At 36.8% G+C, this 119,076-nt stretch overlaps 7 protein-coding genes across 11 annotated transcripts; 3 read left to right on the top strand and 4 right to left on the bottom strand.

Moving 5' to 3' along the window:
- Window positions 1-15,772: 15,772 nt before the first annotated feature.
- On the bottom strand, window positions 15,773-38,385 carry LOC137027940 (uncharacterized). The gene is made up of 5 exons (XM_067396575.1): window positions 38,339-38,385; window positions 35,581-35,907; window positions 34,042-34,373; window positions 32,605-32,708; window positions 15,773-18,782 (listed from the first exon to the last, which is right to left on the bottom strand). Exons 2-5 carry the CDS (start codon window positions 35,870-35,872, stop codon window positions 18,779-18,781), a joined length of 732 nt encoding a protein of 243 aa, XP_067252676.1. The 5' UTR covers window positions 35,873-35,907; window positions 38,339-38,385; the 3' UTR covers window positions 15,773-18,778.
- LOC137027939 (putative nuclease HARBI1) lies at window positions 37,797-40,029 on the top strand. 2 transcript variants are annotated; one of them, XM_067396574.1, is made up of 2 exons: window positions 37,797-37,841; window positions 38,964-40,029. In XM_067396574.1, exon 2 carries the CDS (start codon window positions 38,964-38,966, stop codon window positions 39,609-39,611), a length of 648 nt encoding a protein of 215 aa, XP_067252675.1. In that variant the 5' UTR covers window positions 37,797-37,841; the 3' UTR covers window positions 39,612-40,029. The 2 variants fall into 2 exon arrangements, with proteins under 2 accessions (XP_067252675.1, XP_067252674.1); XM_067396573.1 differs by lacking the exon at window positions 37,797-37,841 and adding an exon at window positions 38,481-38,610.
- A 5,312-nt stretch (window positions 40,030-45,341) lies between these two features.
- Window positions 45,342-53,754, bottom strand: LOC137027935 (uncharacterized). Its single transcript, XM_067396568.1, has 5 exons — window positions 53,626-53,754; window positions 52,582-52,911; window positions 48,375-48,752; window positions 47,969-48,096; window positions 45,342-45,987 (listed from the first exon to the last, which is right to left on the bottom strand). Exons 1-5 carry the CDS (start codon window positions 53,669-53,671, stop codon window positions 45,865-45,867), a joined length of 1,005 nt encoding a protein of 334 aa, XP_067252669.1. The 5' UTR covers window positions 53,672-53,754; the 3' UTR covers window positions 45,342-45,864.
- Window positions 53,755-55,293: 1,539 nt separating this feature from the next.
- LOC137027934 (carcinoembryonic antigen-related cell adhesion molecule 1-like) lies at window positions 55,294-87,155 on the bottom strand. Of its 2 annotated transcripts, XM_067396566.1 has the most exons (7): window positions 86,150-87,155; window positions 82,452-82,766; window positions 71,370-71,372; window positions 58,094-58,426; window positions 57,036-57,182; window positions 56,887-56,909; window positions 55,294-55,745 (listed from the first exon to the last, which is right to left on the bottom strand). In XM_067396566.1, exons 1-7 carry the CDS (start codon window positions 86,199-86,201, stop codon window positions 55,542-55,544), a joined length of 1,077 nt encoding a protein of 358 aa, XP_067252667.1. In that variant the 5' UTR covers window positions 86,202-87,155; the 3' UTR covers window positions 55,294-55,541. The 2 variants fall into 2 exon arrangements, with proteins under 2 accessions (XP_067252667.1, XP_067252668.1); XM_067396567.1 differs by lacking the exons at window positions 55,294-55,745; window positions 56,887-56,909; window positions 57,036-57,182; window positions 58,094-58,426; window positions 71,370-71,372 and adding exons at window positions 76,772-80,207; window positions 80,768-80,796; window positions 80,950-81,072.
- On the bottom strand, window positions 66,799-67,812 carry LOC137029525 (uncharacterized). The gene is made up of 2 exons (XM_067399130.1): window positions 67,746-67,812; window positions 66,799-67,641 (listed from the first exon to the last, which is right to left on the bottom strand). The coding sequence occupies exon 2, from the start codon at window positions 67,627-67,629 to the stop codon at window positions 66,973-66,975; it is 657 nt and encodes a 218-aa protein (XP_067255231.1). The 5' UTR covers window positions 67,630-67,641; window positions 67,746-67,812; the 3' UTR covers window positions 66,799-66,972.
- Window positions 69,144-74,927, top strand: LOC137027936 (CD48 antigen-like). The gene is made up of 6 exons (XM_067396569.1): window positions 69,144-69,238; window positions 69,717-70,034; window positions 72,097-72,381; window positions 72,549-72,698; window positions 72,812-72,873; window positions 74,496-74,927. Exons 1-6 carry the CDS (start codon window positions 69,190-69,192, stop codon window positions 74,541-74,543), a joined length of 912 nt encoding a protein of 303 aa, XP_067252670.1. The 5' UTR covers window positions 69,144-69,189; the 3' UTR covers window positions 74,544-74,927.
- On the top strand, window positions 84,898-100,490 carry LOC137027937 (CD48 antigen-like). Of its 3 annotated transcripts, none has more exons than XM_067396572.1 (7): window positions 84,898-85,744; window positions 87,752-87,888; window positions 91,517-91,846; window positions 95,195-95,479; window positions 95,665-95,808; window positions 95,925-95,983; window positions 100,185-100,490. In XM_067396572.1, exons 2-7 carry the CDS (start codon window positions 87,852-87,854, stop codon window positions 100,230-100,232), a joined length of 903 nt encoding a protein of 300 aa, XP_067252673.1. In that variant the 5' UTR covers window positions 84,898-85,744; window positions 87,752-87,851; the 3' UTR covers window positions 100,233-100,490. The 3 variants fall into 3 exon arrangements, with proteins under 3 accessions (XP_067252673.1, XP_067252671.1, XP_067252672.1); XM_067396570.1 differs by having other exon boundaries at window positions 84,899-85,665; XM_067396571.1 differs by lacking the exon at window positions 84,898-85,744 and having other exon boundaries at window positions 87,169-87,888.
- The last annotated feature ends 18,586 nt before the right edge of the window (window positions 100,491-119,076 follow it).

The raw sequence follows: 119,076 nt of genomic DNA, 5'->3' as shown, positions 1-119,076 counted from the left end.
CTACCTGAGCCTCTCCGAACTCTCTCCAGATCAGCTGAACCACCTGGGGGTGGAGTTGCCATTCTCCTGGCAGCGCAGCTCGTGATAGCTCGTCGGCCACACGGTTGAGCACAGGGCTGGACTAGGACAAAAAAATGGCCCTGGCATTTTTGCTCAGACCGGCCCACCACAATCGGTCGGACACCACCCACCAGAGTATTACAATTATTTGGTAGAGTTATTAAAAGTACACTTAGTAAGAGTAGGATTTCTAGATGGACAATGTGCTCCATGATATAGAAGCTAACCCTTAGAACGTCTGATAATTCTATAAAGAATTAAAAAAAAAAAAAAATTCAATGAAACAGACAGCAGAAAAAACTATAATTTACAATTACAAATATACTTTGTTTTAAAGAGCACAAACCCCTGTTTAAGAATCAAACATTTACCTCTCATTGTTTAGATACTCCCCATTAAAAACAATGAAAAAGAAAACTATACTACCAAATTACTCACAAAAAACGTCCTAATAAAATGATAAGAATGCTATTCACTTGCCATAAACAACCAAGTGTTCACACCAGAGTAATAGGGTACAAGAGCTACAAAACATAACTTTTTATAGACGAAACGTGAGATCTAGTAGACCATCATCAATACTAACAGCTATAAATAGACACCTATAGTCTCGTTGTGAAATAAACACATCATCAGTAATATTACATTATAATAATAACCTGATTTTTTTTTTTTTTGAAAAATCAAATTGCATCATTTCAGGTTTTTCTATGAGAAGGGCCGTTACTGCATAAGTGAACTCTGATAGCTACAAGGGCACTGCTACAAAAAACAGTGCAAAACAACTTTTGCTGTGCTATTTGACTTAAGCTGACTGAGTGACCAGTGCAGTATAGGTGACAGTCTGACTTTATAATAACGACGACGATTATGTTGTCTTATAATATTCATTCATTTAAGCATCATCGTCGTCGTCGTCACATCATGAGTCCATCGCTGTTAATCATGTAACTACCCTGCTTACCGCTTCTATTATACTCTCCTGCTTACTCTGTCCCTCATTGGCTTCACTGCTCTTCTGCCATACAGGTCTCCTCCATGTTCTTCTATGTTCACCTGTTTTTGCACGTCAGGTACTGTAAGTTTGGAAACTGAAGCTATAGTAACCGCACTAAACATGCCTGTAATTTTTGCACGTTGAGGCATCAACCTCTACATTTTTTGATTTTTTTTTTTACTTCTCCGCACCCCCCTTGCACTTGCACTTTTGTTTCTCCATCCTCCTAATCCACGGATGTTCTGGCGAAACAGATGGGACGGGGTGGAATCTGTTAAGAGATGTGATTGGGCCAGCCCAGTGTCAGTATGGAAAATGAACCAATGGGCCGCTGTCCCTGCTTTATGGGCCGGTCGTTGGCCAATTTTATGTTTATTAAAAAAAAAATCATATCATATAGCGGCCCCGCCCTCAAGTGCGTCGGCCCACCGGGCATTTGCCCGGTATGCCAGATTACCAGTCCAGGCCTGGTTGAGCACACCAGGGACATGAATGGCGCGAAGCGACCTCAGATGCTTCCGACTCCACAGGAGGAGATGGCGGGCGAGTTGCGACATGCGACGGGAGCGTAGACCACCTTGACGGTTGATGTACGCAACGGTCGCAGTGTTGTCTGTACGGACCAGTACATGCTTGCCCTGAAGCAGGCCTTTGAGGCGGCTCAGAGCAAGGCGTACTGCCAGCAACTCGAGGCAATTGATGTGCCAATGCAGATGGGGTCCCGTCCAAACCCCTGAGACTGCATGCCCGTTGTACGTGGCACCCCAGCCGGTGGCAGTAGCATCTGTGAAAACCACAGCATGCCGGGACACTTGTTCTAGGGGCACTCCTGCCCGAAGAAACAAAGGGTCCGACCACGGACTGAAGGTTCGGCGGCACTCCTGAGTGATTGGCACCCGGAACGTGCCGCGCTGCCACGCCCATCTCGGGACTCGGCCGTGAAGCCAGTGCTGAAGCGGTCTCATATGAAGCAGACCGAGCGGTGTTACAGCCGCTGCAGCCGCCATATGCCCCAGGAGCCTCTGAAAGAACTTCAGTGGGACCGCTGTCCTGCCATTGAACGTATTCAGGCAGTTCAACACCGACCGAGCACGTTCCTCTGTGAGGCGTGCTATCTGTTCGACCGAATCCAACTCCATACCGAGAAAAGAGATCCTCTGCACTGGGGCGAGTTTGCTCTTTTCCCAGTTGACCTGAAGCCCCAACTGGCTGAGGTGACTGAGCACCAAGTCCCTGTGTTCGCACAACTGATCCCGAGACTGTGCTAGAATGAGCCAGTCGTCTAGATAGTTGAGAATGCGAACACCCTGTTCTCTCATGGGAACAAGGGCTCCCTCCACGACTTTCGTGAAGACGCGGGGAGACAGGGCCAGCCCGAAGGGTAGGACTCTGTACTGATATGCTCGACCTTCGAACGCGAATCTCAGGAATGGCCTGTGTCGCGGAAGAATCGAAACATGGAAGTACGCGTCCTTCAGGTCGATCGCTGCAAACCAATCTCGGGGACGGATGCACTCGAAAATACGTTTCTGCGTGAACATTTTGAACGGTAGCTTGTGAAGGCTCTGATTCAAAACTCGCAGGTCCAAGATCGGTCGTAACCCGCCGCTTTTCTTGGGTACAATGAAGTAGGGGCTGTAAAACCCCGACCTCAAATCGGCTGGAGGGACCGGCTCTATCGCGTCCTTCGCCAGTAGGACTACGATCTCCGCACGCAGAACAGGGGCATCGGCATCTTTCACTGTAGTGAAGAGGATGCCCCTGAACTTGGGGGGGCGCCGGGCGAACTGAATCGCATAGCCGAGCCTGATGGTCCGAAGGAGCCAGCGAGACGGACTGGGGAGCGCTAGCCAGGCTCCCAGAGACCGCGCAAGCGGCACCAAGGGGACCACCGGCGTACCCGCCGCGGGGCAGCGAGGTGGAACGCAGGGACGCGGCCCGGGAGGCTCTCTGTGTGAGGCGGCCCGAAGCGGGGTCACAGTGTGCTGTGCAACACTTACCTGCTTCCACGGGTGGACAGAGGGAGCAGTCGAGGTTTTGCCTGCCTGCTGCTCGCTGCTGTCCGCTGACGACAGAAGAGGTGGATGAGAGTGGTGAGGTTCTGGCCCTCCCACTGCTCTCCGAGCCCTCTTCGGACCCGGAGATAGAGGAAACTGCTCTTTTATTGAAAATTTGGGTACCGCTGGCCGTTGAGCCAGCGGCGGAACAAAAAGGGGAAACAAAAGATTCTCCACCCGGCCCTCCTCCGGGGGAAGGAGCGGTGCGGTCACCACCTCCTGAAGAGCAGTCCTGTCCATCTCCGGGTCGCCCGTCCTAGGGGCCGCTTGGACTTGGCCTTGCCACCCTTCTTCTTAGGGGGTGGCTGGATGGGCTGGGCACCCCGCCCGCGACCGGCTCCACGACGCCGCTTGGATGGAGGCTGCTGCTGCTGGGGCGTCGGAGCGGGGGCGGCTGCAGGGGGGCGCCCTCGGTGACGGGCAGTCTGAGGAGCCGCCGGCGGTGGAGGTGCAGCAGCTGACCGCCTCGGCAGGATGTGACTGATGGCCTCTGACTGCTTTTGTACAGCCAAGAACTGTTGGGCAAAGTTCTCGACCGCGTCGCCGAAGAGGCCGGTCTGGGACACGGGGGAATTAAGAAACCTGACTTTGTCGGTATCCCTCATGTCCGCAAGACACAGCCAGAGATGGCGTTCCTGGACCACCATGGTGGACATCGCATGACCCACTGACCGCGCCGTAACCTTCGTCGCTCGAAGCGCGAGGTCCGTCGCGGCACGAAGTTCTTGTAGAACTTGCGGATCGTGACCACCCTCGTGCAGGTCCTTCAGTGCCTTGGCCTGATGGACCTGCAACAACGCCATGGCGTGTAAGGCGGAAGCGGCTTCCCCACAGGCCTGATAAGCCTTGCCGGTAAGATCCGACGAGTACTTACAGGCCCGGGAAGGGAGAGACGGCTCCCCCCGCCAGGTGGAGTTAGGGCACAGTTGCATAGCAACGGCCCGTTCCACAGGGGGTATGCGCGTATAACCCTTAGCCGCTCCACCATCAAGGGTGGTGAGGGAGGAGGACCCACCGACACGGCTTCGGGCAGTAAAAGGTGCCGTCCACATGCCAGTGAGCTCTTCATGCACCTCCGGGAAGAAAGGCACTGGGGTGGGGGGCTGAGAACCAGCCCTTGCCACCCCGAGATACCAATCATCCAGCCTCGAAGGTTTGGGACACAGTGGAGGGTTCCACATGAGCCCAACCCTGTTGGCGGCCCAGGAAAGCATAGCCATCATTTCCGGGTCCAAATCAGGCACAGTTGTCACTCCCGAAGGAGGCAGCTGCGCTGAATCGTCATCCTCGGAAGCGTCAGGCTCACCCTCCGATGCAGCGATCGACATCCGGTCATCTTGGGGAGCTCTGAAGGATACAGATGGTACCTCTGGGGTGGTTCACCGCGTTCCCCCGGCAGCTCTACTGGCAGGAGGAGTGAGGGTTCTTAGGGGGTTGGTTCCCCGAAGGAAGCGCGCTCACTGTGATCCTCAGATCACCAGCGCTGCTGCCAAAAGCTACCCTCTGAGGAGGAATGGACATCTGCTGCCACAAATGCTGCCTCAGCACATGATACAGCGTTGGTGACCACCCCGGGGCGCCAGGTAACGACCGCATCCAGAAACACACAAGTAGAACGATATCTTTAAAAAGACACAAAACTACTCATGCAAGCTCTTTTAGGGACTTTGCTCTTTTAAGTGCTGAAGCACGCAGGGGAATGGCCGCTGCAGCACAGACAGGGAAATGTGCAGCCTTTCGTGTGCACTCTCTTTGAAGACGCTGTTCTTACCAGCTGTCAGAACAGCTTTTAAGCGCTCTTAAGCGCACCGTCACCAGCTGTGAACAGCTTTTCGTGTTGCTCAAATGAAAAGGCAAAAGAAAGAAGAGAAAGAAAAAAAAAGAGAGATCGACCCCGCTGCTACGCTGTCCTCCTGCACCAAACAAAGAGCAGTCAAACCAGAAGAGCTGACTTGTTGTTTTTTTTTCTTTTTAGAAAAACACTCGCTCGTAGACACCACTGTTGATGCATATGATTGCATGCCAATGTGCACTGGCTCGTTTAGTTACACTCGAAGTAGATTGGCTTCTCTGGCGAGATTCCTATTCATCGGTCTGTCCGACGTACGTCAAACGTGACCGACTGAATGGGAACTATTATATAACTATTACATTTGTAAGTTATTTGTAAGTTATATTGGCATCTCACTGGCAGCCTCAGTCTGATTAGAGGATGTCCTATCAGTATGTCATAGAAATGAATCCTCCTGATTCATCTGTAAGAATACAGTATACAGATTCACAGACGGTAAAAGAGAAGACTGATGATTCAGATACACATACAAAACTAGAGACCATGAATTGTATATTTCTTTCAGTGTTTGCAGAATAAATAGTAGTTTTCTTTTCCTAAGTATTAAACACATTGTATTAGCTGTTGAATATATGTTGCAATTCCATTGTTGGACACTGGGTGGAATGTGGGTCAGATTTTCTCAGTCGCTTTGGTACATTTCTCAGATCAGAATTGAAATTCTCAAAACTACCTGTTCAATTCTCACATCATTGTGCACATCAAAAAAGCAGTTTCTCATTTCTTTGAACAAGTTGCAAATGCTTTGGTACATCCATGCAAATGATTATGTACAATTCTCTGTTGTTTCCTACATTATCAGTTGCTTATGTCATGTTGATCAAAATGTATTATATTGGGTCTCTGTTGAATAGTCTCACCCCCCACAACATTTAGGCACAAGCTCATAGCATAAGTCTTTATATGCAAAATGGTTGAACAAGTTATCATAATATGTCAAGCATATTTCTATACTTTCTATATTTCCATTAGACTTTTTTCTAAATCTGTCCTGAATTGGTAAATTGCTCCCAGGTGAATCTTGACGACATGACATGACTCAATAACGACATGACTCAATGACTCAATGACATGTTCTGTCAATAAAATACAGTACAAACAGTAAGAGAGTAAATTTGAATCTTTTCCATTCTCTTGCAATTACACATACACTAAGATGTAACTTATAATTGACAATAATTGTCATCAAAATTTTAGCCATAGTTTCCATCAGAACGTCCCTCCAGAGTAAACGGTTACATTGAGAACATGACTAAACAATTTGACTGTCTTATCCGTACAAAATGACACAAGGACTTGTCATTCTGATGGCACTGACATGTTCATTGACACAGATATTTACTTTTGAGAGATGAACTAAGGATTTTGAGTAAGAGAGTGGCTTTTGCAGGTTATCCATGGTGTTTTGCTATTTGTACAAATTGTTTTGAGAAATGCACTTACTGTTTTGCAAATTGTGAGTTTGATTCGAGAAATGTACCAAAGCGACTGAGAAAAACTGTAAATAGGAAGCCAGAGATTAAGAGAAGTCAGATGTGTAATAGAGGGAAGCACAACATTTTTTTTGACTGTGTAGAAACAAATAAGCTTAAATGAAATAATTAATTTATAGGGAATTATAAAGAGTCATTTAGTTTATGACCGAGCAACTGAATCGTCCAGCGTTCATTCATACACGCTGCAGAAAGAAAGGAAATGAGAGAGAAAGTGTTTTAGGAGCATGATTTCTAGCAAAATATGCACTTCAAAAGACCTGACCTGAACGAACCATGAATCATTAATTTAAATGCACCAGTTCCAGAATCTGGAGGTACTTGCTTGACTCGACTTTAAATGGGAATCTCCTCGTCGGTGTCCTTGGCTTTTTCCAAGTCAATGATTTGTTGCAGGATCTTTCAGGTCAGGATTGTGGTTAGGTAAAAACCAATCATGTTTGAGCATGCTGGCAAATGAAATGAAGTTTCTTGTACTAGCTGGAGTTTGAGGCGGCAAAAGTCGTTAATTGCATTTCAGTGGGGTCCCATGGTAATAATCGCATTCCAGGGACTAAATGTCACATTATTTTGGGTCGATTCAACCAGGGGACATGAAAAAAAACCTGTGGCAACAGTGTAAATGAAGCCCAATTCCACGGGAAAAGTGAGCCGAGTCAAGCGAGCGCTACTCGGCGCTGTTGACGTGAGAGTGCATACTCTCGTGAGAGTAACAATTCTGTGTGCTTGTTCCATTTAAATTATATTAAGCCTTAAAGTTCTGCATAATTAAGGGTGTGGTCACTTGAGTGACAGGTCAATTCATGGATTTAACGCTTTTGTGGACAAAGAGATTTTGTTTTTCAATGGATGCTGATTTTGCGTGTCCCACACAAATTACAATATTATTGCAGCACGGAGCATCTATATCGTAAAAAAGACACCGTAGATTGACAGTAAACATTTAGAACTTTCTAATGATATAACTTGTTGATGTCACGGACACTATGTCCATATTTTTTTTTACAGTCTATGGCATTTAAGCATGCGGTTAAAAATAGCCTAGAGCACCATCTGCTTTAAAACTATAAGCTCTGAATGGATTTGCGATGCATTTGGAAAATATCAGAAACTATCTATGAATTACAATGCAATTATATTTTCCCAGCTGTACTAAATACCCATTCTCTCACAAAACAAGTTTGTCCACCAACAGATCAAATTACCGAAACCAACCGCAGAGGTTTCAGTATGACTCAAAAGCTGAACTTCAGCTGAACTGTTACTGTGATGGCAGAGAGTTTTAACTTTGTACTTTGTTTTATAGCCTACAAACATTTTTAATTCACTGGGGTTAGGCTCAACTTCACACAATACTTATGTATTGAGCATAGGTAGCCTATATCTTTCAAAAATGTATTTAAAGGAACAGTTCACCCAAAAATGAAAAATCTGGAAGTTGTTTCAATCCTGTAAAAATTTCTTTGTTCTGCTGTACACAAAGGAAGATAGTTGGAAGAATGTTTGTACCAAGCAGTTCTCACCCCCAATTGACTGCCATGGTATTTTTTCCTACTATGGTAGTCAAAGGAGGGCGAGATCCACTTGGTTACAAACATTCTTCCAAATATCTTCTTTTGTGTACAGCAGAACAAAGAAATTCACACAAATATAGAACAACTTGAGGGGGAGTAAATGATGACAGAAGTTTCATTTTTCGGTGAACTATCCCTTTAATGGAAAAAAAAGAATATCTTCCGCCATTATGAGTTCATATGGGCATTCAGATAGTTAGTTAGATATGACATATGTTCAGACACATTCAGAACAGGTGTGTGTAAAGCAGGGGGGTCAAAAGATTCCCGCGCCAAAGAAGCAGGTTGAGGGTTTTAGCAAGTCTTATCAATTAAATGTTTCGATGAAGAACTGAACAACATTTTTCAGATGTTTTTTTTATTTTGTTTGTGCTGCTGCAGTCTGATGGGTAAGTAAAAAAACAAAAAAACAATTTCATTTAATTTCCTTGAGTGTCAGGGTAATATAGCAGATACTACAGTTCAACTTACATTATTTCTTACTTTTATATGTACCAGATCATTATCGTGAGATTTACTGTGAATCCAGGTCTCTGTGTTTAACTGGAATTTTAAGTGGAAATTTCCTTGGAAATTTTCTATTGTGAATATAAATTTCTCTCGCTCAGAAATCCAAAACCTCAAATGAACCGTTCAAATATAAGTTTTTAGTTTTTTGTTTTGTTTAGTTTTTTTCAGTATCGTAATTTCAAATTTCAAGTGCTCATTCTTCCCAGCAATTTCTCAAAAAATCTATTGAATATATCTAACAGAATTAAACTTGTTTCTGTCAAACTGTAGTTATCATCATGTAATCATTTGCTTTTGTGTCTCTGGATGTTCTTCAGTTCATATTTAAAATATTTAATCTACACCTGATTTCAAGCTTTGTAAACCAACAAGAGCTTTAATCTGTCTCTCTTCATGTTCTTCAGGTGCGCTTCGAGCCCAAACAAATGAAATACAGTCAGTGTCAGTGATGGAGGGAGATTCTGTCACTCTAAACTCTGATCTTACTGAAATACCCGACGACTCCATGACATGGCAGTTTGGAGCTGAAAACTTTCGGATAGCTAAAATTAAAAGAAAGAATCAAGTCTTCTCCACATATGATGTTCCTGATGGGAGATTCAGAGACAGACTGAAGCTGGACGATCAAACTGGATCTCTGACCATCATGAACATCAGAACTGAACATGCTGGAGTTTATAAAGTACAAATGCTTGGAGCTAAACAGTCATCAAAAACATTCAATGTTTCTGTCTATGGTGAGTAGAGATCCCCAATCCTGTCCTCTACGTTCCCTTTTTTATTAACTCTTTATATTGAAGTGTTTAATCATTTATATTTTGAGATCACAGACACACTCATTAACCGTCGACACACTAAACACTCACTCAACACACTGATCTGAAAATATGATTGTTGATTAATTATTTCTCTCGATTTTCTGATGTTTTTCAGCTCGTCTCCCTGTTCCTGTCATCAGCAGAGACTGTTCATCATCATCATCATCATCATGTTCATTGGTGTGTTCAGCTGTGGATGTGAGTCATGTGACTCTCTCCTGGTACAAAGGAAACAGTTTATTGTCCAGCATCAGTGTGTCTGATCTCAGCATCAGTCTCTCTCTACCTCTGGAGGTGGAATATCAGGATAAAAACACCTACAGCTGTGTGCTGAACAATCCCATCAGCAACCAGACTCAACATCTGGACATCACTCACCTCTGTCACACATGTGCAGGTACCACAGAACTGATATTAGTGTTTATGCACTTATTCATTGACTGTCTCTCTTTATCATCACAACACACTCTCCTTCACTTCATCCAGTCTCTCAGGTAGTGCTGATCTCTGTTGCTGCCACTGGATCTCTGTTGATTGTCGCTGCAGTCGGGATCTTCTTCATCTGCAAAAAAACAAAGAAAAAAAGATCAAGAAGGCAAGTGTTACCTACTGCTTTTAAACAAGTATTACAATAAATATACTCTAAATATTTGAATCAGTTGACAGCCCTAATTATCATTTAATCACATTTAATCTCTTTTAGTAATGAATGCCCTCTAGTTTCTTTTTAATGGAAGAAACCAAAATAATGTGTGCAGTGACTGGGTTTTGGTATGATTATAATGTCAGTGGACCACATTCTTTAGTCGACTCCCCCATGATCTGCATCAAAACACTGTAAATGCAAACACAGAAATGCTTTTCTACATTATTTCAACAATAAAACAACTTTCTCTGGTTTATGAACATAATTATGTGTAAAGATTCAGCTTTCTGCTGGTGAATGTATTCACATGTTTCATTTGAGTTTCATTGAAAATTATGTGTTAATAATATTTTTCCTAATATAATTACTGCATACTCTGCTATAATGTTAAATGCATGCTATTTAATCTATTATTATTATTATTATTATTATTTAAACAGATCAGGCTTGTGATGTAGAAATAACGTTTGCTGACACAATGTTCTGCAAAGGAAATGCACACAAAAGGGTAAGATAGTTTAATCTCTGCTTTTATTCTCTGTATTATTTTATCAGCGAGTGAGATTTTGTGTGTTTTTGTCTGTATATAATCTATCACACATTACATACAACAGTATCATATCAGATATTATAAAAGACATAATATTATCATTCAATGTGAAAACTTCACTATCAACACTTTTAAATAACTGTATAATCTGTGTAGTAAACACGATATACATTCAAAATCTCTCTAAAACATTCTCAAATATCAATCATAACTGAACATGAAACACTAACTCTGTCCCTTTGCTGTAAAAAAAAATAAAAATAAAATAATGCTTACTTTCAACATCATGCTGGAAACTACAGATCCACTGCTCAGATATGTCCCAACACAAAATTATTAAGTTACCTTGCATTTGACTATGTAAGTGAATTTATTTAACATTGTGTCACTCACTAAATGAAACCATCTAACAGGAAAGTTATGCCTTCAGGAAATGAAAGTTCAATGACCATCAAGCCTGCTTTTTAACACCATGGCAGCATTTACTTCCCATCTTTTTACACAAACATCTGGCACAGATTGAATCTTGTTATAGGAAAATCATGCATTGTAAAAAAAAATCCCGTTGTTTCTACGGAAAAATACCGGCAGCTGTGGTTACCAGAACAATACTGTAAAAATGACATCAAACCGTAAACATACTTACGGAGTTACATGTGAATTTTACATTTTAAATCTGTTAAATTTACGGTAAAATAACGTATTTCATTAACTGATATAATGTTAATTTACCAACCTAATGAAGTACTAATATCTGTTTTGTACCTTTATAATACACTGACAGTCACCAAACACAGTGGTGATGAGAGTCACATAATGAATCAAAGTTCATCACGAGCAGCTTTTCCACAAGCTGAGAAGCACAATACTAATATATAGAAGGTGCACACAGTGTCATTCACACACACACTAAACACCATCATGGTAACATGCATGAAATTTTAAAAATGCAATAAACATTAATTTAACAACATTAGATGTAACATAAAACCCTAATGTACATAACTGATTAGAAAAAAATGAGAAAAACTAAGAAGAAACAGATTTATTTCAACGAAAATATATCAAATGTGAAGTATCATGCAGGGAATTGTGGGAATGTCAATTTACGGTTTTTCACTGTAAATTTTACAATGAATTGTTATTTTTCACTTCCAAAAACTGTGAATTTAACGGTATTTTACCGTAAAATTACATTAAATGTACCATTAGATCTATTACAGTTATTCACCGTATATAGTACGGAAACTTTCTGTAAACCAATCAACAGTTTTTCACCGCAGCATTTTTACAGTCTTTTACTGTTAAAATCACGGTCATTTTTTACAGTGTGGGATGGATGGATGTTCAACTCAGTTGAATAGGGAAGACATAAGACTTAGTGTAAGCTAGATATTTTGCTTCACTTCGCAACTTTATTAATCCCCTTGAGCTGTGTGGAGTACACATTTATAATGGATGGATGTGGATGGAGACACTCTCTTCAGCTCATACTTGTTGGTCCCATTCATTGCCATTATAAAGCTAGGAGGCGTCAGGATATTTATTCATATATCTCCATTAGCTCACAGAGTGATCGTTTAGTAGTTTCGAGCAACATGATATTGCCCACAAAATCAAAATCCGCAAGTACTCCATCTTGTCACTGTAGGCAAGGGTATGTCCCATGAAGAAATTCATAACGAGAAGAGGAATGGCGACAGTTCACAGCCCTGCCTTACTCCCATGTCAATGCAGAAGAATTCAGAGAAGTCTTGGTCGGTGCGGATGCAGCAGCTGGATTCATGATAAATGTTGTGGAAGAGGTCAATGAAATTAACCAGGTGTCATATGACCAAACAATTTTCCAAATCTTGCAACGATGTACTAGCCTGGAGCCAGCCGAACTTAGCCCCGCCCACAACATTTTGAGGTCGGGGAGTTCGGTCTGGACTCGATCCGTAGAGGAGTAATTATGCCCGAACAGAAACTGTTCGGACCAATCACATTGTCAGGGCGATGATTGACAGATTATCACCAGAAACGTAATCAGCCACGTCATCAAAGAGCGCTTGGGGAGTTTGATTGACAAGCGATCTAACCAATCAGAACGCCGCATCCGCTATTTTGTCCGACAAAGCAGTCAGGAGTTAGAAGATTAAAATCGGTGGAGTTAAACTTGAAAAATTGTGCATATTGACGTCTTTCCGCGTTTGAAACAACATTCATTCTCATGTTCATTTGATGCTATAAATGGACTAACGTTAGTAGGAAGTGATGATCGGTTCACGAGCCTCTTGAGCTGAGGCGCTACAGCAATCTGTCACGATCATGGTCACGACACATTAAAGAGCCACAAAACGGTTTTTATTGTTTTAAATTTTTTAATAACTACACAGTTTGAAAGCTGGGACTTTATTTAATATCATAAGTAACCTGTTCTGTCTTGTCTGTCGACGTGTTGTCAGTTTCCTCTTTGCTCCGCAATGTATTTTCCACTCTGTGTGGCGTGACAGCGCCACGGCTTGTTGGACAAAGCAACAGTAACTAAGGGGGACGAGTCTTTGCGAAAGGTCAATTAGTTTACAACAATGATGGCTGTTGTTGAAGAACTGAGATGTTTAGATTCCGCCATCGCGTCCGTTATAGAAGATATCGACAGCGCATTAATTTTAAAAGAGGAACAGAGGACCGCGATCAAGGCATTTGTCGATGGGAAAGATGTCTTTGCCGTCCTTCCTACGGGATTCGGCAACAGTTTGATTTATCAGCTGGCCCCGATGGTCGCTAAGAAGAGTTCTGTTGACAACTATGCGTCGCTCAACATACGTCACTTACTCTGTAGCTCTGATTGGTTGTAGGTCTATCCAATTGAGGTCTTTCCTGGATCAGTTGAAATACGCCCCTATAATCAAAGCCAAATGGAGCAATATCAGACTCATATTCGAACTAGAATTGGGTATGACCACGTCAGGCTAACAATGTACACAAAATCGATGAAACTGACCAACAGTCTCTGTTGTAATGCTTTGCTCGATAATTGTTCTTAAGATGAAAATTTGTTCAGAGCAGGATCAACAGTGTAATAATACTTCATTTCAATATTTGATTTTAAAGAAATAATTAACAATTTTGTTATTTTGCTTCACCACTTGATGCCCAATGAAAGATTTGTCCTGAAGCAAAACCACTGAGATCTCAGTCTGCTTCATGTAAACTTAGAATTTTATCATTATATAAATTTGACATTGAATCTCAAACCATTTTTAGAATGCTACATGTTTATGTTATTTATATATTTTTAGAAGTAATATATATTGTGTGTTTTTTTTTTTTTTGTTTTTTTTTTACAGAAAGTTAAAGAGAGGGATCATGTTACATTTGCACCTGTTGCCATGAGAAAATCCCAAATCAGCATTGTTTGACACATTGGAAACATTTTGTTTGACTCTAAAAGAATAGTTCACCATAGTTCCCATAACTTGCTCTCAAGTTATCCTAGGTGTAGATGTCTTTCTTCTTTCAAACATAATCAAGTTTTCACGTACGGCCGTTGCTGGAAGCCAGTGATTATAGTGTATACAGTTTTAAATATGGATATTTTTCTTACAAAATTCCATCACTTCACTTCAGAGGGCATTTAATAACCCACTGGAGCTGTATGAATTACTTTTATGATGGATGGATGTAATATTTAAATGCTCTATTCACTCCCATGGAAGAGCCAGGATATTATTTAATATAAATCTGATTGTGTTCGACTATAAGAAGAAAGTTATATACACCAGGGATGCCTTGAGTGTGAAAAAATTATGGGATAATTTTCATTTTTGGTTGAACTAAAATGAAAATTGTCATCTACTCAACCTCATGTCATTCCAAACCTGTAAGACTTTTCCATCCAGACTTTTCCAGATTTGTCCATCTATTTATAACAGCTATAGAAATTATATTGTTAAATATAAATGTATACATGTATAAAATGTATTGTTTAGTAGAAACACAAACTTGTTTATTTACATATACCTCATGTATCTGCCTGATTGAAACGAGTGCTTTCCCCTTTAATTGCTGTGATGTCATGAGCCAACATAACTCCCTGTTCCGTCCACTCCTCTTCCCTTTTGCATTGTAACTGAATGGGAGAGGTATAGGTTTCTTTTGACTTCTGAAGTTTATTGTAATTATTGCTATTATGTCTATATCACTCCAATTCATGTGCATAATGTTATTTTACATACCTGTGTACATCATGTGCGATTCACTCTTGTTTGTTTGTGCTTGTTTGTGTTTTGTATCAGGTATGCTATTTTCTTGTGTAATGTCATTTTCTTTATGTCTCATCTCCTTCCCCTTTTTGTATTGTAACTAAATGGGAGAAAACAAGGGTGATTCACTCTCAAAGAGGCTGCTTATTTTTTATCTTGTATCAGAGGAATAAAACATAGTTAAAAATGTTTTTTTTTTTTTTCAAGATTAAAAAAAGATCTGACATGCAAGAAGAACAAACCTCATTAGTTCTTGTGCATCAGATCAGATTTGAGCTTCTACTAACTTAACTAATTGAGACCATATCTGTGTATCTGGAAAACATAAATGCAAAATGTTCATCAAAACAAGTCATCCCTGCTTCAGAAATGGTTTGATCTGTTGGGTGGACAGACAGCTTCTGCATAAGCGTGACTGCTGTGAGATGTTTGTGTTTGAGGTGTGAGGTGTGTGCCATGCGGTTGAAGGGTATTTTTTTTCCATTTCTGCTCACATGAAGCTCAACATTTGATATAATCTTTTATCTGTCAGAATCAGTTAAATGTCAAATTAGACAGTGACATTATTTTGTGAACATGAAAGTTGCTCTATATCCATCTCTAGCAAGAGCAACTGAACTTATTTCTAGAAAGCTTCACCTATTCTTGATCTCACACCTAGAGTCCCCACATCCTGTACCTGTTTTCTGAATGAGGTGTTCAATTGTGTGGCTTGTTGGGGAGAGTAGTGCTATGACTTTTATAAGCAATTGGGCGTACAATGTTTAATAGCTCTATAGCATTATAAACAGATCTCACAGTAGAGCCAATAATAAACATTGTACACTGATCAGCCAAAATATTATGACCGGTCACAAGTGAAGTGAATAAAGCATCTCCAAAGCACTCATATGTACAGTTAGGTAAATCATTTTAATCTGTGCATGGGGAGATAATACATGCTTGAAGTACTTTTGCATGTAAATTTCAGTGTGATGTGGTAAAATGAACGGTCCACTCGTTTCTATCCTCCATATTTTTTATAAAAGCCCTGCCAAAGCACCACATACAACATTTCTTCATTACAAATGGTTTATTATTAGCTTTTAAAGCAAAAAACATATTCAGATAACAACTTTCTTAAAACAAGGTAACACAACACATGTCCTCATCTTCCTCAAATGTAGTAAATGAAATAAACTGATCAACACTTAAATATCACAAATGTTTTGTTCACAAACATGTTTGACTAAATGTTATGTTTGACTGTTTCAACAGTTAGTGTGGAAATCGTGCTGTTCTCCTGACAAACACATGAAGTATTTTCATTAGCTTAACACTAGAGTAACAACTTTTTTTTTCCTTTTCTTTTTTTTTTCTTGATGAAGATGGTTGACCAAAGGCACCTTGCTGGTTAAAATCGTTAAAAGGCCTAGGCACATTAGCAATGTAATAATATCAGTATTTTCCAGTAACAGGAACGATACCAGTAACAACATACAGTATCAGCAGTACAGACATAATTCAATTCCTGAACAGTGTTTGACTCACAGCTGCCTTAAAAAAAACATATTTGTGTACATGCTTCACTGAAGAGCAGTGGGGTTTTCCAGAAAGCAGGTTATGCGACATACTCAGATTTAGAACTTTCGGATACAAAAACTGAGATAACTTTCAGTGTATGCAAGTAGCAATAGCAACTTATTCTCTGAAATTACTTTAATATATTTGTTATATTTATTTTCAGCTCACAAGCTGCGGATCAGCATTCCATATAAATCCATATATGTGGAAGCAAAATAGCTAACTAAACTTTTACAGCATCACATTCTGGAAGAATTTGGCGGTTTCTAATAGTGATTGTCATTTTATATTGTGGCTTATTGTGAGTTTTTAACTATTGTATTGGTGAGTTTTAATAAGACCGTATTGGTAACTCTTCCTTTCTCTCTACATAAAGTTGCACATTTTATTTTTTTATTGTTAAAGGTGCCCTAGAACATTTTTTTAAAAGATGTAATATAAGTCTAAGGTGTCCCCTGAATGTGTCTGTGAAGTTTCAGCTCAAAATACCTCATAGATTTTTTTTTTTTAATTAATTTTTTTTAACTACCTAATTTGGGGCATCATTAAATATGCACCGATTCTGGCTGCTTCCCCTTTAAATCGTTGTGCTCCCTGCCCCCGAGCTCTCGACATAAACAGTTCACACAGCTAATATAACCCTCAAAATGGATCTTTACAAAGTGTTTGTCATGCAACATGTTTAATCGCGCAAGTATAGTATTTATTTGGATGTTTACATTTGATTCTGAATGAGTTTGATAGTGCTCCGTGGCTAACGGCTAATGCTACACTGTTGGAGAGATTTATAAAGAATGAAGTTGTGTTTATGAATTATACAGACTGCAAGTGTTTAAAAATAAAAATAGCAACGGCTCTTGTCTCCGTGAATACAGTAAGAAACAATGGTAACTTTAACCACATTTAACAGTACATTAGCAACATGCTAACGAAACATTTAGAAAGACTGTATCGAGCTGCCATGACAATTTAATTTCCCCTTGGGGATTAATAACATTTAAATCAAATCATACAAATCAAATCAATACCTATGTAACTCTCCGTCATTTATTTGTTTGCCAGAAGATGGTAATTTTCTTCACATCTGCCACTTAATGAGCGTTCCGGGTAGTGGTTAAATGGATCATTGTTGATCCGTGATCCGTACGGACAAAGCCCCACGGTTCGGCACACATGAGTGAAAGGTTATCATTTGCATGTGTTTTGTCTTGCTAGTTTACACATTAAATAGATATAAAACCATTCCAGTGCTAGAAGAGGCAAAAGAGGATTAAATTCAGTATCGCACGCCATGCTTTTATTGGTGCTCACACAGACACACATACGTACAATTTTTTTTACATAGGGAATTTTATTTTTTATGAAAAACACATAAACTTGTTAAATACAGACCTGCTGTAACTATGATCAATTTGTATTATTTCAACTTTTTTTTTAAAGAATACTTTTTTTTTTAATAAAATACTTCAATTTATTTTAATTATATTTTACTTATACTTTATTTATAATAGCTTACTAATATTATACTTATTTTTAAATTCTTAATAATTATATTAAAAAAAAACACCTGGCATACATTTAAATTGATACCTGCCATGGTGTTTCTGTCATCTCTGATGTGTGTCCTCAGACGATGCACTTAAATGTTAAGCATGTAGTTTCCACTTAACTGAATTACAAAAATAAAGCATTTTGCAAACTGCCCTTTCTCATGTCATGCCTGACTCAACTGTAGGCTACTTTCCATAAAATGTAGGCTACTATAAAAGTTCAAACATTAGGAAAACTTTAGCTGTGTTGCTATGTGTCATAAGAGTAAAGAACTGAGCAGCTAACACTGTCTAGAGCGAACCTGAACATCTCACTTATTATAAACCCGTCCAACATTTTGACAATATTGAAGTTTCTGTGGCAACTTTTAAAAAAGAAAAGAAAAAAAGTCTCTTTTGTAAATAAAAACGGGCTCCCAACATGTGCTCTGAAAAAGAACTATTGCTTGTAGAGCTTCTTTGTTCCTCATTTTATTACTGATATGCTTTAAGAAATGTTAATATAATTGAAAAATATTTAGGCAACATGATTTATTACGTAAATGAGTAATAATGAATATTAAATTAGTTGTGGTGTTGAAATTAGTATGGAGGTGAAATTTGACTGGTATTGCTACTGAATAGTGAAATCTTGGTATCATAACAATATTTCTCTGTGAGTTTCAGCTGATGCTTGTTTTCTCATTTTCCCCTGCCCTTTCAATGAAAGTGTCAGTGTAATAAATGATGTTGTATTGGCATCTCACTGCAGTTTCGGTCTGATTAGAAGAGGTCCCATCGGTAGTGTTCAAGGTATGTCATAGTGTCATACATCTAATGGGCAGGAGTCTTCACTTGAGCAGAGAAACGAATCCTCCTGATTCACCTGCAAGAATATACAGATTCAACAGGACTGATGATTCAGACACGCATACACATGCACACATACACAAAAACTAGAGACCATGAATTGTGCATTTCTTTCAGTGTTTGCAAAATATATTGTAGTTTTCTTTTTCTAAGTATTTAACACATTGTGTAAGAGCCATTGAATGTCTGTTGTAATTCCGTTGTTGGACACTGGGTGGAGTGTGGGTCTGATGGTGTGTAATGGAGGGAAACACATTTTTTGACATGTCAGGACATGTGCAGGGGGAAGCAAGCTTGTAGGATCAACTAGGTGTGTGAGCTTCAAAACTGTGGAGTTTAAAATGACATCATCGAGCTTTGTGATAAATAAAGATGATAAACGCAGCACTGGACTGGACAAAAGTGTTTCAGATCTCACACATCAGAAACCACTCTATCTTTCATCTTTTGTCTGATAAACTGAATTAGAGTTTCATCTTCTGTACTATAGTAATATAAAATGTTTGCATACCATATTGTCGGAAGCATTAAGATTTAAATACCACATTTTAGTAGCTTTTGTCAGTTTATGTTGTGTCTTATTGTGAGTTTTGAACTATTGTATTGGTGAGTTTTAATAAGACTTTCTCTCTACAAAAAGTTGCACTTCTTATTTTTTTATCATTATTAAGATTATTTGAGAGTTAATTGAATACTTATTGTTCTGACACTGCCTCACATGTGATGATCTGCTTCCATTATAATAAAAAATGATAACTGTTCATACTCACAGCCTATATTTATATTACACCCTGACCATAGACTAGAGTCATAACAGCTATGATAAATGAATATATTATATTAATCCCACTGTTCTTTCTTATAAAATAAAACAGTAAGAGAGCAGCTGTAGCATCTGGACCAATCAGACACACAATTAGTCATTATATTTAATGAATTGCCCATAAACTGTGAACTCATCCCCCTAAAACTGCAACTAGCATCCCAAATGAAGCTAACACACAGGCAGAACTAGGTGTCCTGTTACAGGACACAGGAAAACTGATAAGAACCTTTTTATGACAGTCAGGAATTAGTGTCTCTGACTTCATTCTTTCTGGGAAGGGCAAATAAACCCTCTTAATCCTATATATTTTAAATATAACCGCATGAGAAATGTATAAATGTGTATCCAATTTTCCCCTCTCATGATTTGGTAACACTTTAGATTACAGTCCGGAAAGTACTGCGTAATTACAACAAATTTACAGCGTAACGTTCAATAATTATAGTGTAACTATACAGTAAGTATGTGCAAGTATAGGGGAACAATATGTGAAGTACTGGGAATAAAGGGGTAACAACCAGGAAAAATAACAAATTATTCATACTTTTAATATTTTATAACTAAGGGGTACGTATGACATATAACTAAGGGGTAAATATGACATTACGGGCCGTAAATTAAAGTGGTGCTTGTTACCCTCTTATTTCATATAGTTACAGGGTAAGTATGACATTAAGGGCCGTAAATTAAAGTGGAGCTTGTTACCCTCTTATTTCATATAGTTACAGGGTAAGTATGACATTACGGGCCGTAAATTAAAGTGGAGCTTGTTACCCTCTTATTTCATGTAGTTACAGGGTAAATATGACATTAAGGGCCGTAAATTAAAGTGGTGCTTGTTACCCTCTTATTTCATGTAGTTACAGGGTAAATATGACATTAAGGGCCGTAAATTAAAGTGGAGCTTGTTACCCTCTTATTTCATATAGTTACAGGGTAAGTATGACATTACGGGCCGTAAATTAAAGTGGAGCTTGTTACCCTCTTATTTCATGTAGTTACAGGGTAAATATGACATTAAGGGCCGTAAATTAAAGTGGAGCTTGTTACCCCCTTATTTCATGTAGTTACAGGGTAAATATGACATTACGGGCCGTGAATTAAAGTGGAGCTTGTTACCCTCTTATTTCATGTAGTTACAGGGTAAGTATGACATTACGGGCCGTGAATTAAAGTGGAGCTTGTTACCCTCTTATTTCATGTAGTTACAGGGTAAATATGACATTAAGGGCCGTAAATTAAAGTGGAGCTTGTTACCCTCTCATTTCATGTAGTTACAGGGTAAGTATGACATTACGGGCCGTAAATTAAAGTGGAGCTTGTTACCCTCTTAATTCATGTAGTTACAGGGTAAATATGACATTAAGGGCCGTAAATTAAAGTGGAGCTTGTTACCCTCTTAATTCATGTAGTTACAGGGTAAGTATGACATTAAGGGCCGTAAATTAAAGTGGAGCTTGTTACCCTCTTAATTCATGTAGTTACAGGGTAAATATGACATTAAGGGCCGTAAATTAAAGTGGAGCTTGTTACCCTCTTAATTCATGTAGTTACAGGGTAAATATGACATTAAGGGCCGTAAATTAAAGTGGAGCTTGTTACCCTCTTATTTCATGTAGTTACAGGGTAAGTATGACATTAAGGGCCGTAAATTAAAGTGGAGCTTGTTACCCTCTTAATTCATGTAGTTACAGGGTAAATATGACATTAAGGGCCGTAAATTAAAGTGGAGCTTGTTACCCTCTTATTTCATGTAGTTACAGGGTAAATATGACATTAAGGGCCGTAAATTAAAGTGGAGCTTGTTACCCTCTTAATTCATGTAGTTACAGGGTAAGTATGACATTAAGGGCCGTAAATTAAAGTGGAGCTTGTTACCCTCTTAATTCATGTAGTTACAGGGTAAGTATGACATTAAGGGCCGTAAATTAAAGTGGAGCTTGTTACCCTCTTATTTCATGTAGTTACAGGGTAAGTATGACATTACGGGCCGTAAATTAAAGTGGAGCTTGTTACCCTCTTATTTCATGTAGTTACAGGGTAAGTATGACATTACGGGCCGTAAATTAAAGTGGAGCTTGTTACCCTCTTATTTCATGTAGTTACAGGGTAAATATGACATTACGGGCCGTAAATTAAAGTGGAGCTTGTTACACTCTTATTTCATGTAGTTACAGGGTAAATATGACATTACGGGCCGTGAATTAAAGTGGAGCTTGTTACCCTCTTATTTCATGTAGTTACAGGGTAAATATGACATTAAGGGCCGTAAATTAAAGTGGAGCTTGTTACCCTCTTATTTCATGTAGTTACAGGGTAAATATGACATTACGGGCCGTGAATTAAAGTGGAGCTTGTTACCCTCTTATTTCATGTAGTTACAGGGTAAATATGACATTACGGGCCGTAAATTAAAGTGGAGCTTGTTACCCTCTTATTTCATGTAGTTACAGGGTAAGTAATTAATAAAAATAAATAAATAAATAAATAAAAACACAAACAGTCATATCACTTGGAAAACTTTATTTGAAAAACAACTTATTTCAAAACAGATTTAAAGTTACAAAACTTCTTATTTGTTTCTCTTGCTTGGCTTCCTCCTCCTCTTGTTCCTCTTCGTTCGTTCTTTCCTCTGATGAATCTTAAGAGGGAATCCCATTTGCTATTCTGTATTTAAAAATTACAGAACACCTGGAAATGTGCTCACCGTTTACTCATCTTTTACCCTCATGCCATCTGAGATGTATACGACTTTCCTTCTTAAGATGAACACAAAAAGGATTTTAGGAAAAAAATCAATCTGGAAACGCTTTATAATGCAAGCTCACGTGTTCCTAAAAGTCGAAGCATCAAACAGCACAAACAGCAATAACTACAGTAATCCATACGACCCCAATGGATGAATCGATGTCTTCTGAAGTGAAACGATACGTATTTGTAAGAAAAATACCAAATATTTGAATATTTTTAAAACTTTCAACCAGCTGTCTTGTCTTCTGCGCGTGCATGCGAGGGTTGAGAGTTCATGCTTGACGTAACTTGACGTTTCACATGAATCTCCCGCGAGAACATCATGAAAGCTTCAATGTACTTCATCGAACGCGAAGTCGACTCTCATGCAGGCGCTGGTGACAGTTGGTCAGAAGCGAAAAGATGAATAGCCTAAACCACGAGAAAATTTCAGGGTGTACTGTATTTTCTTATAATACAGAATAGCAATGGGATTCCTTCTTAAGATTCATCAGCTGAGAAACGACAGCAGGTGGAAGCCAAGCGAGAAACAACAACAACCAAAAAACGGACAAAACTTGTTACTTTCTGTCAGGACTAGTTTGAAATGAAAAGTTGATTTAAAAAAATGAATAATAAGTGTTGTAGACCAGTGGCGGCTGGTGCAAAAATATTTTGTTGGGGCGCAATTTTTTTTTTTTTTTAATATATAAATGCAGGAATGAATAGGCTAATTGTTAAATAATCATTTAACAAGTGATATAATCATGTATCATTATTGATTATCTAAAAAGTGGAAAATTCAATATTTAAAGCATGCCATAGGGCTGGGATCTAAAAATATATATCTGTATTTAATATTTTTTTTTTTTTTTTTTTTTTTTTTTTTTTTTAATTCACATTCTGCCCAAGATTGTCCTAGAAACAATGTTCATATTAAATGCTTTAAAAACCAAACATGAATGTAACTGTGTACTATATGATATATTATGTGCAAAAAACCCAGATAGCAACACTGTGTCGGCCCAGATCCGGCCCACATCTGGCACATGCGGAATGATGATCTGGCCCACATGTGGCAGGAATGATGGCACTTGGGCGGACCACTCCTGTTTGCCAGATCAGGACCACAAGCAGGCCATAGAAATGCCAAATGTCAGCCAAGAGCAAAGAACTGGACCTTATCTGATTCACAAAATCTTATATATTATTTATAGAGTAATTTCAACATTAACAATCCTGTTTTCACGCAGAATCACTGAAGGAAAGAAGAAAAAAAGAGATGAGCAGAAACACAAGAACTACAACTGACTTCAGTCACAGCCTTGCGTGACTCGACGCTGATTGGACTATATCCAGAGCATGATCCAGAGGCAGAACAAACAGCCTAGCAGTAACAGCTAGCGTAACTCTGTGGTTGAATGTGATTGAAAAATCTGTCCCTTTCTCACTTTGGTGGTGCGTTGCCCAATTGCCCTAATGAAGAAACCGCCCCTGTTGTAGACGTGTTTTTAATAAAATTGTTTTTCAAATAAAGGTTTCGGAGTCAGTGATATCAGATTGTTTGCATTTTATTAATTACTTACCCTGTAACTACATGAAATAAGAGGGTAAGAAGCTCCACTTTAATTTACGGCCCGTAATGTCATATTTACCCTGTAACTACATGAAATAAGAGGGTAACAAGCTCCACTTTAATTTACGGCTCGTAATGTCATATTTACCCTGTAACTACATGAAATAAGAGGGTAAGAAGCTCCACTTTAATTTACGGCCCGTAATGTCATATTTACCCTGTAACTACATGAAATAAGAGGGTAACAAGCTCCACTTTAATTTACGGCCCTTAATGTCATATTTACCCTGTAACTACATGAAATAAGAGGGTAACAAGCTCCACTTTAATTTACGGCTCGTAATGTCATATTTACCCTGTAACTACATGAAATAAGAGGGTAACAAGCTCCACTTTAATTTACGGCCCTTAATGTCATATTTACCCTGTAACTACATGAAATAAGAGGGTAACAAGCTCCACTTTAATTTACGGCCAGTAATGTCATTTTTACCCTGTAACTACATGAAATAAGAGGGTAACAAGCTCCACTTTAATTCACGGCCCTTAATGTCATATTTACCCTGTAACTACATGAAATAAGAGGGTAACAAGCTCCACTTTAATTTACGGCTCGTAATGTCATATTTACCCTGTAACTACATGAAATAAGAGGGTAAGAAGCTCCACTTTAATTTACGGCCCGTAATGTCATATTTACCCTGTAACTACATGAAATAAGAGGGTAACAAGCTCCACTTTAATTTACGGCCCTTAATGTCATATTTACCCTGTAACTACATGAAATAAGAGGGTAACAAGCTCCACTTTAATTTACGGCTCGTAATGTCATATTTACCCTGTAACTACATGAAATAAGAGGGTAACAAGCTCCACTTTAATTTACGGCCCTTAATGTCATATTTACCCTGTAACTACATGAAATAAGAGGGTAACAAGCTCCACTTTAATTTACGGCCAGTAATGTCATTTTTACCCTGTAACTACATGAAATAAGAGGGTAACAAGCTCCACTTTAATTTACGGCCCGTAATGTCATACTTACCCTGTAACTACATGAAATAAGAGGGTAACAAGCTCCACTTTAATTTACGGCCCTTAATGTCATATTTACCCTGTAACTACATGAAATAAGAGGGTAACAAGCTCCCCTTTAATTTACGGCCCGTAATGTCATATTTACCCTGTAACTACATGAAATAAGAGGGTAACAAGCTCCACTTTAATTTACGGCCCGTAATGTCATATTTACCCTGTAACTACATGAAATAAGAGGGTAACAAGCTCCACTTTAATTTACGGCCCTTAATGTCATACTTACCCTGTAACTACATGAAATAAGAGGGTAACAAGCTCCACTTTAATTTACGGCCCGTAATGTCATATTTACCCTGTAACTACATGAAATAAGAGGGTAACAAGCTCCACTTTAATTTACGGCCCGTAATGTCATATTTACCCTGTAACTACATGAAATAAGAGGGTAACAAGCTCCACTTTAATTTACGGCCCGTAATGTCATACTTACCCTGTAACTACATGAAATGAGAGGGTAACAAGCTCCACTTTAATTTACGGCCCGTAATGTCATATTTACCCTGTAACTACATGAAATAAGAGGGTAACAAGCACCACTTTAATTCACGGCCCTTAATGTCATATTTACCCTGTAACTACATGAAATAAGAGGGTAACAAGCACCACTTTAATTCACGGCCCTTAATGTCATATTTACCCTGTAACTACATGAAATAAGAGGGTAACAAGCTCCACTTTAATTTACGGCCCGTAATGTCATATTTACCCTGTAACTACATGAAATAAGAGGGTAACAAGCTCCACTTTAATTTACGGCCCTTAATGTCATATTTACCCTGTAACTACATGAAATAAGAGGGTAACAAGCTCCACTTTAATTTACGGCCCGTAATGTCATATTTACCCTGTAACTACATGAAATAAGAGTGTAACAAGCTCCACTTTAATTTACGGCCCTTGATGTCATATTTACCCTGTAACTACATGAAATAAGAGGGTAACAAGCTCCACTTTAATTTACGGCCCTTAATGTCATATTTACCCTGTAACTACATGAAATAAGAGGGTAACAAGCTCCACTTTAATTTACGGCCCTTAATGTCATATTTACCCTGTAACTACATGAAATAAGAGGGTAACAAGCTCCACTTTAATTTACGGCTCGTAATGTCATATTTACCCTGTAACTACATGAAATAAGAGGGTAAGAAGCTCCACTTTAATTTACGGCCCGTAATGTCATATTTACCCTGTAACTACATGAAATAAGAGGGTAACAAGCTCCACTTTAATTTACGGCCCTTAATGTCATATTTACCCTGTAACTACATGAAATAAGAGGGTAACAAGCTCCACTTTAATTTACGGCTCGTAATGTCATATTTACCCTGTAACTACATGAAATAAGAGGGTAACAAGCTCCACTTTAATTTACGGCCCTTATTGTCATACTTACCCTGTAACTACATGAAATAAGAGGGTAAGAAGCTCCACTTTAATTTACGGCCCGTAATGTCATATTTACCCTGTAACTACATGAAATAAGAGGGTAACAAGCTCCACTTTAATTTACGGCCCTTAATGTCATATTTACCCTGTAACTACATGAAATAAGAGGGTAACAAGCTCCACTTTAATTTACGGCCCTTAATGTCATATTTACCCTGTAACTACATGAAATAAGAGGGTAACAAGCTCCACTTTAATTTACGGCCCTTAATGTCATACTTACCCTGTAACTACATGAAATAAGAGGGTAACAAGCTCCACTTTAATTTACGGCCCGTAATGTCATATTTACCCTGTAACTACATGAAATAAGAGGGTAACAAGCTCCACTTTAATTTACGGCCCGTAATGTCATATTTACCCTGTAACTACATGAAATAAGAGGGTAACAAGCTCCACTTTAATTTACGGCCCGTAATGTCATATTTACCCTGTAACTATATGAAATAAGAGGGTAACAAGCTCCACTTTAATTTACGGCCCTTAATGTCATACTTACCCTGTAACTACATGAAATAAGAGGTTAACAAGCTCCACTTTAATTTACGGCCCGTAATGTCATATTTACCCTGTAACTACATGAAATAAGAGGGTAACAAGCTCCACTTTAATTTACGGCCCGTAATGTCATATTTACCCTGTAACTATATGAAATAAGAGGGTAACAAGCTCCACTTTAATTTACGGCCCTTAATGTCATACTTACCCTGTAACTACATGAAATAAGAGGTTAACAAGCTCCACTTTAATTTACGGCCCGTAATGTCATATTTACCCTGTAACTACATGAAATAAGAGGGTAACAAGCTCCACTTTAATTTACGGCCCGTAATGTCATATTTACCCTGTAACTACATGAAATAAGAGGTTAACAAGCTCCACTTTAATTTACGGCCCTTAATGTCATATTTACCCTGTAACTACATGAAATAAGAGGTTAACAAGCTCCACTTTAATTTACGGCCCGTAATGTCATATTTACCCTGTAACTACATGAAATAAGAGGGTAACAAGCTCCACTTTAATTTACGGCCCGTAATGTCATATTTACCCTGTAACTATATGAAATAAGAGGTTAACAAGCTCCACTTTAATTTACGGCCCTTAATGTCATACTTACCCTGTAACTACATGAAATAAGAGGGTAACAAGCTCCACTTTAATTTACGGCCCTTAATGTCATATTTACCCTGTAACTACATGAAATAAGAGGGTAACAAGCTCCACTTTAATTTACGGCCCTTAATGTCATATTTACCCTGTAACTACATGAAATAAGAGGGTAACAAGCTCCACTTTAATTTACGGCCCTTAATGTCATATTTACCCTGTAACTACATGAAATAAGGGGGTAACAAGCTCCACTTTAATTTACGGCCCGTAATGTCATATTTACCCTGTAACTACATGAAATAAGAGGGTAACAAGCTCCACTTTAATTTACGGCCCGTAATGTCATATTTACCCTGTAACTACATGAAATAAGAGGGTAACAAGCTCCACTTTAATTTACGGCCCGTAATGTCATATTTACCCTGTAACTACATGAAATAAGAGGGTAACAAGCTCCACTTTAATTTACGGCCCTTAATGTCATACTTACCCTGTAACTACATGAAATAAGAGGGTAACAAGCACCACTTTAATTTACGGCCCGTAATGTCATACTTACCCCTTAGTTATGTCATAAGTACCCCTTAGATATAAAATATTTACAGTATAAATAATTTGTTATTTTCCTGGTTGTTACCCCTTTATTCCCAGTACTTCAAATATTGTTCCCCTATACTTACACATACTTACTGTATAGTTACACTATAATTATTGAAAGTTATGCTGTAAATTTGTTGTAATTACGCAGTACTTTCCGGGCTGTAATCTAAAGCGTTACCCATGATTTTCTTTTTTTCTCTGTTTAAATTGTCTCTTTTGAATTTTTTTGGTATTAATGTTTCAGAGTTGCAAATTTATAGTTAACTGAAATCACATTGGTAGCATGTATGGTATCTACGTACTCCAACTTTCGTTCCCTATTTGGTAATTTATGTTACATGTTACTAACTCTGTGACACGTCAGTATTATAAGAACTCCTCCAACTGAACAGAGAAACGTTTTCCGTGCGAATATTTCAGCAGTTATTATGTGTGTCCCGTATTTCTATTGATGGAACCAGCAATACGTGAATTATTCATTCTTTTGTCTCGATTCTTTTCCGTGAATTGGCCAAACGCACTTGCGTAACAATCTGAAATGATTGGGCCACCCTTACCAACATTTACCATGAATGAACTGTAGTAAATTACCATGGTTTGTGGAGATGTGGAATATTTATATTGAAAACTATGTTATAGCCATTTATATTGCAATATATATTTATTAGGTGGGTAGGGGAATATATAATTTTTTTGTTAAGGTGCATTTTACCTGTGTTTAGGTGTTTTTAATAGGCCTATATAACATATCATGATATAATACCATTTGACAGTGGTAGAGTAGCCATGTATGGTTTTACCTGTGGTTACCAAGTCTCACTGTGATGATATTTTCATTTAAGCCTAATAATTAATAAAATCATTTTTACCAAGAAGACCCACTGAATCAGCTGAATTTCAAACAATGCTGTAACTTCTTGCTTCCTGTACTCTGCTTTAGCTCTCTCTGTCTCTCTCGGTAAACTGTATGCATGTATGTGTTTGTTAATTTAGTTAAGTGTGTAGTCTAGTTAATAAAGTCTCGTTCATGTCACACGTAAAGTTGTCCGTGTTTCATGCTCATAAACTGAAGTCCCTAATTATGCCGATCCTGACTACATGCTCTGAGTAGCACTGTACATAAGATTATTTCCCATAACCTGGAAATGAACATTTCTTAGAATTAATAAACAATTAACACATTGGCCAAAATGCACTGTAATATTAATTTTATTAACTGATCCAAATATTTATAATTAATTAGAACAAGTTTTTCATGTGATGTCGAAATTCTATTGGATAAACTGGCAGCACACGGTTTCACACAGACCAAAACAAAGACAGACATTCTGACACGGAACGCATTTCAAAGTAGAATCTCTGGCTGTAGCATAGTTTTTCTGAGGAACAAGTAGGTGAACTTAGCATGTTTCCTATAAATATTTAATATATTGGGGTATTTTTATGCTTTGTTAAAGTGAAAATCTTACATATAGCCCCTTTAATGTTTCTTTGGCTGCTATAACTGTGTTTCCAAAACATGCTTGTTACAGCAAAAAATTAAAATACAAAAAAATACAAGAGAAATTCTGATCAGATTAATTTGGTTATTTAATGATGATGATTCCATCCTCATGGAGTGTCCTGATTCACTGATTCTCACCAGAGTCTGAACTCTGAGTGTGTGAACTGTTAGTTTTGCATTATTTATGTCTTCTTTATGACAGTCAAATGTTCTCATTTTGAAAATCATTATACAGACAGACTTTTGAGCAGTGTCTTTTAGACTCACACAGACATCATGAATCAGCGTATGAACCTCAACAAAGATTAAAATAAACAAAAATCTTTTTTTTTTGTGATTTAGTAGATTGTCTTGTGATCTGTTTATCTGAAAACGTTGTCACCATTGTTAAGGTTCAGATACTGAATCTTGATGTCTGTGTGAGTCTGGCAGAACCTGATTTTGCTGAGTTCAACATGTTCCTGGGTCAACATTTTTGATGATCCTGGAACAACATTCAAATCAACCAATCAGACTTGAGGGACAAGTTTACAGATTATGTCAAGTTTAAAATCATGAATTGGTGCTTCTGCGTGAGTCTGCATGATCCCCTCAGAATAATTTCTCCATAATGACAGAGATCATTGAACAAGGCCACTGTATGATGATGAAATCATTCTAAAAAAGCAACCAAATTCATCTGATCAGATTTTTTTTCTCACAATTTTTGTTATATCAAATGTACTTTTAGTGTCACGGTCTTGCCGTGTTTTTCTTTTGTTTTTGTTCGTCACCTGTGGATGTACACTTGTAATTAGAAACACCCTGCAGATATTTAAATCTGTCTGTTTGCTAACTGTTCTGTTTTTGTTCTTGTTCTTGCAGGAATGGACACAGGTGGCAGGTGTCCTTGGTTTGGGAACTTCTACACCACCAGATCCTCACTATTTAGTTTTGTGGTCATGGTTGAGCTCGGCGATTGGCCTGTTATGTCTTCCTCTAGAGATTTATGATAGAATATATTTTTACAACATTTTTTTGTGATCGCCTATTTTTGTTGCAGTTATGAGCCGTACTGTAACAAAACTGGGGGCCCGTCCATTCAAAAGTTAGTTACGCGCACTGAACTTGACTCTAATTAGAATCACCAGCGTGTGCTTTGGTTTGTTTGTTAGCACTCTCAGACATGCAAACATTTGATGGTTCACTACCGTGGTTAACAAGTTTGTAGCATTATTTTGTTAAAAGGAGAGCAAGTAACTGCTCTATCAGTTTGAATGCAAATTTATAATGTTTTAATGAGTTAATCTTGTGGATCCATAATGAGAAGTGAGATTGCTTTGTCCAAAAATCATAAATTTGGTCTTGTTAGATTCGGGGCATCATGCTGAGTCGACTGATATCCAATTTTCCCATATCGGCCATTTTGGATTTTGTGCTAAAATGCTGTATTTTAAGAACGCATTAATGTATCGTTACGAAACTCGGTATGGGTCTTTGGCACCATGGCTTGACAATACTCAAAAAGTTTTGGCGCAGCGCCACCTTGTGGTCAAAAGTTATCACAAAATTTACAAAAATGTTAATAACTTTTGACTAGATTAACCAATTGTAATGAAACTGATCTCAGTAGATTCATTGGGTCATGCTGAGAACACAGATATCAAATTTGCCATAGTCGGTTGAATTTCCTGTCCGCCATATTGTTTTTCTTTAAAAACCTACTTTTTTTAACTCCTCCTAGGCTGTTACTCCGATTTTCATGAAAATTGAACCAGATCATCTTCAGACCATGCCAACAAGAAGTTAAGGAAATCAAATCGATTCCTCAAACCGTTTTCGTTAAAACACACAAACGAATTGTACGTGGTGCTTACGAAAATAGACGTAAGGCTGTATCTCCGCAAAACTTTATCGTATTCAGACCAAACTTGGTACATGTCATCACAAGCATGACCTGAGGCATCATGCAGTGTTTCTTCCTTTCCGCCATATTGTTTTTCTTTAAAAACCTACTTTTTCGAACTCCTCCTAGACCGTTGCTCCGATTTTCACCAAAATTGAAACGTATCATCTTCAGACCATGCCGACATAAATTTATGGATTTCAAGTTGATACTTTGAGTACTTTGAATTTGAGGCATGACGCAAAAACAACTCTTGAATCTGTATCTCTGTAATGCTTTGACATATTGACACCAAACTTCACAAATGTCATTGTCACCTCACTCTGACCATACCACAACAATTTGGACACAGTGCCACCTATTGGTCAAAAGTGATGAACCAATAAATCCTTTATTTTGACAGTATATATCATTTTTCAGTTCTTTTGCCTAAAATGATCTTAATAGGTCTTTCATTTCTCACTGTTGCAGTTAGTCTGATGCTTCCAGCCATGTTGGCTGGCTTCTTGTGCCGTTTTTGTGCTTGGCCCCATAACTGCTGCTTGCAGCTATATTTTATAGTTATGTTTGTGCTGATGCTGGGCTGAGGGCGCTGCCATACTAATGTATCTCTGGTTATCTGAGAGATATTAGTGCTGTCGATATATATATGGGCTTAAAGGAGTTGACCACAAACTGAAGAAATAAGGTTTCATAATAATCCAGGAAATAAAAAAAATAAAAAAATGATTTTTACAGTTTTTGTTTGAACAACCACTTTTGTTAGTCAATTTAGCTCTAATTGTCAATTTAATGTTTTGACAGGGGCAGCAGGGATGTTCTGAGAATGTTCTGGGAACATCACATTTCCAAATAAAATATGGTTACCTAAGCATCATGAAAAATGCCCTGAATGTTCGGTGAAGGTCTGCCAAATAACGTCCTCCAACCCTTAAAAGAACTCCACATCATGACCGTCTCAGAACGTCCAGGGAAAGTTACTAGGCAACGTCCTTAACACCAGTGGGGACATTGAGAATGTTCTGGGAATGTAAAATTTCTAGAGGGTAATACTCACCTCATCTTCTTGCTTGAGGATTGCGATAGAAAATCACAACAACAGCAGCAGCAACATGCAACAAGCAACTTTTCCTGGTGCAGCACCTGGAGACAGACCTGAATCTGGAACAGACAGACAGTCATTATTACTAGAGAGCCACTGATAACCAACTTTACCAATATCAATTGACATTGATGACCAATGATATGACATTGATTAATAAATGGCAGAATTTTAAAAAATAATTATAACAGCAGCTAAAACAGCATCACAGCACTGTGAGCTCAAAAGGAAACAATGTTCACAGAAAAACTATTTTTTATGCATTTTTCATGTTAATAACTTTAGACTTGTTAACACCATGTGTTTGTTGTGTCTTGTGAAGATGATGGAGATGTTCTCAATTATAGTTTAAAGGTGCCCTAGAATTAAAAATTGAATTTACCTTGGCATAGTTGAATAACAAGAGTTCAGTACATGGAAATGACATACAGTGAGTCTCAAACACCATTGTTTCCTCCTCCTTATATAAATCTCATTTGTTTAAAACACCTCCGAAGTACAGGCGAATCTCAACATAACACTGACTGTTACTTAACAGTCGGGATCATTAATATATACGCCCCCAATATTGGCATATGCCAGGTCATGATTGAGGCATTCAAGCCAGTATTAACGTCTGGATCTGTGCACAGCTGAATCATCAGACTAGGTAAGCAAGCAAGAACAATAGCGAAAAATGGCAGATGGAGCAATAATAACTGACATGATCCATGATATCATGATATTTTTGGTGATATTTGTGAATTGTCTTTCTAAATGTTTCGTTAGCATGTTGCTAATGTACTGTTAAATGTGGTTAAAGTTACCATTGTTTCTTACTGTATTCACGGAGACAAGAGCTGTCGCTATTTTCATTTTTAAACACTTGCAGTCTGTATAATTCGTAAACACAACCTCATTCTTTATCTCTCCAACAGTGTAGCATTAGCCGTTAGCCACGGAGCACAGCCTCAGACTCATTCAGAATCAAATGTAAACATCCAAATAAACACTGTACTTACGTGATTAGACATGCTGCATGAACTACATGAGCTCACATGAGCTGTGTGAACTTTGTTTATGCTGTTTAAGGCAAGCGCGAGCTCCGGGGGCGGAGAACATGAGAATTTAAAGGGGCCGCAGCCTAAATCGGCTCATATTTAATGATGCCCTAAAATAGGCAGTTAAAAAAAAAAATTAAAAAAAATCTATGGGGTATTTTGAGCTAAAACTTCACAGACACATTCAGGGGACACCTAAGACTTATATTACATCTTTTAAAAATACGTTCTACGGCACCTTTAATGCTGAAAAGTTCATTTTTTAATAGCCCACAGTAAAAACTTTTACATGACAGATAAAAAAGAACTATAATTTAAAATTGCTCAAGGTAACTAAATTATACTCACTAACAGTAACTCCGAAACGCTTCAAAACAACGCCACTGTTGATGCGACGAAGACTGACGCTATTGATCTTTACTTGATAAAGTCCGGAGTCTGTGTTTCTGATGTTGTTGATGGTCAGAGATCCAGTCTCATAATTCGCCTCCAGTCTGTCTCTGAATCTCTTTTTACACCGATCATCTTCACAGACCTTGCTCTGAAATCCACTGATTTCAGCGATGAGAATATCATTAAAATACCACATCATCTCATCATTTGGGTTTCTTATTTCTTCAGGATCTAAAGTGACAGATTTTCCCTCCTTCACTGACGTTTTAACTGGTTCTGCAGCAGGAAAACCTGAAACACAAACCAACAGCTGATTCAAGGATCTTTTTGAAAACAAAACACACACACAAAAAAAGCAACATTTATTTTTTTGCACACATTTTAATTTTGTTTTTACATCAAGTTCTTTAAAAGTAAATGTGTTTCAACGAGATTAAGTATTTACTGCATTAATATAGAATAAGGCCCTGTTTATATCTGGAATTAAGAGGCATTTTGGTAGATGGGATCACAAGTGGGTGACACTAAATACAGGTATAAATGGGGTTGTTACGTCCCTATGTGACATTGAGTTGTGGTTTGGGCATTTTTGTATTTTCTCTTCCATGTCTTTTCTTCTGCCAAGCTCTCTCCCTCTCGCTTTTTTACTTTTGTATGTGACGCGCTGAGTGGCTGCTGCGGCTATCAATCATTCGGGATGAGTGGGTTGACTGTGCTGACGTGAAGGGGTTGTTCGCCAATCGTCTCGCTGTTGGACGCCCGGGGATGTTATATAGCTAAGGAAAACACCAATGCTGTAAAGGCAGCTTGCCTTTGTGTGAACTTGAGCTGTCATTTTGTTTCCTTTTTTTTTGAGTTGCTGAAAGCTTGAAAAGCATTCTCAAAGTTGTGTTGAACTGGACAGAGGAGAAGGGATAGGTAAGCTCTGTCATGTGATATACGTGGTGCACACTTTTTTTTGTTTAAACACACTAGGTTTTGAACACATGTGAATGCAAACGACTTTTCTCCAGTGTTGTGACGTATTACCAAGTGAAACGGAATATTTTTATATATATATACTTTAGCGCTCCTCCTCTCCATCTCTCACTCATGGCAGACTAACGGTTGGAGGGGAGTGGTTTACGCGTTTTCAACCCAAGCTGTCAAACTGATGTCATCTGAGAATGAACGCCATTCCAGACCGGAAGTAACTTTGATTAACGATTTAACATCTTGGATGTTAAAGATTTTCTATATTTTATTTTGCATTAGTTAGGTTTAGTTGTAAATGGGTTAAAGAGACTTTTTCTTAGTTTAGTTTTTTATTTGGCACAGTTCCCTTTGCTCCTAAATACTGTAAATTTGCTGGGTGTTTTTTTTTTTTTTTTTTTGCTTTTTGGAAATTGTTTTCCTTCTGCTTTCTGGCTTGTAAATAAAAATACTTTACGTTTTCCTTGTAAATAGCTTATCACAGTCCGCTTTTAAACCTGCTTTTAAACATTTAATAATGACTCACCACTGACAGTAACATTGAAGGTCTTTTCACTGATGATGCTGCTGATGAGCTTTAGCTCATAGAGTCCACAGTCTGTGGTTCTGGTGTCTTTGATGGTCAGAGATCCAGTCTGTTGATCCAGCTTTAGTCGGTCTCTGAGTCTCTCATTACCTTCATTACACTGAACATCTGTACAGATGTCACTGAGATCTCCACTGATTTCAGCTATGCGAATGTCATTAAAATACCATTTAATCTCTTCTTGTTGGTGTGTGTGAACATAAGTGTGTAGTGTAACTGGATCTCCCTCCATCACTGACACATTGACAATATCATCATCAAAAATACCTGAAAAAGAAATTAATAGTCAATTATGAGCCAAACAAAACTAAACAACAGGAAAGTGCTGAGAAATGTTTTTTTCCTACGGATCATAAAGAATTGAGTTGAAAAATCGGTCTGTATTCATAGTGTAAAATTCAAACAAACAGCAGAAGATCATCACTGATTTACACATTTACTCATCAAATAAACATAGAGGATCCTAGCCTGACGTGGTCATACTCAATTCTAGTCACAATATGAGTCTGATACTGCTCCATTGGGCTTTGATTATGGGGGCGTATTTCAACCGATCCAGGAAAGACATGAATTGGATAGACCTACAACCAATCAGAGCTACAGAGTAAGTGACGTATGTTGAGCGACGTATAGTTGTCAACAGAACTCAACTGCACACATGCTGGAACTAGTAGAAGATGAGCGTAAACAATCTTTGCCGGTGTTGTAAAAAGAATAAGTATACACGGAGTACTTGCCAATTAATGCGCTGTCGATATCTTCTATAACGGACGCGATGGCGGAATCTACACATCTCAGTTCTTCAACAACAGCCATCATTGTTGTGAACTAATCCTGTGTCTCAATCAGCTCCCTAGCTCCCTACGTCGTGAATCAGTATATAATGAAAGTGAATGTGGCTGATACCCTGATCAGTGCCCTGACTACTAAACTAGGGAGCTGATTCAACCCAAGCGCTCTTTGATGACGTGGCTGATTACGTTTCTAGTGATAATCTGTCAATCATCGCCCTGACAAGTTTGACAATTTCTGTTTGGACATAATTACTCCTCTACGGATCGAGTCCAGACCGTCCAGACCGAACTCCCCGACCTCAAAATGTTGTGGACGGGGCTAAGTTCGGCTGGCATCCAGGCTAGGAGGATCCTGAACATCTTAATGAACATCATACAAGACACACACACACCCACTGAGCAAATTACGTCCAGAAGACGTCTTTTTGAGGTCTTGTCTCAGGTTGAAAAGACGTCCACTGAGGGGCCAGAATGAAAGTTTTTATGACGTCTTTTTTTGACGTCTTCTGGACATCCGATATAGACGAACACGCAGAATCACCAAAGGAGAAAAATCACATTTTTTAAGCCACCATCGTGGAGATGAGTGTTTGCTTTAGTTGGGCTCTTGTCCCTTGCCTTATTAATATTAGAGTTTGATTGGACTGTTAACTGAGTCATAACAGCCAGACAAGTAAAGAGAAATGATCAGGTGTTGGTTATGTTTTTACATAATCATTATTTGCCCTGAATCACTGAACTCATTTAGAGTCCAATCTCTGAGTTACATTTACATTATTGGTTACAGCAGCACTGTGATTCTACAGCAGAAGAGCTGCTTTTACAATATGATTCAAATGATTTCAGAAAAGGTATGTTGAACAACAAAAAAAAACTACTTATAGGCACACACAGACATCAAGAATCATCCTGTGAATCTCAACAGTGGTGACCATCATAAAGCATGTTGCAGTGCATTCTGGGAGCCACCAATCAAAATTCATCCATGGCTCCCATCATGCATTGCTGCATGAATAAATTATGAGCTGAATTGTCTTAGTAATTTCCTTTATTCTCATATTTTATTTTGTTCTGTTTAAGCGACTTTTTAGTAGCTTGTTTTCTAATGTTCAGAGTTGATCTGTTGATCAGAATATGTTGCTTGTCACCGTCATTGAGATTCACAGGCTGATTCTTGATGTCTGTGTGTACCTAAGAGAAAAAAAATGTAATCATGTGAAATCCTTTATATTATATTGATAAAGCAGATCTTGTGCTGTAAAATCACAGTAATGCTGTAATCATTAACGTAAAAAAAAGCATAAACAAAAGCGCGCACACACACAGAGAGAGAGAGATGTGCTTTTAATCACAAAGCATTGTTTTATTTTCAGTAGGGGACAACAAGGCTAAAGGCTCCACACTTGGGTAAAGTTGGTTTTATATTCGCACATTCAAACATCCGTATTCAATAGTCTTGTTAATCACACTACATTGGACATTCACAAGTAAATATGCCATTAAAACAATACTTGCCTATTTTGATCGACTGTGAAAAATGTTGTAAGTTGACAATCGTTGGTTGTCAATATCATGTCGCTGCTTAAAATTCGCAAACATTAATTTATTGCACATTTATTGGAAATTCTGAATTTATCAGAAGTCCGAATGTGCGAATATAAAAACAACTTTACCCAAGTTTAACTATTGAGTTTTAATCGTTAGCAGGCAGAAAGATTGTAACATATAAATGTCTTACCTGGGTGGAGTACAAACAATAACACCGGGAACAAAATTAATCGAAACTTCATTTTCACATACACACACACACACAAAAAAAATGCAGATCCTTTTTTTTTACACCATGGCTGCGTCCGAAACCGCATACTCTCTTAAGTAGGTACTTATTTTGAATAAGTACTTACTTTGTAAGGGTAAAAAAAAAGTACGTTCTTTTCCTGAATCCGCCTTGTTAGCTTTGTCACGTGACTTATGACGTCATCACTAGCGCCAAGATTTAAAGAGCCCAAGCAAGATTCGCGCAATTACCTTCATCAATTACATGATTTACGTTGCTGATTTGATCGCCGCGTTTACATTTATTATGCCGCTCCATATAACATCACAAAGGAGGCGTCGGGCTGTTGCTCGAAAAGCACGCCTTTGGAGACGTTTGGTGATTTTATATTCAGAAAATGTAAGTAAAAAGTAGCTATTAGCTATACTGCAAAATAATAACTTATAATTACACAGACAGATATGTCACATCATGGCAATTTATTGAATTCACAATATTCAACCATAATAATGAAATATTTAATATTCAACCATAAGTAAATCATGTGAGTAAATCTTTTTTTTTTTCAAGAAAAGATGAATAAAGATGACTTTTGTTTTACTGACTAAAATAGAATATGAATAAAATGGGAAAAAAAAGTAGAAAAAACATTCAAATTAATAAATATATTTATACAGAAGTATTAAATGAACATAACATTATTTAAACGTACACAAATGTATTGTTCTAACAAACTATGTGAACATCAACAGATGGTGAACCCCACATCATCTTACTGCCACCTCAACAGAGCTGTGCCAATCCTGCAGCTGTATTTTGATGAGGCAGCTGACCTGCGCAATGACCTCCGTCTCTCTCGCCAGTCCATCTTGTCCCTAACTGCTGTAATTAGGCTGGATTCCGATCATGGGTGGGAAAGGGACATTGAGGTGCTGCTGTTCCTCTTCTGGCTGGGTCATGCGGCTTCTTTCAGGGTGGTGTCTCGGACCTTCGATATCCACAAGTCCTCTGTGCATGATATTGTGCACAGAGTGAGCTCTGCAATCATCAGGATCTTGAGGACGGTGATTGCTTTCCCAAGTGGTGATGACCTGGTGGCGGTAGGAGAAGGTTTTGCCCAGCTGGCAGGGTCACCAGCTTTCAGCTCAGCAGTTGGTGCAATTGACGGCTGTCACATCCGTCTTAAACCTCCAGCAGCTACCGCCCAGTGCTATCTGAACAGGAAACTGTTTCACTCCATCCAGCTACAGGCCATCACCGACCACCGTGGGAAATTCATTGACATATTTGTGGAATATCCTGGGTCCGTGCACGATGTCCTTCCCGGTCTTCAATGGAAGCCTTTATCCACCTGCAGGCAAGTGTATCCTTGGGGATGGTGGATATCCTTGCCTGCATGAACCCATCTGCCTCATCACCCCATACAGGGAGCCTGTACAGAATATACTCGCTATAACAGCAAGCACTCCCGTGCCCGGAACATCATGGAGAGAGCTTTCGGGATGATGAAAACACGCTGGCGCTTTTTTTTTTTTTTTTTTTTTTTAAGGCAATGGAAGTGAGCCCTGCCTTCGTGCCTGAGGTCATTGCATGCTGCTCTGTGCTCCACAATATTGCTCTACAAAATGGGGACACCGTTGAGCCAGAGGTTGGGGAGAATAATGATGACGGCCCCCCCTGAAGCCCTGAACCCTGGAACAAGATCAGGAGAACATGTGCGGGACAATCTAGCTGCTGCTGTATCTGCTCCAGACGTCCGTCTTCCTGCTCTCCATGATCATGACCATCTGTGAAACATTTAACAGGTTTATACTTTGGCACAAAGCATTGCATTATTTTATTACAGCTTTGTTGTAGTTTTTTTTCCCCTAACTACGATATATGTTTATCAATTGCAGTGTCAATAAATATTTTTTCCTCTATAAAGGCTTCCATTTTCTTCAATTGTGGGGGAGGGAAGAGGGGGGTTGTATCATTTTTGAGTCATGGATTACATTTATGATGGATGGATGTGCTTTTATGGACTTCAAAATCAAAGGTACCATTCACTCCCACTATAAAGCTTGGGAGAGCCAGGATATTTTTTATTATAACTCTGATTGTGTTGGGCTGAAAAAGAATAGTCATATACACTTAGGATGGCTTGAGATTGAGTTAATGATGGGATAATTTTTTGGGGGGGGGCGATGAACATTTTTGGGTGGACTATCCCTTTAACATTTCAAGGATGAAAGTGGTGTGCAATCCATTGTGAACACATGAAAGCAGGTGTCCATAACTGTTGTTTCTAGGCCATGTATCACAGTGTTAAACCGGTGGCTCTAAAACAGCAGCTGGAAAACATCAGCATTGCCTCTGAGAAAGCTGAAGGACCTAATCCGGGAGATGGAGGAGAGGGAGGCTGAGAGAGAGCAAAAAGCAACAGAGAGGGAGAGATGATGGCCTGCACCTGTCCTAATCAAACACACCTGAAACATTTAATCAAGTTATTTAGGATTACTTACAGTAGGATTACAGACAGGTGTGTTTAATTACAATTGAAACTCAGGACCTGACTTGGGTGTCCTTGAGCTGTTTACGTTCTATATACATTTAGTAGTGAGATAATACAAAAAAATTAAGTTATGTTTGATTGAAGTCTTACAACAATCACTTAAATAAACTTATATTAACCTCTCAAGACAATATAAGGAAATATGTGAAATGTCTATTTACTTTGAATGCCTACAAATAAAATGTTTTGTTCCGAAATATTTGTTTAATTATATTAAAATTATATGTTGACTAAAAAAAAAAAAAAAAGTATAAATACGTTATACAGTAAAAAAAAAAAAAAAGTGTTTTGGAGTATGGATGCTTGTTTACAGAAATGTAAATGTGTGATTAATATGAGGATGCTTTTAAAAAAAATATATAAAGAATTTTAATTTTTTTGCGATCAACTCAAGAAGGGCAATAAATCGTTCATCCCTTTCCCTGGTCTCCCTCTCTCTCCTTTCTTCTCTCTCAACTGCTTCTCGATGCCTTCTTTCTTCAGTTTCTCTGGCTTCTCGATCCCGTCCGTCCTCTCGTCTCTCTCTTTCTCTACGCTCCTCCTTCTCCTCTATTTCCCGCCATCGTCTCTCCTCCCTCTCTGTTGCTTCTCGCTCTCTCGCAGCCTCCCTCTCCTCCATCTCCCGGATTAGGTCCTCTGCATGTTTTCTTTTTCTTCCAGCTGGCTGTGGGCTTGCTGAAGATGAAGAGGCCACAGCAACATCCGGGCCAGATGAGACAATAAGGGCAGGTGGAGTGATTGAGGGTCTGCCTCCAATTGCCTCATCCATGGCAGTATACCACTTCCAGGATGCCGCTGTGGGCTCCCCATCCTCAATGCTCACCCCTGTCTGCAGACATTTCAGATACTACAGAAACATTCAGAATACAATTACACAATTACAGAATTTAAATAGTCATTAAATGTTGCATTAGTAGAAGATTTTCCCTTTTTACAGATGTGGGCACTACTTTGCCCTGCAGGCCCTGCTCCACCACAAAAGCTCTGCAACATTAGAAATCAAAAATCAAATACTGCTGTAATAACTCTGGTTAAAATGACAACATTCAAACAATAAATATTGTGAATAATTATTTTCTATTGTATACTTACTCAAAGCCTTTGATTGCAGCATTCCTCTTTCCAGTGAAGAGGGCTTCATTAGCCACTCTCCACTGGATAAGTCCCTGCAACATCCAAACAATTTATAAATGTTAGATCTGTCATTTATGTGATAAAAAAGCAAAACGTATCAAAATGTTGATGTATATTATTTTGATAGCTGATGTTATCTTGCTTTTCATCAAACACAAATGATCATGAATTTGTCAATGCATGAAATCATAGACAAAAATGCATCTTTAGTTGTGTTAATCCGTTTATTTAAATTAGTAAAATAAACATTTATGTGCGTAATGCAAAGTGCTGACAAAAGCTTAGGCCAAATCGATGAAACTGTAGCACACATACAACACCCATACAGCTATCCGATGTGTTTTCATCTGGAAGATGTTTTTTTTTAAGAGTTTCATCTGCCATACTGTCTGGAAAATGTCCTCTGTCAAATGTTAAACGCACATTTTTTGCCAGGTTGAGGTCACAAATGGGTTCAGAATTGTATGATGTATCTATTGTGTGAGTAGGATGCGTTTCACTGGACAACCTTGGAATAATTGATGTGATTATTCATATAACGAGGTAGGGCCATACAAATTACGGGAGTTTCCCGGGAGAAATAACAAAACGGGAGGGGGGCGGGAGATGGGTGTGAAATACGGGAGACTTCCGGGAAAAACGGGAGTGTTGACAGGTATGGTTTTAACCTTTCTTTTTCCATATTTTTTACATTTTAATAAAACATGTTCTATTGTTTCTGCCTGATTACAATTTTCCTGATTCATGTTTTCCGGTTATAAACAGAGAAATATTTAATCTAGTATGCCCTATTCGGATGCGTCAAATGATTGTATCTTCTTTCCTATTCATAAAAACACTTCTTCCATTTCCTGCTGAATATTATAAATCTGCCCTTGTCACAGTTCCATGATTCTTGCCATTTGTTATTTATAATTTATTTGTTATAACTTTCCCTTTAACTCAATTTTTGCTCAGAGTTAGGCTACTTGAATATCTATTTCTTTATGTTTAAGAGCTTGCTTAGCTTATCAACCACTTCATTAGCCTCCACAGTTCGTCGTCTTTTTCTTCTCGTTTATTAGCGGGTGTCAAACCAGCCTGTGTACAAGAACGTCCTCTAGTGGTCACACAATCACAAATAATTATATACTTCACTGCAGGTGTGAACCGGTGTGAACAGTGTGAAACAGTATTGGGGAAGAGCTGCTCTAATTTACACTTAAATAACAGCCTATATGTTGTTAAGGAATTAAAACATAATGATGTGGTGCCCACAAGTTGAACATATAGAGACATTCACCCAGAGACTGCCCCTTTAAGGGAGCGGGTTGCGGGATATAGGTTTCCGGGTTAACGTTGTGGGATTATTTGTTTACATCTCTCGCTCTACCGCTGTACCGCTGTTGTGTTGTATTAAAGTGGAGAGTAATACTGACTCGACGTACATCTGTCTCCTGTCTCCTCACTTATTACACTCCACATTGACACATTTAATTAATTGCAATTAGCTATTACTTAATGTATTAATCTGATAGACTCTATTAATTGCTGATGCAGTAATGTTTAATGAATGGTTTGTTTCTACAGTAACTCATGATTATCAGTGCATTAGTTAAGCATGAATTAATGCATATATTAGTACACCAGTAGGCCTATTGTAAAGTGTTGCCATTCTTTATAATGCTGTTTGACTCAGAACTTTTTGCACTCTACTGTAGCACAATAAAGCTCATTATTTTACTCTTGCTGTATCAGCTGTAATAGTTACTTTGCTTTTTACATTTACTATGTTTCCTGAGACAGTAAATCATACCAACACAACCAGCCATTGCCAGAGACAACAGGATTGTACAAATACTGCTCACCATGGTCACCATGAAGGATACACTCGTCATTTTATTGTTCACAGCTTCACTATCATTGGTGTGTTTTCTTGATTTTGATTAATTTACACAATTTTAGATCAGGCAAGTTCTGCATCATAACTCCAACCCTAAAAATAAGTATACTTTATATGAATACTTACTACATTTGCTACATTTTCTTACTACATTTTAAGTCAAGTTGAAGTATATATTTTAAGTAGACCTACTTTATAAGTATACTAATATCGATGTACTAGTAAACTTGTAAATGTACTTAAAGTAGGCCTATACTTTAATTGTAACAGTAAAGAACAAGTTTTTTGTTTGCACTGCAATTATTCTACAAATGAACGTATATACTGATAGTTTACTAGTCTTGTAACACATTAATTGAAAGAACACTTTGAGATATACTATCAGTAAACTACTATAGCTTTATACTGCAAGTATACTTTCAGTTCAGTAATGAACTTAACATACTTATATATTTTTTATTATATTTTCTTCAGTTAGATGCTAGTAATGATGATAAAAGTATTTAATAGGCTACTCAATCAACAGAGTGAACACAACTACAAGCCAAGTATACTTAGAATACTTAATTATATTCTGAGAAGTACAAAGAAGGTAGACTGGAAGCATACTTTCTTATTACTAGTTTAAAAGAAGTATGAATAAACGTCTTTTTCCCTAAGGGCTTTTTTTTTGTAACAAATATCTTAATTTCAAGGATTGTTACATAACAGTGGTATTGTTACAGTGGTGGTTGCCAAATTTGACAGTTCTTTGCCATTATCACAGTGCTGGTGTGACTGAATGGTTAAGTTAGGGCGCATGACAGAAGAGAATGAAATGGAGTAATATTTAATAGTAAACTTGGAGAACAACAAAGAATAAAAATCCAAATGCTATATTTCAAACAATGATAAACAGAGAATGGGTGAGGACAGAGGGTATTTATGAACAGACCAAACAAGGTTTCTAATGAACAAGACGGAGACAAATGAACTAATCAAAACACAGGAAAGACCAGACATGTACAGCTGGAGATTTTATGGGAAGGTGGGGGACAATGTGCATATATTCTGGGAATGTCCCAAAATACAAGCTTAAAAAGAGGAATGTCCCAAAATACAAGCTTAAAAAGAGGAATGTCCCAAAATACAAGCTTAAAAGGTGAAAAGAGAACTTAGTAAAGTTTAAGGAAGAGATATACCAATGCACCCAGTATTTTTATTTACTATGGAAGTCAACATCGTCAACTGTCTGGTTACCAACATTCTTCAAAATATCTTTTTTTGTGTTCAAGGAACTCATGCAGCTTTAGAACAACTTGAGAGCAAGTACATTTTTTAGGTCCAAGCAACTAAACAAAATAATGAATAAAATAGCATCATATTACCACTTTAAAAAAGCCTGGCAGATACACATGCAACATAATGTTGTCATAAAACAGGAGGTGAGACATGGAGATGAAGTTAACAGGTCTTTATTCAGATAGTTTAGATTGTACAGGATCATCAAGCAGGCAAGTGATGAACATAAAGAGTTCAATGAGCAGTAACACTTCACTGAGGAGTCTTTGTTTCTTTGCAGGATGGTTAGATGAGCAGACAGATGATGAACAGTCTGAAGGATCGATGGATGGAGGAAGACGAAGTAGGTAAGTAATCACAGGTAGTCAAGTAGGTACCTTCTCTTGCAGAGACTGACAAGACCAGACAACAGGTGAGTGTGTGCTGTGTGCTTCTGATGGGTGCTGGATGAGGGTGTGACAGGTTCATATTCTGGTGGGTGGAGCTGAAGGACCTGGTGCCGATGGAATGCAGGCTAAATCCATGACATGATCCTTTTCCAGCAGATTTATCAGTAGTGCAGAGTTGATTCATATTGTTTATTTGCATATTTGTGCACATAATTTGCATGCTTGCATATTGCAGTATGACACTGTGTGAGAGTAATAAAATACACTTCTTGGCCATAAGGAAGGAGGTACTAAACAAAAAAATCTTTTAGCATCATTAATACACATTAATACAAAACATTAAGCATTGACTGTTCTATTGCTGACAATGTGCTTCTTTCAAAAATAGATTTTGGCGACATGCTTTCATTTATCTAAATAGCTAAAAAAGGTGATGTCGCTCTGGCAGCCTCAGCCGGATAAGCGGGCGATTCATTGGCAACAGTCAACACTGAAATCTCAGCCTTATTAGTGCACGAGTATTCAACATCATCCTCCTGTAAGAAAACACAGATTCACAGAAGATAAATGAAATAAACTAGACTGATGGTTTTCTATTCCAAAAAAAAAAAAAAAAAAAAAATTAACACAATTTGTTAAATATATTGGACAATTATTTAGATCAATATTCAGTCTTATAACTATATACTGTATACACATGCGATGACATACAGATTCAACAACCACTTTATAAATTTAAAGCATTCAAAACTTTGTTTGCACACTACATCTTCTTGCATTTGTGAAACATATATTGCAAATTTAGGGCCAGATTTACTAAAAAGGTCAAATGCAGGCAAAGATGCGGATTTACAGTACAGTCCAAAAGTTTGGAACCATTAAGATTTTTAATGTTTTTAAAAGAAGTTTCGTCTGCTCACCAAGGCTACATTTATTTAAATAAAAATACAGTAAAACAGTAATATTGTGAAATATTATTACAATTTAAAATAACTGTGTACTATTTAAATATATTTGACAAAGTAATTTATTCCTGTGATCAAAGCTGAATTTTCAGCATCGTTACTCCAGTCATTAGTGTCACATGATCCTTCAGAAATCATTCTAATATGCTGATTTGCTGCTCAAGAAACATTTATGATTATTTTCAATGTTGAAAACAGTTGTGTACTTTTTTTTCAGGATTCCTTGATGAATAGAAAGTTCAAAAGAACAGCATTTATCTGAAATACAAAGCTTCTGTAGCATTATACACTACCGTTCAAAAGTTTGGGGTCAGTAAGAATTTTTATTTTTATTTTTTTGAAAAGAAATTAAAGAAATGAATACTTTTATTCAGCAAGGATGCATTGAATCAATCAAAAGTGGCAGTAAAGACATTTATAATGTTACAAAAGATTAGATTTCAGATAAACACTGTTCTTTTGAACTTTCTATTCATCAAATAATCCTGAAAAAAAATATTGTACACAAATATTTTGTACAATTGTACACATTAAATGTTTCTTGAGCAGCAGATCAGCATATTAGAATGATTTCTGAAGGATCATGTGACACTGAAGACTGGAGTAATGATGCTGAAAATTCAGCTTTGCATCACAGGAATAAATTACTTTGTGAAATATATTCAAATAGAAAACAGTTATTTTAAATTGTAATAATATTTCACAATATTACTGTTTTTACTGTATTTTTAATTCAATAAATGTAGCCTTGGTGAGCAGACGAAACTTCTTTTAAAAACATTAAAAATCTTACTGGTTCCAAACTTCTGGACTGTACTGTATGTGCAAGTGGTTTTATTGAGTTCTGTGACTGATCAAGACAATGAGCAAATCAAAGAACAGATGCAGTAGAGAATTTCCATAATGACAGACAAAATCCCCCAAGAGCATTGTAAATTAGTGTAGGGTCGCAAACAAGCAATGAAAATCAGATGTGGGCAATTTACCATCAGCATCAATTAAAAAATAACATGGCTTGAGAAACAACGTTTGAGTAACGTCTTCATCTGGCATTAAAAATGTATGAATATGAAGGGTAAAATTTATCTCCCAGCTCCAGCATGTCAAGAGAAAATGGGTTAAGACATGGGAGGCGGGAACACTAAAAAGGACGCCAAGTTTCCAGCGCACCTCAAGGCCAGGAGAGTGAGATTTACATTCACATCTCTTATTAGCTTGCCTCCGTTACACTTATTTGGGGTTTAAATAATAGCACAAATCCTAGTAAATTGACTACAGCAAACTTTAGTAAATCACCTTGCATGCTTTATTTAAATACTCGCCTACCATGTTTAAAAGGGAAATGCCTACAAATGCATAAGCAATAAGGAAATTCTTCACTAATGTCTCACTGCGTGTTTTTAGTAATTCCTGACATTCATTTTTTTAAAGCCAAGACAGGCACAAGTTGTTAGTAAATCTGGCCCATATTGTTTTATTTCATACATGTGAATTAGTTTAAAACCTGATTATATAATCATGTATAACTCAGCTGTATGTATGTGATACTTACATTCTGTCCTGCTTTTTTAGCTTTATTATGGTGACAGTTGATCACACCAGCGGTGTGATTTACAGCTGCAGAAACCAGCAGAAGAACCCCAACGCCAGCACATATTACTGCTACAGACTGACCTGATTCTGTAACGGTAAACACAGACATGCATAATCACAAGACATCAAATGATAATCAACTTTAATGATATTTTAAACTGATATTTACCCCTTTCTTCTTTGATCATCAGTTGTAAGATATTGATTGAACTGATAGATGTTTTTTTAAGAACAGCAATTAAAAAGCATGGAATAAGCAGAAAACTGAATACTGTCAAAATGTTAATGAGTCAAAGCTCCTTTTTTTCTTCAAACAGTTTACACTGAAACTTTAAAATTTAATTGAATAAAATTATATACTCAACCAATGACGGCAACACTGAAGCTCTTAAAGCTGCTGATGCTGATGCTGCTGCTGTGGCGACGACTGACGCTGCTGCTGCTGCTGCTGTTTATCTCCAGTTTATAAAGTCCGGCATCTGTAGTTCTGGTGTTCGTGATGGTCAGAGATCCAGTCTGATGATTCACCTTCAGTCTGTTTCTGAATCGTCCATCAGCGTGTTCACACTGATCATCCGTGCAGATCTTACTGAGATCTCCAGTGATTTCAGCGATGCAAGTATCATTAAAATACCACATCATCACATCATTTGGGTGTTTTACTACACCAGGATCTAAAGTAACAGATTCCCCCTCCTTCACGGACTTTCTCTTCACTTCCTCCAGTTCAGCAGCAGGAACATCTGAAACACAAACCAACAGATGCTGGAGGATCTTTTGGGGGGAAAGTGAATTGATACTAAAAATGTACATTTATAATACTCAAAGCAAATTGCATAATTACATGGGATTTTTTGAATAATAACTTTTTTGTCAAACAATTATGTTGTAAAAAATCATGTCATGAGCTCTTCCTTGACTTTCAATTTAAACACATTTTAGACTGTCCGCCAAATAAAATCCTACCTTGTAGGTCGTATTCCAAGCACATTATTACGACCTATATTTATGTTTTAAAGTCATGCGCCCTCTAGCTGGCATAAAAATAATGACAGTGTTGTGTTACGTCAGTCGTCATGACCGTCCTAACCAACACTATCTCACGACCAATTCGTACTTATTCTACGAGGTGGCTATTTTGTATAAATTCATACGACATCACTCGTGCGAATTCGTACGATTTGTCTAAACCCCAGTGACGGTTAGGTTTAGGGGCGGGGTTTGGGGTAGGTCATTCGTAAGAATTCATACGAATTTGTCAACTCGTAAAATACATACGATTTAGCAAAAAAACGTATGAATTAGTACGAGTGAGGTCGTATGAATTCATACGATTTAGCCACCTCGTAAAATACGTACGAATTGCCGTGAGATCGGGTTGTCCTAACCAATCAAAATGTGTGTTCATTTAAATGCAATGGGTCTCATTCATGAAACACGAGCAGAACGAATTTTTGTGTAAATCGTGTGTAAAGTGGTTCTGGCGTAAATTTTCGGATTCATTAAAATGTTCGTATTTTCCAAATGTTAGTTGGTACGAAAGAAATCTACACCTGCTCCCAGCCACGGGTAAATAGTGCGTTTAACATCCGAACGTTTTGCTCATTAATAAGGCTGCATTTTAATTCACCTTAATAAGGTACATATTTACAGCATTTTGAAAAAATATTATATATTGTAATAACATACGTTTTTTTTCTTTTTACTTTTATTGTGAGAGCCAGTAATAGCATCTGCAAACAGAGCACTTTAATCAAATAATTAATTGATTTCAATAGGGTTGGGCAAACTAATGGCCTCAAATGGCCAAAATCCTTCGTTTGGTGTCATAATATGATGCCCATATATAGTTGTCAGTCGGATTTAATGGGCGGGATTTATGGTAATTGAGAATGAACATACACGCGCGTCCCATTTACGACTGATTGGAATTCATTAACACACACACATTTCACTATCACTTCTGACATTTACATAGTTTACGAAGTATTTGTGAATCAGGAGAAGAGTTCTCATTCATGAAACATTTGTAAATATACGAGTAAATATGAGAGTGATTTGCGCGTAAAGAGACTTTCCCGAAAACTCTTCTCCTGATTCACAAATACTTCGTAAACGTCAGAAGTGATAGTGAAATGTGTGTGTGTTAATGAATTCCAATCAGTCGTAAATGGGACGCGCGTGCACGCTCATTCTCAATTACCATAAATCCCGCCCATTAAATCCGACTGACAACTATATATGGGCATCATATTATGACACCAAACGAAGGATTTTGGACATTTTATAAGAAACAATTTCCATAACAATTAAGGGGCCATTAGTTTGCCCAACCGTATTGAAATCTATCCATTATTTAATTTAAGTGCTCTGTTTGCAGACGCTATTACTGGCTCTCACAATAAAAGTAAAAAGAAAAAACGTATGTAATTACTATATATAATATTTTTTCAAAATGCTGTAAATATGTACCTTATTAAGGTGAATTAAAATGCAGCCTTATTAATGAGCAAAACGTTCGGATGTTAAACACACTATTTACCCGTGGCTGGGAGCAGGTGTAGATTTCTTTCGTACCAACTAACATTTGGAAAATACAAATATTTTAATGAATACGAAAATTTACGCCAGAACCACTTTACACACGATTTACACAAAAATTCGTTCTGCTCGTGTTTCATGAATGAGACCCAATGTGTGGAGTATTATACACCATTTCTCCTATTTCCATTTAGCAAAACTCATGTCTTTATTAACGACTACACGGCAAAAGCATGACAATATCAATCAGATGATTCTTTAAAAAGCCTAGATTACTGCAAGAAACCAAGTTTAGCTATGAGTACGCCTCTCCTTACATCTCTGCTTAGCGGCTGAGAGCAGAATTGTAAGACCCAAGCCTAACCAGTCCCCAAAGCCCACCTTAAAACCATATCTTGCAATGGGCAACGGCTGATGCAAATAGGTCAGTGTGGGCTCTTCCAAACTTGGCCCATATCAGATGCACCACTTCTGTGTGTAAGTTCGGCCCAGTTCGGGAGAGGACATTGGCTGCCCTGTTTACTACTCTGGTTATGTACACTGCCCTGAATGATGAGAGTCTTGGGCAGGCCCAAAACAGAAGTCTCTTGGTTTCCTGGAGGCAGCGCAATGACCTGGTTCTCCTCTTGATGGTTGATTAATACACTGCCAACACAGTTGTCAGTCCATATAAGGACACGCTTGTCCTGAATAGAATCAAATCTCAACTCCAGTACATTGATGTTCTCCATGGTACAGGGGAGCACCATGAGCCTTGCCAGACAGCCCCCCAACCTGTCAGAAGAGCATCCCATGTCACCACCATTTTCCTTGCTTGTATATTCCCCCCGAGGTTGAACCCTTTGGTTCAACCTGTTTTGCTTATCTATGGACGCAGAGCCTGAACACATTTCTACACCTCTGCAGTGGTCATGCTTTGAGCAGTCCCAGAGGCACTACCTTTATTGGTGCCAATATCATACCCATTCATTTTTAGAACTGTGCCAACTCCATTCGCTTGCCTAAGCGTACTGTGTCAGGGTAGATAACCTCGTTACCCTCTGCTGTCATTGTCAGCAACAGGGATTGAAACAGAGGGTTTGGACATGGTAGCATGTCAATAACGGCACAGTGATTGACTCATGATTGTGAGACAGCCAGCACACATGCTGATAAGGAGGTCAAGTGTACGGTAATTAACACCTGTCTCTAATTCCAGTGATTGGCGAAAAGACAGGATATGAGCGCCCCACAGACCTGGGACAGAGAGAGAGACTTAAGCCTTCGTTTTTTACATGTATGCACACAGTTGAACGCACAGCCATGGAAAATATACTACATTTAACTCGTACGCATGCAGGTGTTCAATGCATGCACAGTTTTGAGCAATCTCAAAACACAAAAAAATACATTTTTGGGAGTCAATAAAGACTGTTTGCTTACTACACAGATCTATTCAGGTTTAGCTGGGGAGGGTGGAGGGTTTCTGAAAGTGCGCTGAAACTCCACACCTGCCTGTAGCTTTCTAATCCTGAAGACATTGATTAGCTTGTTCAGGTGTGGAGATAAACTCTGCAGGCTCTACAGGACTGAAGTTGCCCATCCCTGTAAACAGCAAATGCTGACAGAGTATTTGAAGGTTGAACAGTGAGCTCATTAGCTGCTGATACAACAGGAACCAATCAACTGTACCCTACAGAGAATCATGTGATTACACACAGATTCAGCCTGAGCGAATCTGTTTCATGACAGAACTTTGATATATTTTGTGTTTGTCATAATTGTTTATATGTTGAATTGTTATTTGCTATTTGAAACTTTGTGCTGCTTTGTACTTGGCATGCTGTTCATACTCTACGCTTCGTACTGTACACTATTTGGCCTCACCCCGGTTCTGTCTAATTAAGAAAAGTGTGACATTTATACAAATTCCACTTTCACAGCAAATTTGATTTTAAGGAAGTTACCTATTTACTTAAAATACAAGTATAGAATAGCTGTGATGGTCACAGATACAGTATAATGAACATATCAATAATAAACACAACTCACCACGGACAGAAACACTGAAGGTCTCTTCACTGTCGCTGCTGCTGTCGATGATCTTCAGTTCATACAGTCCAGAGTCTGTGGCTCTGATGTTTGTGATGGTCAGAGATCCAGTCTGATGATCCAGCTTCAGTCTGTTTCTGAATCTCTCATTATCATCATGGCTTTGATTATCTGCACAGATCTTACTGGGATCTCCATTAATTTGAGCTACACAGGTGTCATTAAAATACCATTTAATTCTCTCTTGTTGGGTTTTTTTAACACTAATGTGTAGAGTGACGGAATCTCCCTCCATCACAGACACTGTGTCTGTAACAACACCAGACACATCTGAAGAAAAAATAAGCAATTATAAATCACAGAACAGAATAATAAATTATGCTGATCATCCAGTTCAGAAATCAAATTGCATCAGGCCGTTCTATTAATTAAAACTGGACTAACTGAAGCAATAGATGATATTTACTAATAATGATGAAAACAGCAATCAAATATAGGCTATAAAACAGTTTTATTACTTTAATTTATAATAAGTGATCTGTTACTTATGCGCAATATATATATATATATATATATATATATATATATATATATATATATATATATATTGCACATCTTTAGCATTTATTAATCTTTGTTAATGCTAATTTCAACATTTACTAATACATTATTAAAATCAAGAGTTCTTTTTTTAACATAAACAAATTTAACATGCTCATGGTTAGTTCCTGTTAGTTAATACATTAACTAATGTAAACAAATGAACCTAAAGTGTTACCTAAATAGCTTTCTTAAACGTGCCTTTGGAAAAAAAAAATAATGGTGTGCATCTTTAGACAAAACAATGGCATTGTCTAACATATTTTAAAAAGTTGCTTTCAGTGAATACAGCTCAAACAAGCATTTTAGTCTGGGACTATACTGAAGCCTTGTCTGTGAAACCGGGTAATAATATGGTAAATAATTAAGAAATAATATGAATTACTGCTCCTGATTCCGGATTGGAAGAGAGATACACATTTTAACAAAAAGTCAACGTCTTACCATGCACGAGTAAAACACTCGATATGTGCAAAATAAAGAACTTCATCCCTCTGAAAATGAATGGATTTGTTGTGGAATATCAATCGTTCAAAAAAATGTTATTTTCTGTTCTTGCGCAGACGCGTTTTGCTGCATAGGCTGAAAGCGAAAATAATCCAGATTCCACTCTAAAGCTACGAAAACCGATCCGCCGCTTCTATCGATTGGTGATATTTGCCGCTTGTTGTGAGATGTGTGGGGGTTGTTGTTGGGGGAGAAATAGAGGGTGCTTCCCAAACGGAAGGCCGCATCCTAGTGAAGCTGTGTCCTTTTTAGCCTAGTCCTTCAGATGCTTGTGTCCTCTTCAGCACTGAACGCACTTGCTGATGTCCTCTGCTGTGACGTATGGTCCTGCGCTTCTGCTGTTGGATTGGGCGAGACTCTGCTGACTGCTCACGCGGCCGCGCGCTGTCCCCCAAACGGATTGAGGCGTTTACGCGCTCGCAGGTGTGCTATTCTTTATTCGTTCTTTTTTTTTATTGAACATATATAAAAGCAAATACACAGTTACACCTCAAAACAGCATTTAACACCAAAAATAACATTATAACCAAAATAACCAAAAATAAAAAAAACTTTGAGCCAGGGTAACATAATTTAAAATAAATTAAATTTGAGAGAGAGGAAAAACTGCCTTTGAGTCCTTTTTTTTTTTTTTTTTTTTGCACATTATAAAAACATAAATATTATAGGCCAACTTTTGCACAACGTAAGGGTTTTTAAAGCTTTGATATTGCTAGAAAAAGAGAAAATATAAGTTTATTATATATAAATATAGTTTATTGTTACTACTATAAAATCACAGAATTTTTTTTGTGCATCCTTCTTAATTATTTAAAAAAAAAGAAAAAAAAAAGAATGACATTGCAATACAAAATGCAAATGAATAATATGCTTTCTTGTCTTCTGAGAGTGTATAAGAGATTTTCTGAGTGCTATTTTGATGATAGTGGTGTCTGATAAGGCATTACCACAGTTTTACTTGTTGGCCTAGTAAAATCACCGAACACTTTGGCTGTGTGCACTGGTATTGTTATAAACTTCCTGACATTTCCATTCAAAGGTTTGTAGGCATTCTAAAATCATATGCATACTATCCCACTGGAGTGCCATCCAGTGTCCTAACTAGTTCACCTTTCCAAGAATAACCTTCATCCAATATAAAATACATGAAAGCTTTTCATTACACCTTATTGTTGATTAGAAACAGTGTCAACATAAACCATCAACTCATGTGCTTTTTTATGTGCTCTGTGTTCTTTTTACTCCTTTAGTTGCTGGGAGAGGCTGCTCACAACAGAGCAAATGGGTGGAGCTTATGTCTAACTCCTCCAGACATCCGGCGAGGAGGAGCAAATGTAATTTGGGCCTAAAGGGTGGAGCTAGAATATCCAACCACACCCTAACCCTACCCGCAACCATATCCCTCCACATACAGATGTCCAGAGAGGTGGAGCTGGATGTCATTTGACTCTGCAGTGAGTTTCGCTTGGTTTGCACATTATATATACTCATATATTTGATTGAACTGAACCTGTGTCTCATTCACTGGCAGCGACACTAACAATCAGATCTGTGGGACTGGCTTTTGTAAGGAGTTTAGTGTATGACAGTATTCCTCTGGCACTTATGAATTCATTTTAATAAAGTATTTACATATTTACAATGAGCACCAAACAAAACACAAGTCCAAAATCATGAAAAAACAGACATTTTCCATGAAAGGAAATATTTGTTACATAATACATAATAATTTTAGGTAAAAAGATTGAATGTATGATTCATTTTTTGTTTGGTCACAATACCCGTCTTCGTAAGGCAGTTATAAGAGGATTTACACAGACTGGACAAAATATCTCATATATCAAAACATGATGTTATAGTGCCTCTTCAGCAGCTTCAGGTGAATTAGAGGATGTCCCGTTATCAGTGTCCATCAAGGGAATCTTATTCTCACTAGGTGACGTCCCATTGCTAGTATCCTTCTTTGGAGCATCAGTCTGATTTGGAGACGTCTCATTGGCAGCGTTCTTCATTAGAGGGACAGTCTGATCAGGGGTCGAGTCATCTAGATGATTCTCCTGTAAGAAAGCACAGATTTACAGAAGGTAAAAGAAATGAACAGGAATGATGTTTCAGTTTCACAAACACAAAATTCAAGAGGCTAGAGAATCTTACTATTGTAAATGGTGTGTTCTAATAAGACACTTTTTCTCTAAATAAAGTTGCAAGATCTTTTTGCTTTATTTTTTTTATTTAGTTTATTTGGGAGTTGTTTCTGTTTTGTATTGTTTTTGGCTCTGCCTCACCTGTGAACTTCCTCCAGGTGACAAAAATAAAGGGGGGAAAAAACTATTTACAGTGTTTATGTTATACCTAAAGTGGGGTCATTTACACCTAATGCAAATAGATAATTATATAATTCATAGAAATTATTGTGCAAGAATAATATCAAAATATTTAAATAACTGTTCTTCATATTAAAGTAAAACAATTCTTAAATAGTCAGTTATTATTATTGTCAGAAGTGTCAAATATTTGAGTAATTGAGTATCATCTTTTTGGCTACTTTGTAGTTGTACTGAGTATCAAAGATATTAGCAACTTTTACTCTCTGCTTGACTAAATTTTTGAGCAAGTAATGTATTTTTTAATCCAATACATTTGTGATGAATCATGCAATTACATTTTACACATTACACATGAGTAATGCAATTACACATCAACACAACAGCCTCACTGTAGATGAGGCTGTCGACCTTGATTTATTACAATATCGAGGTCTTCAGTTTTATTTTGTTTTTAGAAAATAAACTTGATTTCTCATCTTACAAATCAACTGTTTCTTGTGTTTCACTGGCATGTCTCTCAGGTGTCGAGGACTAAAGCATCTCTGAGCCTACATTCAGCATGAGTAAAATACTCAATTACTGTTAAAATCAGACTTTCACACAAGTCGTATTTGAATTGGTGACTTGTAGCTTGTAATGGAGTCATTTTCACTGTAAGGTATCTGTACTTTTACTCAAGTATGGTTTTCAGGACTCTTTACACCTCTGATCATTGTTGAAGTTATTATTTTTCTCTGAAACAACATAAACACTGGTACAGAAACACCACATACAGATCTCACAGATCTGAATCTGTAGTAAATTCACAGTTTTTTAGCACACAGACAGATTTACAGCACACAGATCTCACCGGGTCACACAGAAATCTCACCTGATCTGGGTTGTTCTGCGTCTCTTTAAACAATAACAAACTCAATTAAACACACATTACTTTTCACAACTTTTAACACGTTTTTTCCCACTTAACACATTGAATCTCATATTTTCTCACTTGTTAAGTCATGTGTATGAATGTAATACCTTTTTGTCCTGCTTGACGCTTGCGATAGCAAATCACACCAGCAGTTACAGCAGCAGCAAACACCAGAACAACAACTATTCCTGCTACAGCACCTGAAGACAGACCTGGATCTGGAACAGCTGGAGACTGACACGAACCTGGAACAGCTGGAGACAGACAGTCATAATTACTGGAAGGTGAATGATTATGCGGTATCTATCAAGATCTATGACTCATATTTTACACCTACTTTGACTATCAGCTGTATTGGTTTAACTAATAAATGGCTCCATCTAGTGGGATTTTGAAGAACGGCAGCTAAAAATACTATAATGTCACAAAATGCAAGGTGAATTCAGTGTAGACAGTCTCATGGGCAGTGCACTGATATACAGCTGTCAGGAGTCTGTTTTTCGTGTTAGTGTCATGTCTTTTATTTTTATTATTTTTTTATTTTTGTATTGTATTGTTCACGATTTCATGTCTTTTTGTAGAATTGTTGAATTGTTGCCAGGTCTGTGGTTTTCCTGCAGAAATGGGCGTTTTTTTTTTTTTTTTTTTTTTTTTCATTAGCCTACAACAGGATCTAAAGTGACAGATTCTCCTTCCACTGACTGGTTCTACATGTTATCTTGTTCTGTAGCAGGAACCTCTGAAACCATTGTTTTTTTCTTTCAGACTTTCTTGCTGAGGAAAAACAAAACCTTACATAACCCGTGGGAACTGAAAGTGATTACACAAGAAACCATTTATCATATATTAATACTTACTTTACGTCAAATAGGCTAATGATCAGAGATTATATGATAAGAAAATCTTTACCAGAACACACCTGCAGCTATTTTTTAAATCAACTAACCACTAAAACTAACGGTTCATCAATGGTAATTATTGAGTTTTAAATAAAAATGAATTTAATTTATAGTGTAATCAACAAATTCCACTAAGTATTTTTCATGAAATGATCTATTTGCTGTACGTGAATTAATATAGGCTACAAGTACACAAAAAAATAAATAAATAATGATGTGATATAAAAATATGTACTCTGCTTTTAAACATTCATTAAATGACTCACCACTGACAGTAACATTGAAGATCTTTGGACTGTCGCTGTTGCTCATCAGTACTAGTTCATATTCTTCAGAGTCTGTGATTCTGGTGTTCATGATGGTCAGAGATCCAGTCTGATGATCCAGTTTCAGTCTGTCTCTGAATCTCTCAGTACCTTCATTACACTGAACATCTGTACAGATAAAACTGGGATCTCCATTGATTTGAGCGATGCGAGTGCGATTAAAATACCATATGATTGTGTCTTGTTGGTTTGTTTTAAAATCAGTGTTTAGAGTGACTGAATCTCCCTCCTTCACTGACACTGACACTGTCTCTTTATCAACACCAGACACACCTGGAGAAGAAAGGAACAAATCACTATAAATTACTTTTTGGTTAATATAAAACATTCAAACAAGCAGCAGAAGAACATGTGCAGCACTCTGTTGTTCTAAACAGAAATTTAGAAAAGACTTTACAGTACACTTAATTAATTGGCTTGTCCCAAAGCTCCACCTAAAGCTGATTTTAGTCTGCTAACCCGAATTGCATATTTTCTGTAACATGGATTTAGCTTCTAGAGTCAATGATTTCAGAGTAGGTCAGAATAAATTCGTACAATTTATTAACCAGGTAATTGAAAGAATAATTCAAAATCCAATTCTGACAATAGATAACATTGATCAATAATATTAAACAGTGGTTCTCAAACATTTTAGCCATGGGACCAACATTTCCCATTGTCATTAAGCCAAACATATAGAAATTTAACTAAGCTAATTTATTTATTAAAATGGTTATCACACAAATACAGTCCCCTTTACATATAAATTGTAAGATCATCACTAACTAATGAACACACAAGGGAAGGCTATAGTCATTGGTTGAATAAAGTGAGTCACAACTATATCGGCGGTAACCGTCCATTCTGTTGATAGTAAAGGGTAGAATGGCAGCGATGCTTTATCAGGAGTGAGAGCACAGAGATTTAGCAGACACAAACCGAGATACCAGCTAAGAAGTATGATCAAGAGACTCATGGATTTGAAAAATGAAAAACGAGGCCTGTGAAAGCTACACCCTTGGTTGCATCCCATATTTCCTAACATTTTCTAGAATTATTTGTAGTTATACTGGTTGAGGGAGATCATTTTACCAGACATTTTATTAGGACCTTTTTAATGACACCTATAGCATCTTCACAATCAGCAATGCATTGTGTCTCAGATGAGGATAGTGAGTCCAAACACTGATTCCCAGAAAATGTCCTTGTTTTCTTAGGGATTACTATTAGCCCTCCCTGGGTCTAGACAACTTACAGGTTTTCAAACTGGTGATGCCCCTTCCTGACCCTAACCTAAACACAACCACGTTATTTATATTTTGATATAATTCACGAAACTGCATCACTTTTGAAACAATGTCACATTCGTCGTTTATCTTCTTTTACCAGAGGAGAGATTAGCCCATAACAAATACATGTCTTACAATGGTCAAGCAAAACTGCTTTTCTGACGAATATAAAGATATTAGAGCTGTTACAAACCATAGATAGAGACATAAATATGTCTTACCATGGTAAGGCAAAAACAAGCCCGCTGAGAAAAAAAATAGGAAGACGTTCATATTTAACCGCAAATAGTTATAAAAAACAACAACGATAATATCTATTGTATGAGATCGCTTCTTCCTCTGCAGTCTGAGAAGATCAAAAAAAAAAAAAAAAAACTCAGCTGGCGCGATGGACCTCTGGCTGAGATCTGCCCCACCCACACAGCGTGGGCTTGAGTCTTGCTGATAGCGCTAATTTTGTTGTTCTTCTGAGACCCAGAAGTATACTTTTTGTCTACTGTAGTGGACATTATATTTTAGTGAGTTTCTCTGACACCATACATGTCACGGTTTAAGTCTGTGTGTCCTGTAAAGAGCACATTCAGGGCTTTTAAGAGATCTAAGGTGTTAACATGACAACAAATCCTTGGTTTTTAAAAATGATTGGGCCATTCCACTGATTGGCTGACTTTTGGTGGTTGGTTGTAATTAAATGATTAGTCCACTTTTAAATAAACTTCTTCTGATAATTTACTCACCCTCATGTCATCCAAGATGTCCATGTCCTTATTTCTTCAGTCGAAAAGAAATGAAGGTTTTTGATGAAAACATTCCAGGATTATTCTCCTTATAGTGGACTTCACTGGCCTCCAGTTTCAGTGCAGCTTCAAAGGCTTTAAACGATACAGACGAGGAATAAGGGTCTTTATCTAGCGAAACAATTGGTCATTTTCGAAACAAATCCAACTGTATATGCTTTATAAACACAAAATATCACCTTGAACGTACTTCCAGTTTCCGCATTCTTCAAAACGCTTACGCGGTATGTCCTTCGCCTTTCCTATTGTACTTACGGAACGAACGTGGCGGCAGTTTCGTTTTTGTTTTTTTGTAAGTATAATAGGGAAGGCGTAGGATGACATGGGGGTGAGTAAATTGTCAGGAAAAGTTTATTTAAAAGTGGACTAATCCTTGAACTCCTCAAAATTAAACTTTACTTTTTTGATGTTTTCAACACTTATTAAAATAATACACATATTTAACTATTCAAAATGTGTATTAGTCAGTCTCTGGTTACTTTAATTTTTAAAAGGTTTTTAAGCAGAAGATGGATGCATGTTTTCTCAGTCCTGTTACCAAACTTGTGTGCCATTTAAAAAGAGCACGTCAGTTAATAGCTTTGTTTTTCCCCTCAAGAAAGCATTTGTTTTAAAGAAATTGGTAGTTATAAGTTTTAAATAGGCTAATTGATATTCAAAAAAAAAGAAAAAAAAAAACTTTTAAGGCAAGATGTATTTCAATAATAATAAAAAAAAGGCTCTTTTTCATTTTATAGAAGACAGGAATGAGATTTCTGTGTTGAAGGAATGTGTGTTTGTAGTACTTCACAGTGAATAAGGTGGAAAGAAGAGAAAAAGGAGAAGAGAGAGAGATAGAGAGAAAAGGGGAAGGAGAGTCAAAAAGGGGGAAACACAGAGGGTTGTGGGTGTTTCAATCCTTGCATCATGCCAACCATGGGTGGATGTTTCCACACAGTATGGGTTCTCTCCATCTTCTATACAAAAGATAAGAAAGACAAAGGAAAAATGTTTTGTCACTTCGTGGTGGACTGGCTCCCTGCAAGTATTTCATTCATACTGTAAAACTAATCCTATATGTCTAGAATTAAAAAGTGCCCTGAATTTACCTTGGCATAGTTGAATAACAAGAGTTCAGTACATGGAAATGACATACAGTGAATCTCAAACTCCATTGTTTCCTCCTTCTTATATAAATCTCATTTGCTTAAAAGACCTCCAGCGAACAGGCGAATCTCAACATAACACCGACTGTTGCGTAACAGTCGGGATCATTAATATGTACGCCCCCAATATTTGCATATTCAGCTCATGTTCAAGCATTAGACAAGGGCAGGACGTCTGGATGTGCACAGCTGAATCATCAGACTAGGTAAGCAAGCAAGGACAACAGCGAAAAATGGCAGATGGAGCGATAATAACTGACATGATCTATGATATCATGATATTTTTAGTGATATTTGTGAATTGTCTTTCTAAATGTTTTGTTAGCATGTTGCTAATGTACTGTTAAATGTGGTTAAAGTTACCATTGTTTATTACTGTACTCACGGAGACTGTTGTTATTTTCATTTTAAACACTTGCAGTCTGCATAATTCATAAACACATCTTCATTATTTATAAATCTCTCCAACAGTGTGTAATGTTAGCTTTAGCCACGGAGCACTATCAAGATCCATTTTGAAGGTTATATTTGCTGTGTGAACTTTGTTTATGGTGTTTAAGGCAAGCGCGAGCTCTGTGGGCGGGGAGCACGAGAATTTAAAGGGGCCGCACAGCCTGAATCGGCGCATATTTAATGATGCCCCAAAATAGGCAGTTAAAAAAATGAGTTAAAAAAAAAATCTATGGGGTATTTTGAGCTGAAACTTCACAAACACATTCAGGGGACACCTTAGACTTATATTAAATCTTTTAAAAAGACATTCTATGGCACCTTTAAGTAATTCGACTGTAAAACTCATAAAACAGGTAATATATCAACTCATATTTATTGAATCAACAAAACAGAGGACTCTACTCACTCCTGTTATTTTCATATATGTAACCGGATTGAGTTTTTAAGCAAAAGAAAAAAAACAAACAAACAAAACCAAAAACACATGACATGGCCACATGGCATACACTAATAGCATGAGAACACTGAGCAAATTCTAGTGACTTACATAAAGTCAATATATGTTTATAAATAAACAAATAACATCTGAGAAATAATTTAGGTAACTGGACAGTGAGATTGACCTTCTCAGTCAGTTAAAATTTCATCAAATATACAGAAATTAAAATGAGAGAACTTACTTTTGGTCTTCTCATGGCCTGCATAAGATCAAGATGATGCAACTTCCTGCTGAAGATGTTGACGTTAGCCACCCCTGGTATGAATTTTTTTAAGCATATGGTGGAGTCTTAGGTTTAGATAGCAGGGACATCTAGCAAATGCTATTTTTTAGTGTTCTCAGTAGTTTTTTTTTAATTAATGTTTTAATTTATATATTTTAAATTTACAGTTAGATTAGTGTTCAGGACACATTGTTTAATAATAAAATGTATTTTAGAGTTACTTTTTTTTTCATATTTATATATGAAATGTCCAGGAGACAGAAATGTTACCCATTTGGTGGAATGGCTCGACCAACATTAATTTAGTGTTCAAACTGAGCACTCTTATGAAAATATGATAATATTTTGTATTGTTTTCAGTTTTAGGTTGAAAACAGTGTCATGTAAACAGACCAGAAAAAACTTGTTGTGAGGTGAATCATTTCTGTTCCCTGTACAGAGTCAGACTCAGAATCTGCAGCTGAAATCGCATACGGGGCATTTGTGGCCTATAATGGTTAGAAAGTCAGACTTGTAACCGAAAGTTGTGGGTTAGAGTCTTAGTACTGACAGGAAATGTAAGTGGTAAATATAAAATGCAACAAACACATTTAGGGTTCAGTAAATATGCAGCAAACACATTCGGGGGTTCTGCGGGTCTTAAAAACACCTTAAATCTGAGCAGAAAGTCTTACATTCATAGTCATCTGTCCCTCCAGTGGCAGCTATGCAAAACCACTTTGAGAATTGAGATTGTAAAACTAGTCCATATGAATTGAGTGGTTTAGTCCAGATATTCTGAAGAGACACAATTGCTTTATGTGATGAACATATTTTTTTTTTTAGTATGCTCAAGATTCATTTACTTGAGAAGCACAATGAAGACATGAAACCTTGTTTTCTGATAAATTAAACCAAAATGAAGCGAGTTTAAGCTTAAAACAAGAACAAATATCTGTCAATATGGTTTGAAAAAAATAAGTGAATTGTTCTGTGCCCACTGGCAGATATTTGTTCCTGTTTTAATCAGAAAATCACTTTCATGTCTTCATTTTGCTTCTGCAAATGTATCCTGAGGATGTTTAAATTATTTGCATTAGAAAATATGTCATAAACTCAATGCATTCTGATCAATTTCACAGAAAACAAGACTTTATCCCATTAATTTAGCTTCTCAAGTAAATGTATCTAGATTTAAGAATCTTTAGACATTTGTAATGGAGAATAAGAAAAAAATACTGATGCAGAACATCACCTTTTTTTTTACAGTGTGATCAGAAGGTGCAGTAAAAGATACTCCATATAGTCTGGATGGGAACAGAGCTATTCAATCTTTCAGCTATTTTTTTGTAAACTGATTTAAAAAGTAATGGATATCGTGTTGTCTGCTCCCTAAACATGTGCATTTAGAGAACATATTGACATATGGAGGGTATGTATGTGACGTCACCATCAGCAAGAGTGACTTTAAACACACTAATCTAAGGTATATTTTTACAGACTGCCGAAAGCAGAAAAGATTCAAAGAAACAACTGGACTCCAGGCAGCAAAATGTGAATTTGCAGTTATCATTTTGTTAATATGTTGAATTTTGGGGTAAAATCCTACTCTTTATATTGTATTGTTATATATAGTATTGACAACTCATCAATTAAATATTTACCATCTGATATTCTGCATAATTGGGTGTTTTTAAATAAACACTGAAAAAAACTGTAAATTTTGGGACTGGATGATATACACTATATTGCCAAAAGTTTTGGGACGCCTGCCTTTATGTGCACATGAACTTTAATAACATCCCATTCTTAATCCGTAGGGTTTAATATGGAGTTGGCCCACCCATTGCAACTATAACAGCCTCAACTCTTCTGGGAAGGCTTTCGTCAAGGTTTAGGAATGTGTTTATGGGAATTTTTGACCAATCTTCTTGAAGCACATTTGTGAGGTCAGGCAGTGATGTTCGCGAGAAGGCCTGGCTCACAGTCTCCGCTCTAATTCATCCCAAAGGTGTTCTATCGGGAAGAGGTCAGGACTCTGTGCAGGCCAGTCAAGATCCTCCACACCAAACTCGCTCATCCATGTCTTTATGGACCTTGCTTTGTGCACTGGTGTGCAGTCATGTTGGAGCAGGAATGGGCCATCCCCAAACTGTTCCCACAAAGTTGGGAGCATGAAATTGTCCAAAATGTCTTGGTATGCTGAAGCATTAAGAGTTCCTTTCACTGGAACTAAGGGTTCAAGCCCAACCCCTGAAAATCAACCCCACACCATAATCCCTCCTCCACCAAACTTTACACTCGGCACAATGCAGTCAGGCAAGTACCGTTCTCCTGGCAACCGCCAAACCCAGACTCGTCCATCAGATTGCCAGACAGAGAAGCATGATTGGTCACTCCAGAGAACACGTCTCCATTGCTCTAGAGTCCAGTGATGGTGTGCTTTACACCACTACATCCGACGCTTTGCATTGCACTTGGTGATGTAAGGCTTGGATGCAGCTGCTCAGCCATGGAAACCCATTCCATGAAGCTCTCTACGCACTGTTTTTGAGCTAATCTGAAGGCCACACGAAGTTTGGAGGTCTGAAGCTATTGACTCTGCAGAAAGTTGGCGACTTCTGCACACTGTGACAGTGATTTTACGTGGCCTACCACTTCATGGCTGAGTTGCTGTTGTTCACAGTTGCTTCCACTTTATTATGACACCATAAACAGTTGACTGTGAAATATTTAGTAGTGAGGAAATTTTACAAATGGACTTAATGCACAGGTGGAAACCTATCACAGTACCACGCTTGAATTCACTGAGCTCCTGAGAGCGACCCATTCTTTCACAAATGTTTGTAGAAGCAGTCTGTATGACTAGGTGCTTGATTTTATACACCTGTGGCCATGGAAGTGATTGAAACACCTGAATTCAATGATTTGGAGGGGTGTCCCAATACCTTTGGCAATATAGTGTATATAACATTGATATAAGCAATTACCTGGATTTAGACCTACCTATATTGTATACATATAGGTTGAGGGAGCGTGTTCCGACAGGAAAGTGACATCAATGCATACCATCTATTGTTTACTCCTTAAATTTTCTTTACTTGGTCTTAAAAAATCTTTAATTTACCTTCATAACACCTGCAGAGACTCTGACATGATACAAAATTGGAGGAATATAACAGTAATTATTTGGATGAATTTAAATATTATTAGGCTTTCACAGATACAAATAAGACAGACTGCAGCAAGACTCCCTGAGTCAGTATTGTTGCCTGTCAAACAAAGTTATATCCTCTAACAATTATAGTGTAATTAAGAACTTGAGTCTGGCCTACTGGTCTTTTAACCTGTTGTTCATTTAGGAAGAGTTTAGGTAGAGAAGAAGAAGAGAAATCAAGAGCAGAGTAGATTGTTTATCACTGATTCTTGATGGCTAGAATCCAGCTGTTTTACATGCATCAGTTTTGATGGATTGATTCAGTACTTTATTAGTTTATTGAAGTAAAGTCAGATGCATTCCTGCACAAGATGTTTGTCCATCCAGCAGATTGTTTCTGAAGAAAACAGACCGCAGCAGGTTTCAGTTTGACTCGATAGATAAGCTGCTAGTCACTTCAGTAAGAAGTGGAAATTCAATTGAATTATAAAATCAGTAAGATCTATATTACCATATAGTTCAAGGAAATTCACACAATATTCCACTCTTCTATTTTTACGTAATTAATATAGTCAAACGACAACACTTTACAATAAGGTTTGTTAGTTAACATAAGTTAACTAATAATGAACTAAACTTATACAGCATTTGTTAATCTTTGTTAATGTTAATTTCAACATTTACTAATACATTATTAAAATCTTGTTAACGTTAGTTAATGCACTGAATTAACATGAACAAACAATGAACGTCTGTATTTTCATTACAGTTTTTTCCAATTGCTAACACACAATTTTTCAAACTAGTCTGGTTTTATCAAAACACTTAACACAATTCACAAAACCACACACCCAAACTGCAAAATACCTCATATATCCTGCAAAATGAAGCACTGCAACCGAAACTACACAGAGCATTATCAAAATCAAACTTTTGCATGAAATGGCACACACTTCATTCATATTACCAGATTTTTGCCTAACCACCTACACACTGTTGGGCATAATGAAAAGCACCCCCATCTTTAGTATGCTTTGCCATAATACTAAAATATGTATCAGATTGTTCACATGCACAGAAATATTTGCAGATACACACACATGCTGTTGCAACATTTTTATTTTTTTTCCTTCACTACAGTAAACAAGTCAGTACAACATAAGCACAGCAGATATATTTACATGGGACTGAACAAAAATATTCTTACAAAAAAAGTAAACTGAAAAAGAAAATTTCTGAAAAAAAATATATTACAGTAAAAAAAACAAAACAAAAAAAAAAGGCAAGAAAAATAATTAGGCAGCATCTTGCCGCACAGCCGGGTCTGGCCACAACGCCTCGTCAACATCACAGGCAATATCTTCCCTTGCCAGACATCGAGGGAAGAAGCGCCTTGAGTGCCTTATCCATCCCTGAATTGCACCCACATCAATCTCATCACATGCCTCTTCCATGGCCTGCACAAGAGGCATGCGCACAAAGGGCTGCCGGTCGTATACCTTCCACCGCCATGCCGAAAAGAATTCTTCTATGGGGTTCAGAAATGGTGAGTATGGTGGGAGGTATTGCACGAGAAATGTTGGGTGGTCAGCAAACCAGTTTTGGACTGGGGCTGCACGATGAAAGCTCACGTTGTCCCATACTACAACGTACCGGTTTCTTTGATGGTCTGCATCATTCATACGCTCTGGTGGTATGAGAATGTTGTGAAGTCTGTCCAGAAATGTGAGAATATGGGCTGTGTTGTATGGTCCAAGTTTGGCATGACGGTGGAGGACACCATGCATATTGGAGATGGCAGCGCACATTGTGATGTTCCCACCACGTTGGCCAGGAACATCTATAATGGCTCTGTGGCCAATGAGGTTTCTCCCTCTTCTTCTGGTCTTTGCTAGGTTGAACCCAGCCTCATCTATAAAGATGAACTCATGTGGGATTGCATGAGCATCCATTTCCAGTACTCCCTGAAAACAAAGAACAAAAAAAAAAAAATCACTCAATATGGTGTTATCCAGTACACTGGGAAACAATGTTGTGTGTAGTGTACTGCAGTCAATATAGTACTTACATCCACATATGCTCGTCTGAACTCTTGGTTTCTTTGAGAGTTTCTCTCAAACGGCACCTTATAAAGTTGTTTCATTCTGATTTGGTTTTCGCTTGAGAATGCGAGCCAATGTGGACAGACTAACTCGTTGAATGTTGTTGAATAAGGTGTTGTCTTGGATGATGTGGCTTTGAATTTCTCGTAATCTGATTTCATTATTTTCCAAAACCAAGTTTACAATGGCAGCTTCCTGTACCCCGGTGAACATTTGGCCCCTTCCTCCACCATGGTGTCGTCTCTCAGTCCTTTAGAAAAAATAAAATAAAAATATATATAGGGCTTGGACAATGCAGCCTAAATATTTTCCCCCACAGTAGAGTACATTGTACAGGAAACTTGTACAGTTCATGAATGGCCGATGTCATACACTAAGTAAACAGGTGTCACCCAACTGATACACTATGACATGGGGTATACTACATGTGTACTACATGAAATTTTGGTTACATACCTGTTCTCCAGTCTAAAGGTCCGGATGACAGAGGCGACAGTAAAACGGCTCAAGTTTGGCTGCACTCTCTGTCCAGCCTCACGCATTGTCAACCCATGGTTGATGACATGATCTACTAAGGTTGCTCTGATTTCATTTGAAAGTGTTTGTCTTCTTTAGCCATGAACTCCTCTACCTGCTCTACCCCTACCTCTCACTCTTCCTCCCCCTCTTATTCTCAACCTCCCTCTTCCTCTTCCTCTTCCTCTCTCTGCAATGTCTTCCATTGTTGTTGTAAAAAAAAAAGGTTCTCACCTGTGGTCTTTTCATAGTGCTTACATCCTGATTGAAGTGTTAACAATTAACCACTGAGGTGTTTGGCCAGGTGGCACATGTAATTGGCCAATTAGCTCATGTAGTGTCATTTTGAATGGCAGTGTTTTGAAATGGCAAACATGTGACTTTATGTCAGATTGTTGTGTCTTATGCAGAGAACTGTATTTAGTGAATTTAAAAAGTGCTATTTTGAAATGCAAAATGTGTGTAAAACAGAAAAGGTGTTTAGACTTTTGGAGACTTGAGAAGAAGTTTTGCTCTCTGTGTGTCAGTTTAAATAATTGTGCTGTGCATGTCATTTTAGTGTGTTAGCAATTGGAAAAAACTGTAACTAACGTTAACACAGATTAGTAAATACAGTAACAAATGTACTGCTCATGGTTAGTTTGTGTTAGTTAATACATTAGCTAATGTTTAACTAATGAGCCTTATGGTAAAAGTGTTACTGCAGTGTTGATAAAGATCAAGGTTGTGTGTGTGTGTGTGTGTGTGTGTGTGTGTGTGTGTGTGTGTGTGTGTGTGTGTGTGTGTGTGTGTGTGTGTGTGTGGAGGGAAGATCAAACTGTTATGGGAGGATCTGCAGCAGGTTGAGTGTTTTCAGCATGTCTTGTTTGATCAGATACTGAATGTGTGAAGACAATGTTTTACACGTTTGTTTTGCTCTGTTTGTGCTGGAGGTGTTCAACTGGTAAGTTTTAAAAGCATTTTTATGGCTTAATGTCTGATAATTGTTTTAGAACAAATTAACAAACTACTGCTAAGGTATAGATTAGACTGTTTACACTTGTTATCACAGATCAAATAAATCTTTTTTATTTAATAAAAGATTTTATTTTGAGATATACTTGGATTCAGATCTCTGGTTGTCAGGGAATTTTGAATTTTAATTTTCATGCCTGGAAAAGTCATGGAAATGTATTAAAATCTTAAAATTAATGGAGAATAATGGAAAAAGAAACTTAGAAATGTCCTGCTTTCAAAATGTAGGCCTTTTTTTGTGATTTTAAATATATTAATTTCATACAATACTTCTGCAGTAATCATGCATGACAACAAATGTAATACAAATTCATTTGTCAAAAAACAATATTTATTTACTTTCAAATCGCAGCAGATTTCATCCTTCGCAAAGCATAATCTGCAAAAAACCTGTTCATGTTCTCCAGGTGTGTTTGGTGATTCAGTGTCAGTGATGGAGGGAGAATCAGTCCTTCTACACTCTGATGTGACTGAAATACATGAAGGCGACAACATACTGTGGAAATATGGAGCTAAAAACTCTATCATAGCTAAAATCAATAGAGTGAAACACATTTCCTCCACATTTAATGGTTCTGATGGGAGATTCAGAGACAGACTGAAGCTGGACAATCAAACTGGATCTCTGACCATCACAAACATCACAACTACAGATTCTGGACTCTATAAACTAGATATATTTGGAGCTAAACATTCATCAAAAACATTTAGTGTTTCTGTCTATGGTGAGTAAAGAGTTTATTTGTCCAAATGTTCACATATTCTTGTTTTATTAGTTCAGCAAAAGCTAAAGGGTTAGTTCGCCCAAAAAGGAAAGTTCTAACTAATCCATATGAATCATATGGCTTAGTCCAAATTATCTGAAGATGCGTGATCATTTTATATAATGAAAATATTTAATTTAGGCTTTTATTAACATATGAACCTTGATCAGGGCACATAAACAGAAGCTCAACCAAACCTCATTGGTTCTTGTGGAAGCTCAGAACATGCTTGAGCTTCAGTTTATCATAACTGATGTTTGCGTTGATGAATGGTTATATATGAAAAAAAGAAGCTTAAATTCAATCTGTTCATCATAACAAGCGATCAAGTCTCTTCAGAAAATTTGGACTAAACCTCTCAATTATGGATTAGTTTTATGATGTATTTATGAACTTTTGAAGCGTCAAAGTGGTCAAAGTCTGGAAGGGCAGAAAGCTCTGATTTCATCGAAAAGATCTTCATTTGTTTCAAAGATGAACAAAAATTTTGGAATGACACGAGGGTGAGTAATTACATAATTAGTTCACATTTTTGGGTGAACTATCCCTTTAAGCTTATTCAGTGAATTTATGGCATAAGAATGATAACAAAAAAATAATGATTTTTTATTTTTATTTTTATGATGATTTCCTTTTTTTTAAATAAAGAAAATAAGACTTACAGAGAGGCACTTATAGACAAGGCAAGTTTATTTATGGAGCACATTTCATACACAATGGTAATTTAAAGTGCTTTACATAAAAAGGAAACAAATACATACGAATTATATTGATATAAAATTCATTAAAACAGTTAAGAAAATGCTGTGCAATAGGTTCATAAAAATAGAAATGGCAATATAAGTAGAGAATAAAAAATTATATAAAATGTATTAAAACAGTTTAGCATAAAAAAGAGGATACATAAATAAAATACAGTGCAATCCGTTTGGACATAGCACAGTGTTCATTCAGCAAATGTGGCTACTGTAGAGCACATCTGATCTCTTTTGGAAGCTGGTTATAACTATGTGTGGCATAATAGCTGAAAGCAGACTCCCATTTTTTTAGAGTGAATCCTTGGTATTTCTAACTGATGTGATCCTATTGATCTGAGTGATCTGTTAGGTTTATATTCAGTGAGCATATCTGCAATATATTGAGGTCCAATAGGCCATTGAGTGATTTATAAACAAGTAACAGTACTTTAAAATCAATTCTAAACGAAACAGGAAGCCAGTGTAAGGACCTGAGGACTGGTGTGATGTGTTCATGTTTTCTGGTTCTGATCAGACTCCTGACAGCAGTGTTGTGTACGAGCTGCAGCTGTCTGGTGGTGTTTTTGGGAAGGCCAGTGTTACAATAATCCACCCTGCTGGTGATGAAAGAATGAACAAGTTTCTCTAAGTCTTGATTGGAGACAAAACATCTAATTCTTTCTTGCAATATTTTTGAGATGATAATTTGCTGATTTAGTTATTGCTCAGGTCTGACTCTAAAATCACACCAAGATTCCTGACTTGATTTTTTGTTATTTGACCCCTAGAGGGTTATAATGGAAGTCAGTTGGGTCAGTTTTTGGATGGGGAGGCTACACACTGCAGAGCCATAACCTCCAGTTCCCCCTCTCTGGACCTACTGTGGGCATGATGGGTGGAGCTGCATCCTCCAACCACACCCTAACCCTACCCATAACCCCATCTCTCCACCCAATAAACAGGCTAAGCTCCACCCTTGAGCTCCAGAGAGGTGGAGCTGGAGGTCATTTTGCTCTGCAGCGAGCACTGCTTGTTTGGATGTTTTAACAGCAGATATGTAATGCTTTGGTTTAATATAAAAGAACATTACACAACACTTACATTAGTTTAGGTGATTTTCACATTAAACTCATGTTAACTCTCATATTGTTCACGTCTTGTCGCTGTACTAACAGTGAGGACTTTAGTGTTTGCGGGTCACTGCCATTCAGTGCCATTGTCTCATTGTAACCCAGATTTTTGCTGGAAATTAATTGTGGTTTTGTTTATTCTCTCATATTTCCCAGCTCATCTGCCCACTCCTAACATCACCAGAGATTTTTCACAAAATCTGTCATCATCAAATTGTTCATTGGTGTGTTCAGTTGTGAATGTGAGTCATGTGACTCTCTCCTGGTACAAAGGAAACAGTTTATTGTCCAGCATCAGTGTGTCTGATCTCAGCATCAGTCTCTCTCTACCTCTGGAGGTGGAATATCAGGATAAAAACACCTACAGCTGTGTGCTGAACAATCCCATCAGCAACCAGACTCAACATCTGGACATCACTCACCTCTGTCACACATGTGCAGGTACAACAGTCATTGTTTACTGACCTGGACTGTGTTTCCCAAAAGCATTGTGGGCCCAGATTGATTGTGGAGACCATTGCCACCAGTGTTCTCTATTAGCTAACAATACTTTTGGAAAACTGATCTCTTTTGTTGTAGACTGCACATCTTTTACTTTCTCTCTTTAGCCGTTACAGCACTGGCCCCACAGTCTCCTTCAGGTCCTCTGGTCTCTCTGATAGAGCCGATCTCTGCTGCTGCTGCTGCTGCTGTTGGATCTCTGTTGATTGTAGCTGTAGTCGGGATCTTCTGCATGTACAGGAAATTTAAAAAAACAGGTCAGGAAATCAATTATTAATATGTAATGCATTTAATTCATATATATATAAGTATATATATATATTTCTATATAAGTATGCAAGCTCTGTTGTTAACTCATTTGTTAATGCAGTTCAGATCCAGGAGGAAGACAGAACTGATCCAGCATTGAGTAAACCAACAACAATAAAAGCGGTAAGAAGCTGTTTCAGTCAGTTAGTGTGATTGAAGCTTGATCAGTGCAGTTTGCAGCATCAGACCGTTAGTGAACAGACGGTGAATAACAGCCCATACATTATTATTATTATTGCCTTAACTGTATAAAAAAAAAAAGAAAGAAAGAAAGAAAAGAAAAGAAAAACGTATAAAACGGTCAAATAACTGGCAGCTATGGCTGCCAAACAAAAACTGTCAAAGTAAAATACCCTCTTTAATATAAAAAAAAAAGAAAAAAGAAATTTTGATTGAAAGTTTTACAGAAAAACTGTGATAGTGATAACAATAGTGATTACACTATTATTGCAACATGCAGCACATAAATGTTTTCTGGCTCATCCTGGACTGAAGCACAGGCTCTACTCTTCAGTAACTCAGACAAAACTCAGACAACAGAAACACTTTACATTTACATTTACATTTAGTCATTTAGCAGACGCTTTTATCCAAAGCGACTTACAAATGAGAGTAGTAGAATCAATCAAATCAACATGAGAACAACAGTATGTAAGTGCTGAGTGAAGTCACAGTTATGTCAGTAAAGTGCTCATAGCGATTTTTTTTTTTTTTTTTTTAAATAAATACACAAATAGATAGGAGAAGAATATTAGTCAAGGTAAGTGCTACTATTACTGGGTCAAGTGCTGACGAAAAAGATACGTCTTTAGCATTTTTTTGAAAATGGCTAGAGACTCAGCTGCTCGGATAGAGCGTGGAAGGTCATTCCACCAGCCAGGAACAGTCCCGGAGAAGGTCCGGGAGAGTGATTTTGTGCCCCTATGTGATGGCGCCACAAGGCGCCGTTCACTTGCAGAACGCAAGTTTCTGGAGGGTGCGTAAGTCTGAAGTAGTGAGTTAAGGTATAACGGTGCAGAGCCAGCGGTCATTCTGTAGGCAAACATCAGAGCCTTGAATTGGATGCGAGCAGCTACTGGCAGCCAATGCAGACTGACGAAGAGAGGAGTGACGTGCGCTCTCTTTGGTTCATTGAAGACCAGTCTTGCTGCAGCAACTTTAAATCCCAACAGAACATAAACACTATAGATCTCTTCTAGATCTCAGCATCTTCATTTATTACAAACCAGTGTCTGACTGTTTTTCTTAGTTCTTATTGAGAATTAACAAAGGTTTTGATGTTGATCTTTTATTGAAAATAGTATCAGTATCAGTATCCAACATTTCGCCAAAACTGGGGCTGCAAACACTGATCCATCGGCAGATCAACAATGCCAAATAATAGATATCGTCCAGATGAAAATACAGACATCAAATTCATCCAATCGCCCTTTTCCAAACATCTTGTACATCTGCCGGAGCCTATTCCAACATCAAATAAACATCAAATCATTTAATAAAATACATTTAATAAATTAACATTTTTAAATCTTAAAACCATTACATGTCTTGCTCTATCAAGTTTAGCTGTGCTGAGAAAAGTAATGCTGTGTCTACACCGATGTTTGTAATGTATCATTTGACTGCTAGATTGCTGCCATTTGCAGTTCCAGGAGTATTTTAACATTTAACATTTAACAATTGTATTATTAGATTTTAAACTGTCACATCAGCAGTTTTCTGACTGAGTTTGTGTTTTCTTGCAGAAATCAAAAACAGAGGCTGTGTATGAAAATGTCCGCAAAAAACGATGACCGAATGCTCTATCCACTGGAACTGATGTTTGAGTTAATACTGGACACTGACTCGCACATTTTGACCACATTTATTATCTGATATCTGATATGTCTTTTGGGTTGCACTTTATTTTACAGTATGTGCACTTGCATACTTACTTAGGCTACCAAAGAAAGTACTGGGTTATATATAAGGGATATAACCACGTGGGTTAAGGTTAGGTTTAGGGTGGGGTTCAGGGTTAGTACCTATAGTTATTACAATTATTATAAGTACATAGTATGTACATGCAGAACAGGACTGTAAAATAAAGTACTACCGTCTTTTGTTGTCACTCTTTGTATCATATCTTTTGGTGTTTTGTGATGCATGACATTTTGTTTTTTCCCCCAATATCATAACATCGAGAAACTCAGCTGAAATGTTCTACTTTCAGTTATGGAAATGTACCTAAAATTCATAATTAAATGTTACTTTTATTCTTTTTAGGAAATGTAACTGGATGCTAACATGATTGCAGTATCACACACAATATGATCTGTGATATTTATTCATTTGAATTAAATATTTTAGTCATTATTCAGCATCATTCATCATTTCACTCTATGCAGCTCACAACATTTGTCAAAATTCATAAATACAATTCAACGCATTTCTAATTGATATTACTTAACACATCATTAAATTTCTTTAAGCCAGTTAAGGCACATTCATGTTTTTAAATACTGCTTTTATGAAAATTAACCATGATTTTACAAGACAAAAAAAAAAAAAAACAACAACAACCAACCAACCAACCAACCAACCAACCAAAAAAAAAAAAGGTTTTAGTTACCATAGTAACCACAAATCAACCATTGTATTCGTAGTAAAACTGTGGTAATAAAAGTGGTAATCAACCCGTGAAAAAAACAAGGTTAGGCTACTACATTTTTTCAATAATAAAACCATGGTAAATTTTCGTAAGGGAGCTCATCAGTCAAATTCATCTAAAAATGTAAATTCAACAGATATGTAAAATATAGCTAAAAAGCCATTCCACCGAATGGGTGACATTTCTGTGTATAAATGTATAAATATGCATGAAAATTTAACTCTAAAATACATTTTATTATTAAGCAAAGTGTCCTGAACATTAATCTGACTGTAAATTTAAAATATAGAATTTAAAACATATTAAAATCTACTGAGAATACTAAAAAATAGCATTTGTTATATGTCCCCACTATCTAAACCTAAACTTTATCATGAAATAATCATCTTTCAGAAATCTTTTTTTTTTTTTTTTTTGCATTGTGTTACTCACCATCGATGCTAAACGAAAAGAAATTTCATAAGAAATCCATGTTATATAAAATACACAATTTAGTCATGTCCCCAGGTTTTCACTCGTCCTGTTACCCTCACACATTGCCCCTCTGAAAAACTCTAAAGACATCATCTTGATCTTATGCAGGCCATGAGAACACCAAAAGTAAGTCCTCTCATTTTAATTTCAGTATATTACATGAAATTGTAACTATGAATGAGCGGGTCAATCTCAATGTACTGTCCAGTTACCTAAATTATTACCTAGATGTTGTTTATTTTAAAAATATTAACTTTAGGTAAGTCAAAAGAATTTTCTCAGTGTCCTCATGTTATTAGCACTGGCATAGGTCCGACGCTAGAAGTATAAATCTGTCTTTATGGCAATGCTTCAGACTGATGAATGTGTAAAAATAACAGGACTTTTCTGACTTTTGAGCGATTCGTTACTATTGTATACATTGTCATGTTAATTATAATTCAAATGCATTTTGTTTTATTGACCACAATATTATCATTGCTATTTTTCTGAGAGGTGCACTTTTGATTAATTTTGAAAAAAGGGCAGGGGCTCGAAATCACACCCTATACCCTCATTCTCTATTCCCTACATTAGTTCAGTAATATAGTACACCTGACTTAATACAGTTAGGCCTGTTTCTGATATAACTCAAACTCAAAAATTATGACAAACAAACTTTATGAGAAAAGAAGAATCAATGTTCCTTTCTCAGAAGTGTTTCACGTGGATTCACATTCAAGGCACTTTTTAAAACAGGCTTTCTAAAATTCCCTGAAACATTCTAGAAATTAAACCTCCATGTCTAGTTCATTTTGATTGATATTGTGGTCAGATCTGTGGGACTGGCTTTTGTGAGGAGTATAGTGTATAACAGTATTGCTCTGGCACTTATTTATTAATTTTAATAAAATATTTACATACTTACAATGAGCACCAAACAAAAGACAAGTCCAAAAAGGGAATTAGAGAAAAATAGACATTTTTCATTTCAGTAAATGTCACAAATATTTGTTCACAATTTCAGGTAAAAAGATTGAATGTATGATTCATTTTTGCACATTTCAACAATGACAATATATATTAAAAATCAATGAAGGCTATAAAAATGTTTGCCATTGTTTTATCAAATAAGTTTTTTTCCTATAGAAATTGTGCTGTAACGTTCCTCCAGACAAACATGATAAGGCAGCTGTCAGTCTGTGCTGTGTGAAGAGAGCCATCTTGCAGTACAAGTCTGTGTGCAGCGGTCAATTTGGTCACAATACCCGTCTTCGGAAGGCAGTTATAAGAGGATTTACACAGACTGGACAAAATACCTCATATATCAAAACATGATGTTATAGTGCCTCTTCAGCAGCTTCAGGTGGATTAGAGGATGTCCCGTTATCAGTGTCCATCAAGGGAATCTTAATCTCACTAGGAAACGTCCTATTGCTAGTGTTTGTTTGTTTGTTTGTTTGTTTGTTTTATTTGGATCCCCATTAGCTTTAGCATAAGCTCAAAGCTATTCTTCCTGGGGTCCTACCATGTGACAATACAATTTATAATATACACCATACACACCATACATACAAGACATTACACTACATTGAAAAAACATATTATACAATAATAATAAAAAAAAAAAAGCGCCGCTCCGAATAGATCTATATCAAAAATAATGTAACTAAGAACCCTATAACAGTATCTCCTTAAATTAAATTTATATTAACTGTATATGTTTCTTTGAAGATAATATTTCTTAAGCAATTTTTTGAAACCATACAGAGTGTTTTGTAGTTTAATAGTATTTGGAAGAGAGTTCCATTCACACATTGCTCTATACATTACTGAACGTCGAATTGATTTGGTTTTTACTATAGGTAAAATAAAACTACCTCCTACTGCATGCCTCGTTAGATAATAATGTACATCTGTACTAAAGGATATAGGACATATAAAATAAAAGGTGTTTTATTTATTATAACATTATATAAAAATACCATTAGTGAATACACCAATCTATTTTTTACTTTAAACCATAAGAGGCTTTCATGCATTTTGTCAACATTTGATCTAAACCCACATGAGAGAGCCAGACGTGCAGCTTTATTCTGAATAACTTGTAGTTTTTTTATATTAGTTGATGAAGTATTGGACCAAACCACAGAGCAGTAATCAAGGTGTGAAAAAAACAATGCATAAAGTACTTGTTTGACAATCTGTGGTGTAAAATATTTTGCACATCTTTTAATAACAGCCAAAGTATTGCCCATTTTAGTTAACAATTTCTGAACATGTTTGTCCCAACACAATCTACTATCAATCATCACTCCCAATAGTTTAGCCTCTTCTTTTTGCTCAACTGAATTTTGCTCTATGCTAAGTTCAAGCTTCGGTTTGGAAAGTAAAGAAAAAGGAGTTCCAACCACAAAACTGGTAGTTTTAGATACATTGAGAATCAATTTGTTATTCCTTATCCAGTTCACCACTAACTGTAGTTCTCTTTGTAGTTTTGTATTTAAATCACCAATATCAGTTCCTGCTAAATATACAGTGGAATCATCAGCAAACATTGAAATGCTTGCTTTATCTAAAATAGTTGGAAGATCATTGGTAAAGATTGTGTAGAGGAGCGGCCCAAGACAACTTCCCTGAGGCACGCCCTGTTCCACGACCCTTACCTTTGAAAAACTTCCATTAAAGTAAACTAATTGTCTTCTGTCTGACAAATAACTTTCCATCCATAATAATGCAGTTCGTGAAAAACCATAATATTCCAGTTTTTTTTAACAATAAGTCGTGGTCAATTATATCAAATGCTGCAGTGAAGTCAAGCATTACAACACCTATTATTTTCCTCTCCTCCATATCCTTGTACCAATCATCAATCATCTGAGTCAAAGCAGTGGCTGTTGAGTGTTTTCCTCTATATGCATGCTGAAAAGTTGTAATTAAATCATTATTCATAAAATAAGACTGAATCTGTTCATAAACAATTCTTTCCATTATTTTACCGAGAATTGGTAATAAACTTATTGGTCTACTGTTTGGCCCAGAGAAAGGCATTTTCTTATTTTTCGGTATTGGCACAACTTTACATATTTTCCATGCTTGTAGACATATATTATTCGTCAGTCTGATTTGGAGACGTCCCACTGCTAGTGTTCTACATTAAGGGGTCAGACTGATTTGGAGACGTCCCATTGGCAGCGTTCTTCATTAGACGGTCAGTCTGATTTGGAGACGTCCCATTGGCAGCGTTCTTCGTTAGACAGTCAGTCTGATTTGGAGACGTCCCATTGGCAGCGTTCTTCGTTAGACAGTCAGTCTGATTTGGAGACGTCCCATTGGCAGCGTTCTTCGTTAGACGGTCAGTCTGATTTGGAGACGTCCCATTGGCAGCGTTCTTCATTAGACGGTCAGTCTGATTTGGAGACGTCCCACTGCTAGTGTTCTACATTAAGGGGTCAGTCTGATTTGGAGACGTCCCATTGGCAGCGTTCTTCGTTAGACGGTCAGTCTGATTTGGAGACGTCCCACTGCTAGTGTTCTACATTAAGGGGTCAGTCTGATTTGGAGACGTCCCATTGGCAGCGTTCTTCGTTAGACGGTCAGACTGATTTGGAGACGTCCCATTGGCAGCGTTCTTCGTTAGATGGTTAGACTGATTTGGAGACGTCCCACTGCTAGTGTTCTACATTAAGGGGTCAGTCTGATTTGGAGACATCCCATTGGCAGCGTTCTTCGTTAGACGGTCAGACTGATTTGGAGACGTCCCACTGCTAGTGTTCTACATTAAGGGGTCAGTCTGATTTGGAGACGTCCCACTGCTAGTGTTCTACATTAGAGGGTCAGACTGATTTGGAGACGTCCCATTGGCAGCGTTCTTCGATAGACGGTCAGACTGATTTGGAGACGTCCCACTGCTAGTGTTCTACATTAAGGGGTCAGTCTGATTTGGAGACGTCCCACTGCTAGTGTTCTACATTAAGGGGTCAGTCTGATTTGGAGACATCCCATTGGCAGCGTTCTTCGTTAGACGGTCAGTCTGATTTGGAGACATCCCACTGCTAGTGTTCTACATTAAGGGGTCAGTCTGATTTGGAGACGTCCCATTGGCAGCGTTCTTCGTTAGACGGTCAGACTGATTTGGAGACGTCCCATTGGCAGCGTTCTTCGTTAGATGGTTAGACTGATTTGGAGACGTCCCATTGGCAGCGTTCTTCGTTAGACGGTCAGTCTGATTTGGAGACGTCCCATTGGCAGCGTTCTTCGTTAGACGGTCAGTCTGATTTGGAGACGTCCCATTGGCAGCGTTCTTCATTAGAGGGACAGTCTGATCAGGGGTCGAGTCATCTAGATGATTCTCCTGTAAGAAAGCACAGATTTACAGAAGGTAAAAGAAATGAACAGGAATGATGTTTCAGTTTCACAAACACAAAATTCAAGAGGCTAGAGAATCCTACTATTGTAAATGGTGTGTTCTAATAAGACACTTTTTCTCTAAATAAAGTTGCAAGATCTTTTTGCTTTATTTTTATGTAGTTTATATATGGGAGTTATTTCTGTTTTTTATTGTTTTGGCTCTGCCTCACCTGTGAACTTCTTCCATGGTGATATAAATTAAGGGGGGGGGCTACACTGTTTATGTTATACCTAAAGTGGGGTCAATTACACTTAATGTTAAATATATAATTATATAATTCATATAAATAATTATGTAATAATAATAAAAAATTATATAGCTGTTCTTCACAGTAAATTCTTAAATAGTTAGTTGTTATTATTATTAATGTTAAAGATATTATATTTCTGAAACCACATAACACACAGTGTTACAGACACCCAGTATACAGATCTTACAGATCTGAATCTGTAGTAAATTCACAGTTTTTAGCACAGACAGATTTACAGCACACAGAATCTCACCTGATCTGGCTCATCCTGCATCTCGATGTCTGTTTAAACAATAACAAACTCAATTAAACACACATTATTTTAGTTAGTTAGAATAAAAATATATTTTCACATCTTTTAACAAGTCTTTTCCCACTTAACACATTGAATCTCATATTTTGTCACTTGTTAAGTCATGTGTATGAATGTAATACCTTTTTGTCTTGCTTGACGCTTACGACAGCAAATCACACCAGTTACAGCAGCAGCAAACACCAGAACAACAGCAACAACTATTCCTGCTACAGCACCTGAAGACAGACCTGAATCTGGAGCATCTGAGGACAGACAGTCATTATTACTAGAGAGTAAATGATAATTCATCCAGTATTTATCAATATCTTTGACTCATATTTACACCTACTTTGACTATCAGCTGAATTGGTTTAACTAATAAACGGCTCCATCTGGTGGGATTTTGAAGAACGGCAGCTAAAACAGCACCACAGCAATGCTAGCTAAACAGTAATCAGTAGCACTATTTTTATGCATTTTTCCTGTTGATAACGTTGAATCTAAAAATTGCAAGATTCATAATGTCACATAAAATGCAATGTAAAGTCAGCACAGACTTGTGGGCAGCGTGCCGACATACAAATTAGTGTCATGTCTTTTATTTTGAATTTTGTACTTTCTATTCATGATTTCACATCCTTTTGTAGACTTGTTACCTGGGCTACTTTTATACTGTTGCTGTGGTAGAGTGAGTGACAACCTGGTTATTGCTCTTTTGCAGGATAGTAGACGTGATTTTGTGGGACAATGCAGGGAACTTGTATGAGAGATAAACTTACTACTATTATATTTTGAAAATATTGATTTACTGTACATTATTTGGAAAGCCTATTTGCCCTCACATTGGATAATAACATGTTTTAAATCATGCAATAAGCTTTGTTAATTGTAACTGCCTCTGCAACTGGCTCTCAATTTGTGGTTCGAGTGATATAGTGTAATTTACGGTAAATATAATTAATATAATATATAAATATAATGTGCTGAGTAACAGGCTAGTAGGTAAAAATCTAATTTTATACTAAAATAAATTTCCATGACTATTTTTTCCCCCTTTATTAGACTGCATTTAACCGTATTCACCGTATCTTGAATTTTATTTTTTGTTGGATCTGGCACATTTGATCAGGATGTTTTTATCCAGTATGTGTCTATATGAAGTCCCCACTGGTTGTTGCTGTAGTTAATTGCTTTTGATTAGTTCCACATTTGCTCCATCCGGCAAATGGACTTTTAAACTCAATTTCATATTGCTGTATTGTAATTTCAGGGAAGAATAAAATACTACAGACATAACTGAAATGCGGGACACTGATTGTTCTTTGTGCTTAACATAGCCTATTTGAATTCTTATTTTACATCAAATACTATTCTAAGAGAAGCTGATCGGAGATTTTATGATGATAACTCCAGCAATTTTATAAACCAAAACTAACAGCTCATCAGTGGTAATGATTCAGTTTTAAATCAAAATGAATTTAATAGTTTAATTTAACAGTAAATCTGTTTTTGAAGAAATTATCTTTAGAATATGTGAATTAATATACACACAGTACACAGGTAAGGTACACAGAAGAAACACAATAATTATGTCATTTAAACATATATACTCTTGCTTTTAAACATGCATTAAATGACTCACCAGTGACAGTAACATTGAAGATCTTTGGACTGCTGTTGCTGCTGCTGTTGATCCATAGTTTATAGAGTCCAGAGTCTGTGTTTCTGGTGTTTGTGATGGTCAGAGATCCAGTCTGATGATCCAGCTTCAGTCTGTCTCCGAATCTCTCTTTACACTGAACATCTGTACAGATCTTACTGATTTGAGCTAAGCGAATTGTGTAAAAATACCATTTAATATCTTCTTGTTGGCTTGTTTTAACACTAGTGTTTAGAGTGACTGAATCTCCCTCCATCACAAACACTGACTCTTCATCTGTACCAACACCAGAGGCACCTGGAGAAGAAATAAACAATTATAAATTGTTATAAGAATTATAAATCACTTTTTGTTTTATTGTAACACATGCAAACAGCAGAAGAACATCAATGATTCACACATTCACTCATCAGACAAACATACATGAGTCTCATGGATGAACTTGAACAACTGAATATCATACAACACACATCCTGATTCATATTTTACCCTCTTTCTCTATACATATATTTGTGAATTCATGCAACCAAGTATTTTCATAGTCTTATAATGAATGCAGATTTCCCTTAAGACGGATTTAATGTATACTAGATTTAATGATTTGAGTAGCTCAAATTAAATTCAAACATAATTTATTAAAAGGGTAATTGAAAGAAAAATTAAAAATCCAATTCAGACAATACACAACATTGATCAATAATATAAAACAGTGGTTCTCAATTGGCTTGGCAATCTCAGTATTTGAAGAGAGGAGAAGAGGAGAGGCGGAGACAAGAGAAAAGGGTAGTAAATGCACATAGGCCAGTGGTGAGGTGTGGTCTATTCATGGGGATAAATCTTAGATGAGGATGCTACTTTTGTAGTGGTGTTCAAATGTTGATTTCCAAAAAAAGTCCTTTGCTTTCTCAGGGAATAGAATAGCCCTCCCTGGGTCCAGACATCTTACAGGTTTTCAAACTAGTTAGTGTATCTAAGTCATGCATTGAAAATGATGCCCCTACTCGACCCTACACTAAACACAACCACCAGCTGCATAGTGGACGGGCACGCAGGGCTTTTCTGTCATACTCAAATTCTTGTTAAAACACATTAGACATACTTATTCTGTGCATTTTCGAAAATAATACACGCTGAAACTGGTGGGTGTTTATATATCATGCAATGAAAATGATCCCCTTCACCCGACCCCACCCCTAAACCCTACCCACACTCTGACGTTGGCAAATCAGGTAACACTCTCTAAAACGCCCTATCAGCAACTACATGTATATAAACCACACGGTATTAAAGAGACAGCTCGTACAATGGGTTCTGATGACGCTATGGGCGGATTAGCCATCTGGCAATTCCAAAGGGGCTGGATCATTTTTTTTAATGTGGGCCGGTCAGTTTTCTTTTTAATTTTAAAGGTGCCGTAGAACGTCTTTTCAAAAGATGTAATATAAGTCTAAGGTGTCTCCTGAATGTGTCTGTGAAGTTTCAGCTCAAAATACCCCATAGATTGTTTTTTAATTCATTTTTTTAACTGCCTATTTTGGGGCATCATTAACTATGCACCGATTCATGCTGCGGCCCCTTTAAACCGCGTGCTCCTTCTCCCCGAGCTCTCGACTATAAGTGCAGTTATACAGTGCATTTAAAGTTCACACAGCTAATATAACCCTCAAAATGGATCTTTACACAGTGTTCGTCATGCAGCATGTCTAATCGCGTAAGTATAGTATTTATTTGGATGTTTACATTTGATTCTGAATGAGTTTGATAGTGCTCCGTGGCTAAAGCTAACATTACACACTGTTGGAGAGATTTATAAAGAATGTTGTGTTTATGAATTATACAGACTGCAAGTGTTTAAAAATGAAAATAGCGACAGGTCTCTTGTCTCTGTGAATACAGTAATAAACAATGGTAACTTTAACCACATTTAACAGTACATTAACAACATGCTAACGAAACATTTAGAAAGACAATTTACAAATATCACTAAAAATATCATGTAATCATGGATCATGTCAGTTATTATTGCTCCATCTGCCATTTTTCGCTATTGTCTTTGCTTGCTTACCTAGTCTAATGATTCAGCTGTGCAGCTCCAGATGTTAATACTGGCTTGTCTAATGCCTTGAACATGGGCTGGCATATGCAAATATTGGGGTCATACAAATTAATGATCTCGACTGTTACGTAACAGTCGGTGTTATGTTGAGATTCATGTTCTCTCAGGCTCCATTTACACTAGTGTGTTTTTGTTTTAAAACAGTGTTTTCACCGATGTTAATGCTGCTTTGTCAAACATAAATTTGTGGATACAGCCTTATGATTGGTTAGACTGCCTGTCAATCAAACTCAAGCACGTCAACAGAGAGCGCAATGCGAGCAAATTGTCAGTAAAAGTTAGACAATGTAAAAAAGGAAAGGTGGAAATGCCTAAAATTAACCAAAATCTTCTCAAAGGGTTTGAATATTCGGCTGCTGCAGCGGAGAACATTAGTGCCGTAAAAGAAAGGGGGGATTTTAGTTTTACCGCTTCTTGAGTGATCGATATCCATTGGATCCCCTTATTGGTTTAAAACGGAAAGATTTACAATCATTAAAGCAGAAGAAGACATTTTTAAATGTTTTTGTTTGACTAATGAACTAAATATTGTTCTTCTTGTTTGACAAGGTTTGCACTATTTCTAGCCAATATGTCCCTGCTTGAAAAAAAAAACTCAGCTAAAACCAGCCGAAGCCGGTTAGCTGATTGTAGAGGAGTTTTTGACAATTTTTTTAGCTGACAAGTCTAGGACTTCGGTAAAGTTGGTTTTATATTCGCACATTCAGCCATCCATATTCAATAGCCTTGTTAATCACACTACATTGGACATTCACAAGTAAATATGCCATTAAAACAATACTTGCCTATTTTGATCAACTGTGAAAAATGTTGTAAGTTGACAATCGTTGGTTGTCAATATCATGTCGCTGCTTAAAATTCGCAAACATTAATTTATTGCACATTTATTGGAAAGTCTGAATTTATCAGAAGTCCGAATGTCCGAATATAAAACCAACTTTACCGAAGTCAGACTAGGCTGGTTTAATGTTTTTTCCCCAGCAAGGACATGTGGGACTATTATTTTGAAAATTGAGAGCACATCCGAGGAAAACGTCGTTCAGTTCAGCACCATGTCGACGACGGATCTGTCTGAATCAAGTTGAGTAGCATTTTTGTGATATTCTCTGTGTATGCTAATGATAATGCAACAGAGAGCCATATTACAGTTACATGTTTTGTAAGTGTTTATGCACGTTTGTACCCTGTTTTATTTTTCGGCTCTTCTGGTGTTTTGCCGGAAGTCACACATGTATGAGTGATGTAGGCTACAATAAAACTTATAAAAAAATCATCATCCAAATCATCATTTGGTCCGCTTCAAACTGAGCACGGACATTATATATATATATAGCTTGCCCATAAAGTTGCAAATTGGACGTCTTTTAGCAAACTGCGTCACATTTCGTCGTTCGATCTATCGTTTACAAAATGATAAATGTCTTATGGTCAAATAAAACACAAATAGCCTAATATACAAATCAAAATACAAATAATAAATGTTTTTCTGTCTAGTATAAAGAAATTAGAACTGATGTTTGACCCCAGAAGGGAAGACAGGGAAGAGACTATCAAAATGTCTTACCATGGTAGAGAAAACAAAAACCCGCTGAAAGAACAAACAGTAAGATGCTCATTTTCGCTGCAAATAAGCAAAAATACGAGTGTAGGAGAGCGCTCGTTCCTCTACAGTATGAGACGATACAAAAAATAAACAACTTTAGCTGCAGCGATCATCCTGAGATGTGTGTCCCACCCAGATGAGTCATAGACTTGTCTACTGTAGTTGACATTATATTTTAGTGAATTTCTGTCACACCATACATGTCACGGTTTTAAGTCTGAATGTTATATAAAGAGCACATTCAGGGCTTCAGAGATCGGAGGTTTCACGTCTTCTTGGTTTTTAAAAATGACTGGGCCATTACACCGAATGGGTGACATTTGCTTAACTCTTTAAAATTAAACTTTATTATTATTATTTTTTTTATCTTTTTTTTTTTCAACAGAATATAATACTAAACATTTGTAACTATTCAAAATGTGTATTGGTCAATGTCAGGTAACTTAATTTTTTACAAGGTTTCTAAGCAGAAGATATATGCCTGTTCTCTCCATCTTCTACAAAAGATAAGATAGACAATATGTAAGTCACTTTGTGGTGGATTGGCTCCCATTAAATATGGTATTCACATTGTGAAACCAATACTAAATGTCTACAATGTAAGTCATTTCAACTGTAAAACTCATAAACAGATGAATATTATTATATCAACTAACATTCACACATTAAATAAACAAAACAGAGGACTTTACTCACTCCTGTTATTTTTCATATGAGTAATAGGACTGAAAGTAACAGGATTCAGTTTTTAAGCAAAAAATGATCAAATATGTGACATATGGCCACATAGCGTACATGCTAACAGCATGAGGACACAGAGCAAATTTTAGTGACTTTCCTAAAGTTAATATTTTTAAAATAAACTAAATAATATCTAAGAAATAATTTAGGTAACTGGACAGTACATTGAGATTGACCTTCACAGTCATAGTTAAAATTTCATCAAATATACAGAAATTAAAATGAGAGGACTTACTTTGGGTGTTCTCGTGGCCTGTACAAAATCAAGATGATGCAACTTCCTGTTGATAATGTGTTTTGTGGAATGTGCAAGGCAATGTGTGAGGGTAACAGGACTGAGTGAAAACCTAGGGGCATGACTAAAATGTGTATTTTATATAACATTATGGATTTCTTATGAATTTTTTAAGCATAGATGGTATATTAAATCTGACTATTTTTTTCAAATTGTTTGTCATAAATCAACATCTCAGGAAAATGTTGAGGGGTTTCTAATCAAAATATGACTTTCTGTTACAAAACAGGTCATTGATTTCATACATGTCCTCAGTAGAGGAAACCAGGACTTAAATGTTTATCAGGCATTTTGGAAGACACAACAAGTGAATAGGAAAAGAAATCATATATAAATTTTCCTATTAAATATTAGATATTATTATGAAAATGTTGCCAATTATTATTTTGAAATTGGCCATCACTAAATAAGTCGTTACTTTGTTTTTTTTTTGTGTGTGTTTTGGTGCACCAAAAATATTCTCGTTGCTTTATAATATTAATATTGAACCACTGTACTCACATGAACTGATTTAAATATGTTTTTAGTACCTTTATGGATCTTGAGAGAGGAAATCTCATTGCTGGCTATGGAGGCCTCACGGAGCTATCGGATTTCAACTAAAATATCTTAATTTGTGTTCTGAAGATGAACAAAGGTCTTACGGGTGTGGAACGACATGAGGGTGAGTAATAAATGACAGAATTTTCATTTTTGGGTGAACTAATCCTTTAAGTAAGATGGTATATCAATCAATCCCATTAAATATGAATGAATGAATGAGGCATTTATATAGCGCTTTTCCTATGTAATACTGTACACCCAAAGCGCTTTACAATCATATCAGGGGTCTCTCCTCATCCACCACCAGTGTGCAGCATCCACTTGGTATCAAATATATCATAGCATAGTTGAGAAATTATCTTTATACAAATTTGGATTAAAAAAAAAAATCCTGAAACCTAAAAATTTATTGTTGAATGAAAAAAAAATCCCATTGTTTTTGCCTATACATGTAATTACATGTTTTATTTTTTTAAACAACTAGGTCCTGGTGTCCACTACAGTGGACATACCATAACATATAAAAAATATAATTTTTCAAAAATTACTCAAACACCTGCAGAAACCCTGCCATGATACAAGGTTGAAGGAATATAATAGTAATTATCTGGATCAATTTTAAGATTATTAGGCTTTCACAAACACAAACAGTGAGAGTTAAACAATCTGCAGCAAAACTACTTTTAAGCTACTCCTTCAGTTAGTCAGTAATATTGCCTGTCAAAATAAGTTATATTCACTATAACATTTATAGTATAATTGAGAACTGAGTCTGGCTTACTGGCCTTTTAACCCTGTTGTTCAAGAGTTTAGGTACAGAAGAAAAGAAGAATCCAAGAACAAATTCTGTTGTACTTTATCAATGATACTTGATGGCAATGAATGCCATTTGACCTTTGAACTTTGAATCTTCTTTGGCTGTTTTACATGCAATGGTTTTGATGGATTGATTACTTTAGATTGGAAAGCAGTTCTATTTAGACTTAAAGTCAAACTGTGAGGTTCGTAAAAAGCAGGACAGGAAGAAGCCCTTCACCTACAAACTAACCACACATCAAACAATTAGCCACTTTCCTGCAAGAGCTGTTTGTCCATCCAGCAGATTTCTGAAGAAAACCAACCACAGAAGGTTTCAGTTTGACTCAATAGATGAGCTGCTAAAGTCACACCTCAGTAAGAGAGGCAATGTGAGATGATAGATGGTTTTAATATTTTTCCCATGTACACATTTTATACATGGTTATTCAACTTATTATATTATTATTAAAATTATTATTAAGTGATATATAAGATAAGATGATAATATTTTATATAGCGCCTTTTAAAATTTGCATCTCAAAGCGCTTTACAAGAACATACAAATAAAATACACTGAAATAAAAATAGAAACATACATCAAAACATATTTATGAGACATTAAAGAGAAAAAAAAAAGTTTTATGTGAAGATTTAAAAACACTAGAAGAGTCTGCATGTCTGATCTCAGTGGGAAGAGCATTCCAGAGTTTGAGAGCAAAAGAAGAAAAAGCCCGGTCACCCATAGTCGTAAACATGTTGAAGGAACAATTAAAAAGCCAGAATCAGAAGAATGGAGATTTGCGGTGTAGACAGTTAAAAGTTCAGACAGATATTGTGGTGTTAAACCATGCAAGGCCTTGTAGGTAAGCATGAGAATTTTAAAATCGACGCAAAACCTGTCAGGATTCTGGCTGCTGAGTTTTGAACATACTGCAATTTGTTTAGGATACATTTAGAAACCCCAGCAAGCAGAGCATTACAATAGTTGATGCGAGAAAAAACAATGAATTTATCATTTTTTTTAGCCACCGAGAATGATAACATGGGGTGCAGTCTTGCAATGTTTCTGAGATTAAAAAATGAAGTTTTAATCATATTCTGGACATGAGGACCAAATGTTAAATTTGCATCAAATATCACCCTCAAAATTTCTTAATTTAGTTTAAAACTCCATAGCGGAGCCATCCACCTTTAGGGTTACAGCATCAGCTTTACGTATTTGTTGGGGTGAACCAATGACCTCAGTCTTGTTGCGGTTGAGACAGAGAAAATTATGAGACATCCATATTTTTATCTCAGAGATACAATGTTCAAGAACAGCAACAGCCATATTATAATCAGGTTTTAAATTAATGTAAATTTGGGTGTTGTCGTAATATTTGAATTATAAAATCAGTGAGGTCTACTTTACCATGTAATTCAGATTTACACAATTTCAAACTTTTAAACATTATCAATGTTAAATGACAAAGATGAAGACTGTTGTCCAATATTAAGAACACTTAGAGAGTGTGTGTGTGTGTGTGTGTGTGTGAGAGAGAGAGAGAGAACTAGGAGGGTCATACTATTGTGGGAGGACTTACATCTGAGTTTTTTCAGCAAATATTCATGTTAGAGCAGATACTGAAGACAATGTTTCACATGTTTGTTTTGTTCTGTTTGTGCTGGAGGTGTCCAACTGGTAAGTTTTAAAAGCATTTTTATGGCTTAATATCTCATTTGTTTCAGAACAAAATGACAAACTACTACACTTTAAATTAGATTATATTTACACTTGTTATCGCAAATCAAATCAAACTGAGATTTTATTTTGAGATATACTTTCGATTCAGGTCTTGTGTCAGGGAATTTTTAAATTGTAATTTGCATGCCTGGAAAAGTCATGAAAATGTATTAAAATATTAAAAGCCTTAGAGAATAATGAAAATGTCTATAATGAAGAACTCGAACAGTGGAAGCTCAGAAATGAAATCCTCCAAAGTGCCGCTTTCAAAACTCAGGCCTTTTTTTTTGTGTGTGTGTGTGTGTGTGTGTGTGTGTGTGTGTGTGTGTGATATTAATTATATTCATTTCATACAAAATTGACAAATGGAAATTCATGCCCAGCTATCATTAAAAATGATTTAAAAATACTTCTGCAGTAATCATGAATGACTACAAATGTAAGTAAGCAATAAGGTGCGAGAGGCTGTGCTGTATCCTGAATAAGTCACCATACACTTATTCACTATCACTAGCCTCGAGTACCTTATTGCTTTTATAAAACGGTAACCACACAACACAAATATTAAAGCCAAAAATATGTATCAATGCAACTTTCATGAAGTAAACTTTCACTAAAAGCTCTCCTTCCGCTGGAGAAATACTTCCTGACCGTGCAACAGAAGTTACAGACTGTCTTTATGAGTGTGTCACTTTTATACTGAAAAGCCTGAATTGTTGTGAACATGGAACAAATGCTTTGACTAGTGCAGTCAGTAATGGGAAAACCCCTTAACTGTTAAAAAGACAAGATAATACATCGGACATTTAAAAAGATATTTTATTATGAACATAGGACTGACCTGAAGGAAAATGCTAAATCTTAATGCAGATAATAAACTTGCGTACTCTATCTCTTTCTCACAATACTCTTCTACATAATACAGTAAGCTTCAATGAACAATATCAATTGAGAACAAACAGTTTACTTTGCTAAGAGTGGTTGTTTACGGTGTTGTGAAGTGATACACAGAACTGTTAGGTGAAATGGTCATAGCCGTGTTTTATCATAAATAAAACTCAGCTATTGCCTAATCAGAATCAAGAGCAGGAACTAACCATTTTATAATGCAAATTAATTTGTCAAAAAACAATTCATATTTACTTTCAAAATGCAACTGATTTCATCCTTTGCAAACCAATAGGAGCCTTAATCTGTATAAAACCCTTTTCTGTTTTCTGTTCTCCAGGTGTGTTTGGTGATGATGAAGTTAAGTCAGTGTCAGTGATGGAGGGAGAATCGGTCCTTCTACACTCTGATGTCACTGAAATAGGTAAAGACGATGACATACTGTGGAAATTTGTAACTAAAAACTCTCTCATAGCTAAAATCAATAGGGAGAAACAAATCTTCTCCACATACAATGGTCCTGATGGGAAATTCAGAGACAGACTGAAGCTGGACAATCAGACTGGATCTCTGACCATCACAAACACCAGAAACACAGACTCTGGACTCTATCAACTTGTTATATTTGGAGCTGAACATTCATCAAAAACATTCAATGTTTCTGTCTATGGTGAGTAGAGTTTATTTGTCCAAATATATATATATATAATTTTGTAATTAATTACTCACCCTTATGTCGTTTCGTAAGATTTACGTTCATCTTTCAAACATAAATGATGATCTTTTTGATGAAATCTGAAAGCTTTCTGTCCCTCCATTGACAGCTATGCAATTACCACTTTGATGCTTCAAAAAGTTCATTAAGGGATCATAAAACTAAACCATATGTGGTTTAGTCCAAATTTTCTTAAGAGACTCAGTTGCTTTATATATGATGAACAGATTGAATTTAGGTTTTTATTCACATATAAACACTGATCAGTGAACATAAACAGAAGCTCAACCGAACCTGTTTCTCGCTGAAGCTCAAACGTGTTGCGTAACACGAGAATTAACCTCACTGGTTCTTGCTGAAGTTCAAACGTGCTGTGTAACACGAGAATGAACCTCACTGGTTCTTGCTGAAGTTCAAACGTGCTGTGTAACACGAGAATTAACCTCATTGGTTCTTGCTGAAGCTCAAACGTGCTGTGTAACACGAGAATTAACCTCATTGGTTCTTGCTGAAGCTCAAACGTGCTGTGTAACACGAGAATGAACCTCATTGGTTCTTGAAGCTCAAATGTGCTGTGTAACACGAGAATGAACCTCATTGGTTCTTGCTGAAGCTCAAACGTGCTGTGTAACACGAGAATTAACCTCATTGGTTCTTGCTGAAGCTCAAACGTGCTGTGTAACACGAGAATGAACCTCATTGGTTCTTGAAGCTCAAATGTGCTGTGTAACACGAGAATGAACCTCATTGGTTCTTGCTGAAGCTCAAACGTGCTGTGTAACACGAGAATTAACCTCATTGGTTCTTGCTGAAGCTCAAACGTGCTGTGTAACACGAGAATTAACCTCATTGGTTCTTGAAGCTCAAATGTGCTGCGTAACACGAGAATTAACCTCATTGGTTCTTGCTGAAGCTCAAACGTGCTGTGTAACACGAGAACTAACCTCATTGGTTCTTGAAGCTCAAATGTGCTGCGTAACACGAGAATGAACCTCATTGGTTCTTGCTGAAGCTCAAACGTGCTGTGTAACACGAGAATTAACCTCACTGGTTCTTGCTGAAGCTCAAACGTGTTGCGTAACACGAGAATGAACCTCATTGGTTCTTGCTGAAGTTCAAATGTGTTGCGTAACACGAGAATGAACCTCATTGGTTCTTGCTGAAGCTCAAATGTGCTGCGTAACACGAGAATGAACCTCATTGGTTCTTGCTGAAGCTCAAACGTGCTGTGTAACACGAGAATTAACCTCACTGGTTCTTGCTGAAGCTCAAACGTGTTGCGTAACACGAGAATGAACCTCATTGGTTCTTGCTGAAGCTCAAACGTGCTGTGTAACACGAGAATGAACCTCATTGGTTCTTGCTGAAGCTCAAACGTGCTGTGTAACGAGAATTAACCTCATTGGTTCTTGCTGAAGCTCAAACGTGCTGTGTAACGAGAATTAACCTCATTGGTTCTTGCTGAAGCTCAAATGTGCTGTGTAACGAGAATTAACCTCATTGGTTCTTGCTGAAGCTCAAACGTGCTGTGTAACACGAGAATTAACCTCATTGGTTCTTGAAGCTCAAATGTGCTGCGTAACACGAGAATGAACCTCATTGGTTCTTGCTGAAGCTCAAACGTGTTGCGTAACACGAGAATGAACCTCATTGGTTCTTGCTGAAGCTCAAATGTGCTGTGTAACATGAGAATGAACCTCATTGGTTCTTGCTGAAGCTCAAACGTGATGCGTAACACGAGAATGAACCTCATTGGTTCTTGCTGAAGCTCAAACGTGATGCGTAACACGAGAATTAACCTCATTGGTTCTTGCTGAAGCTCAAACGTGTTGCGTAACATGAGAATGAACCTCATTGGTTCTTGCTGAAGCTCAAACGTGATGCGTAACACGAGAATGAACCTCATTGGTTCTTGCTGAAGCTCAAATGTGCTGTGTAACGAGAATTAACCTCATTGGTTCTTGCTGAAGCTCAAACGTGTTGCGTAACACGAGAATGAACCTCATTGGTTCTTGCTGAAGCTCAAATGTGCTGTGTAACATGAGAATGAACCTCATTGGTTCTTGCTGAAGCTCAAACGTGCTGTGTAACGAGAATTAACCTCATTGGTTCTTGCTGAAGCTCAAACGTGATGCGTAACACGAGAATTAACCTCATTGGTTCTTGAAGCTCAAACGTGCTGTGTAACACGAGAATGAACCTCATTGGTTCTTGCTGAAGCTCAAACATGTTGCGTAACATGAGAATTAACCTCATTGGTTCTTGAAGCTCAAACGTGCTGTGTAACACGAGAATGAACCTCATTGGTTCTTGCTGAAGCTCAAATGTGCTGTGTAACACGAGAATGAACCTCATTGGTTCTTGCTGAAGCTCAAACATGTTGCGTAACATGAGAATTAACCTCACTGGTTCTTGTGGAAGCTCAAACGTTCCACGTATTTCATGAGAATGAACCTAATTGATTAAGTTGATTAATGTTTATATGTGAATAAAGGCTTAAATTCAATCTGTTCATCATATAAAGTGATCGTGTCTCTTCATAAAATTTGGACTAAACCACTCAATTCATATAATTTAGTTTTATAATCTTTTTATGAACGTTTTGAAATCTCTCTTTATGACAACTTTTTGAGGCGTCAAAGTGGCAGCTGCGTAGCTGTTAATGGAGTGACAGAAAGCTCTCAGATTTCATCAAAATAACTTCATTTGTGTTCTGAAGATGAACGAAAGTCTTATGAGTTTTGAATGACATGAGGATGAGTAATTAATGACAGAATTTTCATTTTTGGGTGAACAAAACATTTAAGCTTAATTTGCTGAATTTATGGCATGTGGTTGATTACCACAAAAAATAATTATGACTTGTCTCTCGTTTTCTTGAAAAAGAAAGAAAAAATAGACAGGTGCTAATAATGGAAGTCAATGGGGTCAGATTTTGGATGTTTTTAAAGAAGAAATTAAATGCTTACATTAGTTTTTACAAAAACACTTACACAAATTCTTCGGTTGAAACCTGTGTATTATTTGAGCAGTAAAGCTCTTTAAAACATTCGTTTTAGGGTTTTAGTGTTTTAGTGTTTATGGTGATGTCAAATTGACAAAGTTAAATATAACTTTACACAAAAAAGGTTAGTGTTTTTTTTGTTTTACATTATGTTCACATGTTCATATTGTTCAAATCTTGTCACTGTGCTACTGAAACAGTGAGTATTTTCATGTTTGCGGATCATTGCGAGTCTCATTGTAACCCAGATTTTTGCTGGAAATTAATTGTGGGTTTGTTTATTCTCTCATATTTCCCAGCTCATCTGTCCACTCCTAACATTACCAGAAGAGACTGTTCTTCATCATCATCATCAAATTGTTCATTGGTGTGTTCAGCTGTGAATGTGGGTCATGTGACTCTCTCCTGGTACAAAGGAAACAGTTTATTGTCCAGCATCAGTGTGTCTGATCTCAGCATCAGTCTCTCTCTACCTCTGGAGGTGGAATATCAGGATAAAAACACCTACAGCTGTGTGCTGAACAATCCCATCAGCAACCAGACTCAACATCTGGACATCACTCACCTCTGTCACACATGTGCAGGTACAACAGTCATTGTTTACTGACCTGGAGTGTGTTTCCCAAAAGCATTGTGAGCCCAAGTTGATCGTGGAGACCATTGCCACCAGTGTTCTGTATAATCAACTTAGCTAACAATACTTTTGGAAAACTGATCTCTTTTGTTGTAGACTGACACATTCTTCACCCTAATTACTTTCTCTCTTTAGCTGTTACAGCACTGGCCCCACAGTCTCCTTCTCATCCTCCAGTTTCTCAGACAGTGTTGATCTTTGCTGCTGCTGCTGCTGGGTCTCTGTTGATTGTAGCTGTAGTCGGGATCTTCTGCATCTACAGGAAATGTAGAAAAACAGGTCAGGAATTTAAGTATTAACTACAAATATTAATGAATCAGAAGCTGATATAAAAATTCTATATGAGCATGTAAGCTCTGTTGTTTTAACTCTAATCTGTATTATTGCTAATGCAGTTCATACACAGGAAGACAGAACTGATTCAGCATTGTGTAAACAAACAACACGAAAAAAGGTAAGATCATTCATGACTGTGTTGCAAGAAGTTGTTTCAGTCAGTTAGTGTGATTGAAGCTTGCTTATTGCAGTTCGCAACATCAGACGGTCAGTGAACAGATGTGTGAATAACAGCCCATGTGTTGTTATTATTATTGCCTTAACTGTAAAAAAAAACAAAAAAAAAAAACAGTCAGATGACTAGCAGCTATGGCTGCCAAACAAAACCATAAAATTAAAGTTAAATATCCTCAATTTAATATAATGTAAAATAATAATATTAATAATAATGTTTCAAAGAAAAACACTGTTATGTTACAGGTATTTCCCAAATTATTATGATCAAACACTTTTACTGTAAATTTGCTGTTAATGTTAGCGAAATAGCACACATGCATGATTTATTGTAAATACAGATATTACTGCGTTAGTGTTACATTGTTATTGCCTTTAAAAAAAAGCAACATGCATCTTAACACCAATGTTTTCTGGCTCATCCTGGACTGAAGCACAGGCTCTACTCTTCAGCACAATGGTGACCCACAAATCTCAGACAACAGAAACACTTTAAATCCCAACAAAACATAAACACTAACAGGTCTCTCAAGATATCTGCATCTTCTTTACAAATCAGTTTAATTGTATATCTTTCATGCACAATTTCTTATTGAGAATTAGCAAATGTTTTGATGTTGATCTTTTATTGAAAATAAATTAAACAGTTTGAAGTCACCAATATGGTAATCAATTTCTGCATTAGTTGGGCTTTTCAGAATCTTAATTTAAGATATTTTTAATCTTATTTTTTTCTGGCTTCTCTAACTGTTTGTCACAATCACATTAGTTTGGACTCGTTATGTTTTGTTATCCTCTGCCTTCATCACTCATTTGTTGTCACTGACACTAATTATGTTCAGCTTTGCACTCATCAATTACTATCATTCTCAACTTAATATATGTTCAGTTCAGTGTCCAATGTCTTCAGTTAGGATGTGTTTGCTGTTGAATTGATTAAATGTCATCTGATTGCCTTCATCTTCTTCTTCATGATCGTTACTACAACACTTTGTGACAGTTTCTTTCTACTGCACAAATTTTTTTATATGGCAAAAAAAAAAACATTGCAAAAAATAATCTGATCAAATAATGTTGGTTACTTATTGGTGATGATATAATCATCATGTAGTGGTCTGATTCATCTACCCACAATCAAATCTTTGATTAAATTAATTAATAATGCGAGTTATTAATTGCACAATGTTTTGATGTTTGGAAAGATTTTGTTAAGTCATTATGCAGAAAATATTTTGACTTTATGTAGACACTTACAAACATCAAGAATCAGCGTAAGAATCTCAACAATGGTGATTATCAACAAAATATTCAGATAAACAGATCAACTCTGAAAGTCACAAAACAAGCTACTAAAGTCACAAAAAAGGTTTTTTTGTCAATTATCTTCTTGTTATAACACTGATGCCATAATATCACAAGGTTGCTGTAAATTAGGGGTGTTGGACTCATTTTAGGTTGAGGGCCAGATTGGAAAAAAATAACCATGCATGGGCCAAATTAATTAAAAAAAAACAAAAAAAAAACCTTAGTGCGCTGATAGTTGGAATTAATATTAACCATATGAACAACAAATTCATTTCCAAGAAAACTAGTACACTGCTCCTTAAAACTGCATTTATTTTTACAGATGCAGTTATTACATTTTTTCTTTTTAAATAATGTTTAAAAAAAAAATAATAATAAATATTGGTGATGCACCTATTTTGATTTTTAGTTCCAATTTTTAGAAGCAAATTTGCGTATTCTGATACTGGTTGCAGATTTTGTTTTTTGTTTTTTAAGCAAATTTACTTGTTTATTTGTTCAAACAAATATGTGTAGCTCTTTGATATCGGAGACAAAAACTGCATTTTATTACAATCCCAACAAAGATGTTATGAACATGAGCATGATCAGTTGTTTTTCATTTAAATCACTATATAATTTCAAGATTAACAGCAAAAACAGCATGGTCTGACTTTAGCTTTGTGAAATTATGTCATAAGACACCTGCACAAAACTAAATCAGCAGACGGACTGAATGAAATGTAAATTCACTCTCTGACAGTAGGTGGCACTTATGGAACAGCAGCAATATAGCTTTTCCATGGTTACCTCTATACACAAAGCAGTGCTGCGTTTATAAATAGGCTATTATTTTATATGGAGATAAAAGGAAAAACCATCAAAACTTTTCTGAAGACAGTTCTCTTCAGAGATACAATCATATCAACCCCAATTCAATATTTATATTATTCTTCCTATTTTTCGCGGAGCTTGTGCATGTTACAGTAGTTCTATTTCTGCTGGTGCATCTGTTCTCTTTGTGTCCGTATTTAGCGTGTGCCTGTGTTAAAGTCCTGTTAACAGACTTAGTAAATATTTCTACGCAAATTAAAATTTTGGAAATTATTACGAATCACTTTGTTTGCATTAAAAGCATGAGATATGAGTCTGTTCGTAAACAACAATGTATTTTCTCTCTTAACTTACACAGCGTGGACATGGCGAGTTTGTTTATATAGCTATTATAAGTAAAGCAATTAGACATCATTCATTTGAGTTTCTGATTTCCATCGATAAGGGACAGCAATAAAACAGAGCTGATTTTATGCTATAGGTGGTGACACTGGGGCTGCAAACACTGATCTGTCAGCAGATTGACAATGCCAAATAATAGATATCATCCGAAATAGGGATGGGCGATATTATCGTTTGCGATAAATACCGTTGAAAATTCTCCTCACGATAAAAATTTGTCTCCTCGCGATAATTACGATAAGTCTAGTTGTTGACGTATTTCGTGCGCGACTGATTCACTGTTCATGTGTGGAGTTAAAACAAGCATGACGAAAGACGAGAGGCTGAGGAGCAGCTTGTTGTTAAGCGAAGAGTTCCCTTCACAATTTGGAACTGGTTTGGTTATAGAAAATCAGATGTGGAGCAAACAACGGTAATCACTATAAACAAATGTTCAATGAATGAGCCGTATGTCATTCACGCCATCATCACCCGGGTTTTGATAGCGCGCGAGTGCAGGTGAGACCTGAACATCTCACGTTGCTACTGTTTAAACTAAACTCATTTAAACCTTGCCAGTTGCCACTTTAAACATTCAACTGTAAGACGCAAAAGAGAACTTGCGCGCGCTGTGAGGAGATTTGTGTGTACTCATCCGAAGCGCGTACACGGAGAGCTGCGTCAGATATATTTTGTAAACTATCTGAAGACATAGTTGGGATTGTTACTTTTTGATACAGTTAGGGCTGTTACGGTCGGCATGACAATCGCGCCACCGCGGTCGTGTGACATTATTTATATATATATATATATATATATATATATATATATATGAGGTCGCGTTAACTGTTTTTGTTTTTTAGCAATGACGGAAAAAATATGAAGGCCGTCCGTCATTTTGAAAGATTACTGAGGCTGATGTAGCTTGTAAATGTAATTCCCACCCCTGCCCAGTAGGTGGTGAGCGCGCTCCAGTGTGGCAGCAGAGCGCGAGTTCAGTCTCCAGAATAAAATGATGCGTTTGATTACAAGCACTCAGTTTAAGTATATTTTATAATAATAAAGTTATGATACTTATACTTAAATAATTCAGTTTCTAATCCAGTTTGTTTTGTTTTAAATGGTTTGTTTTCTTATTTTTCTTGCTGACTAATGACTATCAAGTTTATGGTATTTATATATATATATATATATATAAATTATCGTCATTGGTATCGTTATCGCAATAAATACCTGAAATTATCGTAATAATTTTTTAGGCCATATCGCCCATCCCTAATCCGAAAGATTTTTTGGATGAAAAATGTATCCAAACATCTTGTCCTGTGGGACTGCTGGAGCCTATTCCAGCATCTCTGACAGTCAGAACCTCTCTGGTCCAAACATCAAATCTTATGTTAAAATACATTTAATAAATTACAACTTTTAAATCTTAAAACCATTATGTGTCTTGCTCTATCAAGCTTAGCTGTGCTGAGAAAAGTAATGCTGTGTCTACACTGGATGTTTGTATCATTATTTGATGGCTGCCATTTTAATCAGTAGAGCGGTGTACTGTGGTTTCAGGAGTATTTTAACATTCAAAGTAAAATGTAAACAAAAATGTTGCATCAGCAGTTCCTGATTGAGTTTGTGTTTCCTTGCAGAAATCAAAGACAGAGGCTGTGTATGAAAATGTCCGCAAAAAACGATGACCAAATACTCTATCCACTGGAACAGATGTTAATACTGGACACCAACTCGCACATTTTGACCACATTTATTATCTGAGAGGATGTCTTTTGTTTTCACTCTTTGTATCATATATTTTGCTTTTATTGTGATGTGTGAAATCATGTTTTCATTTAGTTTGTTCCCCAATATCATAACATCCAGAAACTCAACTGAAATGTTCGACTTTTAGTTTGTAATATGGAAATTTACTTAACATTCATAATTAAACGTTACTCACACTCCTCACTGTGCCTCCTCTGTCTGTCATTTCCTGTTCTTGTTTTATTCCTTTTAGGAAGTTTAACTGGATACTAACTGCATTGCATCATGACTGCAGTATCACACACTATATGATCTGCTGGATATTTGAGGAAATGTAACACAAGCACATTATCACTCTCTAGTGTCCAAAGCAGAAAATCACATCTCTAAGAAGAGAGCGCTACTTTTACTCACTAGATGCTGCTAGAGGAACTGCAAAAGAACGTGACTGCTGATGCTAACTGAACACTGCACAGGAAAACGGACTCATTTTATGCTTTGTATTCAGTGTGTTGCAGCACACATGAAGGTCACAGAGATTATCAATTGTATTTAAATATTGAGTCAAAATGTTCCATGTTTTGAAAGCTCAAAGTTGCAAACGACTTTTCTCCAGTGTTGTGACGTATTTCCAAGTGAAAAGGAATATTGAATAGAGGGAAAAGTTTTACTTCAGCGCTCCTCATCTCCATCTCGCTCATAGCAGACTAACGGTTGCAGAGGAGTGGTTTAAGCGTTTTCAACCCAAGCCATCAAACTGACGTCATTACAAACAATTTTTTTCTGTGTATTAACTTGCACAGATTAATTGTTAACCACAAGACTAGTAAATATAGGGTCGATTTTGATTTCATGCTGACTTTAAGGGCTGTCTTAGTCACAGAATCCTTCCAGGGCACTGAAAAGTCCCACAATGCACTGTGAAAACCAGGGAGCATCAATGCTCACTATAGCTTTGTCCCAATTCAGGGGCTGGATCCTTAACAAACTAATGTGACGTCGAACAAACAAAGTTTGTTTGGAGTTCATTTTGGGAATTAATGCGAACTCTCAGGAAATGTTAACTCCAGCTGCAAAACACCTTCGTTCTACCAGTGATCCGTAACGATAACGTAACAGGAGGTGTGTGCTGAGGCTCTGCCTTCTTTCACACCAAACTTTTCTCTGACTCATTTGATTTGTTGAGTCCGTCAAGTTTTAAAACCTACAGTTTTAAAATGCATGTTAAATTGTGAAATGTTTTGACTGCACTGAGTGTTTTTGAGGCTGCAGCCACTGATCTGGATTAGCTCACTGACATCGTGACATCCTCAATTTCTGCGAGGACATGTGAGTTCCCACCAGGACTTATTTAACATATAACAATGATAAACCTTGGTTTACTGCAAAACTCAGGCCAAAGAAGATTCCTACAGGAGAGGGGACAAAGCCGTGTACAAACAGGCCAAAAATGCACTAAATAAGGAGATCAGTGTAGCAAAAAGAAGCTAAGCTAAGAAGCTGGAAACCCAGTTTTCAGCTACTGACCCTGCATCAGTGTGGAAGGGCCTGAAAACCATCACCAGCTACAAGACCCCATCCCCCAGCACTGTAGAGAACCACAGTGGCCAAAGATCTGAAAACATTTTACTGCAAGTTTGAAAGGCCTGGTCTCACACCCCACACCCGCTCTGACCGTCTCACACCCCAACCCCCAACTGCTTCTCAGCCTGCACTTCAGATCAGAAGGATGTATGCAGAGTCTTCAGGAAACAGAAGATAACAAGCCTGACTCTTTACGGGCCCACTTATGGCTGCCAGCACAGGGCCCTTGAGAATTTGCTCATTGGCAAACCGTTGGCCCCTTAGCGCTGGCCCTGCACGGGCAACCCTCCAGGAAGCCCTCACAGTGCTGCACTATTTATAGTTTTCAGTCACGTGACTGTCGCGGAGCCCTGGAGGGCAAACCAGCCATGTAACTGTAGCACAAGCCTGTAAATTTTCCATCTTAAAAAGAAAAATATGTGAACAAGATGCAAATTTTGGGCACTTGTGATCCGTACTGCACCTGCAGTGATTTCAATCACTAAAACAGTGGGATAAAATACTAACGTGAAAAATACTAGGGTGGGTTGCACCAATAAGGATTAAAAAAAAAAAAAAATTCAAGTAAAGTTTAACACTAATCAAGGATTTGTTGATTTGTTTCACTATAAATACTTTTCAGCTATTATACACTGTGAAAAAAAAAGTAAAAAAAAAAAACAGTGAAATGTATGGCAGCACAAGGTGCCAAACATTTACCATTAATGAAAATAATCGTTAAAGATTATTAAAAAAGAAATGGTCAATGACTGGCAGAAGTGTCTGCCAAACAAAAACTGTAAAATTAAGGTAAAATATCCTAAATCATTCTCTGTAAAATGTAAATAATGATCTATAACCATGAAAATCTCTTGATAGCAACAATACACATGCATGAACTGATATAACTATCACTGCACACAGTGAATTGCAAGGTATCTGTACTTTTTTACTCAAGTATGGTCTTTTGTTTAAGAAGTACCACATTATTACCACATTATTATTTTTTTTATTTTATTTTAACTTATTATTAATAATATTTTAGTTTTACTTATTTAAATGTTCTGTTCTCATGTCATATACAGTACAGTCCAAAAGTTTGGAACCACTAAGATTTTTATTGTTTTTAAAATAAGTTTCGTCTGCTCACCAAGGCTACATTTATTTAATTAAAAATACAGTAAAAAACAGTAATATTGTGAAATATTATTACAATTTAAAATAACTGTTTTCTATTTGAATATATTTCACAAAGTAATTTATTCCTGTGATGCAAAGCTGAATTTTCAGCATCATTACTCCAGTCATCAGTGTCACATGATCTTTCAGAAATCATTCTAATATGCTGATCTGCTACTCAAGAAACATTTAATGTGTACAATTGTACAAAATATTTGTGTACAATATTTTTTTTCAGGATTATTTGATGAATAGAAAGTTCAAAAGAACAGTGTTTATCTGAAATCTAATCTTTTGTAACATTATAAATGTCTTTAGTGCCACTTTTGATTGATTTAATGCAGGAATTAATGACTTTGTAAAATATATTTAAATAGTACACAGTTATTTTAAATTGTAATAATATTTCACAATATTACTGTTTTTTACTGTATTTTTAATTAAATAAATGTAGCCTTGGTGAGCAGACGAAACTTCTTTTAAAAACATTAAAAATCTTAGTGGTTCCAAACTTTTGGACTGTATGTGTATATGTATATACCAAGAGCTCCTGAAAAAGACCACAACAAATACCTTGTGTGTTTGCGCACACTTGGTGAATAAAGCTCATTCTGATTCTGATATGATTGTTGTGATGCCATGGCTTTTCTCTCTGTTTGTCAGACACAGTTTGTCATCATGGTTTATTGTTTCCATAGATTAGAAACTCGTACCAAGTCATTTATAGTAGCAGGACAGGAAGAAGCTCCTCACCTTCACCTATAAACATGCATATAGCCATTCTCTCTCACAAACACGTTTGTCCACCCAACAGATCAAACCACGTCTCTGAAGAACACCAACCGCAGCACCTTTCAGTTTGACTCAGAAGATGAACCTCAGTAAAACTGGAACTGTGAGCTCAAACACGGTTTTAAATTTGTACTTTTTCCATACACTAAAAATGAGAGCTGAATAAATATACACATCCATTTTAAACTCTCTAGAGTTACACTCCATTTCACTCTACCATGTTCATCATATATTTTCCTCCAATATTCACACATCATTCTTCTAATGATGATCATCATTCTCTCTAACTTTTAAATATTAAACATAATCAAGCAACTACATTTCAAAGACAATCAAAATGATAAAAAAAAATCCACTACTAAAAACCTAGTTTTTATTTAGTCTTATTAGTCTTAAGACTATATGTAAACCGTATAAGGTGCGTACAGAGCGGTTGTGCTTGTGCAGTAGGAGGGTCAAACTGTGTCGGGGGAGGATTCACATGCTAGATTAACAGCTCTGTTACGTATGTTTGAATCAGTTTCAGTATTATCCACAGATTAATATGTTTCTCATGCTTGTTTTGTTCTGTGTGTGCTGCTGCCGACTTATTGGTAAGTTATTATATATTTGTGTGGTCATTTATTTTTATTTCAGTGTAAAAAGCTTCTGCTGCTAATTAGTCAAATTTATTTTCATATTCTATAAATCTATTGTTGTTTTAGATATATCAATTCCAATTATTAAAAATGTAAATAATCCACATAAAGCAGCTTCAGGAAACAACTAAAAAAAACATTTAAATAATTTTAAATACATCTGCAGTAATCAACTACAAATGTCATAGAAAGTCAATAATAATATGTATTGAACATATCCAGCATAATAAACTTGTACTCTCAAGCTGTATTTATCATGCAACTTTACACATTTATTTTGCAGAATTTCATTTTGGAACACTTTGAAGATCAATTTATTGATTCACACGTCTGACTGTTGATATGTTTCACCTTTCATTTTGTTCAACATCTCAGCTGCTATTCCTCAACTCATATTTAATGAGTTCTGATATTTAAACTTTTACTGATTTCATGCTTTGTAAGACATTAATCTGTGACAAAATATCTTCATGTTCTCCAGGTGTGTTTGGTGATTCAGTGTCAGTGATGGAGGGAGATTCTGTCACTTTATACACTGATCTTACTGAAATACATGAAGATGAAGATTTACTGTGGAAATATGGAGCTGAAAACTCTCTGATAGCTGAAATCAGTAGAGCTGCTGGAATCTTCTCCATATATGATGATGTTCCTGATGGGAGATTCAGAGACAGACTGAAGCTGGACGATCAAACTGGATCTCTGACCATCACAAACATCACAACTGAACATGCTGGAGTTTATCAACTACTAATAAGTGGAGCGAAACGATCATCAAAAACATTCAGTGTTTCTGTCTATGGTGGGTAGAGATCATTTGTCCTGATCTTCATAATTTTGTTAACTATTTACATATTGACATTTTTAATAATTTCATAGTTCTAGTTATCACACTAAACACTCACTAAACACATTGAACTGAAAATAAGATTAAGTTGATTAGATTTATTTTTATTCTTCTTATTCTGGGATGTTTTTCAGCTCGTCTGCCTGTTCCTGTCATCAGCAGTAACTCTTCACAATGTTCTTCATCTTCATCAGATTGTTCATTGGTGTGTTCAGCTGTGAATGTGAGTCATGTGACTCTCTCCTGGTACAAAGGAAACAGTTTATTGTCCAGCATCAGTGTGTCTGATCTCAGCATCAGTCTCTCTCTACCTCTGGAGGTGGAATATCAGGATAAAAACACCTACAGCTGTGTGCTGAACAATCCCATCAGCAACCAGACTCAACATCTGGACATCACTCACCTCTGTCACACATGTGCAGGTACGGTGATATTAATATTGATTTACTCTCAGTTATACAGTGCTGATGTTTGATGGTGTTTGTTGTCAATCAGACAGGCAGATTTGCTTACATTGATTACAGACTCAGTCTCTCTGATAGTGCTGATCTCTACTGGATCTCTGTTGGTTGTAGTAGGATGTGGGATCTTCTGGATCTGCAGGAAACACAGAAAAACTGATCAAGAAGGCAAGTGTTACTGTTATAACAAGTTTTATAAAAAATAATAATAAATAATAAAATTTAAAGCAAATGCAGTATTTAATTAATAGCCCATTTTATATTTTAATAATAATTAAATATAATTTATGCAACATTTAGTACCTAAATAACGCTAATTATTGGTTTTTGTGCTGATCTGAGCAGCTGTTTACTCGACTCACACACAAAAACTGATTCTGTATTTACTGTTTTACTCTGCTAGTGTGTGTGTGTGTGTGTGTGTGTGTGTGTGTGTGTGTGTGTGTGTGTGTGTGTGTGTGTGTGTGTGTGTGTGTGTGTGTGTGTGAAAAAGTGATAACGTCATAATCAATTTGTCAATGCCATTTTTAAAATATCAAATATATTCAATCAAATGTGTGAATCAATGCTTGAACTTAATAACAAATGTTGTAAAACCATGCAGGGCTGGGTAGATTACTTTTAAAATGTATTTCACTATAGATTACAAGATGCTTTAATAAGTCATTTGTAACGTATTTCATTAGATTACCCAAGTTTTGTAATTTAATCTAAATACTTTAGAATACTTTGGAATACTAAGTATGTAACACAAAAAGAAGGTAATTGTGATTTTTTTTTTATCTCACAAATCTGACTTTTTTTTCTCAGAATTGTGTGATATAAAGTTGCAATTGCAAGTTATAAAGTTAGAAATGTGATATATAAACTTGCAATATTGAGAAATGAAGAGAAATTTCTGAGGTATAAACTCTTAATTTTGAGAAAAAAGTCAGAATTGAGAGAAAAGAAGTCAGAATTGTAAGATTAAAAAAAATATCATGCAATTCTGACTTTATAGCTTGAAATGATGAGTTTACATCTCACAATTCTGGCTTTATAAAACACAATTGTGAGTTTAAATCTCGCAATTTTGAGAAAAAAAGTCAGAATTGTGAGATAAAAAGTCGCAATTACCCTTTTTTAAATTACAAGGGACTCACAAACAGCTATTACAAAACATGAAAATAGTCGTGGATCTTAGGTAATGACAGGATAGTTAAGATTCAAGGGTATGTACATTTTTTAATGGGGCAATTTTTATAAATTCAGTAATTTTGTCTTGTGGAGTGTATGTAAACATCTGTTATGTGAAATAGTTCATTCAGGACAGTACAAATAAAAAAATTCAATGTATGTATCTTATTTTGTTACAATTGTTAAAATGTTGCATATTCTGCAAGTGGTATGTAAACTGTAGCTTAGGATGCTTTTGCAGACTGTCAGAGAATCACCAATTGCTGTTTACATGAATTTCCCATTGCAGTTTTCATTAATGTTTAAATGAAATAAATGACATTGAAATTCAAAGTAATCACACTGTAAAACTCAATAAGTTCAGAATACTCAAAACATTTGAGGAAACTTATTACCTCAAAACATTTAAGTTAACTAACTTATTTTTTTTAAGTTAGTAGAACTTAATTTTTTTGTGACAAGTGGGGCGGGGCCGAGAGCCATGGAAGTGGAGCAATGCTAGTGTGGTGCACAGGTGTCTCTCATTAACAATCACATCACTGGCATTCCTTCGCTCCCACAGTTCTCAGCCTCGCCCTACTCAAGTACATATAGTTAATTTACATAAACATCACATTCCAATCTTGGTTAAATGTTAGTTAGCAAAAAACACATGCTATTATAATTATCAAAGAGACTGTCAATATATACTTGCATCTATATAATCAAACAACATACAGTGTATATGGTCTTAAAAGTTTTGCAGCCCATCCTCAACCTAACCACACGGTCTACTTTTCACCAGAATGGTAACCTTACAAAACTAACATAACAGAACCCCCTGTCAATCCCAACATAACACAACATTAAACACTAACTTATGTCTCCCTATGTCAATCTTATGCAAAAACACACAAAATAACACTTAATTTCAGCATTTATACAGTCTGATGCAAAGCATGCTGGGAATTAGAAATCTGCTGCAACTAAAACAGTTTAGTTTACTTGAAATATGTCAGTGCTGTGAACTCAAAAGTAAAGGAAAGTTTTAAATACTCATAACTGTTAATTTAACTGAACTAATTTGTTTAATTTAAGTTTGTCCTACTCAAACGAATTAAGTATTTTGAGCATTAGGGTTTACAGTGCACTTTGGTAATCTAAAATACTTTTCAGATGTAACTGTAATTTGATTACCACCCATTTAAAATGTAACTGTAATGAAATATAGTTACTCACATTTTTTATTAAAGTTACATGTATTTCATAACTCCCCAACCCATGTGTAAAACAGATCTTTTGTTTTAATCTCTTCCTGTTGTTCAAACAGTTCAGATTTGTGAAGATGAGAAAACTTCTGCTGTTCTGTTTCATCATCCAACATTCTATGAAAGAAACACACAAACATGGGTAAGATCATGTATCATTAGTTTATGTTGTGTGTGTTTGTATCATTTCAGCAGTGTAGATCAGATGTAGATCAGTGTGTGATTGTGTTTCTGACTAATGATCATCACAACGTAACAGATCATTTCTTTCTTCAGCGTAGTTCCAAAAAAGCTGTTTTACTGTTAAAATTGTATTGTTAATACTTAAGATATTTGAGTAAAAGTCATAGTTGATTTATTGAGAATCCAAAGGTAAATTAAAGTCAGATTAAGTTACTTTGTGCTGCATTACATTACATATTACATTTTTAGCAACTATAGTCAACTTTTAGTAACTAATCATTTGATTTGGAATACATTTTAAAGCAACTGAGAAACATTAACATTGCAGGATATTTTAACATTATAATAAAATGTTCTAAAAGTGTTGCAGACAGCAAGATATACTGTATTATATCTTGTATGATGTGTTTACAGCAAGCTGAAGAAGAGAGTCATGTTGAGTACGTGTCTGTCAGCATGAGAAGATGATTCATTTTCAGCAGGATATTTGAGTCGTTCCCTCCAGTTTTCCTTTGAGAATATCAGGAAATCCCAGCGGACAAACAGCAGGATCATTTTGACGAGTTTGAAGTGTGAAATTAATTAAATGCTCTCCAAAAACTTAAACAAATTTTGCATTGTAACTCGAGGACTTTTAAGAAATGATGTAAATTTTATGGCCAATTGAAGCATTTTCATGTTTGACTCTTAATTCAGACAATGTGTGCAAAATACTCATCAAAACAAGTCAAAGGGAACCCTGAAAACATTAAAAGACAATCTGAAATCAAACTCTGGTATTACTGTGAAAATATTGAGAGTGATATTCAAGGGATTATGACCATATTTATAGCTACTCATGCTTTGATATTGTTGATATGAGCCACACCCTGCTTCAATAATGCAACTTTTCTAGGCTACTTGTACCTCTTCTGCTTATAAAGAATAAAACATTTATTGAAATAAGTGATTTATAAAGAACAATAATAACAACAAAACAACTTTGATTTGAAGATAAACAGAAGTTAGCTGTTTATGAAGTACAGCTGTTATGAGAGATATAGATAACTTGTTTATGGGTAAACAGTGAAACAAAATGTTTGATAGCTGTTTATATAAACAAAATGTTTGATAGCTGTTTATATAAACAAAATGTTTGATAGCTGTTTATATAAACAAAATGTTTGATAGCTGTTCATATAAACAGAAAGACTGATATCTGTTAATGTAAACAAAAAGGTTGATATCTGTTCATGTAAACAAAAAGACTGATATCTGTTCATGTAAACAAAAAGACTGATATCTGTTCATGTAAACAAAAAGACTGATATCTGTTCATGTAAACAAAAAGACTGATATCTGTTAATGTAAACAAAAAGATGTGATCACATCAAAAGAATGTAGAAAGAAAAAGAGCCCAATAGCATATATATATTAACCACTGAAGAATGACAGACAACTGGTATTGTAATGCCTTTATTAAAGCATGTATTAATCACTTATGAAAGAATACAAAACAACTGGAAATGCATTTGTTAGTAGTAGGTTAGAAAGGAAATAACATGTATTAGAAAGAAAGGCAGTCTTACCGTTGAAGGATGTCTTGATCAGAAGAGCAGGACGCACCAGAGGAGAAGAGTCCAGAACAAAGAGACGAGGCCTCTATATATAGATATATGAGGGGAATTCCCAAGAAGATGACATCAAGTGGTCAGATAGTCTATAAAAGGCTGGACCATGAAGAGAACAGGAGGGGCTGCTTCACACCTGAGGCTGTACCTCCGACACCAGAACCAGCTGATGATGCCTCCATCACTGATATTGCCTTGACTGAAGAACTTTTCAATACTTATACTTTATTTAATTACTTGTATAGAATGTTAGTAGAATATATGTAATGTTAGTAGTATTAATGTAATAAATAAATTAACATAACTTTATAACTAAACTCGGCCTCATGTGGCATTAATTTAAGTCGTTGAGCCTGAACAGACCACGGAGAAGTCTTCTGTCTGATTGTAAGTATTTTTAAAATGCTTATAATTTAGGTCAGATTTGACTTTCTTACCTAATCTGAGAATAATAAAAATAAGGTAAAGGTGCTTAGAGACGCATCACAAAACAATATGCAGTGCTAGTTTATTTCCAGCAAGAGTAGCAGAAGCTTCATATATCACACCTTATTTTTATAAGCTCATATCCTGATTTTGTCTGTCAGTGTGAGTGAGAGTCATTTTAAGAATAAATTGGTAACACTTTACAATAAGGTTCATTAGTTAAACATTAGTTAATGTATTAACTAACATGAACTTACCATGTAACTAATACATTTGTTACTGTATTTACTAATCTTTGAAAATCCAGCTATTCATAGTTTGTGTTAGTTCACAGTGCATTAACTAATGTTAACAAGATTTTAATAATGTATTAGTAAATATTGAAATTAACATTAACAAAGATTAATAAATGCTGTAAAAGTGCAGTTCATTATTAGTTCATGTTAACTAATGTAGTAACTAATGTTAACTAATGAACCTTATTGTAAAGTGTTACCCATAAATTCAATGTCTGACTCAGTGTTGTATTATTTATGGCATCATGCAGATGGTCAGTGGTTGTAGTGTGGTTATCAGTTTTGGGGAGAAACAGGAGAAACACTAATCTTACTATGATATCATCAAATATCAATACCAAAATAAAGTAAAAACTTTTAACTTGTAAATGGCAGTGTTAAATGTGATAACTGTGTTAATTGTTTTTCTGTCTCTGTGTCAAGTGCAGTTTATCATCATGTTTCAGTAAAGTTTAAAGCTGCTCATAGCAAGACAGGAAGAAGCTTCTCACCTACAAACTAACATAAACGCACATGCACTGAATGCCCACTCTCACATTTAAGGTGCCTGTTCATGCAACTGATCAAACCACAAAAAAAGAGACAAAAATAACGCACAGCAGGTTTCAGTTTGACTCAGAAGCTGAACTTCAGTAAACTACGAGATCATACATGATGTAACATTGTATTTTTCCCCATACACTATAATTAAGAACTGAATAAATATACACAACCATTTTAAAATCACTAACGCTACTCTCTATTTTACCATGAAATGCAGTTTTTATATAACATACATATATATAACATGCCATACGTGTGTGTGATGTGCATTAAGAGGGTCAGACTCGGGGGAGGATTCACATTACCTCACATTTAAGATGGCTGTCCATGCAACTGATCAAAACACACAAAAAAGAAAAGAAAAAGATAACCCACAGCAGGTTTCAATTTGACTCAGAAGCTGAACTTCAGTAAACTATGAGATCATACACGGATTTAACGTTGTTCTTTTTCCCATACACATGCTGATGTTGACATTAGCATTGATTAACAAAGTTGATCTATCAAGTTACACACTGTAGTGCTGATATTCACTCACAGTTATGGCTCATTTTGTCCATTACAGATCAGGCCCATTGTTTATCACAGTGCTGATCTGTGCTGGATCTTTGTTGATTGTAGCTGCTTGTTTTTAAAAATTTCCATTAAGTGTATGTACTTTTTTACAACAAAAGTTAAAAAAAAGTACAAAAGTATTCAATCCTCGTTCTATTTCTGATGTACTCCACACGCCTTCACTACTTCTGACATGAAGGATAAATGGGTTTGCAACATTCGCTTTGTCGTGTCCAGTGTAGACACAGTGACCGTACTCCCAACATTTCGTGTGCTGTGGTTCCAGGAGTATTTTAACATTCAAAGTAAAATTTAAACGAAAATGTCACATCTGCAGGTTCCTGATTGAGTTTGTTTTTCCTTGCAGAAATCAAAGACAGAGGCTGTGTATGAAAATGTCTGCAAAAAACGATGACTGAATACTGTATCCACTGGAACAGATGTTAATACTGGACACCGACTCGCACATTTTGACCACATTTATTATCTGAGAGAATGTCTTTTGTTTTCACTCTTTGTATCATATATTTTGCTTTTATTGTGATGTGTGAAATTTTGTTTTCATTTAGTGGTTCCCCAATATCATAACATCCAGAAACTCAACTGAAATGTTTTACTTTTAGTTTATCATATGGAAGTTTACCTAACATTCATTATTAAACATTACTCACACTCCTCACTGTGCCCCGTTGTCTGTCATTTACTGTTCTTGTTTTATTCCTTTTAGGAAGTTTAACTGGATACTAACTGCATTGCACGACTGCAGTATCACACACTATATGATCTGCTGGATATTTGAGGAAATGTAAAACAAGTACATTATCGCTCTCTAGTGTCCAAAGCAGAAAATCACATCTCTAAGAAGAGAGCGCTACTTTTACACACTAGATGCTGCTCTTCTAGAGGAACTGAAAAAGAACAAGACTGCTGATGCTAATTGAGCACTGCACAGTGCACTGGAAAACTGACTCATTTTATGCCTTTTATTCAGTGTGTTGCAGCACACATGAAGGTGACGGAGATGATCAATTATATTTAGATATCGAGTCAAAGCTCAATTTTTCATGTTTTGAAAACTCAAAATACACCCCATACAAAATCAAAGGGTGCGTCTCAATCAGCTCCCTAGTTCAGAAGGGCACAGATCAGGGAGTTGGCCATTTTAAGGGCTGTCTCAATCAGAATCCTTCCAGGGCACTGAAAAGTCCCACAATGCACCGTGAAAACCAGGGAGCATCGATGCTCACTATAGCTGTGTCCCAATTCAGGGGTTGTCCTCCAGAGGTCGCATTTGAAAGCTGCATACGTCATTGAGTCTGTCACATTTAAAGGCCCACTGAAGTGCCTTGGCATTATTCAATGTGTTGATGTAATTTTAACTGAAACAGGAAGACAGGGCGGGACATATCGAACAGCTCCTTCATTCTTTTTTTAAATATCCAATTGCATTTCTTTCATGTCTTTCCCTTTTTTACATATTAAGACAGAGGACACTCAAGAATAGTCAGATATACCACTTCAGGAACAGAAGAACTTGTGTCTTTAATGCTCACATTGCACTTGTGTTCTCAGAGCAAATCACTTTGTCATTGCTACATGACTCCAGCCATTACTTACGTATTAAAGTAACAATTATTATTTTATTCATACATATTATTTTATCCATTTATATCACAAGCTTAATAGCATGCGAAAGATTTTTTTCAAAATACTAAACATTACTTCACACTTAATATACAATTTTACATTTCTTTTTTTAAAATAACAAAAAAATAATGTTTACAAACTACAATTTTAAAATACGTGTTAAATTGTAAAATATTTCGACTGCACTGAGTGTTTTTGAGGCTTCAGCCACTGATCTGGATAATAATCCTCAATTTCTGCGAGGACATGTGAGTTCCCACCAGGACTTATTTAACATATAACAACGATAAACCTTGGTTTACTGCAAAACTCAGGCCAAAGAAGATTCCTACAGGAGAGGGGACAAAGCCTTGTACAAACAGGCCAAAAACGCTCTAAATACGGAGATCAGTGTAGCATAGAGAAGCAAGGCTAAGAAGCTAGAAACCCAGTTTTCAGCTACTGACCCTGCATCAGTGTGGAAGGGCCTGAAAACCATCACCAGCTACAAGACCCCATCCCCCAGCACTGCGGAGGACCAACACTTGGCCAAAGATCTGAAAACATTTTGAAAGGCCTGGTCTTGTAAGGAACCCCCCATCGGCCCAAAAACAGAGTCCGACGGCGCTGGGCGAAGATTAACGTGTGTATGCCTTTTCAGCGTCTCTGTGAAGTTCACTTAATTTCACTCGTTTAATCTGACTCCAATTTCAAATGATTCTTATTCTTAGGTTGTGCTTCCAATTAGAAATTAATCATTTGTTATGTATTAATTTAGATATTTGATTATTCTGGGTATCTCTTTTTTTCAATTATTCTTTCATTATGGACCCATATCACTTAGAAAAGTCACTTCGGCCGTTTTAGTGCTTTTCACGATCACAAACTCGCCAGTTCTGATCTTAGTCAGAGGGTGCAGAGTTTACTAATGCATTTGAGTTGAACCGCCACATGCTTGTTCATACAAAAACACAGTGTTGGGGGAAAACAGTTTAGGACCCTTGAAACCAGATATGTTGCATAAAAGACCCGGAGTCGAAGTTTAAAATAATTAATAAATTGAAGAAAAATTGAATGAAGAATAGTTTGCAGTTTCATCAGCAGAAGCCAGCTTCAGGTCTCACAAGGAGTTTGTAAGCCGCTCTGTGTACATTCACATTTCCACAACAATTATACTCTAACAGAGTCAACTAACTAGATCATTACTTCAGGTTGAATGATTCTGATTGGCTAAGAAATATAGACAAGATTAGAAATTTTCCACACGTGGACAGATAGTAAGAAGCATATCTCCCTTCGTCACGGTGATGACGAGGGGACCCTGGATTTAGGTACCGGATGTCCTTTTGGGGTCATGATGTGGCGTCTGCTGGTCTCAAGCAGAGTGCCAGTTGTCCAGTACAAAGGGACCTGCACAGAACTCTTAGCGCACATACACGATTCACATGATTCACAGCTTCTTCAAGGCTGAAGTTGATCTGAGCTCTGCTCTGAGCAGGAAACTTTCCCCAAAACATACTGATAACATGTTCTTTTCTCTCAGTGAGAGGTACAGAGGAAAATAGATCCTTTAACATACATTGAAGAAGTCATTCAAATATTTTAACAGAAATATAAATGTTGATTAATAACTTAAAAGATATATATTGAAGCGGCAGTGGATTCCAGAATCCACCCCTTCAACAGTTTTCTTAGTCACGATACTGCAACTTGCTAAGCCAGTTGATAAACAAAAATCAAAAGGTCCCATGATGTGCAACATGCTCCTTTCATTGAGCCTTTAGTTTTAATCTATCCTGACGCAGATTTGCGGAAATATGGACTCCAATAATCTACCGATCATAATGATTTCAGAAGAATCCAGAGTAAATCAAATATAACATTTTATTTGTCAAGTAAAAATATATCATGCCAATTACATTGCAATTAGACAATTAGAAGCCAATCAGAAATGATAAATGCATAACATCGATTACTCAAAGAAATGCATACCATAGACAGGGTTGCCAACTCTCACGCATCTGGCGTGACACTCACGCTTTCAGCATCAATCTCACGCTCTCACGCACACGCAAGAAATGTCACGCCAAAATCCATTTTTCTCCCCTCTCAATCCGTTAATTTTCTGTTGATGACTAGACCACAGCGTATTAATGACAGGAAAGGAGTTTAAGGCCCACAGCTGTTACATCTCCCTACAACGTTCTCACTGCAGTATTCTCTGATCGTTGATTGGCTGAAAACCTTGCACCTGATACATTAGTTGCGTGTGAGAAGTTCAGAGAGAGTTCGGAGCATAGGTTCGGAGTCGGAGTCGGCACGTGTGAAAGTTTGGAAGACAATCAAGGTAAGCAAATAATAAAATGGTGAGCCTTGTCACTATAGCCTTACCTAATCAGTCTGTGTGCCGAGACTAAGCTACAGACTTCAACTATAGTTGCAAATGTTGTCTGACGTGCGTTATGATGTGGGCTAGCTAAATTGCTCAATAAAAATAGTCTCATGTAGGGTCCGAAATTAACACCCGCCAAGCGCCAAATGCGGGTAGATTTTCCGTTTGGCGAGTAAATCTCAAAAGGCTATCCGCCACACTGGCGGGTTAATGTTCATACCAAAATATGAAATTTTCAGCGCACGAGGAGAGAGAGAGAGAGAGAGAGAGAGAGCGCGCGCGCACTCAATATTCAGAGCGGCCAAAGCAGGGTAACTTTGCAGGGTAAGTGGAGTAACTATTATGTGTCCGTTTTGTTTTGATATTTCTTATTGTTCTGATGTTGTTGTTTTACATGTTATTTAATCACCTTTATTTTGTTCACCTCAATTTTGTTTATCTTTATTTTTTTTATAGTGCAATCAATAAATTAATTGTACATTTTGAAAAAGCGTTTCCATTATATTCAGGTTTTTTGTGCATAAATCAGGGTTTATACTAAGTAAACATGGACTGACATTGGTTTTTAAAATTAGGGTTACCAAACATTTTCTCCACGCACACGCGCAAACTGAAATTTTTACAGAGTCTCACTCCAGTCAAAGTCCCAAAGTTGGCAACCCTGCCATAGACTGTAAAAAAAGATGGACGCCGCGACGCCGCTTCCTTCCATTGTATTGAACTGAAGCCATAAGGGACGCCGATGGGCGCTGCCACGTTACGCAAAAACGTCAGTTTGGAACCTGGGCATGCGCAGAAGGAATCGTCAGTGGAGCCCGGAGGCGGAGTCGCGGTATCAAACTTCCGCCCAGACGGCTGCGTCATCATTGATGTATTTTAAATAGGCTATATAAATTGTACGTAATTTAAAATTCTACCTATAAAATAATAGGCTATTCTGTTTCTAGAGCAATAATATTTTTGAAACAGAAAATTCAGTAGATAAACTCAACATAATATGCCACTAGAAACAACTCTAAAATGTCAGAAACGGTCCTGCCATTTTAAATAAAAGGTTTAAACTAACGTTACAGGAGATCAATTGCTGTAGACAGTGCTCTATAATTAATTAGAGAAGGCTATCATTAGTTTTATCCTGCTAATTATTATTTTATACCCATAAAAATAATTAGTAACTGCCAGATTTTTTTCCGTCATGGCTAACGTTAGGCATGTTATCTTAACTAATAACGTTTATTAATTAGCTTATGAAGCCCACATTTAATGTTACCGAGAAAAGCTCAGATATCCGTCAGATCCTGTAGGTCAGTTAGTACAGTTTACTGTTGAACAGCTCATTTTGTCTGTGTGAAATAAGACAGAAACTGAAAATTAATAGTTATTTATTTATCTTCACTCTCCCCACGAAGCCCCGACAGTCCTCAGGCAAGCTGTCAATCAACTGTGAATCACGACGACACGCCCCATTTCCATAGCACCAGATTGCTAACTAAAATCAAACTTATCACAAAAATGAACAATTGAATATAAATCAGTGTAATAACAACTACCTTAAATGACCAGAACCATCTTTCGGAAAATTTTATTTGAAGCATAATTTATTTTTATGTTTTAACTTAAGTCTCATTCGTCTGCATTGAGCAGGCGGGGTTTATGACCTGTACTGCATCCAGCCTCCAGGGGGCGATCAAAGAGCCCGCAGCTTCACTTTTCAGGACGTATGAGGCACACCCGATATATACACACAGTGATGCGTGAATGTCTTCAGACATTCACCCATCTCTGTGGGGGCCTCTGGCTACAGATGATCCCCCTTGACTGCTTTGCTCTTTACCTTTTATACCAGGACCAGAACAAAAGGATCGTACATGTTTATTACACCAACACCTGCTTTGGGGGAGAGGAGAAGAGACACCACCCAAAAAGAGGACAGAATTTTCCTTAGTTTTCCATCTTCTTCATAATTCTAGTGACTGCTGTGAAATTGAGACCATTTTACCAACCGCACATGAGACATTTAAAATGATACCAAACATGAAAGGGAAAAACAATATATATACAAGTTACATTATACATAAAATATAAACTTTCAGTGACTTGAGGCAGGGGGAAGGAGAGTTTGTGTGTGTGGCGAGGGAGGCGTTGTCCTTTTGGAGTTAGGGCAAGGCATTGCCCCTTGCTATTTCTCTGAGATCTTCTTCTCTAGGCGAGTTTTATTGCTTTATTGCAGGATGCTTGATCTCAGTTTTCGTTTAGCAGGAAAATCAAGCCTTACAGTCTCACACCCCATACCCATTCTGACCGTCTCACCACACAGCCATCAACACCCCAACCCCCTCCCTCCCCCCTCCGGCTTCTCAGCCTGCACTTCAGATCAGAAGGATGTATGCAGAGTCTTCAGGAAACAGAAGATAACAAGCCTGGCTCTTTACGGGCCCACTTATGGCTGCCAGCGCAAGGCCCTTGAGAATTTGCTCATTGGCAAAACGTTGGCCCCTTAGCCTTGGCCCTGCATGGGCAACCCTCACTTATCCTCCAGGAAGCCCTCACTAGGCCCACACAGTGCCGCACTATTTATAGTTTTCAGTCACGTGACTGTCGCGGAGGCCTGGAGGGCAAAACAGCCATGTAACTGCAGCACAAGCCTGTAAATTTTTTATCTTAAAATGAAAAATATGTGAACAAGATGCAAATTTTGGGCACTTGTGATCCATAGTACAGCACCTGCAGTGATTTCAATCACTAAAACAGTGGGATAAAATACTAACGTGAAAAATACTAGGGTGGGGTGCACCAATAAGGATTTAAAAAAAAAAAATCAAGTAAAGTTTAACACTAATCAAGGATTTGTTGATCGGTTTCACTATAAATACTTTTCAGCTATTATACACTGTGGAAAAAAAAATGTAAAAATGTAAATAATAAAAAAAAAAAAACAGTGAAATGTATGGCAGCACAGGGTGCCAAATGTTTACCATTAATGAAAATAATCGTTAAAGATCGTTAGAAAGAAATGGTCAATGGCAGAAGTGTCTGCCAAACAAAAACTGTAAAATTAAGGTAAAATATCCTAAATCATTCTCTGTAAAATGTAAATCTCTTGATAGCAACAACACATGCATGAGCTGATATAACTATCACTGCATCAGCAGCTATGCAGTGAATTGCAAGGTATCTGTACTTTTTTACTCAAGTATGGTCTTTTGTTTAAGTTGTAACATTATTACACATTATTACCATTATTATTAT

Source organism: Chanodichthys erythropterus, chromosome 10 (assembly GCF_024489055.1).
Source record: "Chanodichthys erythropterus isolate Z2021 chromosome 10, ASM2448905v1, whole genome shotgun sequence".
Taxonomy (NCBI): domain Eukaryota; kingdom Metazoa; phylum Chordata; class Actinopteri; order Cypriniformes; family Xenocyprididae; genus Chanodichthys; species Chanodichthys erythropterus.
Note: the sequence above shows the minus strand (reverse complement) of the source record. Positions and strands in the feature narration are given on the sequence as shown.

Bases quoted from the DNA above. Each gene is read 5' to 3' on its own strand.
- LOC137027940 (XM_067396575.1), bottom strand. From the start codon at position 35,872: ATGGAGGGAGATCCAGTTACACTACACACTTATGTTCACACACACCAA. The intron at 34,374-35,580 runs GTGAGTCATTAT...TTTGTGTTTCAG, and splicing joins CTTCAATGTTACTGTCAGTG to GTTTTCCTGCTGCAGAACCA. The intron at 32,709-34,041 runs GTTAGTGAGTAT...TGTCTGTTCCAG, and splicing joins TGAAGCGTTTCGGAGTTACT to ATTCAGGTCTGTCTCCAGGT.
- LOC137027939 (XM_067396573.1), top strand. From the start codon at position 38,518: ATGCCGCTCCATATAACATCACAAAGGAGGCGTCGGGCTGTTGCTCGA. The intron at 38,611-38,963 runs GTAAGTAAAAAG...GAACATCAACAG, and splicing joins TGATTTTATATTCAGAAAAT to ATGGTGAACCCCACATCATC.
- LOC137027935 (XM_067396568.1), bottom strand. From the start codon at position 53,671: ATGAAGTTCTTTATTTTGCACATATCGAGTGTTTTACTCGTGCATG. The intron at 48,753-52,581 runs GTGAGTTGTGTT...TTTGTGTTTCAG, and splicing joins CTTCAGTGTTTCTGTCCGTG to ATGTTCCTGCTGCTGAACTG. The intron at 48,097-48,374 runs GTTGAGTATATA...TTACCGTTACAG, and splicing joins CTTCAGTGTTGCCGTCATTG to AATCAGGTCAGTCTGTAGCA.
- LOC137029525 (XM_067399130.1), bottom strand. From the start codon at position 67,629: ATGGATGCTCATGCAATCCCACATGAGTTCATCTTTATAGATGAGGCT.
- LOC137027936 (XM_067396569.1), top strand. From the start codon at position 69,190: ATGTTTTACACGTTTGTTTTGCTCTGTTTGTGCTGGAGGTGTTCAACT. The intron at 69,239-69,716 runs GTAAGTTTTAAA...CATGTTCTCCAG, and splicing joins GTGCTGGAGGTGTTCAACTG to GTGTGTTTGGTGATTCAGTG. The intron at 72,699-72,811 runs GTCAGGAAATCA...TTGTTAATGCAG, and splicing joins CAGGAAATTTAAAAAAACAG to TTCAGATCCAGGAGGAAGAC.
- LOC137027934 (XM_067396566.1), bottom strand. From the start codon at position 86,201: ATGAGCATCTTACTGTTTGTTCTTTCAGCGGGTTTTTGTTTTCTCTAC. The intron at 56,910-57,035 runs GTATTACATTCA...TATTGTTTAAAG, and splicing joins GCGTCAAGCAGGACAAAAAG to AGACGCAGAACAACCCAGAT. The intron at 55,746-56,886 runs GTGAGATTTCTG...GCTTTCTTACAG, and splicing joins CGCAGAACAACCCAGATCAG to GAGAATCATCTAGATGACTC.
- LOC137027937 (XM_067396572.1), top strand. From the start codon at position 87,852: ATGAACAAAGGTCTTACGGGTGTGGAACGACATGAGG. The intron at 87,889-91,516 runs GTGAGTAATAAA...TCTGTTCTCCAG, and splicing joins GGGTGTGGAACGACATGAGG to GTGTGTTTGGTGATGATGAA. The intron at 91,847-95,194 runs GTGAGTAGAGTT...CATATTTCCCAG, and splicing joins ATTCAATGTTTCTGTCTATG to CTCATCTGTCCACTCCTAAC.